General features: G+C 45.4%; 1 protein-coding gene across 1 annotated transcript; it reads right to left on the minus strand.

The window, feature by feature from the left end:
- Positions 1 to 11,480: 11,480 nt before the first annotated feature.
- Positions 11,481 to 94,572, minus strand: tfap2c (transcription factor AP-2 gamma (activating enhancer binding protein 2 gamma)). The gene is made up of 7 exons (XM_078236305.1): positions 94,433 to 94,572; positions 92,110 to 92,556; positions 90,530 to 90,581; positions 48,534 to 48,759; positions 37,700 to 37,818; positions 35,786 to 35,927; positions 11,481 to 12,136 (listed from the first exon to the last, which is right to left on the minus strand). The coding sequence occupies exons 1-7, from the start codon at positions 94,478 to 94,480 to the stop codon at positions 11,845 to 11,847; spliced, it is 1,326 nt and encodes a 441-aa protein (XP_078092431.1). The 5' UTR covers positions 94,481 to 94,572; the 3' UTR covers positions 11,481 to 11,844.
- Positions 94,573 to 144,179: the final 49,607 nt, after the last annotated feature.

Here is a 144,179-nt window from a genome sequence, read left to right on the forward strand (position 1 = left end):
ATCTATGTCCCTCTGTAACCTGCAACATCCTTCCGCACTGTCCACAACTCCACCGACTTTAGTGTCATTCGCAAATTTACTAACCCAGCCTTCTACGCCCTCATCCAGGTCATTTATAAAAATGACAAACAGCAGTGGCCCCAAAACAGATCCTTGCGGTACACCACTAGTAACTGAACTCCAGGATGAACATTTCCCATCAACCACCACCCTCTGTCTTCTTACAGCTAGCCAATTTCTGATCCAAACCGCAAAATCACCCTCAATCCCATGCCTCCGTATTTTCTGCAATAGCCTATCATGGGGAACCTTATCAAACGCTTTACTGAAATCCATATACACCACATCAACTGCTTTAACCTCATCCACCTCTTTGGTCATGTTCTCAAAGAACTCAATAAGGTTTGTGAGGCACGACCTACCTTTCACAAAACCATATTGACTATCCCTAATCAAATTGTTCCTTTCTAGATGATTATAAATCCTATCTCTTATAATCCTTTCCAAAGCTTTGCCTACAACAGAAGTAAGGCTCACTGGTCTATAATTACCAGGGTAGTCTCTACTCCCCTTCTTGAACAAGGGGACAACATTTGCTATCCTCCAGTCTTCTGGCACTATTCCTGTAGACAATGACGACATAAAGATCAAAGCCAAAGGCTCTGCAATCTCCTCCCTAGCTTCCCAGAGAATCCTAGGATAAATCCCATCCAGCCCAGGGGACTTATCTATTTTCACACTTTTTAGAATTGCGAACACCTCCTCCTTATGAACCTCAATCCCGTCTAGTCTAATAGCCTGTATCTCAGTATTCTCTTCGACAACATTGTCTTTTTCCTGTGTAAATACTGACGAAAAATATTCAGTTAGCGCCTCTCCTATCTCTTTGGGCTCCACGCACAACTTCCTACTACTGTCCTTGACTGGCCCTAATCTTACCCAAGTCATTCTTTTATTTCTGACATACCTATAGAAAGCTTTAGGGTTTTCCTTGATCCTACCTGCCAAAGAGTTCTCATGTCCCCTCCTGGCTCTTCTTAGCTCTCTCTTCAGGTCATCCTGGCTAACTTGTAACTCTCAAGCGCCCTAACTGAGCCTTCATGTCTCATCTTTACATAAGTCTCCTTCCTCTTCACAAGAGATTCAACTTCTTTAGTAAACCACGGTTCCCTCGCTCAACCACTTCCTTCCTGTCTGACAGGTACATACTTATCAAGGACACGCAGTAGCTGTTCCTTGAACAAGCTCCACATTTCAATTGTGCCCATCCCCTGCAAATTTCTTCCCCATCCTATGCATCCTAAATCTCGCCTAATCGCATCATAATTTCCTTTCCCCCAGCTATAACACTTACCCTGCGGTATATACCTATCCCTTTCCATCGCTAAAGTAAACGTAACCGAATTGTGGTCACTATCACCAAAGTGCTCACCTACCTCCAAATCTAACACCTGGGCCTGGTTCATTACCCAGTACCAAATCCAATGTGGCCTCGCCTCTTGTTGGTCTATCTACATACTGTGTCAGGAAACCCTCCTGCACACATTGGACAAAAACTGACCCATCTAAAGTACTCGAACTATAGCGTTTCCAGTCAATATTTGTAAAGTTAAAGTCCCCCATAACAACTACCCTGTTACTTTCGCTCCTTTCACGGGCGGCACGGTAGCACAATGGTTAGCACTGCTGCTTCACAGCTCCAGGGACCTGGGTTCGATTCCCGGCTTGGATCACTGTCTGTGTTGAGTTTGCACATTCTCCTCGTGTCTGCATGGGTTTCCTCCGGGTGTACCGGTTTCCTCCCACAGTCCAAAGATGTGCGGGTTAGGTTGATTGGCCATGCTTAAAAATTGCCCTTAGTGTCCTGAGATGCGTAGGTTAGAGGGATTAGTGGGTAAATATGTAGGGATATGGGGGTAGGGCCTGGGTGGGATTGTGGTCGGTGCAGACCCGATGAGCCGAATGGCCTCTTTCTGTACTGTAGGATTTCTATGATTCTATCCAGAAACATCTTTGCAATCCTTTCCTCTACATCTCTGGAACTTTTCGGAGACCTAGAGAAAACTCCCAACAGGGTGACCTCCTTTCCTGTTTCTAACCTCGGCCCATACTACCTCAGTAGACGAGTCCTCATTAAACGTCCTTTCTGCCACCGTAATACTGTCCTTGACTAACAATGCCACACCTTCCCCTCTTTTACCACCTCCCCTGATTTTACTGAAACATCTAAACCCTGGAATCTGCAACCACCATTCCTGTCCCTGCTCTATCCATGTCTCCGAGATGGCCACAACATCGAAGTCCCAGGTACCAACCCATGCTGCAAGTTCACCCACCTTATTCCGGATGCTCCTGGCGTTGAAGTAGACACACTACACCTGCCGGTACACTCCTGCGACCTTGAAACCTTATTAATGACCTCACCACTCACATCCTCCTGTACACTGGAGCAACAGTTCAGGTTCCCATTCCCCTGCTGAACTAGTTTAAACCCTCCCGAAGAGCATTCGCAAATTTCCTCCCCAGAATATTGGTACCCCTCTGGTCCAGGAGAAGACCATCCCCTTTGTAGAGGTCCCACCTACCCCAGAATGAGCCCCAATTATCCGGGTATCTGAATCCTTCCCTCCTGCACCATCTTCTCTTCGCTGCGCCTTTGTCTGTTTTCATTGAACGTTGCAGGGCCACCCCCAGCATGACTGCTGGGAGCCGGATAACTTTCACTGAGAAAAAAGTCCTTCACTTTCACATTCCTTCAGTGTCGCTGGGTCAAATTCCCTCCCTAACAGCACTGTGGGTGGACCTACATCACAGGGACTGCAGCTGGTCAGGAAGACGGCTCACCACCACCCTCTCCAGGGTAATTAGAATGGGCAATAAATGTTGGCCTAGCCAGCGATGACCACATCCCATGAACAAATAAAAAAAGACTGCAGATGGATTTTAAACACAGCCTCAAGCCACTGTGGACCAAGAAGGCCTAACAGGGGAGTACAGCATCTCAGCATGAGTGCAGCAGTCTGGGCTGACTGGCTAACAGGGAACATTAAGGGGGTTGGAGGAGTGGCTGTAATAGGAGGATACCATGCTGAGAAAGGAAATTGTTTGTGCTCTATGACTGGACATCGCCTCAGCATTCCTAGCAATGTGCTGAAGGGGAGACCCTGCCAACCCCATCTGAAGATTGGTAACCACAGCTGTGATGGCAGCAGCCTGAGCTGGCATCACGCCAACTGAGCTTCCACTGCCGCATTCAAATGTTAGGTAGCTTCTCCTTGCTCTCAAGTGGAGACTGAGATATCAACCATCAAGCACGGCATCATAGTAGGTACACCAGCCTTGGGTGACTGTCGGTGTGGAGTCTGCATGTTTTCCCCTGTCTGCGTGGGTTTCCTTCGGATGCTCCAGTTTCCTCCCACACTCCAAAGATGTGCGGGTTAGGTGGATTGTCCATGCTAAATTGCCCCTTGTTAACCAAGCTGTGTAAGTTAGGTGGATTAACCAAGGTAAATGCGTGGGGATACAGAGCCAGGTATGGGCAAGATGCTCTTTCAGAGAATCGGTGTGGGCTCGATGGGCTGAATGGCCTCCTTCTACATGGTAAGGATTCTATGGTTCCATGGTCATGGGGTTGGCCACCATTTCCATGCTGCAGTGAATGAACTCCAAGCCCCAAAGAAAAGCTCTACTAAGATGATGCCATGCTTCTTACCATTGACCAAAAGTGTTCAGTTTGCATACCCATCATCATTTTATCTCTAAGTCCTCCCATTAAATTCCTCCTCTGCAGCTTCAACAATGCTCAAGAATCTTGACACCATCCAGGACAAAGCAGCTTGATTGGCACCACATCCACAAATATCCACTCCCTCCACCACCGACGCTCAGTAGCAGCAGTGTACACTATCTACAAGATGCACTGCAGCAATTCACCAAAGATGAGACAGATCCTTCCAAGCCCAAGACCACTTCCATCTAGGACAAGGGCAGCAGGTACATGGCAACACTATCATGTAAAAGTTCCCCTCCAAGCTACTCACCATCCTGACTTGGAAAAATATCGCAGTCCCAAAACTAAATAGCTTGACCTCAAATATTTCCTCTATAATGTGATGGAGAGTTATGTATTTGAGGTAGTTGATGAATATCAACCCCACCAGGTTCAAGTATTTCAGATACTGAAGCACTGTTTTAATTCTTTCTCAGATGAACTTTCTGTGCTTCCGTCCTGAAGCTCATCATCTGCCTGGTTTGACATCCATCTTACTCATAAGACCATAAGACATAGGAGCAGAATTAAGCCACTCAGCCCATCAGGTCTGCTCTGCCATTCAATCATGGCTGATATTTTTCTCATCCCCATTCTCCTGCCTTTTCCCCATAACCCCTGATCCCCTTATTAATCAAGAACCTATCTATCTCTATCTTAAAGACACTCAATGATCTGGCATCCACAGCTTCTGCGGCAAAGAGTTCCACAGATTCACCACTCTCTGGCTGAAGAAATTCCTCCTCACCTCTGTTTTAAAGGATCGTTCCTTTAGCCTGAGGTTGTGCCCTCCGGTTCTAGTTTTTCCTACTAGTGGAAACATCCTCTCCACGTCCACTCTATCCAGGCCTCACAGTACCCTGTAAGTTTCAATAAGATCCTCCCTCATCCTTCTAAACTCCAACGATTACAGACCCAGAGTCCTCAACCGTTCCTCATACGACAAACTCTTCATTCCAGGGATCATTCTTGTGAACCTCCTCTGGGACCCTTTCCAAAGCCAGCACTTCCTTCTTTAGACGCGGAGCCCAAAACTGCTCACAAAACTCCAAATGAGGTCTGACCAGAGCCTTATACAGCCTCAGAAGTACATCACTGCTCTTGTATTCTAGCCCTCTCGATATGAATGCTAACATTGCATTTGCCTTCCTAACTGCCGATTGAACCTGCACATTAACCTTAAGAAAATCTTGAACAAGGATGCCAAGTCCCTTTGTGTTTCTGATTTCCTAAGCATTTCCCCACTTAAAAAATAGTCTATGCCTCCATTCCTCGTTACCCACCTGGCCATTGTTAATATGGAAATCCAACCATGTCAAAGTGCACAGGGCTCTGCTGAGACTACACCTCAAGTACTGGGTCCAGTTTTATCACTGAGACACAAAGCTGATATTTAAGTGTTGGAGATGAGGACAGTAGGAGAGATTTGAGCTTTTCAGCCATAAAATAAGACATCTGAGAGGTGAAGAGATACCTTATAGAGTGTAAGAGATGTAAAGAAAAAGGTCATCTAGACTATTACTTTGAATAAAACTACAAAAGCTCATATAGGCACACGATAAGAGGAGGAGTCAGCTCTTGGTGACATTCGATTAAATAGTGCAGAGCTGGGCAGAGAGGTGGCAAATGGAGTTTAATGCGGAAAAATGTGAGGTGATTCACTTTGGAAGGAGTAACAGGGATACAGAGTACTGGGCTAATGGTAAGATACTTGGTAGTGTGGATGAACAGAGGGATCTGGGTGTCCATGTGCATAGATCCCTGAAAGTTGGCACCCAGGTTGATAGGGTTGTTAAGAAGGCGTACAGTGTGTTAGCTTTTATTGGTAGAGCCATGATGTCATGTTGCAGCTGTACAAAACTCTGGTGCGGCCGCACTTGGAGTATTGCATACAGTTCTGGTCGCCGCATTATAGGAAAGATGTGGAAGTATTGGAAAGGGTGCAGAGGAGATTTACCAGAATGTTACCTGGTATGGTGGGAAGATCGTATGAGGAAAGGCTGAGGGACTTGAGGTTGTTTTTGTTAGAGAGAAGAAGGTTAAGAGGTGACTTAATAGAGGCATACAAGATGATCAGAGGATTAGATAGGGTGGATAGTGAGAGCCTTTTTCCTCGGATGGTGATGGCTAACACAAGGGGACATAGCTTTAAATTGAGGGGTGGGAGATATAGGACAGATGTTAGAGGTAGGTTCATTACTCAGAGAGTAGTAAGGGCGTGGAATGCCCTGCCTGCAGCAGTAGTGGACTCGTCAACATTAAGAGCATTCAAATGGTTATTGGATAAACATATGGATGATATTGGAATAGTGTAGATTAGAGAGGCTTTAAATTGGTTTCACTGGTCGGCGCAACATCGAGGGCCGAAGAGCCTGTACTGCGCTGTAATGTTCTATGTTCTATACCTCAATTCCATTCATCCACCATTGTTCCATATCGCTTGATGCTCTCACCTCTATTTGTCTTGAAAATGTCAATGAACACCCCTCCCTTTTCCCAGTCTTGACAATTCTTAGAATCTTAGAAACCCTACAGCACAGAAAGAGGCCATTCAGCCTATCGGGTCTGCACCGACCACAATCCCACCCAGGCCCTACCCCCATGTCCCTACATATTTACCAACTAATCCTTCTAACCTACGCATCCCAGGACACTAAGGGCAATTTTAGCATGGCCAATCAACCTAATCTTTGGACTGTGGGAGGAAACCGGAGCACCCGGAGGAAACCCACGCAGACACGAGTAGAATGTGCAAACTCCACACAGACAGTGACCCAAGCCGGGAATCGAACCCAGGTCCCTGGAGCTGTGAAGCAGCAGTGCTAACCACTGTGCGACCGTGCCGCCAATTATTTAAGAGAGTTCTAGTTCTCTACTATCCATTTCACTATGCCTAACCTATCGACTCTGTTTAACTGTTTAAGGACTGTGGTTAAATCTTCACTCAATCTCTTATACTTAAGAGAACACGAGCCATATTTTTTTTGCAACCAGTCTTTATAATTTATTGCATTATCCACCTCATTGTCTTGCTCAATAGATCAAATTGGGGTCAAAAGCGAGAAACTTAGCATCAAAAGGCTCCTCATGCATGCAGAGGAAAAGCCAGTTGTGTTCTCGTCAGGCCAGATGAAGGGGAGGTGATGATATTATCACTAGACTATTGATCCAGAAACTCAGCTAATGTTCTGGGGACCTGGGTTTGAATCCCGCCACGACAGATGGTGGAATTTGAATCCAAATTTTAAAAATCTGGAATTAAGAATCTACTGATGACCATGAAACCATTGTCGATTGGGGTTGGAGTTTAAGAGCCGTGGGGTTATGCTGCAACTGTACAGGACCTTGGTGAGACCACATTTGGAATATTGTGTGCAGTTCTGGTCACCTCACTATAGGAAGGATGTGGAAGCGCTGGAGAGAGTGCAGAGGAGATTTACCAGGATGCTGCCTGGTTTGGAGGGTAGGTCTTATGAGGAAAGGTTGAGGGAGCTAGGGCTGTTCTCTCTGGAGCGGAGGAGGCTGAGGGGAGACTTAATAGAGGTTTATAAAATGATGAAGGGGATAGATAGAGTGAACGTTCAAAGACTATTTCCTCGGGTGGATGGAGCTATTACAAGGGGGCATAACTATAGAGTTCATGGTGGGAGATATAGGAAGGATATCAGAGGTAGGTTCTTTACGCAGAGAGTGGTTGGGGTGTGGAATGGACTGCCTGCAGTGATAGTGGAGTCAGACACTTTAGGAACATTTAAGCGGTTATTGGATAGGCACATGGAGCACACCAGGATGATAGGGAGTGGGATAGCTTGATCTTGGTTTCAGATAAAGCTCGGCACAACATCGTGGGCCGAAGGGCCTGTTCTGTGCTGTACTGTTCTCTGTTCTATGATTGTCAGAAAAACCCATCTGGTTCACTAATGTCCTTCAGGAAAGGAAATCTGCCATCCTTACCTGGTCTGGCCTGCATGTGATTCCAGATGGAGAAATGCTCACAAACAGGGCATACAGAGACACAAACTCAATTTACAGAATAATGATTGGAATGCAGTCTTTACAGATAATCAAGTCTTAAAGGTACAAACAATGTGAATGGAGGAAGCATTAAGCACAGGTTAAAAAGATGTGTATTGTCTCCAGACAGGACAGCCAGTGAAATTCTGCAAGTCCAGACAAGCAGCGCTCCGAAAGCTAGTGGCATTTGCTACCAAATAAACCTGTTGGACTTTAACCTGGTGTTGTTAAACTTCTTACTGTGTTTACCCCAGTCCAACGCCGGCATCTCCACATTGTGATTCCAGACGCATAGCAATCTGGTCGACTCTCAACTGCCCTCCAAGGGCAACTAGGGATGGGCAATAAATGCTAGCCAGCCAGCGACACCCATGTCCCACGAATTAATGAAACAGATGCGGCGGTTGTGCCATTTTTACCCCCTCTAACCACCCACTGCCCAATAGAAAATGGGTAGTTACTTGTCCACCGGGAATTCGGCATTCCAAATTTTAACCTGCTTTCCTGAACAGACAGCAAAGAGACTTGGGCCAAAGAGGCTCAAACGGGTAAAGTTGCCAACTTTTCCTGTGTTGCCAGGTGAAGCACTGTAAAGCTTAAGCCTCCGTTGCTGCAGAGGTAAGGCCTTCACGATACCTGATATCAGCCTGAGGTCCCTTGGCCAGATGAGTATCTGGGCAGGATGCCCAACAGTGAAAGGAGCATGGGATTCAGTTCTGGAGCTGCAGCTGAGTTTCCACCTCGCCTCACTACCTTAATTCAACACAGGCCCAACGATCCAAACTAGGCCCCCAAGTCCTGTATCGCCGAATCCTTCAAACTAATTCCCACCTTCACTTTATTGGACAAACCAGACAGCATGAAGAAACAGTGTGTTAAATTCAGAATATCTTTTTTTTATTATTTTTTCTCAATTAACATTATATTACAGGACAGAAAGACACTGAATCCACAGCTTTTTGGGAACTGTACCTAAACATCCATTGGCTTAAAATTCACAGACAGAAGAGATTTTATTTTTAAAATTCTCTTGCTTCATGTACAGAAAGAAAGTACCGTATAACTCGCACCAAGAATAATTATTGCTTTTTCCAGAGAGTTGGGTGAGTGTTGAGGAAGAACACAGCTTTCAACTCACTGCCAGGCACTCTGCACCTCCAACACACTTAAATACCCTGTTTTACATGTTTCTCATCATTATAACCTGTGCAGGAATGAATAAGGAATTATATCCTAGCTTACCCATTAACAGGAAAATACTTCTCCAAAAAAATAAGAAAACGGGAAGACTAAACCCTATTTACAAGGAAGTAAACACATGTTTTTAAAAAGGATTTGAAGGTTGCACCATATTTACATTACCCATCATTAAATTACACATAAATAAATATCTACATTCAGAACATTGGTCCCTTATTACCCTATTTACCCTGTGGAGGAAACTTTCCCACCATTTAGAGAAGAACAACTAAGTTGCTGGCTGCCTGGTGACCACAGACACGCACACGCCCAGCTTTTCAAGTAGATTTGGAGTAGACCAAAGACGGTTCTTTGGACCTCAACAGGTCACCTGCCCGGGTCAAGGTCAGACGGGAAAAGTGAAGATGGTACACACAGCCTTCCAGTGTAAATGTTGCAGAGGTCAGTCGCTGTCATGTTTAGTGCTGGCTGGAAAACCTGTGACCCCGCCCCCCCCATTTCCCCCTCCCCATGTGATGATCCCCTTGCCCTATTGGTTTAGAATGATCAGCCTGAGTTCCAGCCGGTCAGTCTTAAAAAAAAAGGGGAGGGGAGAAGTAATGATCACCCTGTCTCCGAAACTGGGTTGAAGGAGACTCTATGCAAAGGTTTAAGATGCTTGTCTAATATTCCTCCCTGAGTTCTTCTCTCCCACAGGTGCTAGTCCTTTTTTAAAAATAAACTGCCCGTATTCTCCACGAGAATAACTGAGAGGAATTTCAGACAAAACTGCCGAGGGTTAATCCAGTGCCCCTTTTAATTGCACCCTCTCGGCCCACAGTACAGGGGTGTAGGTGAGAGGACAATGGATACCACCTCCACTCTCCCCTCACCACCGAGCTGTGCACTCGGGGCATCACCGAGTCACAGTGCCCCCTCTGTCTGGGTGCTCTCAATTCTTTAGATGGGATTAATAGTTAGATTTTTAAGATTTAAGCAGCATGTTACACAGAGGACATGTATTGAAAATCACAAAAATAAAATACTTTATAAAATGACAGGAAAGCCCAGAAACTCCTGTTGTCATTAGTAGACGGGCATGGGTTTAATCAATGTTTGTATAACATCCCTCAGTTGACTATTTTAACCAGCCTTCGGCCAGTTTGTTTTAACAGGTTACTGCCCAGTTTGAACCCGTCAGACGCAGGGCTTATCCCCACTATTTGCAGCTGTAATTTCTAGGCTCAGGTATCTTGATTTTTTTAATGATTTCCGAGCCTGCTCTCACTTGTGGAGTAAGTGTAATATGAGGAAGATTATGCTGGTATGTGGGGTTGTCACTCTGACGCCCTGTACGCAGACTTGAGCATTTCACACAGTTAGCCCAGGCAGACTTTCCAAATCAATCAGAGCTTCATTTAACTTTTAAAAAGGTGTTCAGTTGAGCTTGCTTCAAATGGGGCTATCTCACCAGCGAGCCGAAACAGGATGGAACTGGGGCGAATGAATGCTTTGTCTGTATGGAATCCCAGTTCAATAATAACGCAAGTCTGAAATGTACTCAAGAGCTGACAGAACCTCATCAGCCTCCCACACTCCGACTCCCAATGATGGGCTGTGTGCGCAGTTAAGTTGTGAAAAAAGGATTGATTGAGTCCCTGAATAAAGCACAGCAGAAAGTTCTCCACAGGGTTTGTCTAAGCTCAGTGGCCTTTGCATTATGTCGTGAGGATAAAATGTGAGGAAGCATTGAAGATTAACCGCCTCCCCCACCCCGACCTCCCTCAGCTCCCCCCCGCCCCCCCTCCACCACCTCCCTGTTGTACCTGCATGGGTCACAGATTCAATTGACATTTCCACCAGGTTGATCCTGACTTCTGTCAAAAATACAAGTCCGACCTGCTCAATCTGCATCATCTACTTGCACGTTGACAGATGATTCGCTAGGTCTTTCGAGGTTATTCATTGGTAATCGAGAGCATGAAAATTATTGCCTCCTTTCCAGCATGTTCTGCGGACCAAGCTTCAGACTGACTGAAGTATTTGCTCGGTAACATCGATAGTGCGTTGATATCTGATCCAGTCTGAGATGGTCACCATGCGACAAAGTCTAAGTGTCGCTGCACTGGTATCCAAACTCCCCAGAATCAATGATCACTGGCGTCCATTGTCAGGCCTAGGGATCATTTGTATTCTTCCGATCCCTTGGCAGACTGGTATTTCCATTTTCCTTGAGCTCTCAGTTATGTTAGTCAGCTGTGGGATCTTTAGAGAGCTGCTTCGCTTGTTATCTAGTGAGAGACAGCAAAAATCGGTGATTGCAAATCAGCTATTCCAGCCTTCATAGTCAACTGAAAGGACTCCATTAATGTCAAAGGGCCTGAAGTTTCACGAAGCTAGTAATCCTGTGGTTTTTCTTCTCTTCTGTTGAAGATGCCCCTCTCACTAACTGTTGGCACGCATCTTGGTGCCAACACTCTGTGGGCACTCAGTGTGCTGAGCCTTTGGGGGGGGGGGGGGGGGTGGGTTTGGGTCTTTAGGGAGCTGGTGAAAAGCAATACTCTAGATACCATTGACACTGCAAAGGAGGCCAGACTGTTTCGTCAACTCTCACACTGGCCAATGTAAGCCCAGGGGCTCACTGGAAACCCACTGACATTCTGAAGGAGCTGCTTGTATTTGATATTTGGTACGTGAATGAAACGGTTGGTCACGAAGTAGTGCAGATTAATAGTCTTGCATTTCATGATGCACGGGAGGTATGAGCCAGCACCTCACCGCCAGGCGCCATTTTGTTTTTCTGTTCTTGTTGTTGTTGTTGGGTGTTGACCATGTTCAGGCTGTCCCAGATGCAAAGTGGGAGAGGGGTAAAATCCACCTGCTCATTTCCTGTGTTTCTCATCTTTGTCCCCTATTTTGTTGATGTTGTCCTGTAGGTTCTGGCCACTGCTGGTGGTCACATACATTTTGTCCAGGGCCTTCATTGCCTCGTTCAGGTAGTTCTGCAGTGAGGTCATGGCGGCGCAGATGGCTGGGCTCCCGAAGCCATGCGTGATGAGGCTGAAGTGGGTCAGGCAGCCCTGGATGCCAGGTTCCAGGATCGGGCCAGGCCGGGTGTTTCCCAAGGGAGATCGGTCTTGGGTCAGCATGTCAGTGAACTCCTTGAAGATTTGCCTGGAAAGAGAACAGAAAAAAAAGGTGTTCAATCTTACAAGGCCAGGCAGAATAGGAGAAGACGGCAGCGTGTTGGCAACGGACTGGGTTAATGGGTTCAAATCCTACCACGGCAGCCGGTGGAGTTTAAATTCAATTAATAAATCTGGAATATAAAACTAGTCCCAATATTGGTGACCATGAAATAACAATTGATTCTCGTAAAAACCCATCTGGTTCACAATGCCCAGTAGGGAAGGAAATCAGCTGTCCTTACCCAGTATGGCCTATATGTGACTCCAGAGCCACAGCAATGTGGTTGACTCTCAACTGCCCTCTGAAATGGCCCAGCAAACACCTCAGTTCAAGAGCAATTAGGGATAGGCAACAAATGCTGGCCTTGCCAGCGATGCCCACATCCCATCAAAGAAGAAATAAAAAAGACAGCACAAGGGGGAGTGTGTGTACAAACAGCACAACCCTGAAGGTACTCCAGAAGACATATTAGAGAATCCCATGCGAGGCTGCACAGGAATGCCTGGGTAGTTTAAACTTTCGATGGACCCTGTACCAGGAACCATCCGATACTCTGATTTAAACTGGAGATTTTGGATGATTCTGAATCTCTTAGCAGAATAATTACTCACAAAAAATTGGAAAGATTAAAACCAATTCCAACTCATAGAAACCCTACAGTACAGAAAGAGGCCATTCGGCCCATCGAGTCTGCACCGACCACAATCCCACCCAGGCCCTACCCCCATATCCCTAAATATTTTACCCACTAATCCCTCTAACCTACACATCTCAGGACACTAAGGGGCAATTTTTAGCATGGCCAATCAACCTAACCCGCACATCTTTGGACTGTGGGAGGAAACTGGAGCACCCGGAGGAAAGCCACGCAGACACGAGGAGAATGTGCAAACTCCACACAGACAGTGACCCAAGCTGGGAATCAAACCCAGGTCCCTGGAGCTGTGAAGCAGCAGTGCTAACCATTGTGCTACCGTGCCGTCCTCTGTAACTATGGTACTGAAAACCCTCCCAGACCCTCCCAACTATCCCCTTACCTCCCCCCCCGACCCCTCAACTATCTCCGCACACCTCCTACCTCCAACTAACCCCATCACCAACTGCCCAAACCTCACCTCCCCTTTCCCCAACCACCAACCCCCTTTGCTGAGCCCCCTGTTCCCATGCACCTATTTCCGTTACACATTTACCTTCTCCCTGGCTTCCCAAAGCAGCTGGGGCCTTTAAACATACCTACTCTATGATAGCTAGTGCCAAAAAAAGGGGGATGTGGCTTTAGCCCCCTCTCCCCCTCCCCCCCACCACTGTCCTAAGCGAGAAGGGCCTGGGAACCAGGAGCGCTGCACATTTCTCACCAGGCTTGGGTCGGAGGATCAGATGAGGAATGTCCACCTCCCGAGCTGGGTAAGTCAACAGCAGCACAGTGGCACTCCGATGGTGGCCACCACTCTACGCAAGGTTCTGGGCCATAGAACGGGCTGCACCGTAACAGGTCAATGCCAGTGTTTCAACTACACATGATATTTCTCCCACCTTGGTTTTCACATTCACTGCTCTAGATGTGAGTCCATTAATATTTCATAGAATCCCTACTGTGCATAAGGGGTCACTTGGCCCATTGAGTCTGCAACTCTGAGTATTTTACCCAGGCCCTCTCATCCACCCTACTCCCATAACCTTGTGCATTTACCACGGCCAATCCACCTAACCTGCACATCTTTGGAGCGTGGGAGGAAACCAGAGCACCCGGAGGAAACCCACGGAGACACGGGGAGAACATGCAAAGTTCACCCAAGGCTGGAATCAAACCAGGGTCCCTGAAGCTGTGAGACAGCAGTGCTAACCATTGTGCCACCATGCCACCCATTGATCTGAATGTGCGCAGAATATTCAAATATCAATCCTAAACTTGCTGTTGAACCAATCTCCCTGTCTAAATCTGGCAAATTAATATCCAAGCCTAACTTTATACCATCTTAATTACTTTGATAAGATCATGAGGGAAGAATGATGGATTAACCTGTTTCCATTGGTTCCAGCAAAGGCAACACATAAACCTTGTGCTGTCTGTCCATTGAATTGATTGCGGTGAGCAGCCAGGCCTGTTGAGTGACTATGTGCCTGAGTAGGGGACACAAAATCACAACAGACTAATTCAAGTTCAAGCCTGTACTTCTGAAAGGGGAGGTGATCAGATTTATCGTACAAGTGTCCTTGAGTCGGGAAATAGTGAACAATGGCAGAGGGTGGCTTCCAAGAGTTCTCTGACACAGCACTAGAGGCTTTGGTGCGGCAAAATGGACAACATTGAAGAGGTCTTCTAACCAATGAGAGCTAGAAGACCCTACAGACAAATTCTGAGAAAGTAATGGGAGCAGACGGTGTACGGTCTGGACCCAAGGACCTGGAAGTGTTGGAAGACGTTTAGTGACCTCACATGATCGGTCAAGAAATGTATCTCCAAATTCTATATCTCACCAACTGCACCATGAAACCACCCATTCACCAATGCAGCACAGTCTCTACCTCTCACCCGTCAACAATCTCCATCAATCATAAATTATAGTGAGCATTCACCTCACCCTCACACACTTAGAACAGCTCTGCAGGCATTTCACTATTGTGTACTATTCAACCATGACAGCCTCATCACTGAAACAAAATGTATGCACCACAATCATTGGTACACTCTGTCCTTGCGGGACAAGGTGCCACACATACCAAAAGGTAACATCAGCTAATGGGTGAGTACCAGGCCTGAGTACCTGCCAATTACCTGGCTCATAACTCAAGTACTTGTGGGTAGTATGCACCAAATGAGAGCCGTGGTGCAACACGTGGGTGATTTTCCCATCGCGACCCGTAAATTTTCTGGCGGAGTGGGTCAAGAGGTGTACATGTCGGCCATTTTGCAGGATTTGCGTAAGCTTTCCCGACGCATGCGTGTCTCCCAGAGCCGGAGAACAGGCACAGTCAAGACTATGCTGGAAACCTCTCTGGGAAGAGAGATAACTAACTTTAATCTGTTTGAAATGTATTTTTAATCTATTTTAAATGTCGTTATCAGGCCCGAAAGCATCTCCCACCCCGTCAGGAGTACTTCACTCCAGCGGGGTTTAGAGTAGCTCCCCACATTTGGGGAACTAGCGGGAGATCCCGCTGGAGTGAAGGGGAGCAATCCCCAGGGAGTCGGACAGTGGGGGGAGGGGGGATACCCCCTGGGCATGGGCACCCTGGCAGTGCCAGCCTGTGCCCTGGCACTGCCCAAGGGGCAAAGTGCCCATGCCCGGGGGCACCTCGGCACTGCTCACCAGGCATCAGGCGGTGCCAGGGGGGTGGGGCCTATTGTGGGCAGGGCCTAGAGGGCGATCGGTGGGGGGCCCCGCTGCCACTCTGCATGGGAGAATCACCCAGAAAGCCCTTGGGGCTTTTAAGCAACACATCCACTATCTGGACTGTCCTAGAAGAGCCGTGCAGTACTATCCAAAGCATATGTCACAATTTATCATGATGTTCTGTGTCTGGCATTTCCTCACCTTCATGAGGACACAGCCATTGCCACCAGGTATATGGAAGTAGCTGGTGAGGATGAAGGGAAGAGCCACATAGGCTTTCTGGCCAGGTTTTCCATGATCAGCTGATCTGACTGTGGTGCTAGTAATCACAATCCCCAATTCAACTCCAGTCCCACACCGTCCCAACGGGGATGGTAACAACAGCACCCAAAACTGCAAGCAAGTGTGGCAAACTCAACCCTTGAAGTGAGAACCAAGGTTTTCACCACCTGACAGACTCTTTATAGAACTGAAAACAGAAAATGCTGCTAAAACTCAGCTGGTCTGGCAGCATCTGTGGAGAAAGAAACACAGTTAAAGTTTCCAAGTCCGTATGACTCTTCTTCAAACTGTAGTCTACTCCTTGTAGACTTTGCCAACTTTAACTGGAGTACAAACCCCCAAACACTTGTTCTAACTCAGCAAACAGCCAGTAACCTGAACATAGGAAGTTGGAGTGAAGTAGGCCATTCGGCCCTTCCAGCCCACTCCGCTATTTAACATGATACTGGCTGATCTTATCCTGGTCTCAACTCCACTTTCCTGCTTGTTCCCCATCACCCTTTATCCCACTTTTCTTCAGAAACATTTCTATTTCTTTCTTGATTCTGCCTCCGTTGCCCTCTGGGGCAGTGAGTTCCACAGATTCACAACCCTCAGAGTAGTTTCTCCTCATCTCAGTTTTGAACCCCTCTATATCTACAACCGCTTGTTCTGGACTGTCCCACAAGGGGGAACATCAATTCAATGTCCATCTTATCAATCTCCTTTAGCATTTTATATACCTTGATCAGATTCCCCCCTCGTCCTTCTGATCTCCAGCAAGTAAGCCCGAGCTATAGTTGATAATTGCTTGAAATAACAATTAGTGGGGGGAAAAGGAACAAAATATAACACTGAGCCACTTATGGAGATATAGGTCAGGTGACCAAAATCTTGGTCAAAGAGGTAGGTTTTAATAAGTGTCTTAAAGGAGGGAAGTGAGGCAGAGGCTGAGAGGTTTAGGGAGGGAATTGCAGAGCTGGAGTCCCAGGCAGCTTAAGGCACTAATTTTGGCCTCTCTGCATTCCCAATTTTAATTGGTCCGGCAGTAGAGGGACACAGAGATCTCGGAGGGTTGTGGGGCTGGAGGTGATGATAGAACAGGGTTGAGGCCATGGAGGGATTTGAAAACAAGGATGAAAAATTTAAAATCAAGATGTTGTTTGACCAGAAGTCAAGGGTCACAGGGTGATTGGAGAGTGGGAATTGCTGCGAGTTGAGACATGGGCTGCAGAGGTTTGGATGACCTCAAATTTACAGAAGGTAGAATGTGGGAGAGCAGCCAGGAGGGTATTGGAGCATTCGAGTCTAGCGTAAGGAAGGCACGGATGAGAGTTTCAGCAGCAGATGAGAAACGAGGTCAAGGCGAGAGATGTTACAGAGGTGAAAATAAGAACAAAGAACAAAGAACAATACAGCACAGGAACAGGCCCTTCGGCCCTCCAAGCCCGCGCCGCTCCCTGGTCCAAACTAGACCATTCTTTTGTATCCCTCCATTCCCACTCCGTTCATGTGGCTATCTAGATAAGTCTTAAACGTTCCCAGTGTGTCCGCCTCCACCACCTTGCCCGGCAGCGCATTCCAGGCCCCCACCACCCTCTGTGTAAAATACGTCCTTCTGATATCAGTGTTAAACCTCCCCCCCTTCACCTTGAACCTATGACCCCTCGTGAACGTCACCACCGACCTGGGAAAAAGCTTCCCACCGTTCACCCTATTTATGATTTTCATAATTTTATACACCTCTATTAGGTCACCCCTCATCCTCCGTCTTTCCAGTGAGAACAACACCAGTTTACCCAATCTCTCCTCATAACTAAGCCCTTCCCTACCAGGCAACATCCTGGTAAACCTCCTCTGCACTCTCTCTAAAGCCTCCATGTCCTTCTGGTAGTGTGGTGACCAGAACTGGGCGCAGTATTCCAAATGCGGCCAAACCAACGTTCTATACAACCGCAACATCAGACCCCAGCTTTTATACTCTATGCCCTGTCCTATAAAGGCAAGCAGGCCATATGCCTTCTTCACTACCTTCTCCACCTGCGCCGTCACCTTCAAGGATCTGTGGACTTGCACACCCAGGTCCCTCTGCGTATCTACACCCTTTATGGTTCTGCCATTTATCGTATAGCTCCCCCCTACATTATTTCTACCAAAATGCATCACTTCGCATTTATCTGGATCGAACTCCATCTGCCATTTCTTTGCCCAAATTTCCAGATGGTCTTAGTGATGGTCTTACACGCCCAACATCAATCAACCTACTGAGCACACCCTCCACAAGCTCCTCACACCCACACAAATACCCTCATCAACATGGTACCCAGCACAGTCCACACGGGAATTCAGTGTGCATGGCACACCCCCTCCCATTTCGGAAGCAGAGGAGCACAAAGCTCTGCATGCCGTGGAGTCACATTTTCCAGCTAATTCCTCTGAAAGCCATATCAGAGACTAAAATGTTTTTAGCATCCCGCAAACTAGAATTGGGCTTCCTGTGGGCAGCACAGTGGTTAACACTGCTGCCTTACAGTGCCAGGGGCCTGGGTTCAATTCTGGCCTTGGGTCACTGTGTGGGGTTTACATGTTCTCTCCATGTCTGTGTGGGCTTCCTCCGGGTGCTCCTCCCACAGTCCAAAGATGCGCAGGTTAGGTGAATTGCCCATGCTAAATTGCCCTTTAGTGTCCCAAGTGTTGTGTACATGGGTGGTTAACTCAACACAGGCCCCTTCTGATGCAGGTAAGTGTGACAATACAGTCATGACCAAGTACTTCAGCGAAGAAATAACCTCTCCTCCCATCCTTCTCCGCTCCTCTGTCCTTCATGTCTGAGTGGAGATGTGCACAATCAGGTTTGATACCAGGGAGATCCTGTGTTCAGATAGTGTGCTGTGCTCAGCTCCTGGATTTCAGAACAGGCAGTGATGAAAAAAAACACAGCCAGCAGTGTAACTTCCAGCCCAGTCTCATTGGTAGTAGTCTGTGACTCAGTGCCCGGAGAATAACTCCAGGACACAAAGAACCATTGAAAATCTTTAGAACAGATGTTTGAAATAATGAACAGAGCACTGATTAGCGGTGGAAGTTCCAGAAAATTATAGTCATGACACAGCCTACCAGTCCCAAACCACAATGATGTCAGACAAGGTTAAAGATCGTGTTCATGCCGTGGGATATCCTTGTTGAAGCACGGTGGCACAGTGGTTAGCTCACAGCATCAGGGACCCGGGTTCAATTCCGGACTCAGTTGACTGACTGTGCGTAGTTTGCACCTTCTCCCTGTGTCTGCATGGGTTTCCTCCAGGTGCTCTGGTTTCCTCCCACACTTCAAAGATGTGCAGGTTAGATGGGATTAGCAGGGTAAATACGTGAGGTTCTGGGGATATGGTCTGGGTGGAATTGTTGTTGGTACAGGCTCGATGGGCTGATTGGCCTCTTCCTACTCTGTAGGGATTCTATTCTATAAAAGCAGTGAATCCCACAGCACTGAACTCCAGGAGACAAATCACAGGATGTAGGATATAGGAGCAGGGGTAGGCCATTCAGTCCCTCAAATCTGCTCCACCATTCAACCAGACTATGGTTGATCTACCATTTCCCTGCACTATCTCCATATCCCTTGATGCCTTTAATAGCTAGAAATCGATCAATCTCTGTTTTAAACATACTCTCTGATTGAGCTTCCACAACCCTCTGAGGTAGAGAATTCCAAAGATTCACCACCCTCCAAGTGAAGAAATTCCTACTCATCTCAGTCCTAAATGGCCTGCCCCTTGTGCTCAAGACTGTACCTCCCACCTCCCCAACCAGTATACTGCATTTACCCTGTCGCGGCCCCTGTAAGGATTTGGTGCGTCTCATAGAATCCTAAAGTGCAAAAGGAAGCCATTCGGCGCATCGAGTCTGCACCGGCTACAATCCCACCCAGGCCTTATCCCCATAACCCCATGCATTTACCCTAGCTAGTCCCCCTGACACTAAGGGGCAATTTAGCATGGCCAATCCACCTAACCCACACATCTTTGGACTGTGGGAGGAAACCAGAGCACCCGGAGGAAACCCATGCAAATACGGGGAGAACGTGTAAACTCTACACAGACAGTGACCCAAGCCGGGAATTGAACCCGGGTCATTGGCACTATGAGGCAGCAGTGCTAACTGCTGTGCCACCGTGCCGCCCAATGAGATCACCTCTCATTCTTCCAAACTCTGTCCAGAGAGCACAGGCCCAGAATCTTCAATCTCTCCTCATGGGACAATTCCACCATCCCGGGAATCAGTCTGCTGAACCTTCACTTCATTCTTTCTATAGTGAGAATATTCTTCCTTAGGTCAGGAATCCTGGCCCATACATTCCCGTTGCTGTAGGCAATTACGACATTGCGACAGTCTTAAACTAAACATATCCTAACAATTGTCTCACCAGCCAGCTTTACAAGTATAAACATCAAATACTACTACAGCCATGTATTTTCACTTTCACTAGGTGGTAACCTGGCTCAGTCCTTTGTCTCCCTCTACAGAACCGGTTCTGCTTTCTATTCCATTAATTCCTATAAAGGCTGAATGATGCTTTCCAGCAGATTATTGACCCGTTGGTGAAGATTACAAACTACCCAGAATGCTTTGAGTGCCAGGTGGCTCTATCAGATAACACTTCCAGAGACCCTGGGAGGAATTTTTGAACCATGCAAAGGTCCGTTGACCATGGGCAGAATTTTCCGGTTTTAGGGCGAGTGCAGCTGGAAAATCCTGCTCCCTGAGTTCAAAATTCACTCCAAGACTTGGGCAGCAGAGAGCCCATTCCCAGCTCTGAGGGCGCACTGGAGTTGCCTCTCCTAATGAGATGTTAAACTGAGGTTCTGACAACCTGTCCCAGTGGAAGTTAAAGATTCCACTGTGCTATTTGGAAAAAACAGCCAGGAGTATTCCCCAGCGTGCTAGACACAATTTCTACTTCATGCTGCACCATCAAGACCATATTACTTGGTAATTTCTCTCATTACTGCCTCTGGGAGCTTGCTGTATGCAAATAGAGGCACAGTGGTACAGTGGTTAGCATTGCTGCCTCACAGCACCAGGGACTCGGGTTCGATTCCCAGCTTGGGTCACCGTCTGTGTGGAGTCAACACGTTCTCCCAGTGTCCGCATGGGCTTCCTCCCACAGTCTGAAAGACGTGCAGGTTAGGTGCATTGGCCATGCTAAATTCTCCCTCAGTGTACCCGAACAGGTGCTGGAGTGTGGCGACTAGGGAATTTTCACAGTAACTTCATTGAAGAGTTAATGTAAGCCTACTTATGAACTTTAATAAACTTTAACTGCGATTCCCATTTTGCACAGTGCCTACAATTCAAAAGCATTTCATTGGCTGTGAAGTGCTTTAGGGTTTCCTGCAGTTGTGAAGTTTTGATAGAAATGCAAGTCTTTCATTTCACTTATCAAACCAAGTCCCCAGACAAACAAACCAGGGAAGTCCACGTTCATTTTACACATGTCTTTAATGCTGTAAAACAATCCAAGGTTGTTCAGAGATACAAGGATAGAAAACAGAGACCAAATCAAAGAAAACAACTTTCTGGGTGGTATTTTATGCCAGCGGGACTTTCTGGTCCTGCCAAGTTAATGGACTTTTAAACGGCCCATTAACCTCCTGAGGATTACCACTGACCAGAACTGAATAAGACCAATTGAATAAATACTTTGGCTACTAAAGCAGGTCAGAGGCTAGGAATCCTATGGTGAGCAACTCCACCGCCTGACCCACCAAAGCCTGTCCACCATCTACAAGGTACAAGTCAGGAATGTGATGGAATATTCTCCACTTTTCTGGATGAGAGCAGCTCCAACAGCATTCAGGAAGCTTGACACCATCTAGGACAAAGCAGCACAGTGGCAGCTGTGTGTACCATCTACAAGATGCACCACAGTAACTCCCCAAGATTCCTTCAACACCACCTTCCAAATCTGTAACCTCTAACATCTAGAAGGTCAAGAGCAGCAGATACATGGGAATACCACCAACTGGAAGCTCTCCTCCATCTTTCACCATTCTGACTTTGAAATATATCGCCATCCTTTCACTGTCGCTGGATCAAAATCATGGAACATCCTCCCTAACAGCACTGGGGGTGTCCTACACCTCAGGGACTGCAGCGGTTCAAGAAGGCAGCTCACCGCCATCTCCTTGAGGACAATTAGAGATGGGCAATGAATGCTGGTCAGGCTGATAATATGCACATTCCAGGAAAGAATTTTTTAAAGTCCACCTGAATCAGGAGATCATACTTTCCAGAAAAACCTTTCACGATAAATGATCAAATTTCGGCTGAGATGATGCTGCACAATAACAAATGTTCCAGCATATTTGGATGTAATTTCTTTGTTTGAGAAGAATAGAGGCCTGCTCACTGGGCGGCACGGTAGCACAGTGGTTAGCACTGCTGCTTCACAGCTCCAGGGATCTGGGTTCGATTCCCGGCTTGGGTCACTGTGTGGAGTTTGCACATTCTCCTCGTGTCTGCGTGGGTTTCCTCCGGATGTTCCGGTTTCCTCCCACAGTCCAAAGATGTGCGGGTTAGGTTGATTGGCCATGCTAAAGTGCCCCTTAGTGTCCTGAGATGCGTGGGTTAGTGGGTAAATGTGTAGGGATATGGGGGTAGGGCCTGGGTGGGATTGTGGTTGGTGCAGACTCGATGGGCCAGATGGCCTCTTTCTGCACTGAAGGGTTTCTATGATTTCTATGATATAAACGACTCGGGGTTTTATTAAATGTTAAATCAGCATCAGAGCTGCCTAATGTGAACAGATTCGTGCAAACACTATTTTCCTGAATTCATTTATGGGATTGCCGGCCTGACAACTTTTATTACCCATTCCTAATTACCCCGAAGGTACAACCCTGTCTCCGACCATTCCAAGGGGCAGTTAAGAGAAAGCGCACTGCATTGGTCTTGAAGTCACAGCTAATGGATAAGGAGAGCCGATCTCCTTTCTATTGGAATTAATGACAATCCACTGGTTTCATGGTTACACTACCGATACCAATTTTTTATCCAGAATGTTTAATTAACTGAAGTGAAATTGCCCCAGCTGCCGTGGCGGGATCTGAACTCTTGTTTCTGGGTCACTAGACCAGTAACTTTACCACTGTGCTAGTACAGACAACATTCTGAATTGATATCAATAAAGGTACAACTCCAGGCTTTAACCTCTATTAACACTTGCATTCAAGGGTAGATGCTGACCGTCACTGTTCTCACACTCCTGGTTAACACATTCGCCTCAGTGTTGGGTATTCAGTTGTTGAACTCACTGTTAAGGCAGTGCAGAGAGGCAGCGGATACACAGGACTGGAGAACAGCATCCATCAGATTGCCAAGTCCAGAGTTGCCAGATTGTGCACCTCTCTGGAGCTGCTCGGAATGAGTTTACTAAAATATTGACTGACAAGGGGAACTTGTCGCCTTGACTGGTTGTCTCTGCTCAGTCGAACTCGCCACACCCCACACGGTCTGAAGGAACGTATGTGCCCTTTGACCCAAAGTAATTTCTTCTAAAGAAGCCACAGAGCGGGGAAGCTCTGAGTAGTGGCATCGCTGTGCAGTCAGCAGCAATTTACACCATCCATCCAAAACCAATGAAAACAGCTTTGATGGAAAAACTGAATTAGCTAAGAATTGCCATGAGAAATGGCACAGACAAAGCAGCAAGCTTAACCAACTCTTCCTGGATTCTCTGCAAGGCCAGGACTGTACTGTGATGGGGTGCGGGGTGGGGAGGGTTTAATTTGATGAAACAATCTCACTTAAAACGCTGTTACATTTATGAGGAAGAATCCTTTCCTATTCCTGGGAGTGTGACCCCCTCAGGCGCACTCTCACTGCGCCTTCTTTCCTGTTTGCTTAATCAGGTCAGCGTTCTCCTTAATAAACATCCCGTCACCGTCTGCTTCTGCGGGAACTACCCCAGCTGCAGACACATTTGACTAAAAGGACCACTTCTCTGTTGCATTTTCAAGCCATCTGTCAGAAACTGGCCAACACTGCCCCTCAGCAAAATCTGACTTATTGTTTTATATCTCAGTTTGATTTTATGCTATTGGTGTGGAATGGGGGGAGGAATTAGCACCCATTTCACCTCATTCTGCACCAAAATCAATGGAAACAAAAACAGGGACAGATGTAAAGCAGTCTACCATTCACTATCACTTGTTTCACATGACTACACAGTCATGATTACCCCACATAGATCAAGCCATGTGGTGTAAAGGGTCTTTGATACAGTTGCTATTAGGTTAGACCCTGTGCTCTGCAATACAAAGCATACAAGTAAGTGCACAGACACACACTTGTACAACTACAAGAAGCACTCATACAAGTAAACACACATGTACACTCAAACAAATACATGTGGACATGTGAGTACGCGCAGCCACTGGCCACACAGACTGATGAAAGTTCACAACTGCAAGCAGAGGATTATGTACGATGAGATTACTGGACTAAATTAGGAGCCGGGAATTATTTTAATTTGTAAAAGATGTTGCCAGCAATGCTGCTGTAATCAGGCCTGTGCACGCACATCATCAAACAACAAAACTACAGAGGCAGCTGAGCAAAGATATTTCACTTGGCAGGAAACAAAGTTACAGATCGTCATTACAGTCATAGTCATACTTTGCAGAAAAGACCCTTCAGCCCATCACCTCTCAGGTGAAACTCATGCCCATTTTGCAGAGATGAACTGCCACTATTTCCCGATACAGTTTGGAATGTACTTTACACATCAGTGCCTGCTGCTCAAAAATCAGCTCAACAATCTCTTGTCTGCATATTGACTGATTCTCAAACATTTGCCCTAGAGCGGCACGATGGTTCAGTGGTTAGCACGGCTGCCTCACAGCACCAGGGACCCAGGTTCAATTCCCGGCTTGAGTCACTGTCTGTGTGGAGTTTGCACGTTCTGCCCTGGTCTGCGTGGGTTTCCTCCGGGTGCTCCAGTTTCCTCTCTCAGTCTGAAAGTCGTGCTGGTTAGGTGCATTGGCCATGCTAAACTCTCCCTCAGTGTACCTCAACAGGCGCCAGAGTGTGACGACTAGGGGATTTTCACAGTAACTTCATTGCAATGTTAATGTAAGCCTATTTGTAACTAATCTTCCCGGCACTCAATCGTTGGACGGACGATGGAAGATGCACATTAAGGCCCTCAGGAATTTCTGATGCGTTTACCTACGTGGCACTTGTCAGGGATATTTAAACATCCGATGGGCTGATTCCCAGCTCCCTGGAACCCTGTCTCCAACATTGAGCTGGAGTCAGAGACTTCAGGCAATACTTACCTGAATGCTCACAGGCAATGTTAAAACAATTTAAAATCTGAGTAACTGTACCACTGCCTCCCCCCCCCCCAAACACCTGACTGTCCATCATCTGACTACCCCTGATGACCAGACTACACCTCACCCCCATACTCCCCGCCCCCCCCCCCGCCCCACTACCTATCAACCAGATCAAACTGCTCCTCCCAACCACCCCAATACCCACTTCACCCACCCACACTCAAAAGACTTTAAACTTGCCTAAATATGGCAACAGATGCCAGACACCCTCCCCCTCCAGACTCGACTGCGATCTGATGAAGTTCGCTGGGAGACTCAGTGCTCCACATTTCTGCTGCGACTGAGATCAGGAGATCCCGGAAGAAATTAGCAGTCATGTCAGGTCAGGAAAATCTTGGGGAGCAGCAGCAATGGGCACTGACCAGAGGATTCAGGTGGCTGTTGAGGAATATTGATGGGATACGGGGGAACACCCTGTTTATTTGCAATGATGTGCTATGTGACTGTGAGAGGGCTGACGGGGCCTTGGTTTAACATTTCACCTCTGGTGTAGCAGCTTTCCCTGAATAGTTCAATGGGTCAATTGAGGCCTTTAAGTGCCCAATTCACCAACTAATGGCATAACCTAATTGGGTCTGCAGCAAGTGGTGGGGAGAACCACCAAGAGGTAAAAACCGACTTGACCTCATTCGACCAACCTGCCGACTGCAGTTGTATCTGTCCATGATAGTATCGGTAAGAGTGACCACCGCACAGTGCTGTGGAGACAAAGTCCCGTCTTCAGATTGAGGCACTAACACTATGCTAAATGGGTTAGGCTTTGAACAGATCTAGCAACACAGCAGCAGCAGAATATACAATCTGTAACCTCACAGCCCAGCATATCCCTCACTCTACCATTACCACCAAGCCACGGATCAACTCTCGTTCAATGGAGAGTACAGGATGATGTGCCAGGAGCAACTCCAGACACACCTAAAAATGATTTGATTTGATTTATTATTGCCACATGTATTATCATACAGTGAAAAGTATTGTTTCTTGCGCTATACAGGCAAAACATACTGTTCATAGATAAGGAAACTAGAGAGTGCAGAATATAGTGTTACAGTCATAGCTAGGGTGTAGAGAAAGGTCAACTTAATGCAAGTCTGATAGCAGCAGGGAAGAAGCTGTTCTTGAGTCGGTTGGTACGTGACCTCAGACTTTTGTATCTTTTTCCCGAAGGAAGTAGGTGGAAGAGAGAATGTCCGGGGTGCGTGGGGTCCTTAATTATGCTGGCTGCTTTGCCAAGGCAGTGGGAAGTGTAGACAGAGTCAATGGATGGGAGCCTGGTTCACGTGATGGATTGGGCTACATTCATGACCTTTTGTAGATCCCTGCCGTCTTGGGCAGAGCAGGAGCCATACCAAGCTGTGATACAACCAGAAAGAATGCTTTCTATGGTGCATCTGTAAACGTTGGGGAGAGTCGTAGCTGACATGCCAAATTTCCTTAGTGTTCTGAGAAAGTAGAGGTGTTGGTGAGCTTTCTTAACTATAGTGTCGGCATGGGGGGACCAGGACAGGTTGTTGGTGATCTGGACACCTAAAAACTTGAAGCTCTCGACCCTTTCTACTTCATCCCCATTGATGTAGACAGGGGCATGTTCTTCTTTACGCTTCCTGAAATCGATGACAATCCCCTTTGTTTTGTTGACATTGAGGGAGAGATTATTGTTGCCGCACCAGTTCACCAGATTCTCTATCTCATTCCTGTACTCTGGCTTGTCATTGTTTGTGATCCGACCAACTACGGTGGTGTCGTCAGCAAACTTGAAAATCGAATTGGAGGGGAATTTAGCCGCACAGTCATAGGTGTATAAGGAGTATAGTAGGGGGCTGAGAACACAGCTTTGTGGGGCACCGGTGTTGAGGTGTCAACCTGGTGAAGCTGCCAAAGAGGACTACTTGCATACCAAACAGTATAAGTAGAAGTGATAGAGCTAAGCAATTCCAGAACCAATGGTTCAGATCGAAGCCCTGTAGTTCTGCCATATCCACTCACGAATGACTCTGGACAATTCAACAACTCACTGCAGGAGGAGACTCCATAAATATCCGATACTGAATGATGGAGGAGCCCAGCACATCAGCGCAAAACACAAGGCTGAAGCAATTGTAAACATCTTCAGCCAGAAGTGCTGAGTGGATGATTCATTTCAGCCTCCTCCATTGGTCCCCAGCATCACAGATGTCAGTCTTCAGCCAATTCGATTCACTCCACGTGATATCAAGAAACAGCTGAAGGCACTGGATACCTCAAAAACTATGGGACATGATCCCGGGAATGAAAAGTTTTATGTATAAGGAGCATTTGAGGGCTCTGAGTCTGTACTGATAGAGTGGATGTGGGGAAAAGGCGGTTGAGAAACTTATCAGCCATGATTGAATGGCGGAGCAGACTCAATGAGCCGAATTCTGCTCCTATATCTTATGGTCTTATGACTGCTCCAGAACTTGCTGCTCCTCTGGCCAAGGTCTTGCAGTCATGATGTGGAGATGCCGGCGTTGGACTGGGGTAAACACAGTAAGAAGTTTAACAACACCAGGTTAAAGTCCAACAGGTTTATTTGGTAGCAAAAGCCACACAAGCTTTCGGAGCTCCGAGGTCTTGCAGGACAGCAACAACACTGGCATCTACCTGGTAATGAAGAAACTTGCCCAGGTATGTCCTGTCCTGGACAAATCCAACCGGCCAATTACCAACCCATCAGTTTACTCTTGATCATCAGTAAAGTGATGGAAGGGGTCATCACCTCTGCTATCAAGTGGCACTTACTCAGCAATAACCTACTCACAGTTGCTCAGTTTGGGTTCCCAGGGTCACTCAGCTCCTGACCTTGGTTCAAACACGGACAAAAAGAGCTGAACTCCAAAAGTGAGATGAGAGTGATGGCCCTTGGCCGAGTGTGGCATCAAGGAGCCCCAACAAAACTGGAGTCAATGGAATTCAGGTGGAAACCCTCTACTAGTTGGAGTCATACCTGCCACAAAGTTAAAGTTTATTTATTAGTCACAAGTAGGCTTACATTCACACTGCAATGAAGTTACTGTGAAAATCCCTTAGTCGCCACACTCCAGCGCCTGTTCGTGTACACTTAGGGAGAATTTAGCATGGCCAATGCACCTAACCTGCACATCTTTAGACTGTGGAAGGAAACTGGAGTGCCCGGAGGAAACCCACACAGACACGGGAAGAACGTGTAGGCTCCGCACAGACAGTGGCCCAAGGCGGGAATCGAACCTGGGTCCCTGGCATTGTGAGGCAGCAGTGCTAACCACTATGCTGCCCAGACAGTGGCCCAAGACGGGAATCGAACCTGGGTCCCTGGCGCTGTGAGGCAGCAGTGCTAACCACTATGCTGCCCAGACAGTGACCCAAGCCGGGAATCGAACCTGGAAGGAAGATAGTGGTGGTGGTTGGAGGTCAATCATTGCAGTCCCAGGATATCACTGCAGGATTTCGCTGGGTAGTTCCCTCGGCCCAACCATCTTCAGCTGCTTCATCAATAACCTTCCTTCCATCATAAGGTCAGAATTGGGAATGTTCGCTGATGATTGCACAACGTTCAGCACCATTTGCAACTCCTCAGATGCTGAAGCAGTCCGCGTCCAAATGCAGCAAGACCTGGACAATATCCAGGCTTAGACTGACAAGTGGAAAGAAGCATGCATGCGATACAAGAGCCAGGCAGTGACCATCTCCAACAAGAGGGAATCTAACTATCGGCCCTTGACATTCAACGTCATTACCATCACTGAATCCCCCACTATCAACACTCTGAGGGTTATCATTGACAATAAAATTGAACTGGACTAGCCATAGAAATACTGTGGCTACAAGAGCAGTAAGAAGTTTAACAACACCGGGTTAAAGTCCAACAGGCTTTTGCTACCAAATAAACCTGTTGGACTTTAACCTGGTGTTGTTAAACTTCTTACTGTGTTTACCCCAGTCCAACGCCGGCATCTCCACATCATGACTACAAGAGCAGGTCAGAGGCTGGGAATCCTGCAGAAAGTAACTTACCTCCTGACTCCCCAAAGCCTCTCCACCATGTACAAGGTGGTGGAATATACTCCACTTGCCTGGATGAATGCAACTCCAACAATATTCAGGAATCTTGACACCATCCAGTACAAAGCAGCCCATTTGATTGACACCCATCCCCAAATGTTCACTCCCTCCATCACCAATGCAAAGTGGCAGCCGTGTGCACCACCTACAAGATGCACTTCAGAAATTCACCAGGTCCTCTGAGACAGCACCTTCCAAACCCAGGACCTCTACCATCTAGAAGGACAAAGGCAGCAGACACATGGGAACACCATCACCTGCAAGTTCCTCTCTAAGTCACTCAGCATCCTGACTAGGAAATATATGATTGTTCTTTCACTATCATGGGATCAAAATCCTGGAACTCCCTCCCTAACAGCATTGTGGGTGTACCTACACCACATGGACTGCAGCGGTTGAAGAAGGCAACTCAGCACCACCTTCTCAAGGGTGATTAGGGATGGGCGATAAATGCTGGCCTAGCCAGCGACACCCACATCCCATGGGATAAAAATAAAACTTTGTCAACAATCCATTAGGCATAGTGATTAGCACTGCTGCCTCACAGCTCCAAGTTCCTGGGTTTGATTCCCTGCTTGGGTCACTGTCTGTGTAGAGTTTGGTGGTGACAATCATCACCACCACCGCGATGCTACCAGGGGTTGTCATGGTAACCACCAGTGACACTGGGGCAAAAACCACGGTCATTTCTGCAGTGGGAATCATTGTGAAGAAAGCCAAATAATGAGCTCATGTCGAGAGTACTGTCGCTGGATGGCCATTAAGGTGAAGCCCTTGAGAGAACAAGGTCATATTCTAGAATGTCAGCTGGACTATTGTTGTCACGTTTGCACATTCTCCCCATGTCTGCGTGGGTTTCCTCCGGGTGCTCCGATTTCCTCCCACAGTCCAAAGATGTGCAGGTTAGGTTGATTGACCATGCTAAATTGCCCCTTAGTGTCCCAGGATGTGTATTTTAGAGCGACTAGAAAAGTAAATATGTGGGGTTTCGGGGATAGGGCCTGGGTGGGATTGTTGTCGGTGCAGACCCGATGGGCTGAGTGGCCTCCTTCTGCACTGTAGGGTTTCTATGATTTCTATGATTGTCACTGTATCATGTGACTATCAGGATGGAAGAATTAAATGCACCGTGGTCATTTCTTATCCAGAAATTCCTACGTTCCTTCACTTGATGTCCAGCACATGTGGTGCTAGTTTTCAGAATCCTTATCATAGAACCTGATGCGCATCAATTGGACACGAGGCACAAAGCTTCGGTAAAAGAAGGCTTTTATTAACTAACAATGGAACTATCAGAACTTTAACACACTATCCCAGACTGAAGGGGTCCCGCCCGAGCTTATACCTCTCCCAGGAGGCGGAGCCCGACTGGGATGTGCCACAACAGTAACAACCACAGGTGTATCAATTCCACCCTAGCCCAACAACAACATTAGAACAATCCCACAGTGGGAACCAACGATGGTTCACCACATTCACCCCTCCTTTGAGAACAAAGGCCGGCGGGGTACGAAAACAGACTAAAATGTCAACAGATTATAAGTTCAGACGGTCTGGAGGACCGCACCGTCATTGTGACCTCCTCAATACCGGCGGTGACACCGGAGTAGGTGCTTGCGGTGGCGTTCTCCCCAAAACAGCGTCCAGCTGTTCTCCCACGGACTCACGGGCCGGTTGACCCTGATGAAACGGTAGTGCAGGGGATCCCGATACATTCTGCGATGGCGACGATCTTCGGGGCACAGGCAAGCTGTGCATTGGAGTAAAACTGTTAAGCATTGGTCCCGATGCTGTCCGTGCCACGTCCGGGGGAGAAATAAGGGATAAGGGATTCGTCACTGGGGGTATGGGAGCGACAGGAGTTGCTATGTCCCCTGCGGGCGCCAGGTCTCGGATCGAGACTGTGTCCTCTCGCCCGTCAGGATATGCCACATAGGCATACTGAGGGTTGGCGTGGAGGAGGTGGACCGGTTCGACCAAGGGGTCGGACTTGCAGGCCCTTACATGTCGCCGCAGGAGGACGGGTCCTGGGTACGTCAACCAGGCTGGTAAAGATATCCCCGAGGACAACTTCCGAGGGAATGAGAACATCCTCTCGTGGGGAGCAGCATTGGTTGCCGTACACAGGAGGGAGCGAATGGAGTGAAGCGCATCAGGGAGGACCTCCTGCCAACGGGAGACTGGAAGGCCTTTGGACTTCAGTGCCAATAGGACAGCCTTCCAGACTGGAGCATTCTCTCGTCCCACCTGTCCATTACCCCTAGGGTTGTAACTCGTGGTCCTACTAGAGGCAATCCCGTATGAGAGCAGGAATTGCCTCAAGTCATTACTCATGAACGACGAGCCCCTGTCGCTATGGATATAGCTGGGGTACCCGAACAGGGTAAAAAGATCACGGAATGCCTTGATCACCGTGGCAGCCGACGTGTCCGCGCAGGGGACAACAAACGGGAACCGGGAGTACTCATCTATTATGTTCAGAAAGTACACGTTCCGATCTGTTGAGGGAAGGGGGCCCTTAAAATCCACACTCAGCCTCTCGAAGGGGCGAGTGGCCTTGACCAAATGTGCCCGGTCAGGTCGGTAAAAGTGCGGTTTGCATTCCGCGCAAATCCGACAGCTCCTTGTCACCGACCTGACGTCCTCCACCGAGTAAGGCAGGTTGCGGGCTTTGACAAAGTGGTAGAGCCGAGTGACCCCAGGATGGCACAGGTCATTATGGAGGGCGTTCAAGCGATCCTCCTGCGTAGTAGCGCATGTTCCGCGCGAGAGGGCATCCGAGGGCTCATTGAGTTTCCCTGGACGATACATGATATCGTAGTTATAGGTGGAGAGTTCAATTCTCCACCACAAGATCTTATCATTCTTGATCTTGCCCCTCTGCGTGTTGTTGAACATGAACGCCACGGACCGCTGGTCTGTGATCAGGGTGAACCGCTTTCCCGCCAGGTAATGGCGCCAGTGTCTGACGGCCTCCACCATGGCCTGGGCCTCCTTTTCCACCGCTGAATGCCGAATTTCGGGGCCTTGGAGGGTGCGGGAAAAAAACACGACGGGCCTGCCCGCCTGGTTTAGTGTGGCGGCCAGGGCGAAATCAGATGCATCGCTTTCCACCTGAAAAGGGATGGATTCGTCTACCGCGTGCATCGTGGCTTTCGCGATGTAGTGTTTCAATTCCTTGAAGGCCAATTGGGCCTCTGGCGTGAGTGGAAAAGTCGTGGACTTAATAAGCGGACGGGCTTTGTCCGCGTAGTTGGGGACCCACTGCGCATAATAGGAGAAGAAGCCTAGGCATCTTCTCAGTGCTTTTGCGCTAGCGGGCAAAGGAAGTTCAGCAAGGGGGCGCATACGGTCTGGATCAGGGCCAATGACCCCGTTTTCCACCACGTATCCCAGGATGGCTAACCGGCGTGTACGGAATACACACTTCTCCCTGTTGTAGGTCAAATTCAGGCGAGATGCAGTGCGTAAAAAGTTCTGGAGATTTGTGTCATGGTCCTGCTGATCACGGCCGCAGATGGTGACATTATCCAGGTACGGGAAGGTAGCCCGCAACCTGTTCTGGTCCACCATTCGGTCCATAGCACGCTGGAAGACCGAGACCCCATTGGTGACACCAAATGGAACCCTAAGGAACTGATACAGACGACCATCCGCCTCAAAGGCCGTGTAGTGTCGGTCCTCTGGGCGAATGGGGAGTTGGTGGTAGGTGGACTTAAGGTCTATGGTGGAGAACACCCGGTACTGCGCAATCTGATTGACCATATCAGATATGCGCGGGAGGGGATACGCATCCAGCTGCGTATATCGATTAATGGTCTGACTGTAATCAATGACCATCCGGGGTTTGTTCCTGCTCTTGGCCACCACAACCTGTGCTCTCCACGGACTAACACTGGGCTATATGATCCCTTCTTTGAGGAGTCGCTGAACCTCAGATCTGATGAAGATCCGATCTTCAGTGCTGTAACGCCTACTTTTAGTAGCGATGGGCTTGCAGCCTGGTACCAGATTCTGAAATAAAGAGGGTGATGTGATCTTTAACGTAGAAAGATTGCAGGCGGGGCGCTTTGGACAATTTGGAGACTGCAGCTGTTCCCCCACTGTCAGCGAAGGGAGTGGCCCACCGTACTGTAGGATCACACTCTTCATATGGACCATAAAGTTTAGTCCGAGGAGAATTGGTGCGCAAAGATGCGGCAACACAAGGAGCCTGAATCGCTCATAAATTGTGCCTTGCACTTTCAAAGTTACCACACAACGTCCTAGCACAGGGACAGACCGGGACCTTGATGCCATAGAGATTGTCTGTTTGGCAGGTTGAATCTGGAGTCCACACCTCTTCACAGTGTCAGGGTGAATAAAGCTCTGTGCTCCCGCTGTCAAACAGACAATAAATTGCACGACCATTTACCTGTATATCCATCATCGAACAATCAAGCCTGTGATGCTTAGCCTGGTCCAGGGTGATTGACGCCACCGTTGGTCCTTGAACGTCACTGCAGGCAGCCGAGGTCGATGCTGAGGACCCCTGCTGGTCGCTCATGGTCATCGTCGACCAAAATGGCCGCCCCCATGAATCGCACATGGGTGAGGGCGCCAAACGTAGCGACTCCTGGTGGTCATCCTCCTCCGACTCCGTCGACCACAATGGCGTCGTCCTGGACTCGCACGTGGACGAACCCCGTGAGTACTTCGACGACGATGGTGATGATCCCCGTTCCGAAGGGTCACAGGCCGCACTGCCGTTCTTGGGCATCGATCTGCACACCTTCGCATAATGCCCCTTTTTACCGCATAAGGTACAGACTACCGCTTTAGCGGGACACTTTTGTCGTGGATGTTTGGCTCCTCCGCAGAAGTAGCACCGCGGGCCGCATGGGGCTGCAGCCGTCGTCTGGTCCACATGGGAGCACGCCATAACACTGCACTTCGAGCCCGTGGGGCGAGGAGGGATTTGCGACTGCTACTGCCACGTTGTCTCCACGTGGTCCTCTGGATACAGGACCAAGCTCTTCGAAGCCGCCTCAAGCATTTCAGCTAATTCCATAGCTTGGGTCAGGTTGAGATTTCCCTTTTCTAGCAGCTTGAGACGGATGTATGAAGACCCGACCCCGGCCACAAACGCATCTCGGGCGAGGTCATACATGTACTGCTCAGCCAACACAGCTTTGCAGTCACAGCCCCTGGCAAGCTGCAAGAGCTCATTGGCGTAGTCCTCCATGGTTTCGCCTGACTGCCGACGTCGTGTAGCGAGGAGGTAACGAGCGTGGATCTCGTTAGGAGGTTTCGTATAGCGCTTTTTTAAAAGCTCGAGGGCCCTCGGGTAAGTGGTGGCCGCACGGATCGCGAGGTAAACTGTGTCGCTTACCCTCGCATGGAGGACCCGGAGTCTGTCGTCATCTGTGGTGACCGCTGCGGAGGCTGCTTGGTCATCTTCAAAACACTTCAGCCAGTGGTCGAAGGTGTTAGAAGCGCCCACCGCACGTGGATCTAGCGTTAGACGTTCTGGCTTTAGGATTTGCTCCATACTCTCCTTTCTTTTTTTTTCTTCCGTCGAGAGTTTAATGTTAGTTAATAAAATTGATGCGCATCAATTGGACACGAGGCACAAAGCTTCGGTAAAAGAAGGCTTTTATTAACTAACAATGGAACTATCAGAACTTTAACACACTATCCCAGACTGAAGGGGTCCCGCCCGAGCAGGGGGTCTTATACCTCTCCCAGGAGGCGGAGCCCGACTGGGATGTGCCACAACAGTAACAACCACAGGTGTATCAATCCCACCCTAGCCCAACAACAACATTAGAACAATCCCACAGTGGGAACCAACGATGGTTCACCACAGAACCATACAGCACAGAAGGCCATTCAGGTCAGTACTTTGAAAGAGCTTTCTAATTCGCCTCACTCCCTTATTTGTATTGCATATTTCTGCATTTATTTCCTTTACAAGTATAGATCTAACCTACATTTGAAGTTTACCTTTCCGGCAGATCTTAAAAACTCTGTTAAAGAAAAACAAATCCTCTTCATCTTTCCTTTGACTGCTTTGCCAACTGTCTTAAATCTGTCTCCTATTTTTGCCAACTCTCCTGCCAGTTCCTCCTTATTCCCTGCATCAAAATTATGACTTAGCATCCTTGATTTTGTATTCCATGCCTGTTTATAAAGAATACACCTTGACCAAAATGAAACGGTAGCCAGTGAAGTAGCTAAGGAATGTTCAGATTGTCGGTGATGATAATCTGTTAGGGGTATAGAACTTGAGTATTGCTGAAATAAAGAGACATCCTGTTGAAGCTTTTCATCTCACACTTATCAGGACAGTTTACCAGAATACCAATATTAAAGGAAACAACAATTTATACTACATGAGAAGAGCCCTGTTGGTTGGTAAGTGGATTCTGATTGGTAGAAGGAGGCATGCCATGGGGAATGCAGTATAAATTGATGTTCCCTTTATTGTTGGTAATTCCTTTCATTCCCCCCCCCCCCGCCCCCACTTTTTCCCGCCTTCTGCCTTGACAAGGTTCCCAATGCCCCCCTCAGTAGCAATCCCAACAGGAGGTGAAACTTACTTTGCTGCTAGTAGCATATTCTTCCGATTACTGATCTCACTGCGGTCTATGTGTTGTCGAGTCAGGTACTCTGCAGCTGCTTTGGCGGGGAATTCTGTCTCACACACATAACCAAAATCACGAGCCAGATGTACAGCTTCACCTAAAGGCAAAGTATGGCATTGATTTAGTAACTCGAAGCTGCCGGCATATGCGCCCACTTGATGGAGCTTAATGTGTGGGAGTGGAATGACAAACACAGGGGAGCTTCTGCATACCTATTAAATATGACTCACATTCCACTCTGAAGCTGGAGGGAGCCTTTGACATGATGGTATTCCCCCTTCAACTCCGACTACAGACAGTCCAGGGACTGCAGACTGCAGCTCGAGCTCAGATTCTGAGTTGACATCCTGCAGGATTTTTGTGTCTGGGAGTTCAGGGTACATGTGAGCTGAGAGCCCCCTATACAGAACTCAACCCCCTATTGAGTCTCATAAAGATGGTTACAGCTATGAAAGGGGCATTCAGGTTGGGGCCTGTCAGCCTCTTGAGTCCTTCCACTTCTGTACTCTGTTCTCAGAGGGAAAAATGTGAACATGCACCGTATGGGAGGGGGTGGCACAGTGGGATTATCATTGGACTAGCAATCCAGAGACCCAGGGTAATGCTGTGGGGAACCAGGTTTGAATCCCGCCACAGCAGATGGTGAAATTTGAATTCAATAAAAAAATCAGGAATTAAAAGTCTAATGATGACCATGAAACCATTGTCAATTGTTGTACAAACTCATCTGGTTCATTGATGTCCTTTAGGGAATGAAATCTGCCGTCCTTACTTGGTCTGGTCTACACATGACTCCAGACGCACAGCAATGTGGTTGACTCTCAAATGCCCTCTGAAATGGAGGGCAGTTAGGGATATGCAATAAATGCTGACCCAGTCAATGACACCCACATCCCGTAAAAATGAATTGAAAAAAACAAGAATGGGTGGAGGTTATAAATGGATGGTGTAGAGTCCATGATAAGAGACATACATATAAAGTGCAGGCTTCATGAGCTTTCTCATGCTATAATTTCTTAAAATTATGATCACGTCACATTCAGACAGATGAGTGTGAAATTCTTTATTTTTGGAGTTATAACCCATGTAATATTGGTTACAATTTCAAGTACTTCCCAGATCTGTTTAGAATTCCAGTGGTGATTTCTTGGATGGGGAGTATCTGGGGGTAATCGCATTACAGGTTACCCATCCCATGTTTATTTAGAAATAGAGGAGCGTGCAGTTGGTAAATTTTAAATATTTGATGTCCTGGTCTGGCTGGTGAATCTTTGCTGGTGAATCTTTGCTGGTGTTGTTTTCAGATGTTTTAGGCAACATGTGTTTGACTTGGGGAAGTGGGGGGCATTTTCCTCAACGCACCCAGTGTAACACCATCAAAAGCCCCTTTTTTAACAGATTTCTGGGATTGTCCTTGGCCTACTATTCGCTGGAACTTCAGTACAAATCCTAACTAAACTCAGTAAAGATGGTTTCCATCAACATGATGTCTGATATGGAGCAAGCCTAAGGAAGCAATCTCCAGTGAATGGCCTAAATTTTGCTCAAATTGTGTACCTACAATTGGCGGGCACGGAAGCAGCCACGATCAGAACCCAAACGTAGTTTCAGGTCAGCCACATGCCTGCTTAAACAACAGAAACTTCTGGCCAATGTGTTGACCGCACAGCACAAAAAGATTACAGCCATAATTCTCCAAACCTTGCCCACAGCTGGGATTCTCCGGTCCTGCTGCAATGAATGGAGATTTAGCTGAGCCCCAGATTCTCCATTCTCGCTGCCGGCGGGAGTGGGACCTGCGAGACTGGCGAATTAAGGCCTACATTCGATTTTTCAATCCAGTTAGAGTAAAATGGAAAACAGATGTACCTTCGACAAGAGAGGTCAGTAAGGTCACGTTGGCAGCTTTCCGTCTCCCAGCAGGAAGGTTTAATCCTATTTTGTCGAGTCTCTCGCGTAACGACCTTCCTCCATTTTTTGACTTTGCCCTGGGGTAAAACAATTGGAGAGTTTAAAATACAAACTGTGCAGCGCTTCACAAGATAAAGGCAATTAAGAGACAAGCTTAGATTCCTCCACCTCGGCATTATTCCAGGGTGGCACTTGGTCTGACTACACCAGCACCAACCTGGGCCACACTCACTTCACAGAATTTCACAAAACATGAGCCAAATCTCTGCAGCACTTTAATTTACTTCAGATGAAGGGGCAAATCCTACTAACATAACCCAGCCAATCTATTGACTCTCATTCTATCAATCTTATTCTTATATCTTCTCAATTGGAGGACATTGTGAGTTAGTGGAAGGATTCACACTCTGATTAAGAGTCCGCAATGTGGGGCATCTTCCATGGCCATAAATCAGCCAAGGGGATGGAGTGGAAAAATGTCATTGGCTCCCACAACCTATGCAATGAGAGTTAACATTCACACCAACCCGGTGAGCTTCGAGCTGATTGTCATTTAGAATCCAGGGCCAGGGCACTCAATGCAAGATAATCACTCCAGCAAAAACATCCAACATTTCAATTACATCGACTGAAAATTCACAGAGCATAAGTTTAGTCATGGCAACTAGATTGACAGAGATTGACCCAGGACAAAAGCTGCAGGGTGACCAAGGCTGGGAACTGAACGTTCAAGGGTATTCAACATTTAGGAAGGATAGGCAAAAAAAGGTGGGGTAGTGCTGTTAATAAAGGATAAGATCAGTACATTAGTGAGAGAGGATCTTAGATCCGAAGATGAAGATGTAGAATTAGTTTGAATGGAGGTAAGAAACTGCAAGAGGCAGCAAACATTGACAGGAGTTATTTATAGGCCACCAAGCTGTAGTGGTAATGTAGGGTATCAGATCAATCGGAAAATTGGAATTGCATGTAATAAGGGTAATACTGTAATCATGGGGGGGAGGAGTGGCTAGGGGGGAAGGGGACACAGGGGAGGTGGGGAGGGGGGGAAGGTGGTGGTGTAAACCTACATTTAAACTGGCTACACCTAATTAATTCGAATGATGTGTTTGGTGAATTCCCGGGATGTAAATGAGATAGCTTTCTCGAGCAATAGGTTGAGGAACCAGCTGGAGAACAGGCTATTTTTGATCTAGTATTCTGCAAGATTAAGGGCGAATTAATAATCTTCTTGCAAAAGAGAATTTAGGGGAGATTGACCAGATATAATGAATCTTATATTAAATTTGAAAGTGATGCAGTTTATTTTGAGACGAGATCTTCAACCTAAAGAAAAGGAAACTACAAAGGTACAAGGGGGAAATTGGCTGCTTTAAATTGGTGAACAACGTTAAAAAATTGTAGACAGGCAATGGCTCACATTTAAAGCATTAATACATGGTTTACAACAAATATACATTCCTCCCAGCCACGTGTTTCCCACTGGCGGGAAGTGGTGCATTGTTTGCTAACGGTGGGATTCTCTTGTCCCACTACTGTCAATAGGAATTCTCACTGACGTCACCCCACGCCGGCAAGTAACCGGTGAGTGGAAGTGTGCTGCCAGCAGGAGCAGAGCATCCCACCGGCGTGAACAGCCGGAGAATTTGGCCCCTATTTCCACAGAATCAGAGAACAGTGAAACATAGAAGGAGTCCTTTTAACAGGGATGAAGTAAGAGAGGGGGAAGGCGAGATCAGGATACTGAATTTGATGATCAGCCATGATCAAAATGAATGGCGGAGCAGGCTTGGTGGGCTGAATAGCCTACTCCTGCTTCTAGTTTCTATGTTTCGGCCCATTGAATCTGTGTTGGACTTTTTGAAAAGCAATCCAAATTTGTCCCATTCCCCGCACTTCCCCACATTCCCAAACAAAATATTCAATTCCCCTTTGAAAGTTATGACTGAATCTGTACTCAGCAAACTATCAGGCGCTGTACTGCAAATCCTAACCGTAAACTCCATAAAAATTATTTCCTCATGTCACCTCTTTTCCTTTTGCCAATCACCTTAAACCTGTCAGCTCTTGCTATCATCCTTCAACCACTGGAAACAGTTTCTCTTTATTTTTCTCTTGTCTAAAACATTCACCTCTGTCAAATCTTCATGTTATTTTCTCTGCTCCAAGAATAATAACCAGTCTATTCACATAGCTGTAATCCCTGAAGTCAGTGTAATAAATCCCTTCAAACTCTAAAGCCCCTACATATCCTGTGTTAAAGTGTGTGCCCTGAATTGGGATCTATACTGCAGCTGGGGCCAAACAACTGTTTTAGTGTAAATTAGCTTTTGTACTCAATACCTCGATATATACATCTCTATTTTGCATATCATAGAACCATAGAATCATAGAATCCCTACAGTACAGAAAGAGGCCATTCGGCCCATCGAGTCTGCACCGACCACAATCCCACCCAGGCACTACACCCATACCCCTACATATTTACCCACTAAGCCCTCTAACCTTCGCATCTCAGGACTCTAAGGGCAATTTTAGCATGGCCAATCAACCTAACCCGCACATCTTTGGACTGTGGGAGGAAACCGGAGCACCCGGAGGAAACCCACGCAGACACGAGGAGAATGTGCAAACTCCACACAGACAGTGACCCAAGCCGGGAATCGAACCCAGGTCACTGGAGCTGTGAAGCAGCAGTACTAACCACTGTGCTACCTCTCTTATAAACTACTCTATTTGCGAAGCCCAGTACCCCCACATATTTAACTAAATGCTTTATTAAGCTGTTCAGCTACCTTCAAAGATTTGCACATAAACCGAATATGAAACTTTATCAAATGTTTTTTGAAAAGTCGAAATACACAATATCAACCGCATTGCCCTAATCCTTCCTTTGTTACCTCATCAAAAATCTCAAGAAAGTCAAACATGATTTTCCCTGAATAAATCTGTGCTGACTCTCCTGTATTAGTCCGTGCTTGTTCAATTGCCTGCTACTTTTCTCTTAATTACTATTTCTAGATGCTCCCTCACCGCTGCTATTAAACTTACTGGTCTGTACTTGTCAACTTTATCCTTCTCCACATTCTTAACAAGGGTTTAACATTTGTTATTCTCCAGTCCTCGAGCATCACACTACCTCCTGGTGGCATGGTGGCACAGTGGTTAGCGTGGATGCCTCAAAGCGCCAGGGACCCAAGTTCGATTCCAACCTTGGGTGACAGCGTGGAGTTTGTATGTTCTCCCACTGCCTGCATGGGTTTCCTCCAGGTGTTCTGGTTTCCTCCCACACTCCAAAGATGTGCAGGTTAGGTGGATTGGCCATGCTAAATTGCCCCTTGGTGTCAGGGGGATTAGCAGGGTAAATACGTGGGGTTATGGGGATAGGGCCTGGGTGGGATTGTTGTTGGTGCAGGCTCGATGGGCCGAATTGCCTCCTTCTGCACGGTAGGGATTCTATAATGATTCTGTGATATCCAAGGAGGATTGGAAGATTGTGGCCAATAAGTCCACAATTTCTACCATTGCCTTAGCAGCCAAGAACGCATTTCATCTGGACCAGGTGACTTATCCAGTTTGAAGGACTGCCAGGTGCTGCCTTTCCCGTACTTGCTCTTTATCTGTTTTTATCTCCTGCAAAACCTCATAACCCGCTCATTCACTGTAACCATGGCAACGTTCTCTTTGGAAAAGGCCGATGCAAAGTACTCAGGTCCTACTCCCTGCCTCCACCAACAGAAGTATATTTGCAAAACAGATGAGAAGTGACCCAACACAGTAGCAAACACCACCTAATCCTGTCCTGTATTGAGTTACTCCACAGTGTCATGTTACCTGCCCTATTGTCTCAGACCCTTTGTCAGCCAAGAACCTTTCCTGGCTCTGAATTCATGGAACTTCAAATAGTAAATTCTCCAAAATGTCAAGAGATTAAAAGTAATTAAACTGATATTTTCTGCTTGCTCTATCAATTTTGTAAATGCCACACAAACTTCTTGAGCATAATGCTCCCTTTAAACAGAAGTCCCCCACTGATAATGAATAAGAAGGGAGGAATTCCAATGGCAGGACAAGGCTCATCCTTTCACTTAAATCAACCCCACCTATTCGCCTTTTCATATATCTCAGCCTTACTTGCCAGCACTTAATTGCTGTTCAAAAGCACTTACGCAGTGCAGTTTAACAATCTTCCCCGGTAACTCATTTCACAATTCTGAAAATATTTTTCCCTCTTCTGACTTTTACATTTCTATCTTGTGCCTCCGTGGGAATTGAATCTACAATGAATAATTTGTCCTGATCTGTTTTTGTGGGTGAATGCCACACTATTTCAGCACCTTCCTTTTTAACCATCTCTTGAACATTTTGGAGAATGGACTGTGCTGATTGACTAAGTTTCCCCTGTTAATGCTGAACAATTTGTAGTGAGCAGCCTGTAGCTGGAGGAGTCTGAACTTTGGCTAAAGCCAATTTGTTGAAAAAGCTCGACAGAACATGTGAAAGGTTAGCAGCTTAGATAGGGTGATTAAAAAGCTGAGACAGATCAGGCTTGGTTCATTCAGATACATGAAGCTGAGGGGCAGATATAGTGTGGCTTTACAGACTGATCATTCATCCTTGAAGTCCAACAAATTCATTTATAATTGACCCTGTCTGTTAATTGTCACACTAGTTTGTCTGACACCCAGCAGAAATTTTCTCTGACTAAATATTGGGAACACTGGAGCCAATGCCTGCTCATGGAGTATTATTTTAAAAACGGAGTAATGACAGACTTTTACATTCCCCCGCTGAGGGAGATAAGTCGGCCTTCTCATCGATCTCTCGCCTGCCCGACCGACCTCTCCGTGATTTTATGCTTCAACAAATGAGGCCTGGGTCAGTTGATCTACCCTTGCCTCAATTGAGACCCTTAAATGGCCAATTATTGACCATTTTAAATTTTCCACACAGCCTCAATTTTCAGGCTGGTGGGAGGAATTCATGGGCTTGGCGGGGGAAGAGTGAAAATGACCATGTTCAGACCTCAGGCAGGGCAACTCCATCAGCAGCCCCCTTTCAACATTGGGTGCTTCCCCTCTGCCCCCGGCAAGAAAGGTACACCTCGTGCAGGTCATCCCTTCCCACCCAGCCTCTCTACCAACACTCCATTCACTTCTGCCCACAGCCCTGTGCCTCGCCTCCCTTCCCCAGCTTGAGAACTCTTCACATATCTGGTCACAGATGCCCTGGAATTAGACTCAGGGCACTTCCTGCAGTCCCAGACCTACTTGTCCACTGCCGCTAGTGAGCTACTGGGCAATCCGATTAGCTGGCATCTGTCTGAGGTGGGTCTTCCTCCTGAGTGAAGGGAAGAAGTCCCCTATCGAGACAATGAATGTTTGTTGGAGCATTAAATGGCTGCGAGGCAGACAGTATGAGTGGGAGTGCATTCTCCACCAACTCCTGGAATGGCGGCAGGGAAAACACTGCCATCTTAAAATTCCTGGCCTGAGGTGGAGGACAATCAAGTCCTCAGCCTCAAATGAGAGTCTACATAAGGGTTTATTTGGAGCTATGCAGTTACAGACATAGGGCGTGAATTTGGGTAGAAGCAGTAATGTGAAATTGTGCATTGTCAGCCCAAAACGTATTTACACCATGCATCCCACTCTCTTCCACAACAGAAAGAAAGAGGATATTGGATGCACTGCTGATTGAACTTGCACAGGTCAATTTTACTGCCAAATATCCAATGTGACTTTGGATGTTGTTGTAAGAAGATTTACATTTCACAATGAAAATTTTTGGAGGTTTTGTGGTGCACTGGGTAGTGTTCCTGCTGTCAATCCATAAACTCCGTATTTCATTCCCATCACAAGACTTGATGGTCAAGGAAGGTGCATTCATAATGCAGCTAGTTGGTTGAGTATCGAATTTGAAACGCTCCCAGCACACACCAATGGCAGGCATTAAGCACGGGTCACACATGTGATGGAAAGAATGTTGGAGCCTCTACCTTCACTATCCATAGCTCCAGACTACAATGTTCATGGAAAAGTAAATATTGCCACAGGCAGTCAAGATTCAGGAACATTTAACCAGTTTACTCATTACATGGTATTACATTTCAAATTCAATTTGGTTGGATTACAGTGAGTCACAATCCGAGGAAGATTCTGTAATCTACCCAGTTGAAACCTGGATAATTTTAAAGATTCATAATAGGCCACCCACTGCCTTCTCTTTTATAGAGAAAAGTGTCCCAGTCATTAAATAATTTCTGATAGTTATAACTTCTCAGTTCTGAGATTATCCTGGCAAATATTGGAGGCAATTTTCCTATCCCGCTGCACTAATTTTTTAGCCCAGCGGGCCAGGAGAATCGCGCCTCTGCCGATTCATGGGATTCCCGTGAGCGTTCGTGCCGTGCTTGTCCAGATTTCCGGCGGCATCTGCGCGGTGTCAGAAATCTGCTGGGACACCGACTGTAAAATAGTATTTTCATACTATTTAAATGCTGTTAGCAGGCCGAGGACTGAATTCTCTGGGCCCACTAGTATTTCCCACCCCGGAGTGTTTCCCCCCAGCAGAGATTACTATAGCTCCCCACTTACTGGTTCCCCAAAGGGAACTAGCAGGACAACCCCACTGCAGTGAAGGGGACAATCAGTGCCTCCCAGTGGGTTGGGTAGCGGGGAGGTGTGGTGACCCCTGGGCATGGGCACTCTGGCAGTGCCAGCCTGTGCCCCCTGGTACTGACCAAAGGGCAAAGTGCCAATGCCCAGAGGACAACTTGGCACTGCCCACCGGGCCTGGGACAGTGCCAAGGGGTGGGGTTTACTGTGCATGCGCAGAGGCCGCTGGTTTCAACTGCTCCAGCGTGAATAGGTCCTGCCCCTGAAATCTAATGACATGCATGCTGGTGGCCCTTGCAGTGCACAGAGTGTGGGAGATTCTAGTCTGAACTCCCACTGAAAAAAACGTGAATTTCTCTAGTTTTCTGTGAATTCGGCACTTAGAATTTTTTTGTGAGAACCATCCCCAGTACTTTTTGCGCTTTCTCTAGTGCCTCTATGCTCTCTTTGTATTTTAGAGACCAGAATGTGATTTAACCAATGTTCCATAACTTAGTTCTCCAAAGGAAGATAGTCTAGAAGACTAAAATGTTCAAAGTGCCAAGGGGCTTTGGTAGACACTTTTTAGTCACTCAGTCACCTTAGATTAGCATTGTGGGTTCTGAAATGTTATCCTGGTAAAGCAGTGTGAAATAGGGAATTATCCAGATGTCTGGAGTTGTCCACAGCACCTTAGCTACACAGAGGGCTGTTCCCAAGTCCCCAGGTGTCACCATTTGCTGCAGCCTTCCTAGCCTAAATCTGGCTAAAATAGTTAACCGTGCACTTGAATTGGCAGTCTGTGGCTCAATTCATAGCAATCATAGGTCAATGCTGACCACTGGCCATAGTAATACTGAGGGGTGCTGCAATATTAAAGATTGGACAGGATATTAAATTGAGGGAAGAGCAGAAAGTTCCCTGGTCAATACCCTTCCCTGAACAAACATCACCATGATGAAGCTTTCCTTGGTGATAGGGCTGACGCATCTGGTTACAATCTTTAATTATACTGAGGCGCAGTGGTTTGCTTTGTGAAAGATTCTTTGATCACTTCAGAGAGTTCAGCCCTTAATCAAGCCTCTCACTTCAGTGAAGAGCGACACGGTGGCACAGTGGTTAGCGCTGCTGCCTCACAGCGCCAGGGACCTCTGTTCAATTGCCGGCTTGGGTCACTGTCTGTGTGGAGTCTGCACGTTCTCCCCATGTCTGCATGGGTTTCCTCCAGGTGATCCAGTTTCCTCCCACATTCCAAAAGACGTGCTGGTTGATCATGCTAAATTCTCCCTCAGTGTAACCGAACAGGTGCCGGAGTGTGACAACTAGGGGATTTTCACAGTAACTTCATTGCAGTGTTAATGTAAGCCTACTTGTGACAATAAATAAACTTTAAACTTTACAGGACCAACAGCGTGGTGCACTGTCAAAGATATCTTCTTTCAAACAGATGTAAAATATCCCGGTTCTAACTAATATTTATCTCTCAACCAAAAATCACGAAAAATGATTTCAAACACCTTCCAAGTTTCTCTCTCACGTAGGTTTTGGCAATGCCAATTTCTACACCACAGCTTCCTGATCCGAGATGCCCATACATTGTGATTGACAGGGTCCTCAACTGCATCCATTGCGCTCCTGCTTACATGCCTTCCATTCCTCTCCCTCCCTGCCTCCCAGAAGCACAATCAAGTTCCCTTTGTCCTCACTTCCCACCCACCAGCCTCCACATTCAGCAGATCGCCTGCCACCATCTCCAATCTCCAACATGATGCCACCACAAAGCTCTGTCCCCTTCCCCTCCCTTTCCATCATTCCGGAGGGACCACTCCCTCCATGACCCCCTGGTCCACTCTTAGAATCCACAGAATTCCTACAGTGCAGAAGGAGGCCATTCGGTCCATCGAATCTGCACCGACCACAATCCCACCCAGGCCCTCTCCCCATAACCCAACTTATTTACCCTGCTAATCCTCTAACACCAAGGGACAATTTAGCATGGCCAATCCACCTAACCCACACATCCTTGGACTGTGGGAGAAAACCGGAGCACCCGGACGAAACCCACACAGACACAGGGAGAATGTGCAAACTCTACACAGACAGTGACCCAAGCCGGGAATCGAACCCGGGTCTATGGCGTTGTAAAGCAGCAGTGCTAACCACTGTGCCACCATGCCACCCCAGGGCAATCATCAATTGTCTTCAATCATCCCCAAAATTCATTCCCCCAGCCAGTTACCTTCCCGTTGAACTACAAGAAAGGCAGCACCTGCTCTTTTACTTCAGCCCTTCCGACCCCAAACCCTCCCTCCAGATGAAGCAGTGATTCACTTGTGCTTCTTTCAGGATGGTGTAGTGTATTTTCTGCTCAAAACGTGGTCTCCACCTTAGGGAGAGCAGACACAGATTGGCTGGCTGCTTTCTGGAGCACATCGGTTCAGTCTGCGTGACACAATAATGGTGGCTCTGATCTTCTACTTTCCTGTCAGTTTTTTCTCCACTGCACTCCTGATTTCACATCTCTGTTCTCAGTCTCCTTCACTGGAAATGAAGCTTAAGGAACAAGGGCAGCCATTTTACAGCCTTCTGGACCCAATCTTTTCAGATCATCACTTATGCTGCCACTTTGCCTACAGCAGTTATTTTTTTTTTATCCCTACAGTGCAGGAGGAGGCCATTCGGCCCATCGAGCCTGCACCAACAACAATCCCACCCAGGTCCTATCTCCATAGCCCCATATATTTACCTTGATAATCCAATATTCACCTTGATAGTCCCCCTGACACGAAAGGTCAATTTAGCATGGCCAATCCACCTAACCCGCATATCTTTGGAATGTGGGAGGAAACTGGAGCACCCGGAGGAAACCCACACAGACATGGGGAGAATGTGCAAACTCCACACAGACAGTGAGCCAAGCCAGGAATCAAACCGGGTTCTTGGCGCTGTGAGGCAGCAGTGTTAACCACTGTGCCACCATGCCGCCCCATTTTTGGAAACGATTCTGCTTTTCCCATTTACGCCTCCTCTCGACACATCTTTTGTTTCTATATTTGTCTCCTTTCCACCTCCTTTTGCTTTGTACCAACATCCCTTTTGTCATTTCATATCTCCTGCCTTCCACCTATCACAGACCTTTCCTTTGTTTCCCCGCCCCCCACCTCTGTACTTGTTTCGAATTTACATCTCTGTATTCCAACAGAAGGTCATCAATGTGGATGGGTGGAATCTGGCTGGTGGTGAGCATGGAGGGAGGAAGGGTACAAACCTTCCTGCCTTCACCAGAATTAGGTATTGGGTAGGAAGCCCATGATCAACATTCTTGCCCTGCCACAAATTGAGCCCCTTAAGTGGTCAATTAATGACCATTGACAAGGGCCTCATCCCACCACCAATACCTAGTGGCCGGTCCCACATTACTTACCTATGGAATGGGTTGCCGAATGATCCTGGAGCTCCAGCAGGTGTCTTCAGGCAGCAGCCCTGGCCTCCCATGTGGTGCTGCTGAGCAGCTTCTGATTGGCTGGCAGCTCTCTGTAGGTGAGGTTTCTGCCCCTGGGGTCCTGATCCCAGAGTAAGGGCTGCTGCTGAATTCACCGCTGCCCATGCCTCGGCCTGATTGGTGCCTGCTTCAATAGGCCCTCTCAAAATGAGGCCGTGCAGGTCTCTTGCTGGCTCTGCAGGCGACAGACAGGACTACCAACACCTCAGCAAGATTCCACTCATTAACTCCATTTTCCCCTCCACTAACCTTGCCCGGTCTACTGAGTATTCTCAGCATTTTCTGTTCTTATATAATAAAACAAGTCATCCTGTCATTTATGACACTGCTGTTTGTGAGAGCTTACTGTGCCCAAGTTGTCGGCCATGTTTCTGACATCGTGACAGCAGCTACATTTTAAAAACACATAATTAGCTGTAAAATGGTTTGGGAATTACTGAGTCATAAAAGGTGTTTTATAAATGCAAGATCTTGCTTTCCTCTTTGTAAAATAGTTATTAAACTCCAATGAAAGCAACTTACTGAATGAGTTCCAAACTAATTTGTTTGAGAGATATTGGCAATCCAATCCACGTTCACACATTTACTAGCTTCTATTATTTGCAGGATCTCAATCTTAAAGTACATTATTATAAAACACCCCTCTCTCCTGTCCCCCCCAAAAAATTAACAGTCAGCTTTGTTCTCCACCCACCTTCGCAGGACTCCCCCGAGAAGCGATGCATTCAGACACTCAGGAGGAGACAAGCGCCTCTGGACCTCCGCCACTGTCACCTTGTACTTGGATGTAGAACTCAGGAGTGAGAGTCGACCAGGGACTGAACAAAACACTTCATTGGGGTTGGTGACTCCCCCAGTCAAACTGTCCTTCTGGTAGGACAGTGCAGACAGCGCTGTGCTTTTGGACATTGATATCGGCCCTTGGAAAAGAAAAACAACAAAGGTTAGCTGGCAGATTAACAAAGGGCACAAATAATAACTCTGGCTGCACTTAGGTCCTGTAGCAGCCAGACAGAGTGAGCAGCCTCATGTCCTTGAAACCCATATTGTAAACAGATGGCAGGTAGGTATTTTTATACTCCAGCAATGGGCTGCACACATATTCAGCATGTTGCCAAATACATTGGCTTGTAGGAAACGGAGAGTGTGCACCATTTAATGGAGATAGGGAAGGAGTCTGAATTAAGTATACATGACATACCAATTTAACAGCACGTTCAACATGCAGTGTTAGAGATATCATCAAATTCGAAAGATATTGGATTATACCAGTGCAAACTCAACTATGCAAAGATTTCAGCTTAGGCAGGCTGGCTGATGGTATTATGGTTCTTTTATGCAATTGAGTTCCCAGACTGCTAAACCTTTCAAAAGCTGGAATGCAACACCAGCACCAAACAAGCAGAGCCAATTCCATTAAGGGATAGGTTAGCATCTGCCACTAATTCACTACTACAAGAACACCTACTAAATATGAAAAATCAAATGGACCAGCAATAACTTCCATTTATAAAGGATCTGTAACACAGCAGAATGTCCCTAGGCATACCACAGGAGCATTATTGCAGGAAATTTGACACCCAGCCACATAAGGAGAGACTACAGCAGATGGCCACGCTTGGCCAGATGTAGATCCAGAGGAGCAAAGAGGAATGAAAGGTGAATGATGGAGAGATTTAGGGCAAGAATTCCAGAGCTTTGACAGCTAAGAACACTGCCATCAATGGTGGAGCGATTAAAATTGGCGATGAGGCCAAACTTGGAGCATTTCAGAGGGCAGTGGGGCTGGAGGAGGTTACAAAGATAGGGAGGGATGAAACCACAGGGGTTTCAAAAGAAGGGAGAGAATTTTAAAACCAACACATTACTTGTAAGTCAGTGAGCACAGGGATGATAGTTAAACAGGATAGGGATAGCAGAGTTTTGGATCTGCTTATGTTTGTGAAGGGTAGGAGATAGGAGGTTAGCTAGTGATGTATTCAAATAGTGCCGTATGGAGCTAACAAAGGGATGGCTGAAGGTTTTAGCAATAACAGATGTCTAAATGTTAATCTTAAACCAATCCACATTGATAAAAAAATCAGCATGTTCTTATCTGGCAAGAGACAGATGATTTCTGGATGCTATGAAATGATTCATTCACAGCTCCAGAGAGCTGGGTTTGACTCCAGCCTCGGGTCACTGTCTGTGTGGAGTCTGCACATTCTCCCCGTGTCTGCATGGGTTTCCTCCAGGTGCTCCGGTTTCCTCCCACAATCCAAAGATGTGCGGGTTAGGTTGATTGGCCAAGTGTGGGTTAGATAGATTAGCCATGGGAAATGTGTGGGGTTACTGGATAGGGTGAGGGAGAGGGCCTGCGTAAGATACTCTGTCAGTCGGTGCAGACTCAATGGGCTGAATGGCCTCTTTTGTATTGTAAGGATTCTATGAACATTGATATCAGCCCTTGGAGAGGGAAAACAATAAAGGTTTATTGTCAGATTAACAAAAGGACCCAAATAATAACTCTGACTGCACTTAGGTCCTGTGACAGCCTCATGTCCTTGCAACCCATATTGTAAACAGATGGCAGCTGGATATTTTTATATTCCAGCAGTGGGCTGTGCAAGAAACTTCAGTCTGTTCTGTTCTGTTCTGGAGAAAGTTTGTAGTCTTTTAGTACCCCGGCACAGAGGAATTGAATCACGTATGTGTGGTTAAAGCAGGCATTTTAATCACCCTCAAAATTGAAATGTATCCACCATTCCTCACACACTAGATGGGATTCTCCAGTCCTTCCCAAAGGCAGGAATTCCCATTCCCCTGGCAGAGGACCATGTGAGCCATGCATTAGGCTGTAGACTTTGGTGAAACCAGAAGATCCTGCCAGTGGTCAATGGCTCACTGCGTCGCTGGGGTTTGGAAGGGGGGGGTGAAAATCCAGCCTACTGTCTTGATGGAGGGAGGAATACTCACCAGGGATACAGGAGCACTCTCTGTTCTTCTCCAAATAGTTCTAGATCTTTAACATCCACCTGAACAGGCAAACTGGAACATAGCCTAACATTACAGGAAGCTGCCTCTGAAAATACAGCACTCCCTCAGTACTGCAATGGACTGCCACTTTGGAGAATAGAACTGATATGTCAAATACAACATCTTGTCAACCAGGAGTGCATTGTGACTGTACTTTCTCCATTACACAACTTGCCAAAGGTTTACACTAACTCCTAGCTTAGAAAGGGATGGGTTACCAACCACACCAAACTGACGCACAGAAAGGCATGTCATTCACACGAACAGAAGTGAAATCTCCTTGTGTCTCAATGTGATTCACACTATCACATTTCTTGGAGATGAATGGGAAATACCTGCCCAGTTCCTTTTGCTGAAAACTGTTCCCCTTTATAAAGTCCCAGCAGTATTCAAGGGATATGAGGCCTTTGATCTTGGCTTGAAGTATTCTTTTCAGTTCTGATCTTGACACTATGAATCAGGTATTGAAGAACTGCGGAAGGTGCAGGAGGGATTTACAAGGATGTAGCTCAGAGAATGTCACTATCGGGAAAGACTGAGCAGGTCGATTCTTTTCTCAGGAAAAGAGAAAAAGAAGAGGGAAACAATTGGTATTTAACATTATGAAGGAGTTCAATTGGAAGGGATGTGGAGAAAATTGTTCCCAACTTGTGGGCAGCACTGATGTTTTCAAGTTTTCTATCCATGTACACACGTACCTAAAATTAATATATGAACCCACAATATGTTTACACAATCCCTTATGAGCGACTGGTCCCTTTTATATCATTACAAAAACACATGGCAGGGGAGTCCAGAAGAAGTGGACATGAATATAAGATAGTCATTTACAGATCAAATCTAGACAGTGGTGAGAATGTGGAACTTGCTGACACAAGGAGAGGCTTCATGTATATATAGAGGGGAAGAGAATAGAGGGATATAGGGACAGAGGAAAAGGACATTAGAGCGGAATTGGGCTGGTGTTAAATATAAACACCAACATGATCAGATGGGCCAAATAGCCTCCTTTGCAATTTTCCAGTTTCACATACAGACGCATAGAAGGAACCACATATCCAAGAGTTTGTTGGAGGCAAGGCACAGAGGGAAATACTAGCTCTGGCATCTTGTGAAACAAGCCTTTTAGGTCCTCTATGCTCCTATCATGACAGGTACTAGACTTCCAATCAGAAGCACAAAGATTAAATCCCAGTGTAGTTGCCAGTTGAACTTGCCCATTACTAGATAATCAATGTCAATTGACAACTGGGTTGGTTCTTGTTTAGTTGAGCCACATGGAAAAACTCCAGAGGTTCCAGGTTCAGGCTCAGGACCAAGTACTCAGTGGCTCAGACATACTCAGTGGAGTTTCACATACCAACCTCCCAGTGCCTGCAAAACGTCCAGGGAGGAGCTGGTGCAACTGATACTGCTTTGCATGATTTAATGATGGTTGCATAGTGAATTTTCTAAATTCTTTGAATCTCATCCCTCACTGCCGACTTGAATACCTCACTCAGGAGGCATCAAATGGCCTTATGTCACTAAGGCTTTATTTACCAATGGTGTGGGATACGAGGAAATTAAATGTTTATAACAAGTAAATTTAAAAAGAGGTAATAGATATAGACCACCTGTATATGCTTATGCACATCAATATTAATCTCAAGCAGTTATCTAAAACAGTTCCTTTATCACTCCATTCAAATCTTAGCATTAACCTTGTCCATAATTATTATGTACTCTGCAAAGTGTGGAGCCAACCTGATACCATTAAAATATTAAAACAGGAAGGGGGCCTTCGCTAATGTCAAACGACTTCTGCGTGACTGTCCTGAGGTCAGGTTTGGGCTTCGCTTTCCAGCCTGCTTGAGGATTAGTCTCAACTATGGAACCGAGCACAAGTTCACGAATCCGGCAGCGGCGACGAAATTTGTGGAGCAGACTTCTGAATCGGGTGACCGCACGGCAGATGTAAACTGATATTTGTTTTTTATGAACCTGCATGCTATACCCGGATCGAATTGTCAGCCAGGAAAGGGTAATAGATTTTGCGACTGTTAGGTTAAGTGTTAGGTATTTCCACAGACCTTTTCAGGTTATAGCACCTGTGACGGCGATGGGAATGGAGGTGGAGATCGTGTCCCATGCGGAGTGCTGTGAAGGCGCCGGGATAAGAAGGTGTTGGAGGCACAGGCGCCCTGTTTGGGAGGGCGCGGGGGGAGGGACAGAGGCTGTGCTTGCAGGTTTGGTCTGTGTGGGTATTTTTGTGTTTTTGCTATATCTTTTTTTCTCTGTGGGTGTGGTTTGGCCTCTCAAGCCCACCCTCTCTTTCTTGTGGTTGGTTCCCCACAGCCGGTGGGGAGGGTGGGGGGTGGGGCCTGGGGTGTGGTGTCTACCGATGTCAGCGGTTGGGGGAAGACTCCCCAGTGAGGAGGGATACCAGGCTACTGTTAGGAATGTGGGATCCAGGCTAGGAGGCCCTTACGCTCCGACCTCACAGCGATCAAGTTTACTAGCTGGAATGTCAGTGGATTAAATCATCCGGTTAAGCACGGTAAGATATTTCAACATCTTCGACAACTGGGTACACAAATTGCATTCCTCCAAGAGACCTCCTTGGTCAATGCTTTCACTCAACGTTTCACACCAAGATGAGGGGGGCAGCAATCCTCATCCACATGTCTTTACCCTTGGTAATAGCCAATGACATTTCTGACTCAAATGACCGATACATCATTGTCACGGGTAAATATGAGGTGCCAATGTATATGCCCCAAACTGGGACTGTGAAAACTTTTTCTGGTCGTTTTTCACCTACTTCCAGATTTGAATTCACATCGGTTGATATTGGGTGGAAATTTCAACTGTTAGTTGAATCCTGCCCTGGACCGCTCCTCCCCCAGCACCGCTGTACCTTCCAAGTCGGCCGAAATTGTTAAATCATTTCTCACGGAATATGCGGTGTTGGACCATGGAGGTTTCTTAACCCAACTAGTAGGGAATATTCTTTTTTTTTCACCTGTCCACCGAACGTATTCACGTATAGATTACTTTTTGGTAAATAATAAGTTGCTCCCAGCTGTGCACTGATGCTCCTATGAAACCATTGTAATCTCAGACCGTGCTCCCTTGATAATGGACTTGGTAGTGAGGAGGAGGGTGGGTTCCCGTACGCCTTGGCGATTTAATACTTGTCTGCTCTCTGATTATGACTTTGTTAGATTTTTGTTGACCCAGATTAATGATTTCTTAGAGTTAAATTATGCTCTGGAAGTCCCGGCAGCTACCTTATGGGAGACATAGAAGGCTTATTTAAGGGGCCAGATCATATCTTATTCAGTGCATGAGGCGAGACAGAGAGGTGGGAGGTTATTGGAATTGCTGGGGCGTATCGCCCAAGTTGATGCTGCGTACGCTGCGGGCCCGTCCCCAGAGGTATATAAGCAACGTTTACTACTACAGACGGAGTTTGAAACCTTGTCCTCACGTCAAGTGGAAGAGATGCTGTTTAAATCTAAGTATACACACTATGAGCATGGGGACAAGGCAAGCAAGCTACTAGCTCATCAGCTGCATCAATTCTCCACCAAATGTCTAATACCACAAAGGCAGACTCCGAATGGGGCTCTATTGATCCACAACGAATAAATGAACTGTTTAGAGACTTTTACTCAACCCTCTATAGCTCGGAGAGTACCACCAATGAGGCGGACTTTCAGAAGTTCTTTGGGGCACTGAATCTCCCCATGGTGGACAGGAGACAGGCCATGGCACTGGAGAAACCAATCGACGTTGAAGAAATTGTTAGGGCAGCCAGAACTATGCCGAGTGGGAAATGTCCGGGACTAGATGGGTACCCCATCGAATTCTACAAAAAATTTATGGATATGTTGGCTCCCCTGCTACTGCGTATGATCAATGAATCATATGAGAACCGTTGTCTCCCGCAGACTTTGAGGCAAGCAACAAGTTCGCCTATCCTTATAAAGAAAAAGGACATGCAAAACTGCAGCTTCTATAGACCGATCTCATTGTTGAATGTGGATCTCAAACTGATCTCCAAGATTCTGGCCATTCGCTTGGAGGACATTCTGCCCTCTATCATCTCACCTGACCAGACTGGGTTCATTAAAAATAGACATATGTGCTTGAATATTCGCAAGCTGTTAAACATTATGTATGCGCCTGCCACCTCCAAGATACCAGAGATGGGGTGGACGGAACAGGACCTCAAACATTGGTCCATTCTCCTGTTATCGTTAGTGGGCCGTCTCAATGCGGTGAAGGTGAACATATCACCTAAGTTTTTATATCTCTTTCAGTGCATCCCGGTGTTCAACCCCAAATCCTTTTTTCACAGACTTGATTGGCTCATTTCAAGCTTTGTCTGGAATAGGAAAAACCCAAGAATGCGGAGGACAGTCTTGCAAAGTCCTAAACGGGAGGAGGAGGGGCAGGGAGGGGGGGGGCATGGGATTGCCCAATTTTCTATTTTATTGTTGGGCAGCCAATGTGAGAGCAGTAGTGTGTTGGGCGCAGAGAGAAAGAGGCAACAGGAGGTTCCTTATAAAAGCAAATTACTGCGGATGCTGGAAACAGGAGGTTCTTTGTTGGCTGCAGTTAGAACCCTCCTCCTGTGCTCTGTCTTCCCTGGCTGCCTTGATATGTTCCCCGGTAAATTTTCCTCCCTCCCAGTATACTAGGAGTGCACTTCTCAAGTCAACTCTTAGAATTTGGACGCAATTTAATCGCCACTTTGGGTTTCAGGCCTGGTCACTGGCCTCCCCAGTATCGGCTAACCGTTTTTTCCCGTCTGCTTTGGATGGTGCCTTCAACATATGGGTCAAGCACATGATCAGAACATTCCGGGACTTGTATGTGGACGGCGTGTTTGCATCATTCCAGCAGTTGGTGGATAAGTTTGCTTTAACTGAATTGCACTTTTTCAGATAGTTGCAAATTCGAGACTTTGTGCGTAGGGCCAACCCCCAATTTCCGATGCTCCCACCTCGTGCTCCCATTGGCATCTTCTTAGTGTCTTCTATTACTATGCGTGGTATCATTTCTGTTCTTTATTCTCAAATTCTATCCCAACAAAACTCTCTATCAGTGGTTAAATCTTTCTGGGAACGAGATCTGGGGGAGGAGTTCTCGGAGGAGGATTGGAACATGGTGCTGCATCGAGTACACTCCTCCTCAATATGTGCCAAGATACAATGTAAACTCCTGCACAGAGCATATCTCGCCAGGGTTAGATTCTCTAGAATGTACCCAGGCACAAACCCCATTTATGAACAGTGCCGGCAAGCTCCCGCCACCCTCTTACATATGTTCTGGAGTTGCCCATCACTGTATCGATATTTGAGATGATTGCAGCAACGCTAGATCAGGACATCAGTGCACCCCCCACTCGAGGCTGCCCTGTTTGGAGTCGTGCCTTTAAATCCGTCGCTGCCGAAATTCCAAGCAGATTTTGTGGCTTTCACTACACTCCTGGCAAGACGACTAATCTTGTTCAGGTGGAAATCAGGTGCACCCCCGAGGCAGTTAGTGAAGGAGGTAGAACATAGAACATTACAGCGCAGTACAGGCCCTTCGGCACTCGATGTTGCGCCGACCAGTGGAACCAATCTAAAGCCCATCTAATCTACACTATTCCAATATCGTCCATATGTTTATCCAATAACCATTTGAATGCTCTTAATGTTGACGCTGCAGGCAGGGCATTCCACGCCCTTACTACTCTCTGAGTAAAGAACCTACCTCTAACATCTGTCCTATATCTCTCACCCCTCAATTTAAAGCTATGTCCCCTCGTGCTAGCCATCACCATCCGATGAAAAAGGCTCTCACTGTCCACCCTATCTAATCCTCTGACCATCTTGTATGCCTCTATTAAGTCACCTCTTAACCTTCTTCTCTCTAACGAAAACAACCTCAAGCCCCTCAGCCTTTCCTCATACGATTTTCCCACCATACCAGGCAACATCCTGGTAAATCTCCTCTGCACCCTTTCCAACACTTCCACATCTTTCCTATAATATGGCGACCAGAACTGTATGCAATACTCCAAATGCGGCCGCACCAGAGTTTTGTACAGTTGCCACATGACCTCCTGGCTCCGAAACTCAATCCCTCGACCAATAAAAGCTAACACACCGTACGCCTTCTTAACAACCCTATCAACCTGGGTGCCAACTTTCAGGGATCTATGCACATGGACACCCAGATCCTTCTGTTCATCCACACTACCAAGTATCTTACCATTAGCCCAGCACTCTGTATTCCTGTTACTCCTTCCAAAGTGAATCACCTCACACTTCTCCGCATTAAACTCCATTTGCCACCTCTCAGCCCAGCTCTGCAGCTTATCTATGTCCCTCTGTAACCTGCCACTTCCCTCCGCACTGTCTACAACTCCACTGACTTTAGTGTCATCCGCAAATTTACTAATCCATCCTTCCACGCCCTCATCCAGGTCATTAATAAAAATGACAAACAGCAGTGGCCCCAAAACAGATCCTTGCGGTACACCACTAGTAACTGAACTCCAGGATGAATATTTCCCATCAACCACCACCCTTTGTTTTCTTACAGCTAGCCAATTCCTGATCCAAACCACTAAATCACCCTCAATCCCATGTGTCCGTATTTTCTGCAAAAGCTTACCATGGGGAACCTTATCAAACGCTTTGCTGAAATCCATATACACCACACCAACCGCTTTACCCTCATCCACCTCTTTGGTCACCTTCTCAAAGAACTCAATAAGATTTGTGAGGCACGACCCTTCACAAAACCGTGCTGACTATCCCTAATCAAATTATTCCTTTCCAGGTGATTATAAATCCTATCTCTTATAATCCTTTCCAATACTTTGCCCACAACAGAAGTAAGGCTCACCGGTCTATAATTACCAGGGTTGTCCCTACTCCCCTTTTTGAACAAGGGGACATTTGCTATCCTCAGGTGGTAGATACCATTAAGCTGGAGAAGATGAGGTGCACGCTACATGGGTCCACTGCTAGGTTCTATAAGATATCCACTCCATCTGACGAAGGGGCAGCGCTCCGAAAGCTTATGGTATTTGCTACTTTAATCTGGTGTTGTGAGACTTCTTACTGTGTTTACCCCAGTCTAACGCCGGCATCTCCACATCAGGTTCTATAAGACCATTTATAGCGCAGGTTGGGACACTGCAGTTGGAGTCGGGTGAGTAGATACCTGATGGCCCCCACGACCCCGGGTGCTCCCACAGAACCCCCCCCCCCCTCCCCCGATTGGTGGATGTGTCCTGGCCCTCTACCTGAGTACGCCTGCCCACCCTGCCGAGGTGTGGGCACCAACACAACAACTTTTCTGTTTTCATCTCAATCTCTTTCTTCTCTCTCTCCTTCGCTGTCACTCTTCTCTCTTTTTCTATTTCTTTTCTCCGCTCTCTAGTTTATAGCCTGGGCTGTTTGGGCACTCAGTTGGTTCTCCAGCAGTGTTCCTCTGTCTTTTTGTTTTTATATTATCACCATCATTACCAGTGCAATTCGACGGGACTTGGGCAGGATGGGTGCCGGGGGTACCAGGGGCTTGTCCTCTGGCCACGCGGAGCCCTGTGCCCAGTTGGGTTGGGCTGTACACACAAGCACTGTGGGGATCTGTATCTGTATTTGTTTGCTATGTAAAATATGAGAAAATTTTCAATAAACGTATCAAAAAAATAATCAAACCAGGAGTATTTGCATTTATATAACACTTTTCACAACTGCAGGAGGCCCCAAAACATTTCACTGTCAAATAATTTCTTCTAAAGTGTTGTCGCTGATACAATGCAGCAGCACTTTATGCACAGTAAGATCCCACAAACAGTAAGTAGATAGAGAGCAAGGCAGATTGGCATCAGCCCCAATGCCAGCGAGAACTCCATGATTCTTCTTTGAAAGTGCTATAGGATCTTTTATAACTACCCAAGAGAGCAAGCTGGCTCTCAGTTTAATGCCACAACATAAAAGAGCAGCACAGTGGCACAGTGGTTAGCACTGCTGCCTCACAGCGCCAAGGACCCGGGTTCAATTCCGGCCTTGGGTGACTGTGTGGAGTTTACATGTTCCCCGTGTCCCTGTGGGTTTCCTCCAGGTCTCCAGTTTTCTGCCACACTCCAAAGATTTGCAGGTTAGTTGGATTGGCCATGATATAATTGCCCCTTAATCTCCCAAGATGTGTAAATTAGGGGATTAACCATGGTCAATGTGTTGGGTTATGGGGATAGGGCAGGGGAGAGAGTCTGGGTAGAATACTCTGTCAGAGAGTTGGTGCAGACTTGATGGGCCAAATGGCCTCCTTCTATACTGTGGGAAAAATTAGCAGCATTGACTGTCCCTCAGTACTGCACAGGAATGTCAACCTAATTTCTGGGTTCAGGTCTCTGTAGTGGGATTTGAACCTCTGATTCTCTGACTCAGGTGAGGAGGAATATCCAGCAGTCACAGCTAAACATGAATACTTCACAATGACACAAATATCCTTGTGGATAAGTAGAACCCATCTCATTGATTGGTGCCCAATGACTAAGCATCTCCCACCCACCCCCACGTCTGAAAACAATGTTGACAATGACACCAGCAGATATCTGCGAATGATATTTGAGCACATTGAAGGCTAGGCTTCTGGCCTGGCCAATTGACCACCAGAACCACATTGGTAGCCAAGTAAAACTTTGCAATGGTCAGGAGGAAAGACTATTTGGTTGTCTACATTCTTTCTACATACTTTGTGTAACAACAATGTATAACACTGTAACAACTCTCAAATGGCTGTAATTATACACTGAGACTGCATACTCTCAAGAACTTCAATAATCACAAAGGCAAGTGTCCTCAATTGAAAATCACCATGTGCACGAGCACCCAGTGAGACCCTAAGCCCTATAGATTGGGAAACTTGTCTCTTGGTTGTGTGATCTGATCTCAGCCAAGGCAGCAGCTGGGACGCTGTGACAGATCTCTGGGTCACAGAAGGGAGAAAGGAAATTCATCCAGGACCCCCAGCCCTGATTACCATCCAGCAACCCTCTGCTGCCTGGTGAGAGTGTACTGAGATTGAGTGAGGACAAAACCAGGCTTGGCTGTGAACTGGCCTCCCAGCACTAGTTTACACATAATGGATAGGGAAGATTGCCTTGGAACTGAGCCCAGCTTCAGTCAGGAGAATGGGGAGAAAACTGGGAAGGGTTTTTTAATTTTGAAGCCTTTTTAATTTTAACCAGAGAATTCAGTCAGTGAATACCATCAAAGGTGAATATTTGTCCGAATATAGGACAAGCCTTGTATTGGAACTCACCATAACTGATCTTCTATTGGTCAATAAATGAAAGACCAAGTTCCAACATGTTCACGTAACAATTTGGTAGTCGCACGATGTAAGACCATAAGATATAGGAGCAGAATTAGGCCATTTGGCCCATCGAGTCTGCTCCGCCATTCAATCATGGCTAATATGTTTCTCAACCCCATTCTCCCGCCTTTTCCCTGTAACCTTTGATCCTCTTACCGATTAAGAACCGATCTATCTTAGTCTTAAATACACTCAATGACCCGGCCTCCACTGTGGCAATGAATTCAACAGATTCATCACCCTCTGGCTGAAGAAACTCCTCCTCATCTCAGTTCTAAAGTACCGTAGCTTTACCCTGAGGCTGTGCCCTTGGATCCTAGTCTCTCCTACTAATGGAAACATCTTCCCCACGTCCACTCTATCCAGGATCATCTCGAGAACATCCTCTGGACCCTCTCCAAGGCCAGCACATCCTTCCTTAGATATGAGCCCCAAAATTACATAATGATGATAGTAATGGAGTTGTTGACTAATCAATCTCTATTAATCTGTCTAGATCAAACAGATATGAGGTTAAGGACGTTCCAGTGGTTGTGAGCTTCAGAAAGCATAATAACATAGCACTCTTAAATATGCTGCACTTACCCCATGTGTGGTTTCAAATTACTCACGCATTTTATTTTACACACAGTGAATGTGTTGCTATCAATTCTAATTTACTGCTGTAGGAGGTGAGCACTATCACTGGTATTTCTAAAATTAAATGAAAAGTATATGCCAAGTTATTTTAAAAGAAGTGGCATTGTAATTGCATTATCGGAACTTTGAGTTCAGGCTGTTAACATCTATTTTTTGGTCTGCAAAATCTCTTCAAAGGACTATGAATGTCCATAGCTAAACACTGGTATTTGGTATAAAATGTATTCTGCGTTCAGGACTAGCTAACAAGAAGCTGGCCATGCTGAGCTTTGTTAAGTGCAGAGGATTAAGATAATTGCACTTTAATGAAGTGTCAAAACTGCTTGAACGGCTCGGTCTGCCTGAGATAGCCAGCACCCTGAATACAGCTAAACCTTTGTAATTGATTCAAATGGCGATGGAAAGTGGCCCTCATTAACTGGCCAGTTAATCCACTCCTCATAATCATGGGCGGTATAAATGGTCGGTAATGAATCTACCAAAACGTTACCTTTAGAACAAAACCCCATCAGATGTGAATTTGAATGAATCAATATTATCTAATTCCACTGTATATTTCATTCCTCCAATATTCATTCCAGGGCCATGCTGAAATGGATTTCTACTTCTGCCACACCCACCCCCTCCAGGCAGGGGACACAATTCTTAAAATCACAGAATCCCCACAGTGCAGGAGACCATTCGGCCCATCTAGCCTGCACCAACAACAATCCCACCCAGTAACCCCATGTATTTCTCTCTGCTATAGTAAGCCCATGCTAGTCCTCCTGACACTAAGGGGCAATTTAGCATGGCCAATCCACCCAGCCTGCACATCATTGGAGTGTGGAAGGAAACCAGAGCACCCGGAGGAAACCCACGCAGACACAGGGGGAATGTGCAGACTCTGCACAGACAGTGACCCAAGCCGGGAATTGATACAGGGACCCAGGCACTGTGAGGCAGCGATGCCAATCACTGTGTCACCGTGCCGCCCATTGGTGGAGAATGTGGGTATTCTTTTACTTTCCTTTTTTCATGTCTTTTATTTACATTCTTTTCCTTCTGAATCCTCTCACTGTCATATATCATCATTGGCAAATGTAATTCATTCAAATGTCCCATGTCTTTTGATATCAGCCAACATCAATACTGTCCACGCCCAGATTGGGAATCTTTTGTTCTATTTTTGCTATTCACAATACCACGACTGTCAGTCAAGGGAATAAGCAGCAACTGCAGGGAAGAAAGGGACTGCTGAGGAATCAAATGCTGCCTTCACAGAGGGAGAGGGTTGGAATATGTCAACATTGGGAAACTTTCAGGAATTGTATTTACTAACAGCAAAACCAAAAATAGGTTACAATCTCATGTAAATATCCTGCACTGTCTCTCATTCCCCACCACCACCATCTTGTTTTCTTATGTCTTTCCTGACCAGGGATTCGGGGAGGGCGGGGAGGAGCAGGGTAGTAGAGGGGAGGGGGAAAGCAGTGTCACAGGCCAACCTGAGTAAAGGTTAAATTTTTATTTATTAGTGTCACAAATAGGCTTACATTAACACCGCAATGAAGTTACTGCGAAAAATCCCTTCGTCGCCACACTCCGGCACCTGTTCGGGTACACTGAGGAGAATTTAGCATGGCTAATGCACCTAACCAGCATGACTTTCGGACTGTGGGAGGAAACTGGAGGAAACCCACAGACACAGGGAGATTGTGCAAACTCCGCATAGACATTCACCCGAGGCCGGAATCAAACCCAGGTCCCTGGAGCTCTGAGGCAGCAGTGCTAACCACTGTGCCAATGTGCAGTCCCAGACCTGAGTATTCAGCCTCCGGCTAAGATTTCAAATTTCCAGGATTATCCTAGATTTGCCAGGAATAAAACAATCATCTCGTACCACTGAGAGAAATTTGAGGGAGGGGAAGAGAAAGAGGCATTAAAAAATTGGAGTTTTTTTTCCCACTTTCATTGTACACTTGTTTATTAGTTTTAAAACTATTGGAGATCAGGGGCAAAGGCAGCTTTGACTGATAGGGAATGAGAACTGGTTAATATGCCAGGAACAGCCAGGGTGGTAGTTGGAGTCGAGGGGAGAAAGAGGGAGACTGAGGGCCAGGTAATTGGGGCTTGTGTGGAGGGAAAGAGGAAATGAAATGGTTGTAAGGACCAGGATTTTCTGCAGTGATGAAATAGCAGTAGCAGCAACATGACCGAGAGTGGAACTAAGGACATTTTTATACAGAAAAATGCTTGTGATACAGAGGGAGCATGGAATCTTCATAATGTAGGACGGAGGACTCAAAAGCAAAAAGAGTCCATGCAATAGACTACCTCTAGTCAGTCGGCATTTCTCCCACTGCCCAATGGTTCATATCCTGTTGTGGATCTGTGCCTCACTGACCAATGGCTCCCAACCCAATGTGCACATTTATATGTCAAGAAGGTTCACTCGACTGATACCTGAGAGGAGGAGGGGGGGTGGGTGGGGTGGGGGTGATCTTACAAGGAAAGGTTGGACAGTCTGGGCCTGAATCTATCGGAGTTTCAAACATTGAGAAATGATCTTATTGAAGCATAAGATCCTGAGGGGACTTGACGGGTGGATGTTCAGAGGATGTTTCCCCCTTGTGGGAAAGACTGTAACGAGGGGGACACAGTTTAAAAATAGGGGGTCCCCCATTTAAGATTGAGATGAGAAGAATATTTGTCTCTCAGTGTCACGAATCTTTGGAACTCTCTTCCCCAGGGAGCAGTGGAGACAGGGTCAATTAATATTCATGATGTGGAAATGCCGGCGTTGGACTGGGGTAAACACAGTAAGGAGTCTCACAACACCAGGTTAAAGTCCAACAGGTTTATTTGGTAGCAAACGCCACTAGTTTTCGGAGCGCTGCTCCTTCGTCAGATGGAGTGGAAATCTGCTCTCAAAACAAGTTTTGTCCCAGTTTTGAGAGCAGATTTCCACTCCATCTGACGAAGGAGCAGCGCTCCGAAAGCTAGCGGCGTTTGTTGCCAAATAAACCTGTTGGACTTTAACCTGGTGTTGTTAGACTCCTTACTGCAATTAATATTCAGGCAGAGGTAGATATATTGTTAACTAACAGGGGAGTCAAAAGTTATCAGGAGTAGGTGGAATGTGGAGTTGAGACCATCAGCCATGATCTTACTGAATGGCGCAGGCCCGAGGGGCCGAATAGCCTTCCCCTGCTCCTAATTTGTATGTTTGTACAAACACTGATTCAGCCTCAAGCACAGAGCAGCAGCACTGCCTCCACCAGTGTGACACTCCATTGTTTCCCACACCACAGGCGATCTTGCTGCTGGTTAGAGGGAACTGAGTTCAATCCAATTAATGCTGAATTCGGGACAGGTTTGTATTGTGGCTTTGTGGTTGCTGGGACCTGAATTGACACCACCTTTCCGGTTCTGTCATTCTCAGTACTTCATCAAGCAACATAGTGTTTATGTACTCTACCAGGATGAAGCAATAATGCCCTAGTATAATCTATAACTGCACTGGATTAAACCAGTACTGTACCATCCGCGGTAATTAGAAAAACATGTTCTACTCATCCTGGATACTCATGAACAAAGTACAAAACCACGTAGAGGAAGTGGGACAAAAGCACAATGTCACAATGCATCAACCCTTCAAAAATCAGCTCCGTCCTCCTCCCTCTCTCCCCCCCACCCCCACCAGACAATCACAGAAAGATAACTGAAAGGATGCCACATGTCCTGAGTCTTAAGAGCCTAATGTGGAGTGCAGAGGAATTAGAATCAAAAGTGTTACTGTGCCATCAGTTTGATTGGATTCAGATGAGGGGAGCAGCGCAGCAATGTCTCCATATAGAACCATAGAAAATTACAGCTCAGAAACAGGCCTTTTGGCCCTTCTTGTCTGTGCCGAACCTTTTTTTGCCTAGTCCCACTGACCTGCACTTGGACCATATCCCTCCACACCCCTCTCATCCATGAACCCGTCCAAGTTTTTCTTAAATGTTAAAAGCATTTACTACTTTATCCAGCAGCTCATTCCACACTCCCACCACTTTCTGCGTGAAGAAGCCCCCCCTAATATTCCCTTTAAACTTTTCTCCTTTCACCCTTAACCCATGCCCTCTGGTTTTTTTCTCCCCTAGCCTCAGCGGAAAAAGCCTGCTTGCATTCACTCTATCTATACCCATCAAAATCTTATACACCTCTATCAAATCTCCCCTCAATCTTCTACGCTCCAGGGAATAAAGTCCCAACCTATTCAATCTCTCTCTGTAACTCAGCTTCTTAAGTCCCGGCAACATCCTTGTGAACCTTCTCTGCACTCTTTCAACCTTATTTACATCCTTCCTGTAACTAGGTAACCAAAACTGTACACAATACTCCAAATTCGGCCTCACCAATGCCTTATATAACCTTACCATAACACTCCAACTTTTATACTCGATACTCCGATTTATAAAGGCCAATGTACCAAAGGCACTCTTTACGACCCTATCCACCTGTGACGTCACTTTTAGGGAATTCTGTACCTGTATTCCCAAATTGGGTATTGTACCTTTGCTGTGACAAGTAGGCCTTTCGCAAATTTACCCTTTTAGCAAGAAGGAGCAGACAAACGTAAGAAATAGGGTTGAGAAGAGACCATTCAGTGGTCCTCTGGCACCACCCCTGAGTCTTAAGGAAAACTGGAAAATTACAGCCAATGCCTCCACAATTTCCACTCTCAATTCCCTCAGTATCCTTGGATTCATCTCATCCAGTCCCAGTGCCTTACAGAAACATAGAAACTAGAAGCAGGAGTAGGCCATTCAGCCCTTCAATTCCAAATATTTTCATGCTGATATTTGATCCAGTCTACCTCATTGGAATAGGCCATTCAGCTCCATCATTCATTATGATCATAGCTGATCATAAAATTTAATATCCTGATCCCCCCTCTCCCATATCCCTTGATCCCTTTAGTCCCAAGAGCTGTATCTAATTTCTTCTTGAAACCACACAATGTTTTGGCCTCAACTACTTTCTGTGGCAGCAAATTCCACAGATTCACCACTCTCCGGGTGAAGACATTTCTCCTCACCTCAATCCTAAAAGGTATCCTTAAACTATGACTAGTTCTGGACTAGTTCTGAATCTACCCTGTCAAACCCTGCTGGAATGTTATAAGTTTGTATGAGATCTCCTCCCATTCTTCTAAACTCCAGTGAATATAATCCTAACCACTTTAGTCCCTCCTCATATGACAGACCTGCCATCGCAGGAATCAGCCTGGTAAACCTTCACTGTACCCACTCTATAGCAAGGACATCCTTCCTCAGATAAGGACATCAACTTTAGGTACAGACAACCTATCCAATATCTCCTTTTAAAAGTTAAACCCATCTTGTGTATGAATTACTTCCTCTTTTATCATGGCCTGTTCTAGGTAGCATGTTCTTGGTCGAGACAGATGCAAAATATTAATTTAATACCTTCAGTTGTTCCCCCAGGTTTCATGTGTGAATCCCCTTCTTCCTCCTTAATCATCCCTATTCTTCTTTCATCATCCTCTTACTATTTACATTCCTGGCATTCCCTTTTATGTGAGCTGCCAGAATCTTTTCATGCTCGCTCTTTGCTTCTCTTCTTTGCTTCTTCATTCTGAACCTTCTGCATTCCTCCTGGTTTCAATTGTACTTTCTACCTGAAACCTATCGTGAACACATTTTACTTTTTTAATCTTAATCTCTGTCGCTTTTGTCATCTAGGTAGTTCTGGATTTGTTTGCCCTATCTTTCTTTTTTGAGGGAATATACCTTGACTGTGCCCAAAATATCACTTCCTTGATCATTTTTGCCTGCCAACCTTTGACTTTGAGTTAAAGTTAAAAGTTTATTTATTAGTCACAAGTAAGGCTTCCATTAACACTGCAATGAAGTTACTGTGAAATTCCCCTAGTCGCCACACTCCAGCGCCTGTTCGGGTCAATGCACCTAACCAGCACATCTTTCAGACTGTGGGAGGAAACCGGAGTGCCTGGAGGAAACCCACACAGACACGGGGAGAACGTGCAAACTCCACACAGACAGTGGCCCAAGTCGGAATCGAACCTGGGTCCCTGGCGCTGTGAGGCAGCAGTGCTAAACATTGTGCCACCGTGCCGCCAAGATCCGTTCTCACCCCATTGAAGTTGGCTTTCCCCAGTTAATTATTCTTGGCCTGGATTATTCTTTGTCCTTTTACATCGTCAGTCTAAACCTTATTGTACAATGATCACTATTTCCTAAATGTTTTCATGCTGATATTTGATCCACTTAGTCTACCTCATTTCCAAGAACAGGTCTAGCAGAACCTCTCCTCTCAAAGAACAGTACAGCACAGGAAACAGGCCCTTCGGCCCTCTCACTGGACAGACACTTCTTTGAGCCACGTCTCTGTTATCACAACCACGCCATATTACCACATGGTAATCTACACCCGTAACTCAATCTATTTTACCACACTGTGCCTTTACGTACATGAACAGCAACCCTGATTTAGACTCCATTTTCTCCTTTACTCTGGCCACACCTATTAACTTACTATTCTGCTCCAGTGGCTATCTGTCTCTCTCATTATTCTGTGGGCCTTGTATTCATTCTGGTTATTATCTCCTGATTCCCATGCCCTGTGAGTTAGTTTAAACCAGGCATGGGAAGGGGGGCACATTTCCATTAATTTTCTCCCTCAAGGGACCAATGAGCAAATTTCAGATTTAAAAGACAGTTGAATATGAAGAAAAGAAACAAGTTGCAGAATAAGAATAACTCCATGTTAAAGCAATAAATTGACAATATTTTTAAAAGAGTAATGAATGAAGATGACATTAGAGTGTGAAAGGGTGGGAGTGTGTGTGTGTCTGGCTCACACCCAGTCTCAAAACACTCACCCACCCACTATATGAGTGGATGTGAACATCTGCCGGTGTGTGGGGATGAGAATCCAGAGACTGTGAATGAGCCTGACACACATTTACTCACCCTCTCTCACACTCACTGATATCCACACTCACTCAGACACTCACAATCCCTAACACTCACTCATGAGCAGCCTCTCCCTCCCCCGCAACCCCAGCACACTCTCTCTCTCTCTCTCTAACTGTCCCACAAGACCCCTGCTAAAAACCTGTTTCTCCCCCAGCTCACTCACGCTCCTCCAATCACGTGAGGCAATCAGTCGGAAACGTGGGATAAGAACAGCTTGTGATTGGAGGAGCATATCCTTGCTTCTTGCACTTCTTTTCCCTGTCTTGCTGACATTCCTGGGGCCACAATCTGGCCAATGAGCCATCTGTTAAATTAGGCATGTCTAATCCCTGCGCTCACTCAACGTTGGGAAATCTGGAGGAACTCTGGGCAACCTGTCTGACCTGACTTATCTCCCCCAGAGCCAGTCCCAGTGCCGCAGGAACCTAGAACCCTCCTTCCAGCCACGCATTCATCTATCTCATTCTTCTATTTCTGCACTCATTTGTGCATATCATGGGGAGTAATCTGGAGATTATTATTTTTGAGGTACTGCTTGCTAATGTTCTTCAAAGCTCCCTAATTCTAAATGCAGAACCACATGCATCTTTGTGCAGATGTTCTTAGTACTGATATGGACCATGACTGTTGACCCTTACCATCTCTGGGTGCCCATTCGGTGACATTCCTGACCCTGACACCAGGAAGAACAACGCACCCTCCTGAAGTCACAGAAACATCTGTCAATTCCCCTATCAAAACTTGTGGGAGACCTTATTGAAAGACTTTTGAAAATCCAAATACACCACATCCATTGGTTCCACCGCACCTATTCTGATAGTTACATCCAAAAAAAACCTCATAATAACTTTGTCAAATATATTTCCTATTCATAAATCCACATTGACTCTGCCCAATATTATCATTCTTTTCAAAATGTCCAGTTATCTCAGTTTCTATAATAGATTCTAGCATTTTTCCTGCTACTGATGTCGGGTTAACAGGTCAGTAATTTCTCCATTCTTAAATAATAGGGTTACATTTGTTATCTTTCATATTGTTTACCAATTTCATATCATCTTATTCTCTTAGATTTTCAAGAATACAAGCCTACTCTACTCTACTTCTCAGAAGGTCACCCTCTCGTTTGAAGAATTAAGTCCAGTGAACCCCTCTTGCACTCCCTGGGCTGCAGAGTGGTTAGCACTGCTGCCCCACAGCGCCAAGGACCCGGGTTCGATTGCCAACTTGGGTCACTGTCTGTGTGGAGTCTGCACATTCTCTCCGTGTCTGCGTGGGTTTCCTATGGGTGCTCCGGTTTCTTCCCACAGTCCAAAAGATATGCTGGTTAGATGCAATGGCCGTGCTAAATTCTCCCTCAGTATACCCGAACAAGCGTCAGAGTGTGGCGACTAGGGGATTTTCATAGTAACTTCATTGCAGTGTTGATGTAAGCCTACTTGTGACACTTAAATAAATTTAAACTTATGAGTATATCCTTCCTCAGGTAATCAAAACAGAGATCAAAACTGTACACTGTATTCCAGGGATGAGTGCACCAAGACCCTATATAATTGTGATAACTGTATTCCTATAATCCATTTTTATGTAATGAAGAATAACATACCATTGCCTTCCTAATTCTGGACGTGCTTTCCAGTGAGTCAGAAAGAAAGACATCAAAGTGTCCATAGATACCAACATCCCCCAGTCTCTCATTATTTAAAACTAATTCTGCTTTTAAAATATTTTTCCTATCAAGGGATTAAGGCTATTCCTTGGTTGAACCAGAGACAGACAGAGAAAACCACCGTCACTCTTGTTTTGAGTTCTGTTCAGGTGGCAACCACAAAGCCTTCTGGGGAATGGAGCAGAAAGAGTACATCCAGTGAGGATTGGAGCCCTGCGAGGTTAGTCAGTTCCCAGCTGCTGCTCAGTTAGTTAATGTCAGGACTGCTCCAACTGACCTCAGCTCAGCTGGACGTGAGTCAGCCATCCCATTCCAGTGCTGGGGTGAGGACAGGATTAAGGTTGATTGCAATGCCCCCTGTGATCGAATATCCCATTGAAACTTTGCTGATTAGGCTCATGATGACTAGTTTGGTCATGTACCCAGGTGCTTCCTGCCCCCACAGGATGGCAACTTCAACTAGGAGTCAGTACCTTCAAGAGAAAACTACCAACAAAAAGAGCCATTGATCGCAAGGAGTGCTGCTCCTGCGGTAGGATTCATACGCAGTGTGAGCCTATTAATGGTGCACTCACAGAGAAGGAGATTAAAATTGCATGCCCTGACCTCAGTTCAGACCACACATCCAGAATTTAACAAGATAGAGCTGTGCCACCTTCTTAATCATTACCTGAAAGCCATTGAAGAAGTGGCTGAATAACCCTATGGAGACAAGAGCTTTCGCATAGTCCGCAGACATGGACATTGACACCATCCCACAATGGTCGGAGTCCCAGCTGCTGTCCAGCTGCCTTATTAAACCCCTACCCCGCCTCCAAACCTACCCACTCCACTGAATCTTGCCTGGAAAATGGCTTTAGAGAGGGTGGGGGATCCAACTGGGGAGGACAGGGACATTCAGGTGGGGGCACATCAGGTCCACTGCCCGACATGCTCCCACCTCTCCCAGTGGTACTCCCAACTAGTCAGTCATAACCAGTCACTCCAGGCCCTTCCACTGACCTGCCCACATCCATCTAGTGCCCACCCACTTTAATTAGACAGTGGACACAGAGGAGGCCTGTTAAGTGGCCACCACCATTCAGATCATGCCATGAGGTATACCTCCAGCACAAACAGGGTCAGAACGCACAAATGATCACAACAGTTGAAAACCTTTAAAGTAGAGAAGATTCCGCCCATTAAGCTAATCTAAAGAGGAGTAATTGATTAACCGGAGTTTACAGGACAAGTATTGAAATCTAGGCTGGGATTCTCTGATCTCGCTCGCCCTGCCCACCACTGCCAAAGAGAACGGAGAATTTGACACTCAGCCAAAACTCCATTCACAGCAGCTGGACTGGAGAATCCCAGCCTGAGGCGAGGTCGGAGAATCCTGGCTCTAGTCTTTTATTGCAGCCAAAGATTGTTTATCATAAATTCTGTGTGCATCTAGTTTTGTGACATTGTTAGTTAGCAATTGCTTTCATCACCCACAACAGGGATTCAATGATTTAAGGTGATAATGAGTGAATGTTCAATGTAATGGGTTGTGAGGTTCCATCCTGGAGAAGAGTATAAGGTTGATATCTAAGAACCTTTCATATCATGACTATCTGTAGTGTGTTCAAGATTGACTCTGAAACATACAGAAACTATCAGGAAGCATATTAGACTTAATAATGAGTAATGAGCTAGATTTAGCCAACAACTTCATATTGCATGAACATTTTATGAATAGTAAGTTCAATACCATATTTGAAAGGAAGAAACACAAAATGGTTACTAGATTTTGCTGCAATGATACCATAAACTGGGCAAATCCTGTTAATGAGAAAAACAACAGAGAACCATTATTCAAATAAAAAATCCATGATATGAATCGGTTTATACCTCCAAGGGGCATGAATTCTACTTGACAAACATAGTCATAAACCACAAAGGAGGTAAAAGACAACATAAAACAAGAAAAGGCATATACAAATGCAAACATTAACACAGATCCTGACAAATAGGAAAGATACAATGACAGCAAGCAATTATAAGGCAAATAGCATGTTGACCTTTACTGCAAGATGATTGGAATATAAGAGTAAAGAAGTCTTGTTACAATTGTACAGAGCTTTGATGAGACCACATCTGTGTACAGATGCAATTTTGGTCGCTATGATTAAGAAAGGATATTCTTGCATTGGAGGCGGCACAGTGGAGGTTCACTCAACTGATCCCTGGGATGAGACAATTGTCCTATGATGAGAAGCTGAGTAAATTTTATCTACGTTCTCTGGAGTTTAGAGAAATGGGGGGGGGGGGGGGGGGGTTATCTCATTGAAACTTTCAGGATTCTGAAGGGGTTTGACAGGATCGAGACTGACAGATTCTCCTCCATTGGCTGGGGAATCTAGAACACTGTCCAAGGATCAGAGGTTTGATCAATTGGGACTGAGCTGGGAAGAAAACTTCACTCAAGGGATTGTGAATCTTTGGAATTCTCTACCCCAGAGCATTATGGTTGCATCATCTTTGAAAATATTTCTGACTGAGACAGACAGATTTTTGTTCTCTCAGGGAATCACGGGATATGGGGGATGGGCAGGAAAGTGGAGTTAAAGCTCAAGTGGGCCATGATGGTATTGAATATGGAGCAGACTCAATGGGCCGTGTGGTTTACTCCATAGAAACCCTAAGGTGCAGAAGGATGCCATTCAGCCCATTGAGTCTAGACTGACCCTCTGAAAGAACATTCTACCTAGGCCCATTTCCTCACACTATCCCCGTAACCAAGACAGGAGGAGTGAACACATCTATGATATCACAGGTAAGTGACCAGTAGGTGAGTCTTTCTCTCTTCTAACTTTGACTTGAGAAGTGCGGCTAGGTAGGGAAACTTAAACTGCAAAAAGTAAAGATTAGTGGCATAAGTAAATACAAACTTAAATTCTAAATTAAATAAGTCGTAATTAAATAAAACAGGGACGCAAGGCCAGGCGATGTGTTGTAACTACAACATGTGGGAGCTGTAGACCCCATTGTGGTTCACAGCGACCACGTCAGCACGAAATGTTGGTTGCTCGAGGAACTTTGGCTTAGAGTTAGTGAGCTAGAGTCTGAACTCCAGATACTGAGACACATCAGGGAGGGGGAACACTACCTGAATGCTGCATTTCAGGAGTCAGTCACAACCCTTAGATTAACTGCCTTAAATTCTATCAATGGTCAGGGACAGGAGGGTGTGACTGCGAGTGAAGCAGGTAGAGAGATCCAGGAGTTGGGTTACAGGAACCTCAGCCCCTGTCCTTGTCCAACAAGTTTCAGATTTTTGCTCTCTCTATGGATGAGTGTGGGAACTGTAGGGAGAATGAGCAAACTGACCACAGCACCTTCATTCAGGTAATCATTCAAGTGGGGGAGTGAAGACAAATGTAGTCATAGTTGGGGGATAGTATAGTCAGGGCAATATACGCTGTTCTCTGTAGCTGGTCATTGGAAGTCTAGAAGGCTGTGTTTCATGCTTGGTGGCAGGGTTTGGGACACCTGCTCTGGGCTGGAGCGGAACATGCGGTAGGAGGAGGAGGATCCAGTGGTCATGGTCCATATAGGTACCAGCGACATAGGTAGAGTGAGGAAGGAGGTTCTGTAGAGCAGTTTGAGGAGTTAAACACTAAATTAAAGAACAGAACCTCCAAGTAATAATCTGTGGATTATTACCTGAGCCACGTGCAAATTGACATATGGTACATAAAATTAAAGAGATGAATATGTGGCTCAGTGACTGGTGTGGGAGAAGTGGGTTTCAGTTTGTGGAACATTGGCACCAGTACTGGGGAAAGTAGGGGCTGCACCATTGGGATAGCCTACATCTGAACTGTGCTGGGACCAGTGTTCTTGCAGACCGTATAAATAGGGTAGAAGAGGCAGGGGGGGGGGGGGGGGGGATTGACGCCGGTTCAGTTGCTTGGAAAATTAGAAAGTCAAAATTAAAGAAATTTGGAGTGCAGGTTAGTGATGAGCCTGCGTGTCAACAGAAAGCAAAAGTTAGTGGCAGATCATACGGAAGTTATATTGCACCAAGGTGCAGAAGGATGCCATTCAGCCCATTGAGTCTAGACTGACCCTCTGAAAGAACATTCTACCGAGGCCCATTTCCTCACCCTATCCCCGTAACCAAGACAGGAGGAGTGAATGCACGTGACCGCTGAAGTGCTCCCCCACAGGAAGAGAACAGTCTTGCCTGGTGATTGTCGAGCGGTGTTCATTCATCCGTTGTCGCAGCGTCTGCATGGTTTCCCCAATGTACCATGCCTTGGGACATCCTTACCTGCAGCGTATCAGGTAGACAACGTTGGCCGAGTTGCAAGAGTAGATACCGTGTACCTGGTAGATGGTGTTCTCACGTGAGATGATGGCATCTGTGTCGATGATCCAGCACGTCTTGCAGAGGTTGCTGTGGCAAGGTTGTGTGGTGTCGTGGTCACTGTTCTCCTGAAGGCTGGGTAGTTTGCAGCAGACAATGGTTTGTTTGAGGTTGTGCGGTTGTTTGAAGGCAAGAAGTGGGGGTGTGGGGATGGCCTGTGGTACCTACTCTTGCAACTCGGCCAACGTTGTCTAGCTGATACGCTGCAGGAAAGGATGTCCCGAGGCATGGTACATTGGGGAAACCATGCAGACGCTACGACAACGGATGAATGAACACCGCTCGACAATCACCAGGCAAGACTGTTCTCTTCTTGTGGGGGAGCACTTCAGCGGTCACGGGCATTCAGTCTCTGATCTTTGGGTAAGCATTCTCCAAGGCGGCCTTCACGACACATGACAGCGCAGAGCCGCTGAGCAGAAACTGATAGCCAAGTTCCGCACACATGAGGGCGGCCTAAACCGGGATCTCGTGTTCATGTCACACTATCGGTAACCCCCACAGCTTGCCTCCTGGACTTGCAGAATCTCACTGGCTGTCCTGTCTGGAGACAATATTCATTTCTTTAACCTGTGCCTAATGCTCCCTCCACTCACATTGTCTGTATCTTCAAGACTTGATTAGCTGTAAAGATTCACATTCTGATCAGTATTCTGTAAATTGATTTTGTGTCTCTGTGCCTTGTTTGGGATCAGATATCCACTCCATCTGACGAAGGAGCAGGGCTCCGAAAGCTAATGGCATTTGCTACCAAATAAACCTATTGGACTTTAACCTGGTGTTGTTAAAACTCTTACTGTGTTCACCCTAGTCCAACGCCGGCATCTCCACATCATGATTTTAATATGCACATAGACTGGAATAATCAACTTTGCAAGGGTAGCCTCAAACGAGAGTTCATTTAATGTATTAGAGATTGATTCTTGGAGCAAGAACCAACCAAGTCTTCTCAACTAAAATATATTCCAGAGAGGAGGAAAGTTGGCAAAAGGGGGAAAAGACTTCCATGGTTAAGCCAGAAAGTTAAAGATAACATAAAGACAAAAACTAAGGCATACTGTATTGCAAAGATTGGGAAGTTTTTAACAATCAACAATGGATCACTAAAAAAATAAAAAGAGCAATGGTAACTTCGGAAAAAAACTAGCGTAAAATATAAAAACAGACAGCAAAAGCTTCTATAAGTATATAAAGAGGGAGGAAGTAGCTAAAGTGAATGCTGGTTCCTTGGAAGATGAGGCTGGGGAGTTAAAAGTGGGAAACATAGAAATGGCTGAGACACTAAATCAATATTTTGCCTCAGTTTTCATGGCAGACGACACGACTATTATCCCAATAGTACAGAAAATACAGGTGCTATAGAAAGGGAGGGACTTGGAACTAGAGGGCTTAGCGGGGTAAATATGCGGGGTTGAGGGGATACGGCCTGGGTGGGATTCTTGTCGGTGCAGACGTGATGGGCCAAATGGGCCCCTGCTGCACTGTAGAGATTCTATGATGATATCATCATCACGACGGAAAACTTACTGAGCAAACTATTGGGATTGAAGGCCCCAGAGCCTGATGGCCTACATCCCAGGCTATTAAAGGAAATGGTGTTGGAGATAGTGGATCCATTGGTTACAATATTCCAAAATTCATTGGATGCAGTAATGGTTCCGGGGATTGGAAAAATGCTAATATAACACCCTTATTCAAAAAGGTAGGGAGGCAAAATGTAGGAAACTATAGACCAGTTAGTTTTACATTTGTTGCTATGAAATTGTTAGAATTCAGTTCTAACAGTTGGAAAATCAAAATGCAATCCATCAGTCAGCATGGTTTTATGAAGGGTAAATCATGTTTGACTAATTTGCTTTGAGTTCTTTGAAGATGTAAGGAACATGGTGGATAATGGTGACCTTGTGGGTGTAGTATATCTAGACTTCCAGAAGGCACTTGATATAGTGCCACACAAAAGGTTAATAACAAGGTTAGCTCACATGGGATTAGGGCAATTTATTAGCTTGGATAGAGGACAGGCTAACCAATTGAAAGCAGAGAGTTGGGATAAATGGGTCTTTTTCAGACTGGCAAGATATAACAGGGTTTGGTCTTCGGCCCCAACTTTTACAAGTTTATATTCATGATTTGGATGCAAGGATAGTAGATACCATAGCCAAATTTACAGATGACACTAAAATAGGTGGGATAATAATTTGCAATAATGAAATAAGAAATTTACAAAGGATATGGATGGGTTAAGTGAATGAAGCAAAATTTGGCAGATGGAGTTGAATGTGGAAAAGTGTGAGGTTATCCATTTTGGTAAGAAAAATACAAAGGCAAATTATCTAAATAGAGAGAAACTTCAGAGTGCTTCAGTGCAGAGGGATCTGGGTGTCCTCGTCATGAATTGCAGAAAACTAGTTTGTTACTGTACAAAGCATTAGTGAGACTGCACTTAGAATATTGTGTACAGTTTTGTTCCCCTTACTTGAGGAGGGATGTAGTGGCATTAGAGGCAACTCAGAGGTGGTTCATTAGATCAATTCCAGAGGTGAGGGATTTGACTTATGAAGAGAGACTGGGCAATTTAGGCCCATACTCCCTGGAGTTTAGAATAATGGGAAGAAATCTAATTTGAGGTGTCCATGATGATAAGGAGTGATTGACAAAGTAGACTTGGAGAGGACGTTTTCTGTTTTGGGACAATCTAGAACAAGAGGTCACTGTTTTGGGATAAGGAGTAGCATATTTTGAGTTTAAGAGCCGTGGGGTTATGCTGCAACTGTACAGGACCTTGGTGAGACCACATTTGGAATATTGTGTGCAGTTCTGGTCACCTCACTACAAGAAGGATGTGGAGACACTGGAAAGAGTGCAAAGGAGATTTACCAGGATGCTGCCTGGTTTGGAGGGTAGGTCTTATGAGGAAAGGTTGAGGGAACTTGGGCTTTTCTCTTTGGAGCGGAGGAGGTTGAGAGGAGACTTGATAGAGGTTTATAAGATGATGAGGGGGATAGATAGAGTGAACGTTCAAAGACTATTTCCTCGGGTGAATGGAGCAGTAACTAGGGGGCATAACTATAGGGTTCATGGTGGGAGATATAGGAAGGATGTCCGAGGTAGGTTCTTTACTCAGAGTGGTTGGGGTGTGGAATGGACTGCCTGCAGGGATAGTGGAGTCAGAAACTTTAGGAACATTTAAGAAGCTATTGGATAGGCACATGGAGTACTTCGGGATGATAGGGAGGAAATAGCTTGATCTGAGTTTCAGACAAAGCTCGGCACAACATCGTGGGCCGAAGGGTCTGTTCTGTGCTGTACTGTTCTATATTCTATATTTAAAAGAGAGATGAGGAAAATTTCTCTCTCTCAAAGGGTCACCAGTCTGTGGAATTCACCACCTCAGAGTGCAGTGGATGCCGGGACTTTGAGTAAATTTAAGGAATAGGTGACAGGTGTTTTGTTAGAATGGGTTTGAAGGGCTATGGTGAACAGGCAGATAAGTGGAGTTGAGACCTAGATGAGATCAGCCACCATATTAAATGTTCCTAGTTCTTTTGATACAATTCATTTATCATGGTCAATCCACCCAACCTGCACATCTTTGGGGGGAAGCTGGAGCAACCGGAGGAAACCCACGCAGAAGCAGGAAGAACGTGTAAACTCCGCACAGACAGTCAGCTGAAGCTGGAAGTGAACCCAGGTCCCTGCTGCTGTGAGGCAGCAGTGCTTACCACTATGTCACCGTGCCGTAAACTACTCCTGCTTCTATTTCTTATGTTCTTAGAGCAACAAAAACTGATAAGACCCATAATAGGAGATACAAGAAGTGTGACAAGAAACTTGCCAAGGATATCAAAACGAATACAAACATTTTTACAATTCTAAAAGGAAAGTACAGTTAATTGCAATGTGAGCCCCTTGGAAACTTATAATGGTAATATTCGAAAATAAGGAAATGGGGGCCATTTTGACGAATTACTCTGCACCAGTATTTACAGCTAAGGTCGGAGTTTTGTATATCTTCAGGAAAGTAATACTGAATCAGGGATGGGATCTCATCAAAACTAATGTAAATAAAAGAACAGTAATGAAGAATATGATGATACCCAGTTGACCAAACACCAAGACAAATAGATTCCATCATAGGACTTTAAATCAAGTGTGAAAGAACTTTGCAAGTGCTCGAACTATTTCTAAAGTTCTCTTATTTTGAAACTATTCTTTTGAATTGGAAATTGACACATTGCGCTGAGCTATTTAAGAAATGTGAGAGCGGGGAACCAAAGCATTGAAGACTAGTTTACCTAACATCTGCTGTCAGGAAATTACTTGGGTCCATGATTAAGAATAGAACAACTGAACACATTGAAAAGCGTGCAAGAAACAATGTTTTTCACTGTATCTCAATACATGAGACAGTAACAAATCAAATCAAATTACTGAGAGTAGTTCTATCACATGAAGATAGCTCCAAAGTTATGTAGCAGCATGTGCTGAAAATATTGTGGATGCTGGAAATCAAATAAAGATCAAAAACCAAAACCAAAGAAATGCTGTAAAAGCTATTGATGATTATTGGTATTCTTGTAAACTGTTCTGATGAGTGCAAGAAGAAAAGCTTCAACTGCATGTTTCCTTTTTTAAACATTATGAAACAAAGTTCAAGTTAAATTATTAGTCACTAGTAGGCTTACATTCACTCTGCAATGAAGTCACTGTGAAAATCCCCCAGTCGCCACACTCTGGCGCCTGTTCGGGTACACTGAGGGAGAATTTAGCATGGCCAATGCACCTAACCTGCACATCTTTGGACTGTGAGAGGAAACTGGAGCACCCGATTATGGTAAATCTTAGAAAAGACTGGTTAAGCACCAGTTGGAGTATTGAATCCAATTCTGGGCAGCACACTTTAGGCAGGATGTCAAGGCCTTGGATGGTGGTGGCGTGGTGCTGGTGGGGTTGTGCAGGTGTGTAGAGGAGGTTTATTAGAGTGATAGCAGGGATGAGGAGCCTTCAGTAATGTGGAGAACCAGGAGACACTGGGTTTTTTTCCTCGTTAAAGCAGAGAAGGTTAAGGGGAGATTTAATTGTTCAAAGTTATGAGGGGTTTTGATCAGAGCAAACATGGTAAAACTGTTAACCTGTCAAAAGGTAGATAAGCAGAGGACACAGGTTTAAGATAATTGGCAGAAGAATCAGAAGTGACATATGAATTTATTTCATTGAATGAGTTATTATCTGGAACGCAGATTCAATCGTAACATTCAAAAGGATAAATACTTGAAGAACCAAAATCAGCAAAACTTGAGGGAATAAGTGTCACAAAAACAAAAAATGCTGCAGAAACTCAGTGGGTGGAATTTCCCCATCCCGCCTGCCGCGGGAATCGTAGCGGTTGGGACAGGACCATGCAATGGCCCGTTGACCTCAGGCAGGATTTTTCCGTCTTGGGGCGTGTGCGGCCGGAAAATCCCACCCAGCAGGTCTGATGGCATCTGTGGAAAGAGAATAGAGCCAACGTTTCAAGTCTGGATGACCCTTTGTCAGAGCTGCTGGCGAAGGGTCATCAACACTCGAAACATTGGCTCTATTCTCTCTCCACAGATGTTGTCAGACCTGCTGGGCTTTTCCAGCATTTTCTGTTTTTGTTTCAGAGTGCAGCTTCCACAGTATTTTGCCTTTATCTTACGGAATAAGTGTATTTAGGTTGGGAAAACAAAATCAAGAAGTGTTTTCCTCAAACACAAACTATCAGTTTCTAATCCTGCCAACGAATGGCCTCCAATCTTCTTCAAATAAAATGTGGTTATAAAAAGATTTAGGCTGTAATTCTCCGGCCCTGCGTGCCGAGGCTCATTTCATGCTGGGGCCCGGGAATCGTGGGGGAGGGGACATAACACAGTTTAGCTCTTGGGGCTACCAAGAATACCCGCCTTGGTATTCTCCCAGCTCCCCCCCCCCCCCCCACACACACACACACACACACACAATCTGGTTCATGCCCAGTGAGGGCGTGAACCAGATTAGCATATTTAAATATGCTGGGACGATTTGGAGCCAGATTCTCCCTGTTCCTGAGATTGTGGCTTTTGCTACCAAATAAACCTGTTGGACTTTAACCTGGTGTTGTTAAACTTCTTCCTGAGATTCCCTCCAACCCTTGAGAGCAGCGGGAACTGGGTGCAAATCACAAGTGGTCTCCACAAACCAGTTGTGATGGCCAAGCTAGGGGATTGCAGACACCATCAAAGACCCCAGATGGTCAGTAAAGTGGTTGTGTAGTGCCCCGATACTGCCCTCTGACAACCTGGCAGAGCCAAAGGGGATGAGGCTGAAGGGGGAGGGGAGGTGTTTCCTGGTACCAGTGCGTGGGTTGTGTGTGTGTGTCGGGTTGTCTGGAGATTGGGTCACCCTTGCCAGTGTCTTTAGGTCCCCACTCCAAAAAATTTCTAATTGTGGGTGAATTCAGTGAGACGCTCCCCAGGCTCCAAATCAATTTCTAAATGTGGGTGAGTTGCAAACTGAATTGCACCAAACCACCCAGCAGGAATCTCTCTGGTTTTCTTGCTTGAGAAATGCTTGGAAATGTTTTAGTACAATTCCACCTGTAATCTTAAATTAACTAAATTTTGCACCCAGTGATGTTGGTTGGATAATTTGAGTACAATGTACACACTGTTAAGATCCCAGCATTAAACCCCCTGTTTGTGCAAGGTTAATTAATAGGGGCGGCACGGTAGCACAGTGGTTAGCACTGCTGCTTCACAGCTCCAGGGTCCCGGGTTCGATTCCCGGCTCGGGTCACTGTCTGTGTGGAGTTTGCACATTCTCCTCGTGTCTGCGTGGGTTTCCTCCGGGTGCTCCGGTTTCCTCCCACAGTCCAAAAATGTGCGGGTTAGGTTGATTGGCCAGGTTAAAAATTGTCCCTGAGAGTCCTGGGATGCGTAGGTTAGAGGGATTAGCGGGTAAAATATGTGGGGGGAGGGCCTGGGTGGGATTGTGGTCGGTGCAGACTCGATGGGCCGAATCGCCTCCTTCTGCACTGTAGGGTTTCTATGTTTCTATGTTTAATTAAGCACTAAGCCAGTCAGCACCAGTGGCTGGTACAATTGGACACAACACCAAAGGCTATGAGGAAAATTAACTAGTATCCCTGCATTCACCATCATCTGGATATCATAGATGTCTGAATAGCAACTTGTGCTCATACAAGGAAGCGTCACTTACACAATTGTCTCAGAAGAGGTCTGAAGCAAAATGTTGGGATTCTTAAAAACGAGAATGAGATGGGCCACAGGGTTAGTTCTTGTTTAAGAATGAGATGCATTGTGAATTGGCACAGCTGCCTCTAGGCGAAGGGGAGATAGGAGCTACAGGTCACATCCACTAGTCACCCCGTTAGATCAGTCCTTGTGGTGTTTGATATCACTGTCATGCAATCTGAATACTAGATTATGATCTAATTACACAGGCAAAATCTGGTGCTATAATCTAGAATCAGGGCATGGGATTAGTATAAATGATTAACAGAAAAGGGGCTGAGTGGAGGTGTCTCAATTATCCAGAGGTGTGATCTACAACCAGTGGAGCAGGCTGATCTGGGATCGGTAAAAGATCTTTAGATCAGTGCAGGAAGCTGAATGGAGGTTCCCCAGATATACGCAGATATGGGTTTCAGTGGGACGCCCCAACACTGAACTCAGAATAGTGTACACACTGCGTCTGCATGAACAAAACAGTATTCCTCTGTGAAACAGGGCAGGACAAGTCCAAATAGTGAGCAAATTGAGGAGTTACGATGGGGGTAGAGAACTGAGCAATTGTGTATTAACAAGGCATTGTATTATAAACAATGAACAGCAATGAAAACCTTTTAATGTTATTCATTGATCAAGGACATTTTTTGCAAGATATCTTAATTATGTTCCTACTGCTAGTGCCTTACATAGGCAAACATTATTGCTTGTCCTAGTCAAAAGAAATTCTGCAATCAATACTATCAAAACAAAACAATGACCTGGCCATTTACCACTGTTTTGAGGACTTTGCTATGTGATAATCGGTTACCACGTTCATCTACCCTGTTCAAGTTAACTCTTTGGTTGCAAAGTGCTGTACAGCACCCAAAGGACATGATAACGCATTATATAACTGCAATCTCTCCTAGATATTTTACTGGGATTGGACTACACCCAAACCGATCTATCAGTGTGTGTAACACAAGTAATACAATACTTCCAACAATTGAACAGCCTTTTATCGCTTCTTACTAAGCTGCTGTTCAAAATAGCTGCACGCAGATACATATGTTACTGCATTGAAACACGCCATTCAGCCCAACCAGTTTCTGCTCAACAAAGATTGAAAGCAAGAACGAGCAACTAAAGCAATGACTGAACGAAAGACTTGCACTGACACAACATCTATCACAACCTCAAGAAATCCCAAACCACATTACAGCCAATGAAGTATTTCCTCATGTAATCACTATTTGAATGTCAGATAATGCAACAGCTAATTTGCATTTAGCAAGATCCCACAAACATTAATGAGCCTTGGTTTTAATGTGTCATGTGAAAGTCACAGTCTCTGCAGGTCAGTGAATAATGCAGTCTCAGAATATATTGCTCCACAGACTTCGATTTTACATCACAACCCCAGGGTTTCATCCCATAGTGAAAAGTTGAAAGTTTATTTATTAATGTCACAAGTAGGCTTACATTAACACTGCAATGAAGTTACTGTGAAAATCCCCTAGTCGCCACACTCCGACGCCAGTTCGGGTACACTGAGGGAGAATTTAGCATGGCCAATGCACCTAACCAGTATGTCTTTTGGACTGTGGGAGGAAACTCGAGCATAAGAACATAAGAACTAGGAGCAGGAGTAGGCCATCTGGCCCCTCGATAAGATCACGGCTGATCTTTTTGTGGACTCAATTCCACTTAGCCGCCCGCTCACCATAACCCTTAATTCCTTTACTGTTCAAAAATGTATCTATCCTTGCCTTAAAAACATTCAATGAGGTAGCCTCAACTGCTTCACTGGGCAGGGAATTCCACAGATTCACAACCCTTTGTGTGAGGAAGTTCCTCCTCAACTCAGTCCTCAATCTGCTTCCCCTTATTTTGAGGCTATGCCCCCTAGTTCTAGTTTCACCCGCCAGTGGAAACAACTTCCCTGCTTCTATCTTATCTAATCCCTTCATAATCTTATATGTTTCTATAAGATCTCCCCTCGTTCTTCTGAATTCCAATGAGTATAGCCCCAGTCTACTCAGTCTCTCCTCATAAGCCAACACTCTCAACTCCGGAATCAACCTCGTGAATCTCCTCTGCACCCCCTCCAGTGCCAGTATATCCTCTCTCAAGTAAGCAGACCAAAACTGTACAAAGTACTCCAGGTGTGGCCTCACCAGCACCTTATACAGCTGCAACATAACCTCGCTGTTTTTAAACTACATCCCTCTAGCAATGAAGGACAAAATTCCATTTGCCGCCTTAATTACCTGCTGCACCTGCAAACCAACTCCTTAAGATTCCTGCACTAGGTCCCTCTGCACAGCAGCATGCTGCAATTTTTTGCCATTTCAATAATAGTCCATTTTGCTCCCAGAAGAAACCCACACAGACATGGGGAGAACGTGCAGACTCTGCACAGACCCAAGCCGGGAATTGAAACCAGGTCCCTGGTGCTGTGAAGCAGTAGTGCTAACCACTGTGCCACCATGCCACCCAAAAGCTGTGTGTGCTGGGGGGAAAGGGGAGTAATAGGTACTGACCAAAAGGACAGTCAATCGGCAGGTTTACTCATTGAAAGATGACATGAATGCAGCACAGTGACAAAGTTCAAGCAGTGAGCACGGGAGTCGTGGCTAACAACTATAGAAGGAGTGAAATGAAACAATAGAGCAGGTCTAAAACAGTACACACAATCTGGACAGGGACACAGAGATTGTATCTTTGTAATTGTCTTTCATTTCCAACATCAGACTCATATTGGGTGACAAGAGGGTGTGAAACTCACCCAATAACCTCCTTGAAAGTAAAACATTACAATGATAATGAACAGATTAGGGCAGATCAAACCCTATTGTGCAAATACAGTGCAGAGGTTGAATTGCAACAGAAGGAGTTTTCCCTCAGACAAGTTCTCAATGGCACGCATTGGCTCACAAATTTGGGTGATTAAAGTTTGGGTGCTTGTTTTACTTAAATGGCTTTCCTAGAAAAATAAGCATTACCAACATTTACTTGACCACAGAAAATGAAACCTGAGTGTAGCACTCAAACAGTTGCTGCAGTGGCTGAAATACAACAACTTACACATTTTAAAACAGGCAAAAGCACTTCTCAGGAGCAAATCAGACAAATCACATTGACTAATAGCTGTTTTTGTTTTAATTTTTTAACCTGCTAATGAGTCAGCCAGTCAATTCCATCAGCAAAACATTTTAGGTATATACGAATAAGAATAGACCCTTTAGCCCTGTGAGTCTGCCTGTCATTTACTTCAATCGAGCTTGATCCATTTCAATTGAGCCTGCGTCAACAACCTTTTGAAAGAGATTCAAATCTTCACTTGACTCTCAATCATCCAAGGCTGAGGCACCAACCCTCATCTTGATCGACACCCCATCCACCACCTGAAGCCTGCACTTCCTCCACCATCTGTGTTAAATGAGCTCCAGCTCTGAGATTAAACGCTCTGGTCCTAGACACTCCCACACGGGGAAACAACCTCTCAGCATCTACCCTATCAAGCCCCTGAGAATCCTGTATGTCTCAATAAGAGCTCTGCTCCGAAAGCTTATGGTATTTGCTACCAAATAAACCTGTTGGACTTTAACCTGGTGTTGTGAGACTTCTTACTGTCTCAATAAGGTCAACTCTCATTTTTCTAAACTCCAGGCCCAATATACTTAACCTCCCACATAAGAAAATCCCTCCACACCCAGGATTAACCTATTTAATCTTATCTGGACTGCCTCCAATGCCAGTATATCGTTCCTTAGATAACGGGATCAAAGCTATTCACAGTATTCCAGGTGTGGTCACGTGGACTGCAGCGGTCCAAGAAGATGGTTCACCACAACCTTAGCACAGAAGGAGGCCATTTAGCCCATCGTGCCCATGCTGGTCAGCAAAGATCTGACTAAACTAATCCCATTTTCCAGTGCTTGGCCCATAGCCCTGGAGGTTATTGCAGTACAAGTGAATATCTAAATACTTCCTAAATGTTATGAGAGATTCTGACTCAACCCTTTCAGGCAGTCAGTTCCAGACTCACACCACCTTCAGGTGAAAAAGTTTTTTCACAATTCCCCTCTTAGCCTTCTACTTCTTACCTTAATGTATTTCCCCTGGTTATTGACCCCTCTACTAATGGAAAAAGTGCCTTCTTATCCATCCTATCTATGCCCCTCATAATCCTATCTACCTCTATCAGGTCCCCTCTCAACCTTCACTGCTCCAAGGTAAACAGCCCCAGCCTACCCAGTCTTTCCTCATAGCTCAGACCCTCCAGCCCAGGCAGCACCCTGTTAAATCTCCTCTGCACACAGTACTTCAGTTGTGGCCTAACCAGTGTTTTATAGAGTTGCAGTGTGTAATCTATGCCTCAGCTAATAAAGGCAAATATCCCATATGCCTTCTTAACCAACTTATCTACCTGCCCTGTCACCTTCAGCAATCTGTGGATATGCACTCCAAGGTCCCTCTGATCTTCAGTACTTTCCAGGGTCCTACCATTCATAGCGTAACCCTTTGCCTTGTTAGCCCTTCCCAAGTGCACTACCTCACACTTGACTAGTTTGAATTCAATTTGCCACTGCTCTGCCCACCTGACCTGTCCATTGATATCCTCCTGCAGTCTATGGTTATCTTCCTCACTATTTACAACCGTTTTTAATGTCATCAGCAAACTTCTTGATCAGACTCCCTACATTTAAGTACAAATCATTAAAGTGCATCACAGTAACAAGTGCCCTAGCACCAAGCTCTGCGGAACCCCACTGGAAACAAACATCCAGTCACAGAAACCATCACCCTCTGCTTCCTGCCTCTCAGTAAGAAGTCTCACAACACCAGGTTAAAGTCCAACAGGTTTATTTGGTAGCACAAGCCACTAGCTTTCAGAGCACTGCCCCTTCATCAGGTGAGTGGGATTTCACTCACCTGATGAAATCCCACTCACCTGATGAAGGGGCAGTGCTCCGAAATCTATGTGGCTTGTGCTACCAAATAAACCTGTTGGACTTTACCTTGGTGTTGTGAGACTTCTTACTGTGTTTACCCCAGTCCAACGCCGGCAACTCCACATCTTGCCTCTCAGCCAGGTCTGGATCCCATGGGCCCTTGCTTTCTTGACTAGTCTTCCATGAGGGACCTTATTGAAAGTCATTGCTAACATCCATATAGACCACATCAAATGTGTTACTCTCATCAACACTCTTGGTTACCTCCTTAAAAGATATGATTCCATTTTTAATCATAGAATCCCTAGAGTGCAGAAGGAGGCCATTTGGCCCATCGAGCCTGCACTGACAACAATCCCACCCAGGACTGTGGGAGGAAACTGGAGCACCCAGACAAACGCTGAGCTTAGGAAAATTGATGTTCATGATCTTTGGGCAAGGAATTCTCCCAGTGTCCCAGCCAATGTTGCTCCTGTAATTCACACTCAAAGTGTTATTCACTGGATGTGAAGTGTTTTGGGGATGTTTCTGTAAAATGTTGTATGATTGCAAGCCTTCCTGTCCTTTTAATGAATTTTGTCAGTACTGTTTTTAATCAGGAACATGTATCAACAAACTCATAGCTGCAAACACACACTCGCACATACTTTCACATTTTGAAGTTTACAACCTACAGCCCTCTTTCCCGATGAAGCTGGGCATTCCCTTAAAGGTAGGCATTTGGTGCATTGATTTTGTACTCACTGGTTATCTTGCTACAAAATTCATGAGTTTACAGATTTTAAAGGGTAATTTTTAATGCTCATTTCTGGATAAATCCTCAATGGAACAACTTGAGAAATGTAAAAGGCATTTTGATCAGAGATCAATGCGTTATTTGAGGTCCTGGGGTTGACCCAGAAAGACAGCATGACCCAGATACAGACCTGTTCCTGGGTGTGTTGCCCTGTAAAACACTCTACACTAGTTGTGTGATGTTAATCGGGAGATCAGAGTGCTGACCTGGTGATTGTATTACAATCTGCAGCCAAGTATAAAATGCACTTTGCAGCTTCCTATGCCTGCAGTTAGATGAAATGTTTAGGCACTGTTAGGCTGTCTGCCTTGGCTGAATTTAACTGAGGTATGCAAACAGTGCATGCAAAGGGAGATCTGAGTGAAACCCACATTACAGCTTCCAGTCGCTGATTACAGTGTTAAGTACTATCAAGCCAACCCCACAATATACACGAGTAAGGGGAGTGTACACAAATCACCACCCATCAACTAGTGGTAGCCCCAGTTAAAGAGATATCAGTTTAAGTCCCCATGTATTCCACACACTAAGCAGCATGGCGTTTCTGTTAGTACCATGAAGAGCATTAGTTATTTCCATCAAGATGCCTGCAAGAGGCTCTAGACAGATTGACATCACTGTGTATCAGACTATAGTGATTCAAGAGGGCATCTCACCACCACTTTCCCATGGGGCACTGAGCTTCACAATAAGTGTCAGCCTTGCCAGTGCCACCCACATCAAAATAACTAATTTAGACAATGTGTGTGGGGGGAATTATAGAAGGGTTTTTTTTGGAATGTAAATAATTCCATTCCACACAACTACTTAAAATGGATTAAAACTCAGTGAGACTGGTTTTGTTTTCCATTTTTGGACACTTCTATCATGTTCTGTTCTGTGACCAATCTGATTACAGAGAATCATAGAATCCCGACAGTGCAGAAGGAGGCCATCTGGCCCATCAAGTCTGCACCAACCACAATCCCATCCATGCCCTATCCCCGTAACCCCAGATATTTACCCTGCTAGTCCCCCTGACACTAAGGGTCAATTTACCATGGCCAATCCACACCTTTAGGATGGGGAACAACATCCAAATAAAGCTCAGCCCCACTCTCCACACATCCAATTTTCTTCATTCATTCCCCCTCCCAGCCCAGAGACCGCTACTCCAACAGCCAAAAGCTGGCTTCCTCACAAGTCATTAACCCCGTGGACTGCTCGACTGGATAAGACATCACACCCAAAATCCGCCTTCGCGTGTGTACCACTGGCTGACAGGAGGACCGTCCATAATGGGGGTGTGCTCAGATCAATACTGCGATTGTGTGGGATCAAATCGCACCTTTAATTCAAATGTTAAAACTTAAGCGCAAGGCACTGTTCAGCTTTATACAAATGGCAGAATGCCATAAGCATCAGTGAAGGTGTAGAGAGAGGCAACCCCAGACAATGCTCCCCCCTCTCTCTCTCTCTGAGCTGCTGATTGTACACTAAACTGGAGCAGAGCTGGGATCTGACTGCAGCTCCCGCCAGGAATGGGCAGAGGATTCTCCTAAGGAGCGCCTGCAATGAGCAAGCACACAGTGTGAATAAACACTTTAGCGATTCTCCCTGCACAGTACGGGCAGACTTTAATATCACAGCACAAAGACTGAGAAACGCCAGCACACTCAGACTGGTTGTGTTAATGTGAATCTTGTTCCCACCCTCATTAAACTGGGAAATCAATAATGAATCTGCTTTTGATCACAGGCCGAGTTTAAACATATTTCCAATCTTATTTACCAATGGGCAGAGTTAAAAAGTCAGAGAATTACAGCCAATAGTTTATTCAGAGCACAGACTTTCCGCATTGACTCAGAAGCCAGCCAGAGTCTCAGAGATAAGCCGGATTCCGAGCCCTCCGTGCGGGTCAGTCACTGGGTGCAAAATTGGTTCAGTCGCCAACTCTGGCTGAATGGATTCCGGGAAGTTTCATCAGATTAAACCCCCGCCCCACTCTCCCTGCCATTGGTCAGTGTACACACCCAGCCTCTTGATACACAAACAATAGGAAAGTGAATACAACTGATTGACAGGCAACAATCATCAGGCCTTTTAACTTCATTCCTATATCTATATCACTTTTTTTTTAAACTCTTTAATGTCTCTCTCATTTCTCTTTCTCGGCTTTTGATCGCTATAATCTTTAACACCTGGAGATTCCAGGGCAATCCTGGAGAGTTGGCAACCAAACACGAGTGCCAGTTTCACCCCCAGTGTGAGTGTGCAGGAGGAGAGGGTCTCACTGATACCCAGTTAGTTACATTTGGAACAAAGAACATTTCACCAAACAAAAGCACAACTTTCATTCAAGTAGAATCTAACAAACCAAACATCCCCTCCCCAAACCCAGAGTATAGAATCATCACCACAAACTGAGAGCCTAGAACCTTCACCCCAAACCTAGAATCTAGAACCATCACCTCAAACCCAGAGTCCAGAACCATCATCTCAAATCCAGAGTCTAGAACCATCACCACAAACTAAGAGCCTAGAACCATCACCCCAAACCCAGAGTCCAGAACCATCACCCCAAACCCAGAGTACAGAACGGTCACCTCAAATCCAGAGACCAGAACCATCACCCCAAACCCAGAGTCCAGAACCATCGCCTCAAAGCCAGAGTGGAGAACATCACCCCAAACCCAGAGTCCAGAACCATCACCTCAAACCCAGAGTCCAGAACCATCACCTCAAATCCAGAGTCCAGAACCATCACCCCAAACCCAGAGTCCAGAACCATCACCTCAAATCCAGAGTCCAGAACAATCACCCCAACCCAGAACCATTGCCTCAAACCCAGAGTGGAGAACCATCACCCCAAACCCAGAGTCTAGAACTATCACCTTCCCAAACACAGACCCTAGAACCATCGCTTCAAGCCCAGAAGAATAGTATGCAGGAAATCAAAAACAGAAAAATGCTGGAAAAATCTCAGCAGGTCTGACAGCATCTGTGGAGAGTAGAGCCAACGTTTCAAGTCTAGATGACCCTTCGGCAGAGCTCTACCACTCGAAACTTTGGTTCTATTCTTCTCTCAGATGCTGTCAGACCTGCTGAGATTTTCCAGCATTTTCTGTCTTTGTTTCAGATTACAGCATCCGCAGATTTTGGGTTTATACTCTGAAAGTTGATTTGATAATCGATTCTGGTCCCTCTGCTTTTCATTCATTGAGTGGACTTTGAAAGTTGGGGAGGGGGTCTCGGTTGGAGCAAGCAGTGGGTGAGAATTGCGACTTGGACAAATGCTGGGACCGGTGCGCTCTGTAAATAATTGGGTGGTGCGTTAAATCCGACTGTACAGGAGTCAGTGTGAAACCCCCAGACAATGGTGTCCTTTCCCGATGGAATCCCACCGCTGTCAGATTGAGGGGGTAGAGAGAGAGCATTCTGCCTGCCCTCTGCCCAGAACCAGCCCGGGGGACCCCGGCACCGCCCCCACCCCCCGACACAAACTTGTTGGAAAAGGCTCAGAGGGAATTAGTCTCATTCCTCTCGTTAACGTCGCCCACCATCAAATGCGGGCGTTTCCAGAGGCGGACGCTGAGTGTGGAGGGTTAGGGCGGTGTTTGCAGTGAATTGGGCACACAGGGAGATGGGACTTACCTTTCTTTATAACTCCATGGTCCTGGATTAGCAGGCTCGGTTCCTCGGCGTGCTGCAAGCAAAAATAAATCCGGATTTAAGAGCCTGGGACTCCTGGCTGGAAATAAACCAAGTCCCTGCTCTACTCCTGGCTAGCCCCACAAACATGTCCGTTTCCCCTGTCAACCCGGGCTTTATTAGAACCAGGCTGAGGTCTGAAGGAAACATTACACACAACACAGGAGGCCATTCGGCACCTCGAACCCGTGCTGGCCATCTGGACATTAATCAATTGAACAGGAGAAAAAAAAGTCTTAGAAACTATCAGAATAAAGTTAAGAAATATTATTGTTAAAAAGATATGGAATGTTTAAATGACATTCTTTCTAAAATTGAAAGCTTCCCCGAAATAATTTTGTCAGATTTTCGCTTTTTAAATAAGGTTGAGACAGGAATGTCTTTGAATGCACAGATATAAATGATATATTTAAAACGAGAATAAATGCGGTGTGAATGAATGGACGTCTCTCTCTCTCTCTCCGGCTTTCTGATTTCCCTGTACACTGAACAGGATTCATTTCCCCGTGTCTTTCCAGAGTTCCCGATTTCTGGCAAAGCCCGGCAGGCCTGTTTTGAGATAATTGAGAGAATGTGTTGGTCGACGTATCGCCAGAGTCTACCCCGATCCCTGATCATCGGAAGAAACCCTCTGTCCAAAGCTTCAATGTCACCCAGCGGCGATGTACTCCTTCACCCGAATACATCCCGTCTAGAATTACTCCACCCAAGCCCAAAAAACCCTTCCTCGTCCCGAGAATTTTAAAAACGGAGACAGTATTTACTGGGAGAGATCTGCACTGGTATAAAAACACAGGAATCTGTAAAGTGTTTTAAACCACTCCGTTCAGACACGGAAACAGTAACTGAGAGAGTCCCCCCCCAAAAAAAAACTACTGTTATCTACAATCGATTCATTAACGTTAACAATGAAATATCTTTCTAGATTTTATTTACAGAAATTATCTAATTTAAAAGGAATAGGCCAGTCGTTATCGACTTGTCCACGGGTTCTGTAAATACTTTCAGTGAGCGGCTATTATCTAAGGACAGTGACAGGATTTTAATGGATGCAGAATCGGGAGAATATCAGATCCTATAAGGAGATTAGTTATGTGGATTGTTGGACATTATCAAATCTATCCCTGAACGTCCTAACACATTAATCTACAATAGTCATCCTGTACGGTTTTTTATACAGATGCACCATTACTTCTCTCCAACACTTCAAACGGGATTCCGCTTATCTGTGCTGCTGCTGCTGGGCGGCCCTTCGGCCCTTCATTGTACAGCTTTCCCCTCTGCCTGTCGCTCTCAATCGGCAGTACAGATACAGCTCGCGGTGCTCCCGAGCCATCTCTCAGTAAATCACCGCGCTAAGTGTTCATTCCGGCAGCGCAGTAATTAAACGATTAAAAGTTAATGATTTATGTTGGGAGTAATTAGAAATCCATTATTCAGTTGCTCTTTCCGGATACTTAAAAAAAAACATCGCGAGTAAAGTCTTTAGCAGACGAATGAGGAATATTTAGGAGAACCTGTACCTCTTCCATTGAGTGCACCACATCGTGCATGTTGAGGTTTTCTGCCAAGGCTGTTTCCATGTGGTGGGTGCCGGGGATCAGGATCTCTGGGCGCCGGATTTCCCTCCTGGGCTCCAGGGCTGATAGCTGAGCCGCCAGCCCGCCTCGTTGCTGCTGGGACAGACCCCCCTCCTGGTTCTGGCGAGCCTGCCACCCCGAGTGCTGCTGTTGCTGCTGTTGTTGATGGTGGTGGTGCAGGACATTGAGGGAGTAAGGGTCGCCCAGATGAGGGTAATGGTCCGAGGACTGGCTGTAGGCTAGCGGCTGATACGGAGGGGGGAAGTAGGGCGGCTGGAACTCGGAGCTCGGGGTGTGAGACAGAGGAGGGGCGGCCGAATACAAGTGCTGGGTAACTGCCCCCAGCTGGGGCAGCCTCGGAGTCCCGTTACTGGCTCCATCGTGCCGGTCCTGGGGATATATGGAAACGTTTTCATTTAGGTTATTGACAATCTGAATTGCGAAGATGTAAAACAGGCAATTAATTGTCACTACCCTTTGCAACACATCATCCCGAGCCCAGCAAATAAACAAACTACACTATCAGAGAATGAGATCGGCGAACAAAAATCTCAGTTCAGCCAGGGCGAATTTATACACACACTCCTCGTGATTTTCTTTTAGTGAGTATTGTAACTTCAATTTCTCTTGATGCTGCTGAGATATAGAGTGGGGGTCCTGGGGGTGGAGAGGCGGTGTTTAAATATTAGCAGATGGGGGGAGATTACTACTGAACATCCCAATATTTAACAAACAAAACATTCTATTTCTGCTGGCAAAACGGCCAGCCGCTCAAACACAATCACTCCTTGACAGATAATTTCATAAACGTCCCGGCAGATCACTAATGTACTTTTTTTTAATTAATAATGTGTGGCAGGGCTGCCCTTTCGCACCGACACCCAGACAGTGAAACTACCTGTGCCCTGAGTAAGAAATGTCAGTGCGGTGTGGGCATTGAAATGAATTCCAAATCCAATCTCACTTTCACAAGTCTGGATCCGGGGCGAAAGAGAATGGCTTATTTGATGGACATCTTTCCACTCATTTCGGGCCAGAGTAACACATTGCCCAGAGAGGAACTCACAGCTCAAATAATAAACCCGCCAACAATACTGAAAAATCAAAGATATCGCTTTCTCTATCGTTCTGGAACCCGAATCGCGGGCAGCTGCTGAAAGATTTATTTTCGCATTCATAATCTGATGCAGATCAGCGGGAGGCCCACTCTTCATTACAACACACACTGAGGGGAAACAGGGGCAGACTCCAACTGGGCAGCGGCCGGATTCTCACCCAGGCAGAGTCCCGAATGAGTGTGATTCTGGGGGAAACAATGCCGGGCTTGAGGACATAGCCTTGTAAAGAGGGGAGTCCATGTGGGTCAGATTGTTCAGGGAATGTTGCAAAAGGAGACGGGACACGATGGAACACGTTGGGGTTTTATGAAATCACATTTATATATATGTTACACAGAGACTTAAAGCTGGCAAAGTTAGGCGTGAAGCCGCCTGTTAACCACCCTGTTCGAGCCGAGAGAAGGCAGAGCTCCTGTGAGCAACATTGTCTGCACTCCACACAAATCTGAGAATTCAACAAGCACCTCCAGCCTCTCTCCAAACAGCTGGAGGTGGGACAGGAGAAGAGGTGAGTTGGAGAAGGAGAAGAGCCCCTGAGTGAGAGTTTGGGGGGGGGGGGGGTGTCAGTCTCTGAAAGGAGGGAATGCTGTGTCGCTGGACGCCTCCCCTCTCCACACCTCCGCTTTCCCAGAGTCACTGGCTTTCTGTGCTGTCTGCTGGAGTGAGGAACCAGTCAAACTGGATTCTCAACTCGCAGCTCCTGCAGCCTGTCACCCCCTCACCTCCACAGAATGTTCCCGAGCAGCCTGTAAACCCTGCCCAGAACTTCATCATACTTAACAACTCGAAAAAAGGTCTTTCATGAAAAAAAATCTTCCAAGTATTGAGTGGAAATGGCGCGGTCTGTTGGAGAAGTTGTAGTTACAGAATATTGGGCTCTGGATGTCAGTTTAAGGTGTTACCCTTGCAGGTTAAGATCAGAGAAATAAGTAACCAGGAGATCAGTGAGATAGGGAGGGATGATTAGTAAAAGGGGGTAAAGTTATTTAACTGGGAGGTTTAATCAGACACAACTTTTCGAAGACGTTTCGGACAATATTGACTGACAATTCTACTTGTTACACTGAGGAACAATATCACAGATCCAGCTTAACAGGATTGCCCCTTCCCTGCCCCCGGATCGATGCCAGTTTCAAGCACATTCTCACCTCACAATCCTCTTCATATTTGACATTGTCAGCTAATTTCCACAACATGGCTTGTTTCCCCCCGCGCTGCAGCCGCCTGAAGAGCAGCCCAAAGTCTCGCAATCCTGAGCAAGCACAAGTGATGTGAAAGCTCCTCCTGTCTGCGGACTCCCTCTAATGGGGCAATCTTCCCTGGCTGCTCACTGCCAATGAGGTTGCAAGCTCCACAGGCGCAAACCCAGAGCAGGCCCCGCCCAGGGGAGGGGCACCTGTCTGTGACGTCATTGCCACGCTGCTCAGCCATTGGCAAATCAGGAGGCTCCGCTCTGAGGAGGGAGCCTATCAGCTTTCAGGAACAGTTGGGAGAGTTGAGATGGGCAGAGCGGAGGGAGCAGAGTGAAGGCCATGAGGATCACTCCCTCATTCCAGAGTGAGGGCCCTGAGGTTCACTCCCTCATTCCAGAGTGAGGAACATGAGGATCATTCCAGAGTGAGGGCCCTGAGGATCACTCCCTCATTCCAGAGTGAGGGCCCTGAGGATCACTCCCTCATTCCAGAGTGAGGAACATGAGGATCATTCCAGAGTGAGGATCACTCCCTCATTCCAGAGTGAGGAACGTGAGGATCACTCCCTCATTCCAGAGTGAGGAACGTGAGGATCACTCCCTCATTTCAGAGTGAGGGCCATGAGGATCACTCCCTCATTTCAGAGTGAGGGCCATGAGGATCACTCCCTCATTTCAGAGTGAGGGCCATGAGGATCACTCCCTCATTCCAGAGTGAGGGCCATGAGGATCACTCCCTCATTCCAGAGTGAAGGCCATGAGGATCACTCCCTCATTTCAGAGTGAGGGCCATGAGGATCACTCCCTCATTTCAGAGTGAAGGCCATGAGGATCACTCCCTCATTTCAGAGTGAGGGCCATGAGGATCACTCCCTCATTTCAGAGTGAGGGCCATGAGGATCACTCCCTCATTCCAGAGTGAGGAACATGAGGATCAGTCCCTCATCCCAGAGTGAGGAACATGAGGATCACTCCCTCATTTCAGAGTGAGAATCACTCCCTCATTCCAGAGTGAGGGCCATGAGGATCACTCCCTCACTTCAGAGTGAGGAACATGAGGATCACTCCCTCATTTCAGAGTGAGGAACATGAGGATCACTCCCTCATTTCAGAGTGAGGAGCATTAGGATCACTCCCTCATTTCAGAGTGAGGATCACTCCCTCATTTCAGAGTGAGGAACATGAGGATCACTCCCTCATTTCAGAGTGAAGGCAATGAGGATCACTCCCTCATTTCAGAGTGATGAACTTGAGGATCACTCCCTCATTTCAGAGTGCGGAACATGAGGATCACTCCCTCATTTCAGAGTGAGGAACATGAGGATCACTCCCTCATTTCAGAGTGAGGAACATGAGGATCGCTCCCTCATTTCAGAGTGAGGATCACTCCCTCAGTTCAGAGTGAAGACCATGAGGATCACTCCCTCATTTCAGAGTGAATGCCATGAGGATCACTCCCTCATTTCAGAGTGAGGATCACCCCCTCATTTCAGAGTGAGGAACATGAGGATCACTCCCTCATTTCAGAGTGAGGATCACTCTGTCAGTTCAGAGTGAAGACCACGAGGATCACCCCCTCATTTCAGAGTGAGGAACATGAGGATCACTCCCTCATTTCAGAGTGAAGGCCATGAGGATCACTCCCTCATTTCAGAGTGATGAACATGAGGATCACTCCCTCATTTCAGAGTGAAGGCCATGAGGATCTCTCCCTCATTTCAGAGTGAGGAACATGAGGATCACTCCCTCATTTCAGAGTAAGGAACATGAGGATCACTCCCTCATTTCAGAGTGAGGAACATGAGGATCACTCCCTCATTTCAGAGTGAGGAGCATTAGGATCACTCCCTCATTTCAGAGTGAGGATCACTCCCTCATTTCAGAGTGAGGAACATGAGGATCACTCCCTCATTTCAGAGTGAAGGCAATGAGGATCACTCCCTCATTTCAGAGTGATGAACTTGAGGATCACTCCCTCATTTCAGAGTGCGGAACATGAGGATCACTCCCTCATTTCAGTGTGAGGAACATGAGGATCACTCCCTCATTTCAGAGTGAGGAACATGAGGATCGCTCCCTCATTTCAGAGTGAGGATCACTCCCTCAGTTCAGAGTGAAGACCATGAGGATCACTCCCTCATTTCAGAGTGAATGCCATGAGGATCACTCCCTCATTTCAGAGTGAGGATCACCCCCTCATTTCAGAGTGAGGAACATGAGGATCACTCCCTCATTTCAGAGTGAGGATCACTCTGTCAGTTCAGAGTGAAGACCACGAGGATCACCCCCTCATTTCAGAGTGAGGAACATGAGGATCACTCCCTCATTTCAGAGTGAAGGCCATGAGGATCACTCCCTCATTTCAGAGTGATGAACATGAGGATCACTCCCTCATTTCAGAGTGAAGGCCATGAGGATCTCTCCCTCATTTCAGAGTGAGGAACATGAGGATCACTCCCTCATTTCAGAGTAAGGAACATGAGGATCACTCCCTCATTTCAGAGTGAGGAACATGAGGATCGCTCCCTCATTTCAGAGTGAGGATCACTCCCTCAGTTCAGAGTGAAGACCATGAGGATCACTCCCTCATTTCAGAGTGAATGCCATGAGGATCACTCCCTCATTTCAGAGTGAGAATCACTCCCTCATTTCAGAGTGAGGAACATGAGGATCACTCCCTCATTTCAGAGTGAGGATCACTTCCTCATTTCAGAGTGAGGAACATGAGGATCACTCCCTCATTTCAGAGTGAAGACCATGGGATCACTCCCTCATTTCAGAGTGAGGACCATGAGGATCACTCCCTCATTTCAGAGTGAGGATCACTCTGTCAGTTCAGAGTGAAGACCACGAGGATCACCCCCTCATTTCAGAGTGAGGAACATGAGGATCACTCCCTCATTTCAGAGTGAGGATCACTCCCTCATTTCAGAGTGAGGATCACTCTGAAATGAGGGAGTGATCCTCATGTTCCTCACTCTGAAATGAGGGAGGATCATGAGGATCACTCCCTCATTTCAGAGTAAAGGCCATGAGGATCACTCCCTCATTTCAGAGTGAGGAACATGAGGATCACCCCTCATTTCAGAGTGAGGATCATGAGGATCACTCCCTCATTTCAGAGTGAGGATCAGGAGGATCACTCCCTCATTTCAGAGTGAGGATCACTCCCTCATTTCAGAGTGAAGGCCATGAGGATCACTCCCTCATTTCAGAGTGAGGAACATGAGGATCACTCCCTCATTTCAGAGTGAGGATCACTCCCTCATTTCAGAGTGAAGACCATGAGGATCACTCCCTCATTTCAGAGTGAAGACCATGGGATCACTCCCTCATTTCAGAGTGAGGACCATGAGGATCACTCCCTCATTTCAGAGTGATGAACATGAGGATCACTCCCTCATTTCAGAGTGAAGGCCATGAGGATCTCTCCCTCATTTCAGAGTGAGGAACATGAGGATCACTCCCTCATTTCAGAGTAAGGAACATGAGGATCACTCCCTCATTTCAGAGTGAGGAACATGAGGATCGCTCCCTCATTTCAGAGTGAGGATCACTCCCTCAGTTCAGAGTGAAGACCATGAGGATCACTCCCTCATTTCAGAGTGAATGCCATGAGGATCACTCCCTCATTTCAGAGTGAGAATCACTCCCTCATTTCAGAGTGAGGAACATGAGGATCACTCCCTCATTTCAGAGTGAGGATCACTTCCTCATTTCAGAGTGAGGAACATGAGGATCACTCCCTCATTTCACAGTGAGGATCACCCCCTCATTTCAGAGTGAGGAACATGAGGATCACTCCCTCATTTCAGAGTGAGGATCACTCTGTCAGTTCAGAGTGAAGACCACGAGGATCACCCCCTCATTTCAGAGTGAGGAACATGAGGATCACTCCCTCATTTCAGAGTGAGGATCACTCCCTCATTTCAGAGTGAGGATCACTCTGAAATGAGGGAGTGATCCTCATGTTCCTCACTCTGAAATGAGGGAGGATCATGAGGATCACTCCCTCATTTCAGAGTAAAGGCCATGAGGATCACTCCCTCATTTCAGAGTGAGGAACATGAGGATCACCCCTCATTTCAGAGTGAGGATCATGAGGATCACTCCCTCATTTCAGAGTGAGGATCAGGAGGATCACTCCCTCATTTCAGAGTGAGGATCACTCCCTCATTTCAGAGTGAAGGCCATGAGGATCACTCCCTCATTTCAGAGTGAGGAACATGAGGATCACTCCCTCATTTCAGAGTGAGGATCACTCCCTCATTTCAGAGTGAAGACCATGAGGATCACTCCCTCATTTCAGAGTGAAGACCATGGGATCACTCCCTCATTTCAGAGTGAGGACCATGAGGATCACTCCCTCATTTCAGAGTGAGGATCACGCCCTCATTTCAGAGTGAGGAACATGAGGATCACTCCCTCATTTCAGAGTGAAGACCATGGGATCACTCCCTCATTTCAGAGTGAGGACCATGAGGATCACTCCCTCATTTCAGAGTGAGGATCACTCTGTCAGTTCAGAGTGAAGACCACGAGGATCACCCCCTCATTTCAGAGTGAGGAACATGAGGATCACTCCCTCATTTCAGAGTGAGGATCACTCCCTCATTTCAGAGTGAGGATCACTCTGAAATGAGGGAGTGATCCTCATGTTCCTCACTCTGAAATGAGGGAGGATCATGAGGATCACTCCCTCATTTCAGAGTAAAGGCCATGAGGATCACTCCCTCATTTCAGAGTGAGGAACATGAGGATCACCCCTCATTTCAGAGTGAGGATCATGAGGATCACTCCCTCATTTCAGAGTGAGGAACATGAGGATCACTCCCTCATTTCAGAGTGAGGATCACTCCCTCATTTCAGAGTGAAGACCATGAGGATCACTCCCTCATTTCAGAGTGAAGACCATGGGATCACTCCCTCATTTCAGAGTGAGGACCATGAGGATCACTCCCTCATTTCAGAGTGAGGAACATGAGGATCACTCCCTCATTTCAGAGTGAAGGCCATGAGGATCACTCCCTCATTTCAGAGTGAGGATCATGAGGATCACTCTCTCATTTCAGAGTGAAGGCCATGAGGATCACTCCCTCATTTCAGAGTGAGGACCATGAGGAGCACTCCCTCATTTCAGAGTGAGGGCCATGAGGATCACTCCCTCATTTCAGAGTGAGGATCATGAGGATCACTCCCTCATTTCAGACTGAGGGCCCTGAGGAACTCTCATTTGCGAGTGAGGAACATGAGGAACTCTCTCATTTCAGGATGAGAACTTGTGAACATAGGAACCAGAAACAAAAGTAGGCAAATTCAGCTCTTCGAGCCTGCTCCGCCTTTCAATCAGAGTTTGGCTGGTCTCTCCCTGGTCTCAAATCCACCTCCTCATTTGGTCCCCACATGCCCTTAACCCTCTTTTTTTAATCTATCTCCTTCATGAAACCATTCAATAATTCAGACTCCACCATGTTATGGGACAGTGAGTTCCATAAATTCACCACCCTCTGCGAGAAGTAGTTCCTCTTCATCTCAGTTTTAAGTCTACCACCGCGCAACTTATACCTGTGACCTCTTGCTTGAGATTTCCCCAGAAGAGGAAACATTTAGTCTACGTTTAATTTATCAATCCCATGAGGAACTCTCTCATTCTGAGCCTGGGTCTACAGCACTCCCACTCTAGTGCAGTGCCACTGAAATATGGACCATATTTTTGGAGCATAGTTTTCCATTTTTGCAAAAGTGATTTAAAACTGTTTCCCTCAGAACATCACACAGTCAGTAGGAATAATCTTATGAAGGGGTGCAGTTTGTAGCTGGACTTTGCTGAATGAGAATTAGTACTGTTATAAAGCAGAGGTAGATCGCCCTCTGAGAACGTACACCTAACCACTCAAAGAGGACTACCTCACCCTATAGTCTATAAAAGTGAGTGTCCCACTTCTCACTTAAAATTTATTTAAAGATCGAGGACTGTTGAAATCCTGGACACAAGCCCCCAATTTGTTATAAAGCTGAGGTGGATCACTCCTCTGAGAACTAACACCTAACCACTTAAAGAGGAGTACCTCACCCTATAATCTGTAAAATGTGAGTGTGAAGTGGTATGATCTGCTCTTCAGCAACTTTTTAAGGTTAAATCAAAATAATTCTCTGACACTCTTTCTCTAAAATCAACAAGTAACAATTTATTTATCTAACTAACAGTGAACAAGTTAACTAAACTCTTAACAAACTGAATAAAACATGATTCTAATGGAATGCTGTTCAGATAAACACAATTCTGACTTATTAACAAAAAAAAAGAATTTTAGTCACTCTCTAAATTACAACCAGGTTTTGCGTCTTCTGGAATATTCTGGGTCTTTTCTGTTGATTCTTCTCCGTGGAACTTCTTTCTTTTTTGATACTTTTTCTATCGAGATGAGGCTTTGAGCTAATAATTGTGAGCTATGGAAAATGGCAGTTGTTCTTTGTTTTTGTCCCTTCTTTTAGACCTGTGATGACATATCAATATCCCCCACAATATAATTGGTCCTAGGTTGTCAACACCATCAAATTTAAATTTAATAGATTCTTGATATCTAAGTGCCGAGATCAAATTGAAGCAAATCTGTGTATTCCCCAACCAGAAACCATGGATGAACAGGAATATCCGCTGCTTGCTGAAGTCCAGGTCTGAGGTGTTCAAGTCAGGCGACACTGACCTATACAAGAAAACCAGATACGATCTAAAGAGATGCATCAAAGATGCCAAAAGACAATACCGGACCAAGCTAGAGTCCCAGACTAGCCGCACTGACCCAGCCGACTATGGCAAGGTCTGCAAGATATAACAGGCTACAAGATGAAAGCATGTAAAATCGCTGGCTCCAACGCACCCCTCCCTGATGAGCTCAATGCATTCTACGCCCGTTTTGAGCAAGAGGTCAGCGAGAGTATGCCCTCCACCCCGGAAGCCCTGGATTAACCTGTATCCAGGGTCACCATTGCAGATGTCAGAACAGTTTTCTTGAAGGTCAACCCACAGAAAGCGACTGGCCCGGATGGGGTACCCGGATGAGCACTCAGATTCTGCACGGATCGGCTGGCAGAGATATTCACAGACATCTTCAACCTCTCTTTACAACAATCTGAGGTCCCTATCTGCTTCAAGAAGATGACCATCACCCCTGTACCTAAGAAAAAGCAAGCAGCGTGCCTTAATGACTATCAGCCAGTGGTTCTGACATCCATCATTATGAAGTGCTTCGAAAGGTTATTCATGGCACAAATCAATTCCAGCCTCCCGGACTACCTGGATCCACTACAGTTTGCCAACCACCACAACAGGTCCACAGCAGATGCCATTTCCCTGGCTCTGCACTCAACCCTGGAACACCTAGATAACAAGGACACCTATGTCAGACTCTTATTTATTGACTACAGCTCAGCCTTCAACACTATTATTCCCATGAAACTCATCTCCAAACTCCATGGCCTGGGCCTCGACACCTCCCTCTGCAACTGGATCCTGAACTTCCTAACTCACAGACCACAATCAGTAAGGTGAGGCAACAACACCTCCTCCATGATCATCCTCAACACCGGTGCCCCACGAGGCTGTGTTCTCAGCCCCCTACTATGCTCCTTATACACCTATGACTGTGTGGCCAAATTCCCCTCCAATTTGATTTTCAAGTTTGCTGACGACACCACCGTAGTGGGTCGGATCTCAAACAATGATGAGACAGAGTACAGTAAAGAGATAGAGAATCTGGTGAACTGGTGCAGCAACAATAATCTCTCCCTCAATGTCAACAAAACAAAGGAGATTGTCATCGACTTCAGGAAGCATAAAGAAGAACATGCCCCTGTCTACATCAATGGGGATGAAGTAGAAAGGGTCGAGAGCTTCAAGTTTTTAGGTGTCCAGATCACCAACAACCTGTCCTGATCCCCCCATGCTGACACTATAGTTAAGAAAGTTCACTAGCACCTATACTTTCTCAGAACACTAAGGAAATTTGGCATGTCAGCTATGACTCTCACCAACTTTTACAGATGCACCATAGAAAGCACTCTTCATGGTTGTATCACAGCTTGGTATGGCTTCTGCTCTGCCCAAGACCACAAGAAACTACAAAAACCATAGAAACCCTACAGTGCAGAAAGAGGCCATTCGGCCCATCGAGTCTGCACCGACAACAATCCCACCTGGGCCCTATCCCCATATCCCTACACATTTACCTGCTAATCCCTCTAACCCTCATATTTACCCACTAATCCACGCATCCCGGGACACTAAGGGCAATTTAGCTTGGCCAATCAACCTAACCCGCACATCTTTGAACTGTGGGAGGAAACCGGAGCACCTGGAGGAAACCCACACAGACACGGGGAGAATGTGCAAACTCCACACTGACAGTGACCCGAGCCGGGAATTGAACCCAGGTCCCTGGAGCTGTGAAGCAGCAGTGCTAACCACTATGCTACCATTCTGCCCAAGCGGTCATGAATGTAGCCCAATCCATCACGCAAACCAGCTTCCCATCCATTAACTCTGTCTACACTTCCCGCTGCCTCGGCAAAGCAGCCAACATAATTAAGGACCCCACACACCCCGGTCATTTTCTCTTCCACCTTCTTCCATCGGGAAAAAGATACAAAAGTCTGAGGTCACATACCACCCGACTCAAAAACAGCTTCTTCCCTGCTGCTGTCAGACTTTGAATGGACTTCACTTGCATTAAGTTGATCTTTCTCTGCACCCTAACTATGACTGTAACACTACATTCTGCACTCTCTTGTTTCCTTCTCTATGAACGGTATGCTCTGTCTGTATAGCATGCAAGAAATAATACTTTTCACTGTATATTAATACATGTGACAATAATAACTAAATCAAATTGATTGGCTGAATTTAAAAAAATCAAAAAGCCTAAAAACCTTGGTAACCCTACTGCTTGGCCTTCTGATACAAATGTTTCAGTCTGGGACTCCTTATGTACTTGCATTTTTTAACTTTCTAAGCACAGAAAAAGCACCACCTTTTGAAGGGACCATGCAATGTTTTCTCTCTCACATTTTACACTTTTACAAACACCAATCTACAATTACTCTACTCAACTTCGCAACAGTACTCTCAATCAGTTCTCTCTCCCTAGTTACACACCTCTGGGCGCATGTCCTGCAGACCCAGGAGGCCCTCTGAGCCACAATAATCTACCTCTCGGCACTGTTCAGCCCCTCTCCCTGCCAATCTCAGCACTCACACATCACCCAGTGACCCAGGTACAATTCTTCTCTGAGCCTCACGAGCAAAGGTTCCAATTCTTCATCAGTCACTTTTTACTCCCTTTTTTGCATCACAAAAAAACTCGACATGTTTACTGGGGACTCTGCCAGCCTCGGGCAATTCTCACCTCCTGACAGTTGGTGTCCGGCCTGTTAGATTTGATGAAATGTAACTCCGCGTCATTGGATAAACTGGGAGAATAAAGTAAACGGGAAATCCATCAGAAAGAAAGCTTCATGTCCCCTCCTCCCGCCTGAAAACAGGCGGTGAAATATCCGAGCCAGTTTTCCCGAGCCTCGCTCTGTCCCCCAAAGGTCAACCACACACTGCAAAAGACTCACAAGTGGCGTTTAATATTTCTTCAGGATTTTCTTAAAAGAGGAGGGGACAGAAGGCGAGAGACTCACCTCGCAACTGAGGATAGAAATTGGATTCGGGCTCCAGGTAGGAATCAGGTTACAGTCCCGCTCCTCCGGGCAATGCGATTGACCGCAGGCGACCACAGAGTGGAATCGCTCTCTCTGCCCCTCTCTCAATCTCTCTCTCACTCTCCCTCTGCATCTTTCTCTCTGTCTCTATCTCTCTGTCTCCGCCTCTCTCAATCTCTCTCACTTCTGTCTCTCAATCTCTGTCTCCCTCAATCTCTGTCACTCTACCAATCTCTCTCCCTCTCCCTCTGTCTCCGCCTCTCTCCATCTCACTGTTTCTCAATCTCTGTCTCACTCCCTCACAATCTCTCTCAATCTGTCTCTCTCTCAATCTCTGTCTCTTTTCCTCTCAATCTCTCTATCTCTGTTTCTCAATCTCTCTGTCTCTCAATCTCTCTGTTCCAATGTGTCTCTCTTTCTGCCAATCTCTCTCTGCCTCTCACTCACTTCGTCTTTATCTCTATCTCTCCGGATCTCGCTCTGCCTTTCAATCTCTCTCTCTGTATCAGTCTCGCTGCTTCTCTCAATCTCTCTCTTTCAATCTCTCTCTCTCACCGCCCCCCCCCCCCTCCCCCCACCCCACCTTCTCACTGTTTCTCCTTCAATCTCTCTCTCTCTCGTGTGCTGTTAGCTTTATTTATTTAAAATGGATTATTAGAATTTGAGATGTATTTCCCGGTCATTAAGAGGTTTATTCAGTCTCTCTCTCAGGATTCTGCCGCGCTCCAACAAGAATTCCCAGCCTCTCTCTGAGTTTCCCCCACTTTCCCTTATTTCCTGTAATACACAGTGACTGAGTGACAGGATCAGCTCGCAGTCTGAGTCTTGCTGACAATCCTTAGCCTGAAATTCGCGCGAAACAGACAGATTGAAACGTGTCGAGCAGTCACCCTTGCTGAGTGCACTATGGGCCAGGTGCTGAATGGAGACGGGCTTGCTGTCCCCAGTGTGTATCTGTAAGAATTCTGTTTCTCTCTCAAACCGATTCGCCGCACTGATTTTTAATGACAGGTTTACAGTTGATTTTTTTTTCAGAATTGTTGACAGATTCTCAATGAACAGTTTATTGTTTGTTCTCGATAACATGTTTTAGCAATCCGGGATCAATCCTGCTTAGCTGACCTACAGTGCCACATAATCCTGTCATTACCATCGAGAAACAGCAGTGAACAGTAGCGGACATTCGGCCCCACTAATTATTGTCTGTGCTAACTCTCCAGCTGGGATTACCGCCTGTTTCCCAGCCTCTTTCCCGTCTTTTTATACTCCATTTCCAAACAGTCCTCCAAGTAATTTTAAATTCGATTCTAATCACTTGCCTCGAAATAACCGCGTACAGAAACAGCCGGCTGTGTGTAAACTCGTTTTCTATACTCTCCCTTCCTTTCCTCAATCACAACCCTCGGCCCCACTCGGCAGCAGTACCTTGGTTATGTAGCTGATCATTTTTTCAAACCTCCATTACATCCCTCTTTAACCTCCTCTTCCAGTCAGAAGCACCCAGTGCGCTAGACCCTTCGCTTCATTGAACCCGAATTCCTATGCAAATTGTTATAATCCCTGTTATCGTTCCCACACAAATTAGTATAATTCCTGGTATAATTCCCATACAAACTAGTATAATTCCTGGTATAATTCCCACACAAGCTAGTGTAATTTCTTTAAACTCATAATTTCTGGTGGAGGTCCTGTACGCGCTGGTATAATTGCCATATAAGCGGATATAATACCTCTTGGCAATTTTCCTTTTACACTTCAAATATCTGCCGGTTGGTGTATTGTAATTCTTAACATACTAAATTGATGTATACACACATACGTATGCATGTAGCATTCTTATATTGTGTTGCAAAATACGCTATGACTAACAAAACCAGAAAGTGCTGGAAAAGCCCAGCGGGTCTGGCAGCATCTGAGAGAGAAACAGAGTGGAGTCCGTCTGACTCTGCTGGGAACTCCAGGTGCTGCCAGTCCGCCTGTGCGTCTCCTGACTTTATTTCACACTTCCAACATTCGCTTTTATCTTATTATGATATGAGAGTATATTGTGAATTCTGAAAGTGTAAGTTTATATTGTCGAGGTCTATTCTATTATATAACATTGGACTGGTTGTATTGCACTGTAATTGAATGTTATATTACAGTATATCATCGGGTGCTGTGGTATATTGTTAGAGTTAATAATGCACATGTTAAGACTCTACACTGTATCAGATTGTTATATTTATATCGCATCGTGGCCTAGACATGGGTGACTACACTGAGATCTCATGGTTTCCTCTGAGTTATTAATTCTCTCTTCTACACATTAAAAGGTGCTTGGTGGGACAAAATATCAGCTGCGCTTTCACAACATGGCTATTGTATCTGGATATGACAACACATCGTTAGGGCTTCGTCGCCATTAGCGGCAATGTGTTCAGAAACTTGGGAAAACATTACTGCAACTCAACGTTTAAAGCGAGCGCAGCCAAGCGGCTAATAAACGCCCTGTGAAAACTCGAGGACTGGCTGAATTCAACTCTCTGGATTTACCAATAGCCAGAGACTCGCCCTCCTCCACAATAGCTCTCATTACCATTTCTGCTGGGGAGGGTGAGGTGTTAACTGGCGGCATTGCCCCCGCTGGGGAACCCCATTTGAAATGCAGGGCAGATTCACAGGTTCTTGCGTGGGTTTTTCAGGGATTGAAATCCACCCTTTTGAAAAGACTCGAATCCTCTGTGCAAATTAACATTGTGTGCAAATTAACATTTACAGTGGATAAAATCCCTGTCTCCGCTACTTAACAAGGAATATCACCATGACATCCCGACTAATAGCAGAACTCCAGCATCAGTATGAAAAATGGGGGTGAGGGATTTCGCCTAAAAAACTCTCGTTTCCTTCTCTATGAACGGTATGTTTTGTCTGTATAGCGCGCAAGAAACAATACTTTTCACTGAATGGTAATACAGGTGACAATAATAAATCAAATCAAATAAAAGCTCGAGTTCTCCTGGTGTCTGCGTGGGTTTCCTCTGGGTGCTCTGGAGTCCCGCAGTCCGAAAAATGTGCTGGTTAGGTGCATTGGCCGTGCTAAGTTCTCCCCCAGTGAACCCGAACAGGAGTCGGAGTGTGGCGACTAGAGGATTTTCACAGCAACTTCATTGCAGTGTTAATGTAAGGCTACTTGTGACACTAATAAATAAACTTTACGTAATGGATGTCAGCAGGACAGAGGAACTCACAAACCTGCGCTTGCATTGACCCGCTGGAAAACACACCAGTGTCCAGTTAAAGACAGCCACTGACACACGGCTTCCCAAATGTATCCAACAAAATAGACCAAGAAAGGGATGTACCTGTCCCAATTCCTAGATCTGAACGGGGGATGGGGAGGGGGATTAGTTGCAATTCCTGGCTACCTTTTCCCCATTCATACCCCAATAATGGGAATATTTTAAATGGTGTCCTCTTAAACAAATCGTTTTAAAACACTAACACAACAGCATGCACCGTGTCCGGGCGTTTCGGTGGTGCTGTCAGGATCCCGCTCAGCGTGAATGTTGGCAATCCTTCAGTCTATTTCTAGAAGGGAAACTGGGACAGGCGGGTGAGGGTCACTTATTCGTTCCAGGGCTTTAGTTTCTGTTCCCGTCACCTGGACGTCTGCTCTTTCTTACACACACAATAGTTTGTCGCTGCCCTTGTTGTACTGGCCTGCCTCTGTGTGTGTTGTGTGTGTGTATCTGCGTCCACCTTAATGCGGCTGGTAGGGGACAGATGGGCACAGCGGTCATTAACAGGACGAATTTCCCGAAAGGCTTGGAACACTCAAAAAAGCAAGTTGCAGCCGGAATGAGCTCACCTGGAGACTGTACCTCAGGGAGGAGATATTAGTCTTAACAGATGACACCAGGGCCAAAAAGGTTAAATTGTGAGGACAAGTGACATAGGCAAGGTTTACTGTATAATTAATTGTGAATTATGAAACACAATTTGTAAGTTTATATTATAGGGGTCTATTCTATTATATAACATTGGACTGGTTCTATTGCGCTGTATTGAATGTCATATTACAGTATAGCATACGGTACTGTGGTATATTGTGAGATTTCATAATATTGTACATGTTAAGACTCTACACTGTAGCAGATTGTTATATTTATATTTCAGTGTGGCCTAGACATGAGGTCTCACAGAGTTCCCTCTGCAGTTATTAATACTCTCCTGAACAAAATATTTGTTGAGGTTTTTTAAGCGATTAAAAGATGCTGACGGGGAGAGAAATTATTTCTTCTGACGGGGAGAGCATGGGGTTAAAATTAGATTGGGATAATTTAGGATAAGGACAGTCAGGAAGGTTTTCCACATGGTAGGAACCTGGGTCATTCCCCAAAATGCTATTGACGCCGGGGCAAAAACTAAGGTTTAGAGTTATAGAAGCAGGGCGGGTAGAGGAATGCAATATCGATAATTTAATTTGAGATTCGAACGTGATGGTATATCTACCTATCTCATAAAGCCAAGCAGCACGGGAGGCCATTCGGCCCAACGTGCCTGTGACAGCACATTGGGGAAAAAAACTGTTGAATTTGTTCCACATTCCCTTCTTATTCCCCATAACGTTACCTTTTTTTTATTTTCCCGGTAAATATCCAATCCATTCCCAAAGTTTTCATTAAATCGCTTTCCGCTTGTTCAAATAATGGATTCCGGTCACAATAATAACCAGGAATTTAAAGACTCCGAATGGATTTCCTTAACATATAACTTGTAGCAGGGCAATTCGATATCTAATTATATACCGAATGTAACTGGACGAAATATGATTTCTTTGGGGGAGCGGGGGAGGCGGGGGGGGGGGGGGGGGGTTGGGTTTAAACCTGTCAGTTTGTATTAGCAAACACGTTTTCCCAAACTTCCGCACTGGCCCTAATGCTGACAATCTTTCTCCTGAATTCTTATATTATTTGTGGGATTATTATATCCTTCACTTCACTCAAACCCACTCAGTGCAGGGAACGGCCCGAAACGTGGGGAAGTTGCATGTCGTGACCTCCTTCTGCAGTCACCTGCCACCAACCCGCTCTTTCTTAGTCTGTGATGATAATGAATCCTTAGTCGAGTTAAACCCCTGCCTCTTTTTTTAAATATATCTATTTCATGACACTCCCGAATAGATGGAAATGTGACTGGACAGCTATCACAGACCCCCTAACGCACCCCCGCACCCCCCACTTCCCCTACCCCAAAAAAACCCTCCTCCACAGTTAAAATCCCGTCTGTAACTGAAGGCCAGTTGAGATGGTTCAAGTGTTTGTTGAGTTACCGTACATTCTTGACTGGCCGGCCTCTGTAATGATTCAACCCTGGCCAGTCACACTGTGTCCGATGTGTTGCGCTGAAGGTTTTACCTCAGGGAAACATTGTGCCGAAGGAATTGAAATGGAAAGCAGCGGTCACTCCCGCTTTCAGTCAAAGGCAACGGACACTGCAAATGTTGTTGACTGACAAAAATCTTCCTATTGCCATCTGACTCAACAAACCAGTGTCTCATCGTTTTGGGATTTTTAACCCCTAAATTATCCTCACTGTGATCTCCCTGTGTCCAGCTGCTGTGGGCTTGAAGGCGGGAGCAGCAAACAGTATAGAAAGATTATATAACAGTGTCTAAAACTGTCCTTTCTCTGATGTTCTTAAGTTTGGATATAAGATTGATTTCAAAGCAGCCTCTGACATGGAACAGTGAAATGATGATTAGTGAAACTCAGTGTCCCTCTCACACATTTCTAACTCGTGTGAATGTTTCAGAGCTGACCCGAGATCACTGGGGTTTCTGTTAAACACAGCGAAGTACATTAAATACAAAACTCTGCAGCCCGCTTCATGATCACTTGTGTTAAACGAATACCTCCGGCCTTGCCTGCAATGATTCTCAAACCTGCTAAATGGGAACCCGTATAGATGGAAATGTGACTGGACAGCTAAACACTGGGAGAGCCAGCCCACTTTGCAATTAATTTATTAAAAAACTAACCGTCTAGGCAATGTTACATATCAGCGTTTCGTCTGATGTAGTTTACACAACATATCAGCTAGTTGCTCGCGCTGACAGTGACTTCCCTTGCAGAGAGTTTTGTCAGAAGTCTATAGTTTACATTGGAACCTCCAGCGCCCCCGAGTTACCGAGGCTAATACTAATTAGAAAATTGCTAAATGACACGATGCTGGCTGTAAATATGGTGGAAGATGCATACCCCCCGACTCCTCCTGGCCTTGTCAACACTGGGTTGTTTAAAAGTTGAGGAAGCTGGCTTTGTGTGTTGCTAGCTGGGGGTCCCACGCTAGTTCTATATGACCAGATCCTGTTCACAGGGTTCTCCCAGTTCCCAGCTAGTCCGCCAATTGTAGCTTGCTGTGGTGAGATAGGACCTGGGAGCATTGATAATTACAAACAGGGACTACATTTCAATCATTGGCTGTGCAGCGCTCCGGGCCACCGCCGCTAGTGAGGGGCGCTAGACAAATGCAGGATTTTCTTCAACATCTTCATTGAGCGCGCACCCAGCACCGGGGGTGTTGGGTCTCAGTCCCCAGCTGTTGTGCAGAGAGAGCCTGGATGAGGCTGAAGCGCCCGATGTTCACAGCAGCCCCCTCTCAGGGGGGACTGGGGCACGCTCTGGGATCCGGGGCACCCATCCAAACCCTCCCCTGGGTCACAGCCCGTGCCATTGCTGACTGTACAACCAGCACAACTCGATAGCAATCTCCTCTTGGAAAACTGAACCCCCCCCCCCCCCCCGCCCTCTGAATGCAAAACAAGACAGCGAGTGAATTAAAAGTTTAAATGGATCCCTCCCCCTGCACAATCCCACCTCCCACGGAATTCAGAGCCAAGTCCCTGATGGCAGTAAGTCTGTATGGGCCTGGACTCCACGTACCTGCCAATCGCTGATTTTCCCCAGTAAGGACATGCTGGCTCGCTGCTGCAACGTGGAGGAGCCAGTGAATACAATCCAGCTTTCACTGGGATTGCAACCTGCACTGTGTGGACCTGGGACAGGCATGCGCCTGCGCACCTCAGCCAGACCCACCTCAATCATTTACCTGAGAAAGAGTCTCCAGTTGTACAGACACGGCTCCTCTCCCCTGCTGCTCACCCTTTTGTTTCCACTCCTCTGCCTTTCAATCCCGTTAAAGGACCGGCGCTTGGCCTTTGTTAGTCAGGCACATTCCTCCTGCAAATTCACACTCATTCTCCTCAATGGGAACTGAGGGTAAACAGAGACTCGCCAGAGGAAACCAAACATTCCCATTGGAATATTAGAGATTAAACACCAACATCATTAAAGCATTCATTCTTGTTAACAGGTGCCGCCAAACTTGCAGGAGCTTGCCAGCATTTTCTGTTTCCTACCTTATATTTAGCTGTTTTTTCTCTACACCCTACCTTCGACTGTAATAATATATTCTGCACCCTCTCCTTTCCTTCTCCCCTGTGTGTACTCTATGAACGGTATGTTTTGCGCGCAAGAAACGATACTTTCCACTGTATCCTAGTATATGTGACAATAAATCAAATCCATTTTTTTTATTTTGAGCACAGCTTGTGTCAGAAGATCTCAATCTCTACCTCTCTTTCATTCTCTGTGTCCCTCCCTCAATCTTTTTTTCTGTCACTCGCTCATTACCTCCATTTCTCTCTGGATCTTCTTGCCTTCACCATTCTCACTGGCTGCTGCCTCCCTATCTCGTTGTCATACTCTGTCCCGGTAAGTTACTTCTCTCCAGTCAGCAGCACTCTCTGAGGTTACTGGTTCAGAGCTGTCTTCTTGATGAGAAGGTAATGAGAAGTGTTGCAAGATATCGCCCCCAGCTAAGCAGTTGAAAAAACAGAGGCTGGCCGTGTGACCTCACCCCCAGGCCGGTGGCTGATCTTGGCCAACCTCAGGGAGGAAGCAGGAGGCATGGACCCTAATTGGTCTGAGGCCAGTCTCCTGGGCAATGAGCAGCTTCCGAGAAAAGGGCCCAGAGCCCACTGCCTGAATCCCTTAAAGGAGTGTAAATTGCCCAGAGAATCTTACCCCAACATATCCACGACCCCATTGCGGATAAATCCCAGTCCCAGGATAAATCCTCAGACTCACTTCCCGGGTGGATTCAGACTTGATTCACTGACCCTTCAGACACTCACTTACCATTGACAATGACCAGAGATCCACTGGTCAGAATTATATAGCGGCAGTAATGGAATGATTGGTCTGACAAGAACATTCTAACAACGACTGAGCCACATCAGGAGATATCTCCTGGTGATCACAAACTTGATCAAAGAGTTAGATTTTAAGGAGTCTGTTAAATAGGAGGAAGGGAGGGGAATGGTGGGATGTAGGGAACTAATTACCTTCCAAATCCATCACCACTATCATCTAGAAGGACAAGGGCAGCAGATATCTGGGAACACTATATTCTGCACTCTCTTTTCCTTCTCTCCTGTGTACTCTATGAACAGTGTGTTTTGTCGGTATAACGCGCAAGAAACAATACGCTTCACTGGATCCCAATACATGTGATAATAATAAACCATATTTTTGAAAAAGCACCACCACCTGCAGATTCCCCTCCAAGTCACTCACCATCCTGACTTGGAAATATATTACTGTTCCTTCACTGTCGCTGGGTTAAAGTCCTGGAGCTCCCTACCTAACAGCACATACACTGGGTTAAAATCCTGGAGCTCCCTACCTAACAGCACATACACTGGGTTAAAATCCTGGAGCTCCCTACCTAACAGCACATACACTGGGTTAAAATCCTGGAGCTCCCTACCTAACAGCACATACACTGGGTTAAAATCCTGGAGCTCCCTACCTAACAGCACATACACTACGTGGACTGCAGCAGTTCAAAAAGGCACCTCACCACCACTTTCTCAAGAGTCAACTAGGTGCTGCTCTGGCAAGCGAGACCCACGCCCCATTAGTAAATAACTAATGGTAGAGTGATTATAATTGGGGATAGATTTAGAGGAGTTCAGATATCGCGGAGGGACCTGTGGCTGGAGGCGATTACGGGAGGGACAAGCAATTTTGGAAACAACAGTAATGAGTTCCCGGAAAACAATGGCCTTAAATGGGGTCAGAGACACCCAATCTTTTGAGAGGGGTCCTTGTGCTCTGCGATGAGAGTGTGTTGACCACACCCCCATCTCCGCCCGCAACCCCCGCACTAAATTCATCCACCCGGCACTGGGCCTGGAGTCTAAGTGCCTCAGATCACTGAGAGCTCAGATTGCACCCGCTAATCTCCTGAGTCCTGGGAAGGATTTTCTCTGATTGTTGGCCTGGTGTGGACCCTGCCACACACAGCAAGGGAACCGCGGAGCACTGTCCAGCCCACCTGGGTGGGTCTGTCGAGTTTCTGAACTTTGATGATCCCAGGTCCACAATCCCGGACTGGTGGTTCTCTAAAGCTAGAGATTGAAGAGCCGAGAGTGATTTCTCCTCAGTTCCAGTTAAAGAGAGAGGCGGTGATGTTTTCAGTGGTTACCCTGTTGGTTTGACCCTCTAACCTGTGCCGTTGGAAAGTTTGCTGCTGGTAATCTTTTGTGTCCAAACAGAAAATATTGCAATTTACACAGTGCGTAGAGAATTAATCTCTCACACACATACACCCGGGCACAAACACAGATCGGTGTGTGAAAACTTAAAAATTATACAGCAGGTACCCTTTAATCTAGAAGCTCTTCTACTGGTTGAGAATTCTCAGTGGCCGGGCCTCCGATTTAATGTGAGGATTTATCGTGATTAACATGGGACTGTTAGAGAGATTTGGGATACCATCTAAACTGTTCTCACAGTCTGGGGACTGAGAGGCCGGTGTTGTAGAGAACACAGAGTACAGAACAAGCGAGTGTTAAAGTAAGTTGTGTGAATCAATACTTGATCAATTTTAAAAGTAGGAATATGCGGTGAAAGGCACATCTCAATGTGATTTATCCAATTATTTGTTACTGAAACGAGTCAATCATTAAAATTAAACGAATTTCATTCTGAGCTCCGCAAAATCTGTGAAAGTAATCATGTTTATAACTAATATATAGATAGGAGGAAACTAATAACCATGGGCAGCTGATCAATATGATTGGCGGGTTGTTAATGAAAACATATGATTGGATGACATTTAATGAGTTCATAGATGGGCTAATTGTGTAACGATATCTGGAACCAAACTTTAGGCAGGACTTATAAAGGCGACAGAACCCAGAGGAGTCAAGTTAAGGTTTTACATTGGCACCGTTCGCCACAAATACCAGAGAGCGGTGGGGTAATATAGAAGCGGCCCTTCAGGCCAGGGGCTGCCAGTTGTCTCAGGTTGACTCAGTTTTAGGTTAGCAGACTGAGGCCATTCGGTCGGAGAACTGGCTACAGGCCCAAACTGGTGCAGAGCGATGGCTCAATTTTGGACAATCACAGGATCTGAATTAAAGCAAATACTGGAACTTTAAATGAACGAATCCAGGCAAATAAACAACACGTTTATAAAGGATTCAGCACAAATCCAGATTAAAGGCGACAGAAACATATTGCACTTTACTCTCGGTATCCTCAACCGGTTGAAAAGTTACGATGGTAATAATTATATGAATGCTTTAAAATTAATGATATTAAAATTAATTATGATAAACATATTGTTGTGATATAACATATTACATCCCGATGAATTATTTTAGTACAGTAGAATAAATTATATTGCAATCCACAGCAGCCGCGGCAGCCTCACATGTGAGGAGGGAGGATGTGGGTTCAAGTCGCACCCCAGACATCAGCACAAAGCCTGGGTGACTGACACCCACCCCCAGGGAGTGCGGCACTGTGGGAGCTGCGAGATTTCGGATCAGACATTACACTGAGAGCTGTTCTGCTCTCTCGGCTGAATGTAAAGTATCCTCTGGAGCAGCAGGATTCTGCTGAATGGCCCACTCAATATATATCCCACAATCGATATCACAGCTTACCTGGTCAGTTACACATTGCTGTTGTGGGAGTTCGCTGTGCGTTTCCCTGCATTACAACAGCATCTACGTTTCACAAAGAACTTGATTTTGAAGCGATTTTTGGGCTCCAAAGACTCTAAATAAATGCAAGTCTTTAATTTTCTGCAATAAATTAATAGTTTACACGATATATTTACAGTGTTGGCTGCATTATGTCATATGCATTACCAAACGAATATAGTATTCTCAATCAGATATCAGATATTTCGGTTACATTTTATTTTTGTAATAATTAAACATGTTCTGTGTAATGTGGTAGTGTTTTATAATGTATTACTCATCTAAAGATAAAATCAATAGAACAAATTACATTTCTAACATAAATATCATAGATTAGAATATAACAATGAATAAATATATTCAAATATATATTCGAATGAATCTATTTAATGTTATATTCATATTTTGACAGCCTATATTGATATAAAACATTGAACAAATAAATTTATATAATGCTTACAATCATTTCACAAATATTGTACCCTAATTTTCCCTTAATTAAATGATTTTCATATTGTAATGCTACATTTGTAATGATTAATGTATAGCTATATTAATCTAAATATTAAGTTTTTCTGCCAATATTTCCTGATGCTCTTTTTATTACAGTTACTGTACAGCTCTGATTGATTTATGACGAACTTAAAGAATGCAAAATGAATGGTTAATTACTATCTAATTATAAGATGTACAAAAACCGCTTGAAACTGTCCTCGGGGTGAAATGCATTGCCATAAATTCGTTCCGTGCTTTCTGGTGATTCCGGTTCTGTCAGTTGGTTTAGAGAGCACTAAACGGCTCCCGGCTTTCCCTGGGCTCCCAGAGAAGGCTTTGACCCAGCAGGTAGCAGCCCGTTTAATCCTGGTGTCTCCTTCACCGACCTGCCCGTCACATTCCACCCAATACACCAGAACAGGCCTCCAAAAATATTCGGGATATATTTCCACGGTCAATGACCGCCTGTTCAATGTTGAGCAGAAATGTACTTAACATATTCAAATACATAAAATAAAAATGTTTATGTATTGCCATTTTAAATCTCAGACTCATTTCTAGGTAACACTGAACACGCAGGGGGAAATATATCCTGAATATAAACCTGATATCTGTACAGTACATATTCCATGCGCATATTGTTGTTAGTTTTATATATATTGTAAAGCCGTATAGATAAATAATTTTGATGTACAATTATTCTGATTGATTACTTAATAATTTCTAATTATTTGCGTGTTATTCGGATATTGATTTTTTTATAATTAATTTCAGATTTGCAGTGCTGTTCATTAAACTTGTTCCCGGCTCTCTCAGTAGATTAAAATTCCAGGTAAATTCATCTGTTTGCTGTGAGATGGGTTCACTGATTGATTCCAAGTGGATCTTTCGCTGTTTATTCTTCTGGCCCCGAACCCGGAATCCCCTACTGTTCCGGCAGGAGAGCTTGCAATGTGAACGGGGGAGTTTGGGACTAGCTGTGGACTAACTGGGGTACATTGCCCACGCTCCTTTCTGAAGGATAATTGTGTCTTCAGTGGGAGGCCTTGACTCAGTCCCAGAGGCTCTACAGATTTCGGCATCATCCCGCCCAAAACCCATGCTTCCTTTATCTTCCAGTACCTCAGACCTGGAGCAAGTGGTCTTTCTGTATGCCAGTGAAGCACTCATTTCCAGTGGGCTCCCCGCCTGATTTCAATTGATTCTGGGAGCTGAAAAGATCTTCCAGTAGATCATAGGATATTGGCGTGGAACCTTCTGTATCTTTCATAGAATGGAATCATCGAATCCCTACATTACAGAAGGAGGCCATTCAGCCCATCGAGTCTGCACCGACCACAATCCCACCCAGGCCTTATTCCCGTAGCCCCAAAGATTTACCCCGCTAATCCCCCTGATACTAGGGTCACTTTAGCAAGGCCAGTCAACCTGACCAGCACATCTTTGGTCTGTGGGAGGAAACCGGAGCACTCGGAGGAAACCCACGCAGACAAGTGGGGAGAACATGCAAACTCCCCACAGACAGTGACCCGAGGCCCGGATTGAACCTGAGTCTCTGGCACTGTGAGGCAGCAGTGCAAACCACTCTGTGCCGCCCAGACCCAGGTGCAGATCGAATCCCTACAGCGCAGGGAACCAGAGATGGGGCAATTGTAGGGTAAATCATAGAATCATATAATCCCTACAGTGCAGAAGAGGCCTTTTGGCCCATCAAGTCTACACCGACTCTATCAGAGTATCTTATCCAGACCCGCTCCCCTGCCCTATCCCTGTAATCCAACACATGGCTAATCCATCTAATCTCACATTTTGCAACACGAAGAGATAATTTAGCATTTCCACCTAATTTACACATTTTTAGCAGCAACTGTTGTGTAAAAGATCGAGACTATTTGGGTATTAGTGTGTTCCTTCCACGCGTGACACCAGAATCCTCCTTGACACCAATCTATGGATCACTTGGTACCAGTTCCAAAGAAGTGTCATTTTGGACTGGAAACACTGGGCAGGATTTTACGGTCTCACTCACCCCAAAACTGTAAAATCCCACCTGAGGTCAATGGACCTTCCCAATGCCCTCCCCTCGCCTGCTCCAATTCCCATGGAGGGCGGGGCGGTAAGATTCCAGCCATTAACTCTGTTTCTCTCTCTCTCCGCTGATGCTGCCAGACCTGCTGAGTTTTTCCAGCATTTCCTCTCTTTATGCCAAATTTCCAGCAGCTGCAGTATTTTGCTTTTATTTAGCTCTTGGAACTCGAGTGGGAGATTATGGACTTCCCTCCATAATCTCCCACTCGAGAATTTTCATGGGAAGTGGATCGTGGCAACTGAATCCATTCCCTCCCAATCCAAGTGCTCTCTAGCCTGAGGAGATGTCCTGAACCCAGATGCAACACAGTCAGTGATTTTTTATGTGGTAACGTTCTGGCCTGCACACTATTCCTGTGCCATGGAGGTCACCCGAGCAACTTTCCCCTTTAGCTTGAGGTCTAAAATGGAATACAGGGAAACAATGTACAATGCTCTAGACAAGGAGAGAAAACATATCCAAAATCACCCTCATCCTGATGGCCACCTTTGTACACAGTTGCATGAAGCTGTGTGTAGACCCGAGGCACAGAAACACCCAAGTGTCACTATGTACTGAGGTTCTATGTGCCCCAGTGCTGTGAAGGGTGGAACTGTGCTACATCACCTCCCCCTCATGGACACATTTGTACACAAGTCCATCATCAGGCAGTGATTTGGATGTAACTTCCTCTAGACCCTGCAGGAAAAAGAAATAGTGGATCCTATCGGATGGTTCCCTGAGAAGATAGTCACAGCGCAGAATGTGTCATCACCGGAACTTTCAAACAAGAACCAAGGCGTAGCTTGGCTGGTGGTGAGAAGGGCACGCCCCATCAGATTCTTCCTACACACCCAGAGTCTCACCCACTCCCCACATTGCCCTGGAGGTGGCTGTGGTGGGGAAAACACTGCTATCTACTTCCTTCTGGAATGTACCGAGATGTTGAGGTTCATCCCCAGCTATGAGGCAGGTTTATGTGCTCAATGCATTGTTCCCAGATATGAAGACCAAGATAAACGTCATAAAAACTGTTGATCTTGCAGTGCAAAGAGCTGTTGATGGCTGAGTGTTGCAGACTGGCCCATTCTAAGGTCCAGCACCAGGTGCTGAGGGACATAACAAAGCTTGGGTAGCTGCTGCAAAGTTCTAATGTGGAAAGACCACAGTCAAAGACCCTCTCTAAGACTCCCTCTCCTGTAGGTGTTGAGTCCTGGGGTACAGTTCCATGGGCCCCACTCCCACTCCTATAGGTGCTGGGTCCTGGGGTACAGTTTTGTGGGCCCCACTCCCTCTCCTGTGGGTGCTGGGTCCTGGGGTACAGTTCCATGGGCCCCACTCCCTCTCCTGTGGGTGCTAGGTCAGTTCCATGAGTCCCATTCCCTCTCCTGTAGGTGCTGTGTTCTCTGGGCGTGGTACTACAGACCCTATCTGCATTCCTTTGTCATGCTTCAGCCTTGCTGAATGCCATAAACTATTTGAATGTGGATGGTTTCAAAGACAAGCCAATTCCTTCAGCAGTGTTCACAGACATCTACCATTCTCTATAGGGATCAGCTGTGAGGAACCTGGCAGATCCTCTTCCCTTTGAGTCTTAATGCCAATCACAGCACTTAACTATTGAATCTAGCTGATTCAGGGTAGGCCGGGAGACAAACCCGACAGCTGGACATTTGGCAAGTTATGGGTTAGGCCACTGTGTAAATTATCTGCACTTTTAATTTGTTATATTCTTACGCATTTAAAACACAGTCACTAATCGTTACTTTGCTTTACTATGCACGATGATACGAATAGGATTGAGCTAGATTATGGTGCTATTTGCAGTTAAATAGCTGACCCACATCCTAGGCACACATATGAGGAGTAGTTATTTGCAGAGTGCTGGAAGAGCTGTGGAAATTCACAGAGATTGGGAGAGGGAAAGTAATCAGTGTTTAATGAATGGAGCTGTGGTTTTAACTGCTGAATCACAGTAAGAAATGTGCAAATTGCCTGTTTTATATTTGGGAATTGTTATAAAATTATTTTCTTGTCCGAATACCTTTCTTATCTAACCACTTCTATATTCATAGAACATAGAACAGTACAGCACAGAACAGGCCCTTCGGCCCACGATGTTGTGCCGAGCTTTATCTGAAACCAAGATCAAGCTATCCCACTCCCTATCATCCTGGTGTGCTCCATGTGCCTATCCAATAACCGCTTAAATGTTCCTAAAGTGTCTGACTCCACAATCACTGCAGGCAGTCCATTCCACACCCCAACCACTCTCTGAGTAAAGAACCTACCTCGGACATCCTTCCTAAATCTCCCACCACTAACCCTATAGTTATGCCCCCTTGTAATAGCTCCATCCACCCGAGGAAATAGTCTTTGAACATTCACTCTATCTATCCCCTTCATCATTTTATAAACCTCTATTAAGTCTCCCCTCAACCTCCTCCGCTCCAGAGAGAACAGCCCTAGCTCCCTCAACCTTTCCTCATAAGACCTACCCTCCAAACCAGGCAGCATCCTGGTAAATCTCCTTTGCACTCTTTCCAGCCCTTCCACATCCTTCTTATAGTGAGGTGACCAGAACTGCACACAATATTCCAAATGTGGTCTCACCAAGGTCCTGTACAGTTGCAGCATAACCCCACGGCTCTTAAACTCCAACTTTTATTAACTCCTGTTAATAAAAGCTAACACACTATAGGCCTTCTTCACAGCTCTATCCACTTGAGTGGCAACCTTTAGAGATCTGTGGATATGGACCCCAAGATCTCTCTGCTCCTCCACAGTCTTCAGAACCCTACCTTTGACCCTGTAATCCACATTTAAATTTGTCCTACCAAAATGAATCACCTCACATTTATCAGGGTTAAACACCATCTGCCATTTTTCAGCCCAGCTTTGCGTCCTATCTATGTCTCTTTGCAGTCTACAACAGCCCTCCACCTCATCCACTACTCCACCAATCTTGGTGTCATCAGCAAATTTACTGATCCACCCTTCAGCCCCCTCCTCTAAGTCATCAATAAAAATCACAAATAGCAGAGGACCAAGCACTGATCCCTGTGGCACTCCGCTAGCAACCTGCCTCCAGTCCGAAAATTTTCCATCCATCACCACCCTCTGTCTTCGATCAGATAGCCAGTTACCCATCCAATCGGCCAACTTTCCCTCTATCCCACACCTTCATCATAAGCCGACCATGGGGGACCTTATCAAATGCCTTACTAAAATCCATGTATATGACATCAACTGCCCTACCTTCATCAACACACTTAGTTACCTCCTCAAAAAATTCTATCAAATTTGTGCAGCACAACTTGCCCTTCACGAATCCGCACTGACTATCCTGGATTAATCCGCATCTTTCTAAATGGTCATAAATCCCATCCCTAAGGACCTTTTCCATCAACTTACCAACCACTGAAGTAAGACTAACCGGTCTATAATTACCAGGATCATTTCTATTCCCTTTCTTAAACAGAGGAACAACATTCGCCACTCTCCAGTCCTCTGGCACCATCCCCGTGGACAGTGAGGACCCAAAGATCAAAGCCAAAGGCTCTGCAATCTCATCCCTTGCCTCCCAAAGAATCCTAGGATATATTTCATCAGGCCCAGGGGACTTATCGACCTTCAGTTTATTCAAAACTGCTCGTACATCCTCCCTCCGGACATCTACTTCCTCCAGCCTATTAGCCTGTAACACCTTCTCTTCCTCAAAAACATGGCCCCTCTCCTTGGTGAACACTGAAGAAAAGTATTCATTCATCACCTCTCCTATCTCTACTGACTCCATACACAAGTTCCCACTACTGTCCTTGACTGGCCCTAACCTCACCCTGGTCATTCTTTTATTCCTCACATAAGAGTAAAAAGCCTTGGGGTTTTCCTTGATCCGACCCGCCAAGGACTTCTCATGTCCCCTCCTAGCTCTCCTAAGCCCCTTTTCCAGCTCATTCCTTGCTAACTTGTAACCCTCAATCGAGCCATCTGAACCTTGTTTCCTCATCCCTACATAAGCTTCCCTCTTCCTTTTTACAAGACATTCCACCTCTTTTGTGAACCATGGTTCCCTCACTCGTCCATTCCCTCCCTGCCTGACAGGGACATACCTATCAAGGACACACAGTATTTGTTCCTTGAAAAAGTTCCACTTTTCATTAGTGCCTTTCCCTGACAGTTTCTGTTCCCATCTTATGCCCCCTAATTCTTGCCTAATCGCATCATAATTACCTCTCCCCCAATTATAAATCTTGCCCTGCTATACGGCCCTATCCCTCTCCATTGCAATAACAAAAGACACCAAATTGCGGTCACTATCTCCAAAGTGCTCTCCCACAACCAAATCTAACACTTGGCCCGGTTCATTCAGTCTGAGTACACTGTTCGATACACTGAAGGTGCTTTTACAGTATCAAATGCATAGCTAATAAGAAAGCAATTAAGTTAAATGTAGGTGATGGGGCCATCCCATGATAATTAGATATTACAGGTACTTGGATTGTTTGTGTAATTATTTTGCAGGTAACCTGTCAGTCGTCATATAATTAAATCAGGATCACCATTTGTAGAAACATGAACCTAAAAAAAAGTTACTACGTATAATTTTGTTTTAAATGATCAATTTGTTTCAAATTGATGGGCCGAGGTGCCAGATGTTAGCAGCAAGACTAAAAATGTTTCCAAACCGCATATTAAGTGAAATCAGGCATAATCTCCCAAAAATTCAGTAGACTCAGGGAACATAATGTAGGGTTGTGAGATAGTAAGTTTTACATCCATATTCCAAAGATTGACAAATGGATCAAATTTAATATCAATGGTAAGAAGATTATGAGGTCAGCTAACACTTGGGACACATCTTGAGTAAAAAGTCAAGGATTAAGAATCATTTCTGAAGTGTGAGCTCCAATATTAGGCTGACTCAGACCAGATTTTGCTCCCTAAAGAACATTCGTGAACCACATGGGTTTTTAACAACAATTGTTTTGAATTCAAATTCCATCGCGTGCTATGCTGGGATTTGAATCCAGGTCTCGAGATTACAGCTCCAGTGACAATACCACCACCTATCAAGGGCTGAGTGTCTTACTTTTGATCCTGTAAAGATACACATATATCAGGGGCCAATGATTAGATGATTTCAAGCTGGATCTTTAAAATTCTGTACAGAAATAAATTAAATATCTTTTGGAATATAAGTAAATAATAATCCTTCGACACAATCCAAGCCTATCCTGTCCCTTCTTAAAGCTCAAATAGAACCATAGAAAATTACAGCTCAGAAACAGGCCTTTTGGCCCTTCTTGTCTGTGCCGAACCTTTTTTGCCTAGTCCCACTGACCTGCACTTGGACCATATCCCTCCACACCCCTCTCATCCATGAACCCATCCAAGTTTTTCTTAAATGCTAAACGTGACCCCACATTTACCACTTTATCCGGCAGCTCATTCCACAGTCCCACCACTCTCTGCATGAAGAAGCCCCCACTAATATTCCCTTTAAACTTTTCTCCTTTCATCCTTAACCCATGCCCTCTGGTTTTTATCTCCCCTCGCCTCAGTGGAAAAAGCCTGCTTGCATTCACTCTATCTATACCCATCAACATTTTATACACCTCTTTCAAATCTCCCCTCATTCTTCTACGCTCCAGGGAATAAAGTCCCAACCTATTTAATCTCTCTCTGTAACTCAGCTTCTCAATTCCTGGCAACATCCTTGTGAACCTTCTCTGCACTCTTTTGACCTTATTTACATCCTTCCTGTAACTAGGTGACCAAAACTGTACACAATACTCTAAATTCGGCCTCACCAATGCCTTATATAACTTTACCATAAGACTCCAACTTTTATACTCGATACTCCGATTTATGAAGGCCAATGTACCAAAGGCACTCTTTACGACCCTATCCACCTGTGACATCACTTTTAGGGAATTCTGTACCTGTATTCCCAGATCCCTCTGTTCAACTGCACTCTTCAGAGTCCTACCATTTACCCTGTATGTTCTACTTTGGTTTGTCCTTCCAAAGTGCAATATCTCACACTTGTCTGCGTTAAATTCCATTTGCCATTTTTCAGCCCATTTTTCTAATTGGTCCAAATCCCTCTGCAAGCTTTGAAAACCTTCCTCACTGTCCACTACACCTCAAATCTTTGTATCAGCAGCAAATTTGCTGATCCAATTTGCCACATTATCATCCAGATGATTGATATAGATGACAAACAACAATGGACCCAACACCGATCCCTGCGGCACACCACTAGTCACAGGCCTCCACTCAGAGAAGCAATCCTCCACAACCACTCTCTGGCTTCTCCCATTGAGCCAGTGTCTAATCCAATTTACTACCTCCCCATGTATACCCAGCGACTGAACCTTCCTAACTAACCTCCCATGAGGGACCTTGTCAAAGGCCTTGCTGAAATCCAGGTAGACAACATCCACCGCCTTCCCTTCATCCACTTTCCTGGTAACCTCCTCGAAAAACTCTAATAGATTGGTCAAAGATGACCTACCACTCACAAAGCCATGTTGACTCTTCCTAATAAATCCCTGTCTATCCAAATATTTGTAGATCCTCTCCCTTATCACACCTTCCAATAACTTGCCCACCACCGACGTCAAACCTACTGGCCTATAATTTCCCAGATTTCTTTTGGAACCTTTTTTAAACAACGGAACAACATGAGCCACCCTACAATCATCTGGCACCTCCCCCATGAATACTGACATTTTAAATATGTCTGCCAGGGCCCCTGCAAGTTCAACGCTAGCTTCCCTCAAGGTCCGTGGGAATACCCTGTCCGGTCCTGGGGATTTATCCACTCTGATTTGCCTTAAGACATCCGTATTTGCCTCCCCTTTAATCTGTAAAGGTTCCATGACCTCCCTACCTGTTTGCCCTATTTCCGTAGACTCCATGCCCGTTTCCTCAGTAAATACGGATGCAAAAAAAAATTTAGTATCTCCCCCATCTCTTTTGGTTCCATACACAGTCTACCACTCTGGTCTTCAAGAGGACCAATTTTATCCCTCACTATCCTTTTGCTCCTGACATACCTATGGAAGCTCTTTGGATTTTCCTTCACTCTGTCTGCCAAAGCAACCTCATGTCTTCTTTTTGCCCTCCTGATTTCCCTCTTAAGTAGCTTCTTGCACTTTTTATACTCCTCGAGCATCTGATCTGTTCCTTGCTGCCTGTACATTTCATACAACTCTCTCTTCCTCTTAATCAGTGTAACAATCTCCCTCGAGAACCAAGGTTCCTTATTCCTATTTACTTTGCCTTTAATCCTGACAGGAACATTCAAACTCTGCACTCTCAAAATTTCTCCTTTGAAGGCCTCCCACTTTCCATTTACATCCTTACCAGAGAACAGCCTGTGCCAATCCACACTTCCCAGATCCCTTCTCATTTCATCAAATTTGGCCTTTTTCCAGTTCAGAACTTCAACCCGAGGACCAGATCTATCATAGAAATCATAGAAACCCTACAGTGCAGAAAGAGGCCATTCGGCCCATCGAATCTGCACCGACCACAATCCCACCCAGGCCCTAGCCCCATATCCCTACACATTTACCCACTAATCCCTCTAACCTACGCATCTCAGGATGCTAAGGGCAATTTTTAGCATGGCCAATCAACCTAACCCACACATCTTTGGACTGTGGGAGGAAACCGGAGCACCTGGAGGAAACCCACGCAGACACGAGGAGAATGTGCAAACTCCACACAGACAGTGACCCAAGCCGGGAATCGAACCCAGGCCCCTGGAGCTGTGAAGCAGCAGTGCTAACCACTGTGCTACCGTGCCGCCATGATCCTTATCCATGATCAGATTGAAACTAATGGCATTATGATCACTGGATCTCACACTCAAATCCATCACTGTCCTAACTCATTTCCCAATAGGAGATTCAATATCGCATCCTCTCTAGTTGGCACCTCTATATACTGATGTAGAAAATTCTCCTGAACACATTTTACAAACTCTACTTTGTAAAACTGTCTAAACCTTTAACAGTATGCGAGTCCCAATCTATGTGTGGAAAATTAAAATCCCCTACTATCACAACTTTGTGTTTCTTGCAGTTGTCAGCTATCTCTCTGCTGATTTGCTCCTCCAATTCTCGCTGACTATTGGGTGGTCTATAATACAACCCCATTAATGTGGTCATACCTTTCCTGTTTCTCAGCTCCACCCATAGGACCTCTGTAGACAAGCTCCCTTATCTATCCTGCCTGAGTACCGCTGTAACATTTTCCCTGACCAACAATGCCACCCCTCCACCTTTTATCCCTCTGCCTCTATCCCACCTGAAACATTGGAACCCCGGAACATTAAGCTGCCAGTCCTGCCCCTCCTGTAGCCAAGTTTCACTAATGGCTATAATGTCATATTTCCATGTGTCTATCCACGCCTTCAGCTCATCTGCCTTCCCCACAATACTCCTGGCATTGAAATAGACACATCTCAAAAGATTATTTCCACCACACTCAACCCTTCCATTTGTGACTTTGCTTGAACTAACCTGTCTTTTTACCCCTGCTCCACTATCTGCTGTGGTACTCTGGTTCCCATCCCCCTGCAAATCTAGTTTAACCGCTCCCCAATAACACTTGCAAATCTCCCTGCAAGTATATTGGTCCCCTTGTAGTTTAGGTGTAACCTGTCTCTCTTGTACAGGTCCCACCTGCCATCCTTGGCAACATCCTGGTAAATCTCCTTTTTACCCCCTCTCTTGCAATCACATCTTTCCTCTAGTGAGGTGAACAGAACTTCACATGGTAGCACAGTGGTTAGCATTGCTGCCTCACATCCAGGGACCCACGGTTCAATTCCAGCCTTGGGTCACTGTCTGTGTGGAGCTTGCACATTCTCCCCATGTCTTTGTGGATTTCCTCTGGGTGCTCCGGTTTCCTCCCACAGTCCAAAGACGTGCGGGTTAGGTTGGATTGGCCATGCTAAATTAACCCTTAGTGTCAGGGGATTAGTAGGGTAAATACATGGGGTTACGTGGATAGAGCTTGGGTGGGATGGTTGTCGCTGCAGGCTCGATGGGCTGAATGGCCTTCTGCACTGTGGGGATTCTATGATATTTAAAAGACAAAGCTAAATAGATATAATTCAGCAAGGTATCATCAGGAATAAAGTCCCAGGACTGTATAAATGTGCAGAAAGTTGAAAGAGCCCCATGCGGTGAGTGCACAGTTAGGAATAATTTGCATAATCCTCTTACGCACTTAGTTCCTGAATACCATAGCTGTCACCAGCGAACTACTGATCTCAGGTCATGTAGGACATGCCTTGTTGCCTGGGCTTCCTCACATAACAAATTCCTGAGCTCCTTGAGGTCAAGAGGTTGACAGTGCAATTGGCCAGAGGGAAGGGTTCACCTGGCCAGCTGCTGTACAGAACTGATCACAGAGGCCATTGGCCTCCTCACTCGCAGGAAGAGGAGGTGGTTTTTTAATAAGATGCAAGCTTTGAAGTGGCCAGGCTGCTGTTTTCTAGATTTTACACAAGTAATTGACCACACTGCGGCAGATGAAATGTTTGTGATGATGATCATTCAAATACTGATGTAGAATTTAAAAATAAAGTGAAGATTAAGAAGGGAAGTCAGTGAAACCTTTTCGCTGGAAGGAGAGAAAACATTAGGGGTTACAATGAAAAATAATTCAAATAGGAGACTTTCCACTTTTTAGTGTGAACTGAAAACGGGACACAAATTGCACTCCAAACTGAAGTTATGGTTCAAGTTCCACAAACCAAAGATAATCAAAGATAATTATTTATTGTTTTTCCTTTGCATTAAAAATATTCATTTTGACCCCTCGTGATTGACCCCTCAACCAAGTTTAAAGTTTATTTATTAGTGTCATAAGTCGGCTTACATTAACACTGCAAAGTTACTGTGAAAATCCCCTAGTCATCACACTCCGGCGCCTGTTCGGGTACACTGAGGGAGAATTTAGCATGTCCAACGCACCTAACCAGCACGTCTTTCAGTCTGTAGGAAGAAACCAGAGCACCCAGAGGAAACCCATGCAGACATGGGGAGAATGTGCAGACTCCGCACAGACAGCGACCCAAGTCGGGAATCAAACACAGGTCCCTGGCGCTGTGAGGCAGCAGTGCTAACTACTGTGCCACTGTGCTGCCCACAGGCAGTAACAGCTGCTTCCAATTTGCCCTTCATAATCTTATACACCTCAATCACGTCCCACCTCAGCATTCTCTACTCTAAAGAAAACAATCCAAGCTTATCGAGTCTCTCCTTACAACTCAAATTCTCCATCCCTGGCAACATCCTGGTGAATTTCCTCTGTATCCCCACTCATGCAATCACATCCTTCCCATAGTGAAATGACCATAACTGTACACAGTACTCCAGCTTTGGCCTAGCCAAAATTCTATACAGATCCAACATAACCTCCTGCTTTTATACTCTATGATACGACTGATAAAAGCAAGTGTCCCATGTGCCTTCTTAACTATCCTATTCACTTGCTCTGGCAACATCATGGCTATTGGCCAATCCACAATCTCTCACTTTTGTTCTCTTCAACATTCTGTTCTTTTCAAATGCATAAAACACGCAGTTACACACTTTCCCCTATTCTCAGAGCCCTGTTTCAATGTTAGAATCTGTCCAAAGACTGACAGGGAACTGTTCCATTCAGAAAGAGCCTTGTTTGTTTTCCCTTTGCGTGATTCTCTGCGTTCTGAACGACTAAATAATAAAAGTCAGGCTGAAATCCAACTCCACTGCATTAGCTTTCTATTTACTGATCATTCCCATGGCAAACCCAGGTCACATGGGTGTTTCTTGGAACCTACTTATGTCATAATCAGGAAACCAATTATTCCTATTCCCAAATTTACCTCATGGTCTCACATTCTTAGCTCCTGCACATTATAGCTGTTCTTAGTGATCTGCAAAATTGAAATCACAGGATAAACATTTAGTTAAGTGTCTAATCCTCCTCCACCTGTAGTAATTTGATTGTAAATCATTGAAAATTAACAGAAAAAACTTTACTGGACCATATTCTAGTATCATTAGGGGTACATTATTACATTTCTTAGTAAATGAAATATTTAAAATATGTAAACATTCTTAAAACTAGCCTGCTAATGTCTTTGCATCGAGATAAGCATAACATTTTGTTTTGCTGAAAATAGGTCTAGCTCACTAACTTCAGTAGTAAACAGAGGAAGCCCTGAGAACATTTCCAATACTTTCGTGTGAGTAGACTTGCTGTTTATAGAATCTTACTTCCTATTGTCAAGTACTGTCACACCTTTGTGACAACATTCTGCACAGTTCTAAAAGGTGGCACAGTGGTTAGCACTGCTGCCTCACAGTGCCATGGACCCGGGTTCAACTCCAGCCTCAAGTGACTGTATATGTGGAGTTTGCATGTTCTCCCCGTGTCTGCCTGGGCTTCCTCTGGGTGCTCCGGTTTCCATTCCAAAGAAGCGCGGGTTAGGTTGATTGGCTATGTTAAATTGCCCCTTCGTGTCAGGGGATTAGTAGGGTAAGTACATGTGATTAAGGGGATACAGCCTGGGTGGGATTGTTGTTAGTGCAGGCTTGATGGGCCGAATGGCCTCCTTCTGCACTATGGGTTTCAATGATTCCAATGGAAATGTTCTATTGTAGTCTCCATCTCATCTCCCTGAAAACCAGCTCCACATAATCTTCTTAGGCAATTGAGTGGGGAGTCAGCAGACTAGACCCCTCATTATACATGCCTTATTTGAGGCATGCCCAATCCTTAACTGATAATATTGGAGCCAAGAGTTCAGCATGTTAGTATAAATAATCAACATTTTAATGAAATAAGAACTGAAATTGCTGGATAAACCCAAAGGGAAATTCTGCCCCCTGGTTATTGATGGCTGGGGCTGATTTTCGACATAGTAAGAAGTCTCACAACACCAGGTTAAAGTCCAACAGGTTTATTTGGTAGCATTATTTTGCTACCAAATAAACCTGTTGGACTTTAACCTGGTTTTGTGAGACTTCTTACAGTGTTTACCCTAGTCCAATGCCGGCATCTCCACATGCTGATTTTTGAACCATCGGGTTTGGTAGTGTTGTACATCACAGACCTTAGCCCTTCACTTAAGTTTCTGATTTGTAAAAGAATGTAGGTGACCTGTAATTAAATAGACTCATGGGCTGGGCGGGGGGGGGGGGGAGGGGGGGGGGGGAGGGGGGGGGGAGCGTGGAAATTGGAAATTGAATCTATTACAGCACTTACAGTGCTTCTCACTTTGATATGTAGCCTTCATTCGCTGGAGGTTACACCAACATGGCTACAATAGCGTCTGAGTTGTGTCAATATTTCTGTTCAACTTTAAACTTTTTAGCAGTGAAAGCTACTGCCATTGTACTTGGTAAATTTAAAATTAGTTGTTACTTACTTCACCTGACTTAACTACAGATCTTGTTAAAGCCCAAATAGCCCTTCATTTGGGACACAATTCTGAAAGTGGCCAACAAAGGGAGCATTTTCATGAACAGAACTTGGAGATACCAATAATTGAAATACCTAAATAATTACTCATGTGACAAGAAATGTTCAATGTTCTCCTACTCATTACATACTAGAATCTGCCCCAGCCTGAAGCATCTATTAAATGCTTTATTTTCATAAATACAAACCAGAATATCTTGTCAATAATTATCAGCACTAACCTGCATTTTATAATTATAAGAATTAGTCAGCAAGGCATTAGAGTAAAGGTTAAGGAGGATGTGATTCAGGAGAGGATGCAGTGACTCATGGTGAAACAGAAGGAAATTTGAGGCTTTCACCAAATGCAGTATAACCACCCATTGCATTTTGAGCTACATAGTCTGTCTTTGCAAAATACCAATAATTAGCTTCGCAAACAAAACTATGGAGTGAAATAGCTCTTCAATTCGCTAGCAATCAAGACTTCATCACGGTGATTTTAAAAAATTTAATTGTGGGACATGGGCGTCACTGGCTGGCCAGCATTTATTGCCCATCCCTAGTTGCCTTTGAGAAGGTGGTGGTGAGCTGCCTTCTTGAATCGCTGCAGTCCACATTCTGTGGATTGACCCACAATGCTGTTATAGTCAGGACCAAGGAGACTACCTGTCTGTCACTACCAGGGAGACATGAATCTTTTCCCATTATCTGACAGTGGCTGATAGAAAGTTGTGGGTTTGCTGTATATCTGTCACTCTCAACGGTCCGTTAGCAGCAAGGAAAGGAACTGCAGTGTCACATTCTACCAAAGATTGGACTTCGCAAAATGGAGTGATCGTTCTAGCTATACCCACCTCAATCACAATCTATTGCATTTTAGGCTTTTATTTTTGACAATCTACATATTTCATAAAATCATAAAGCATGAAAGATAGTTATTCAGCCCATTATAATTGTGCTGGTTCCTAGTTATGCAATTTGTGCCAATACCTTGCTCTTTCCCCATTGTCCTCATCAAGCATTTGTCCAGTTCTCTTTTTAAAGTCACTATTGAATCTCCTTCCACCGCCCCTATAGACAGTACGTTCAAATCATAACAACTTGCTGCATAAAAAAATTCTTCACATATTCTCTCAGGTTCTTTTGCCAATTATTTATGCAAACGCATAAAAATATCACACTTCAAATATAACCAAAATAAAATACAGAAAATCAAGCATTTTGTGCTGAACCTGAAACCTACAATTTGCCCCTCACCCATAGAGGTGACAGTTTCATTGACAGTGCTCAGTACAGCGGAAAGAGGCTAAGCAAATGTAACAGTAAAGTTCTGGTGTCCAAGCCAATATTTCTTGACTAACAAAATGGCTGCCATTTCTGTTTACATAACAGCAACCACTGCTCTTCAAAGTTTGGAAAATACTTCATGACATTTCTGAGAATGGGATAAGGCAGCAAGTCAATGGCAAGTTTTCATCTGACTGAGTTTAGATGTACATAGTCCTGTCTTTAGATCTGTATGATTCTACAGTGCCCAGAGGGCAGGACCCTCCGACTGACAGCATGATAGGAAATGTCATCCTGTACCAATAGACTTACTTTCAGACACACCAGAGAGGCTTTGTCAGAGCCTGGAAGCATTTTTGAAGAGGGTATTGTACAGACTTTCAGGTTTTGACAGCTTTGACAAAAAGCCAGGCAAAAAGACCACAAATAATGCAGTGCCTTGAAATAAATCCCCCTTTGCTCTTTATGGTGTGTGAGGCAGAATTCAATTGCCTTGTTTTACCCTGGGGTATCCGAGGAGCTGCTGTTGGGAGGAGCTAGATTCTCTGGTGTCAGTCCCTATTCTAAGGAAAGGGAGGAGTCACCACCAATCTAAAGAGGGGTCACTCAGCTAACGCTCAGAGTCATACTCACCACAGACAGCAGTACGTGGCTTCACCTCAATGACTGTTCATGGTGATTATAATCTAATTTGTCAAGTGGGAAACCAGAGTAATTGGGAGGAACACCCCACACAATATTACATTCCACTGAACTCACAGGTGAGCGAGATCAAGCAGGATGCCAACAGTTAGCATTTCATCTGATCTGAAGGGTTTCCCATGTCCCCAGGGGCAGATTAGATTAAAATTGGCCCAAGTTTATTATTTTCTTCTCCCGCTCCTCAGATCCCCTCTCCATTCCCACTCCCCCTGCCCTGCACCTCCCACACTACCTCCTGAAACTGTCTTGTATTGGTTCCATGACTACTGAGATTTAATCAGTTAGTCAGGCATGTCTCTGTGTTCAAGGCAGAGCTGGATTAGGTATTTGGTGCAAGTGGGAACAATATAGAGAGGCAAGAAGGTGTTGGTGTTACTTCCAATGTTTGTAGTGGTTTGTTAAGCTGAAGGCAACAAGTATTTAAAATGTTAATTCCATCTTTTAACGCTGAGCGCAGGTATGTAGAAAAAAACCAGAAGTTTACAGTCAGCTAAATAAATGAAATATGAATAAGATAAAGAATCTAGTCAAAGAAATGGCAGCAGATTGAGTGCTTGGTCTGCAGTATGTGGGACTTTGTGAACATCAAGACTGTCCTGAGGGAACACAGTTGCAGCAAATGTGTCCGTATTGAATCTCTTTCTCTCTGAGTTATTGGGTTGGATTTGAGTTGGAGACACTCTGACACACAAGGGAGGGGAGCAGTACTTGAACAATATGCTCAAGATTTCGGTCACATTTGCAGAGAGGTACAGGTTCAGCATGATTTGATCAAGGGGAGGTCATGTCTGACAAATCTGTTCAAATTCTTAGAGGAGGTAATGAGCAGGTTAGACAAAGGAGAGCCAGTGGATGTTATCTACTTGGATTTCCAGAAGACCTTTGACAAGGTGCCGCCCAGGAGGCTGCTGAGTAAGATAAGAGCCCATGGTGTTCGAGGCAAGGCACTAGCATGGATAGAGGATTGGCCGACTGGCACAAGGCAGAGAGTGGGGATAAAGAGTCCTTTTCAGGATGGCAGCCAGTGACTAGTGGAGCTCCGCAGGGATCCATGTTAGGACCACAACTATTCACTTTATACATCAATGATCCAGATGAAGGAACTGAGGACATTGTGGCTAAGTATGCAGCTGATACAAAGATAGATGGAGGGACAGGTAGTATTGAGGAAGCAGGGAGGGCTGCAAAAGGACTTGGACAGGTTAGGAAAGTGGGCAAAGAAGTGGCAGATGGAATACAATGTGGAAAGTGTGAGGTTATGCACTTTGGAAGGAGGAATGAAGGCATAAAACTATTTTCTAAATGGGGAGGGAATTCAAAAATCGGAAGCACAAAGGGACTTGGGAGTCCTAGTTCAGGATTCTCTTAAAGCTAACTTGCAGGTTGAGTTGGTAGTTAGGAAGGCAAATGCAATGTTAGCATTCATTTTGGGAAGACTAGAATAAAAAGCGGAGATGTACTGTCAAGGCTTTATAAGGCTCTGGTGAGACCACATTTGGAATATTGTAAGAGCAACGTTGGGCCCTGTATCCAATCTCTTTTTAAGATTTTCTTTTGCGTAGGTGCACAGGGCCTTGGTTTTTGGCTCAGTGGTCGGCATCTCCAAGCCCCGGCGAACAATGGGCTTCCTATGTATGCGCAGGCCTGGAACATGCGTGGTTTGGATTTTCTATGTTGCTCAGGCCTATGCATGTGCATTTGGGACTGGCCAATGTAAAACATCTTAACCACACTTGTGGCCCTTTCCCGGCTGGCACATGTGCCTGAGATTCATGGGACTTGGAGGTGATAGAGCTGAAGATGAAAGTTAGTTTTACTTTATTTCCATGAATTTTAAATCATTTAAATCTTATTTTGCAACACACTTGGGGGCGCGGTCCTTCACAGTACACCAGTGTACCAAGGGACATCGGTTGGGAGCCATTGTAGTAATTTAGTAATCCTGCCACCAATTTTGTTCAGTCACCTCCTGCATAAGTGCTCACTTGATCATGAGATTGTATCTCCCTTTAGCATTATCAATTCGCTTGGAAATGAATAATTGCAGGACCTTAGGTCTAACACTCTCTCAGAGAAATTGGATAGATAGTTTACCTGTTTGTAGCTTACCTGTGGGTTGAACTATGTTGTAGATTTCCTGAATTTGGTCTTTGTTGTACCTCTGTCTCAGGCATACAGATTGTCATTTCGTTGTACAGAACTTGCGTATTGCTGAAAAAAGAGACATGTTATCAAAACTTTTCGTAACCTCCTACCCCATCTCCCCTTGCATATTTCTATGCATAGATGATATGTTTGCTATATTTGAATCCACAGCCACATGTAAGAATTTACATACACATTACAAGGGCTCCATCCTGCGCTCAAAGTTACCTTTGAAACGGAGCAGCTAAATGAAGTCCCTTTCCTTGTTGTACTAGTTGAGAAATCTGCAACTGAGTTCTTTATCATGGTCTATCGCAAACCTACCTTCACTGGTCAGTGCACGTGTTGGGAACTTAACAGTTCCACATGCTATAAGATCAGCCTCATCAGCAACCTTGTAAATAGGGCCTGAGCTATTTACTCACCATTCAAGCGTGATGCTGAAATAGGGTCATATCAAAAACATCCTGTGGGATATAGGCTACCTCGATTAGATAATTTTACACGTAGCCTCATGTAAACACATGAATGGAACTAAGGATGGAAAGAATGGGACTCTCAGTCCTGAAAACTGACCTGCTTATCTCAGATCGCCCTATTTGAGCAACAGGTGAGGCTAGCTGTTTCATGCTGCGACTATGCAATAGCAACACAGGCGGTATTCACTACTAACAAGATGTTGCTGTTAAGCCTATCCCACAAATGAGTAATGTGTTAAATGAATTTCAGTGCCAGTGTGATGTCAGGTATATAGACTGTCCATCTCAATGACTACAAATCATATCAAGCGTGATATCCTTTGTGCTGTTTGCACCAGACAACATACTGACTGTACTCAACCAGCTTGTGCTTGCAAAACTCAAAACATGGGGTCGAATTTTCCCGTCCTGCCCGCCACGGGAATCTGACAGGACAGAAAATTTGGTGGACCATGCAAAGGTCCTTGACCTCGGTGGGAATTTCCAGTACTGGGGTGTGCACAGGCAGAAAATCCCGCCAATAGTGTCCAAAATTAGATGTGATTCAATAATTGGACAGTACTTGCTAAACAATCCTGATTGTACTAAGGATTACACTGACAACCAATTTAAGATTATCAGTTGGTCTCACAGTGCGGCTCACTTATGCAAACATATATTCACACACACAAAGTCCTATCCTTTGTAAATAGAAATAACATCCACACATTGTGCCTTTTTCAACAGAATGAAAGCTTGGGGAACAGTCACTTCTTGGTTCATTCCTCATGGTAATGCTTTGACTAATTAGAGTCAACCTGTTTGGTTTGAATTTAAACAAAAGCTTGACAGTTAATTATTCCCTTTTGCATTCTCCATGGCATTTCCTCTACCACAGTAAGAAGTCTCACAACACCAGGTTAAAGTCCAACTTTAACCTGGTTGGACTTTAACCTGGTGTTGTGAGACTTCTTACTGTGCTTACCCCAGTCCAACGCCGGCATCTCCACATCATTTCCTCTACCAGTCAGAGTCAATTTGCCAACCAATCAGTACCCTCTCTTCATGCAGTGTAACTTGTTGAGATTTAAATTTTGTACTTTTATATGTCCTGATAAGTGCAGGGTGAAAAGCTTAAACAGCATATCTCATTTTTCATCGATACTCAACTATCAAGTGAGTAGAAGGAAGTAATAGTTAGGCTAGCTGTAGTTAAGGTGATAAAACACCAGGGCCAGATGAGATACATCCAAAGATACTGAGTAAAGTGAGAATAGAACTTGCGAAGGCACTGGCCATAATTTTCCAGTTTTCCTTAGACTGCCAAAGCACTGGAGAATTGCAAACATTGCACCCTTTTCCAAAACAATGTCTGTAAAAGTAAGCCCAGCAACTACAGGCCAGTCAGTTTAACTTCAGTGGTAGAGAAACTTCTAGAAACAACAATTTGGTACAAAATTAATAGTCATGTGGACAAACACAGGTTAACTAAGTAAAGCCAGCATGAACTTGTTCAGGGAAAATTGTGTTTAACTAATTTGCTTGAGTTTGTTGATGAGGAGGCAGAGAGGGTAATGAGGGGAATGCTGTTGATATGGTATACTTGGATTTCCAAAAGATACAGTACCACACAACAAACCTGTGACAAAAATTGTAGCTCGAGGAATAAAAGTGACAGTGGCAACATGGATACAAAATTGGCTGTGTGACAGGAAGAAGTTTAACAACACCAGGTTAAAGTCCAACAGGTTTATTTGGTAGCAAAAGCCACACAAGCTTTCGGAGCTGCAAGCCCCTTCTTCAGGTGAGTGGGAATTCTGTTCACAAACAGAGCATATAAAGGCACAAACTCAATTTACATGAATAATGGTTGGAATGCGAATACTTACAACTAATCAAGTCTTTAAGAAACAAAACAACATGAGTGGAGATTGACAGATTGAGAGTGACAGGAAACAGAGAGTAGTGGGTGATGGATGTTTTTCAAGGTGAAGGAAGGTTTGTAATGGAGTTCTCCAGGGGTCAGTGTTGGGACCCTTGCTCTTCCTGGTATATATTAATGATCTAGACCTTGGCATACAGGGCATGATTGCAATAAATTTCAGATGATTCAAGACTTAGCAGCATTGTAAACTATGAGAACATTATAGAACTTCAATTGGATATAGACAAGTTGGTGCAATGGGCAGATAGGTGGCAGATGAATTTCAATAGAAAAAATATGAAGTAATTGATTTTGATAGGAAGAAGATGGAGAGACAATATAGAATAAAGGGTACAATTATAAAATGGGTGCAGGAGTACAGGGACCTGGTGCATATGTGCATAATCTTTGAAGATGACAGGACAGGATGAGAGAGCAGCTAATAAAGCATATAGTATTCTGGTCTTTATTCATAGGGGTAGATAATATAAGAGCAAGGAGGTTATGTTGAATTTGTATAAGACACTAGTTTGGGCTCAGCTAGTGGATTGTATCCAGTTCTGGGCACCATACTATAGGAAGGATGTTGAAGAGCTTGCAGAAAAGATTAACATGAATGGTTCCAAGGATGAGAAACTTCAGTTATGAAGACAGATTGGAGAGGTTGGGATGGTTTTTAATGGAGAAGAAAAGGCTGAGAGGAGACAGAAGTATTCATAATCATGAGTGGTGTGCACAGATAGGGAGAAACTGTTCCCACAAAGGATTGAGAATGAGATGGCACAGGTTTGAAGTTATTGGATGCAAAAGTGACAGGAGGAAAATCTTTTTTTGACACAGTATGTGGTTAAGGTCTGGAATGCATTGAGCTGGGAACCATCTGACAAAGTGATTTAAATTATTAACTTCAGAGAGTGTGGAGGATGAAGGGTCAACTGAGTCTTTCAAAAGGGAGATAGACTTATCTGAAAAGGAAGAATGTGCAGGATTTCGGAGAGAAGGTGGGAGAATGGAAATAGGTGAATTGTTCATTCAGGGAGCGAGCTGGTGTGGATGATAGGCTGAATGGCCTCCTTTTGTGCTCTAACAATAGTGTGACTCCAGAGCAAAGAGTTGTCCACAATCGAGTTTCGCAGATTGGCTCATTCACACTTCAGGACTGAGGAATATACGAAAGCTTGGGGCAGCCACCTCAATGCAGAAAGGCCACTGTCTGAGGTCCTCCTGCACTGTAGACTGAGGGGCTGGAAACTGTAAAACTGTAGGTTTGACACGAAATGTAAATTGTAAAGGTAACCTGCATTTGCAAGTTTAGTGAGACACCTCAGGTGCCATACAATGTATTGAAAGAAATTGAATGTTATGTAATGTCAAATTTGAATGTTATGTAATATACTTTTATAAATCTTATAAATAATGATTAATTTTGGGAAAACAGTTGCACAGTATTAACCAGGACAGAATATTTCTCTGTTCACCGCTGGTTCCTAATTTGGCTAAAATCAAATGAAACCACAGTGAGCTTAGACGAAGTTGTAGAACTGATCTCCAATGTGGAATGTACACTGATGAGAGGAAGGAAAACATTTATTAAGTACACCCAGACTCCTGCCGGTAGTAAGCAGTGTGAGGTGATGTGCAATTGATAAAACCAATCTGTTTGACACTCTCACTACAGGAATCACAGGAAACTATAAAACATTCGCCCCTGATGGACAGTGAAATGGGAGAAGTTGCTCAGTGTGCCGGAGTGTGGTGTGTATTAAACAGCCCCTTTCCAGATGCAGTAAGTGACAACCTCCATTAATGAAACAGATTTGAAATTACAAATGTGATTCCATCTGGCATCTTTCAAACAGACCTGTTAATGTTACAGAAACATACATGGAGCAGTGGTTCCGAACATAATAGGTACCAGACGAAATCAGGTACAAATCTCCAGAGGGTGATCCCGTTAAGTTGTCACTGACTAGATCATGTTGTGGTTACTACACAAACCATGCACATTAACTCCCTTGATGGTTTAGAGGTAATACTGTACCAGGTAGTGTGTAACTGTGCCATACCACCCAGATATGCTCAGATTAGAACACTGGCCTGTTTTTGAATGAATTTATCACAGCCTAGGTAGCAGATTAATTAGTATGAAGTTGAAATACAGTCAGAGCTCCTGATCACTGTCCAGTGAGTGCTGTTGGAAAGCTGGTCTTGGCTTTGATGGTCCAGACAATTGATTAACTAGCTAACGCATTCACATGGGAAGAAAGGCCACTTGTGCAAGGTACCGGAGGGATACAGGTGTTCATGGAAATGCAGCCAGCATGGATAGCACCTCCAGAGGAGGAGAGAAATAAGTCAAACATTTAGGTTCATTTGAAATCCAATATATTTATTTTCCTCCCTGTTATTAAAATTGGGTGAATTCATGAGGCAATCATTGGTAATGAATACAGGTCTCGCCTCCCCTCCTTCATCCTCCCTCTGTAGTTTTGTCTGCTACTGGAAAGCATTACACCCAATTGGAAGAAAATTGTAGATTCTAAATAGCAGGAGTAGTTGGCAAAATGATGGCTGCATTTTTAGCTGAAGGAGCTGCTGTGCCAGGCAAAATGGTCTGGATAGTCCTGCCCTCCCTCCCTACAAGGCCCAAATGGCCAAGGACAAACAAGTAATAGTGTTCCCACACTCGGTGACATGGTGGCACAGTGGTTAGCACTGCTGTCTCACAGCTCCAGGGGCCTGGGTTCAATTCCAGCCTCACTGTCTGTTTGGAGTTTGCACGTTACCCCCATGTCTGTGTGGGTTTCCTCTGGGTGCTCCGGTTTCCTCCCACAATCCAAAGATGTGCGGGTTAGGTTGATTGGCCATGATAAATTGCCCCTTAATGTCCCAGGATGTGTAGGTTAAAGGGATTGATGGGGTAAATGTGTGAGTTGTGGGGATAGGGCCTGGGGTGGGATTGTTGTTGGTGCAGACTCGATGGGCCACATGGTCTCCTTCTGCACTGTAGGGTGTCTATGATTCTTCTATGATTCTATCCCAGGAGGCTGAGCTACAGTTGTGTTTGGTGCTTTAAGTAATTATTCTGTCCTTGACTCAACAAAGGCCTGTCCCCAAAGAAAGCGGGTACAGAAGTTGCATAATCCTGGACAGTAATCTTGCCCTGAGTTAATTGTCTACAGGGAATTTGTCTCATTTCAGAAGATGAGGCTGTCTTGTCTCCATATCCTCAGCAATTCTTCCCATTGCTCAGATTGGAGCATCTTCACACAGGGAGAAGTGTGGCTCTCTTAAATAGACAGAAAGTAGATAGTGGTCCTGAAATATCATTGGCAAATCACCTCTTCTTCTTTTCCTGACAGTCTCATGGGAAGTTGGGTCATTGTTTCTTTCATTGTCTGTGTTAATTGAAATCTCAGATCTTTGATACCATTTCAGTCTTTGAGTGGATTCAATGGAGTCAGATTCACAGCAGTTAAGAAAATTAGAAGTCCCTAAGGCCCAGCCTGGTCAGATCGGCCATTTGGGGGAGGCAGGGTGGGCGGGGGGGGGGGGGGGGGGGGGGGGGGTCAACTTAGTCAGGTGGGCGTCAGATTGTTTTTAGGGGAACATGTCATGGGGCGGGGAATACCGTTGTGGGAGAGTTAGTGGGGTTAAGGGGGACCCGAGGGGTTTGGGAGTGTGGAGGGTGGACTGTGCAGGGCTCGGCCTGGGTGTTTACAATAATTACACCGAAGATAGAAATGCTTTCATTTCTTCCAATTCACTCAGAGTAACCATGGATGGAATTTTTCTCCCTCTCTGCAGCGTATTTCTCAGCGGAAGGAGGCAGTGCATCGCTCGCTGACCGAGGGATCTTATGGTCTCGCCGTTGTCAACAGGGTTTCCCGTTGAATGCACCCCTCACATTGGGAACCCCATGATGGGGGTGCGCTGTTGACAGGTTCGTAAGGTACCGCCGGCGTAAACGGCAGCAAGGTTTTGGTGTATGTGTGTAAAACTGGCAGAACTATCTGAAGTTAACGATTTAAATCGCTTTGTTGGATAGTTCCCAGCTCAAGGGGAAGTTAGTTCTTCTGGACAATTACCAGGTAAACCTTTACCTGGAAACTTCCGAGAGGGATTCCCCAGAGCATCTTTGGGGTACCCCCAAATCTAATGCTGTGAAGCCAGGAAGTTACAGGCCAATGTCTTTAACTATTTACATTGCATTTCTGTAGCCCCCTTTTACAACTACAAATTCTACCCAACTCCAACTCCTGCTGTTCCCCTCCCTGGGATTCAGTCTCCCACAGTATTCTCGGCCCTGAGGGAACACAGCTTGGAGACTTGAGCGCTTCCTTCTGCATCCTGTCAGATGTCATCATCTGCAGAATGAACAACACTTTAACATCATTGCTGCCAGTGTCACTCTGGGACTCAGGATGACTGAACTGCAAAGACAACAAAGACTTTTCAGTGAAAGACTGATCCAAGAGAGAAGACTGAAGAGAATCGAGCTTTGCACCCTCTGGATCTGGAAGAGAGGAACTCTGGAAACTTTGAGGAACTCGTTGCTCCCTCGGAGGACACAGGAGAAAGAGCTTCAGATGAGGAATGATCTTCAACTCCAGGAAAGACTATCACAGCAGTATCCTCCATTGTTGTATCAAAGACTGAAATGGCATCAGACACCTGAGATTTCAATTAACACAGACAATGAAAGAAACAATGACCCAACTTCCCATGAGACTGTCAGGAAAAGAAGAAGAGGTGATTTGCCAATGATATTTCAGGACCACTATCTACTTTCTGTCTATTTAAGAGAGCCACACTTCTCCCTGTGTGAAGATGCTCCAATCTGAGCAATGGGAAGAATTGCTGAGGATATGGAGACAAGACAGCCTCATCTTCTGAAATGAGACAAATTCCCTGTAGACAATTAACTCGGGGCAAGATTACTGTCCAGGATTCTGCAACTTCTGTAGTGCCACAACTTCTGTGCTGAATTATTCTTTGCTCTGCAGAAAGTTGAAGAGTTTTTAATTCCGGACACCCACAACTTTGTGACCATGAATTCGCTCACCCTTCATCACCCCCTATCCACGAGAATTAGCTAGATCGGTTGGAAATATTTCAATCAATTTCCCAGATCTCTGTGATCGCTGATTAAAGCGGGCTCATTCTATTACTAACTTTCACTTCAGATTAAAATAGGTATTAATGGCTTTAACAACTCCATGATACACTCTTGGACCCCTGCCTGAGGAAAATGTTGTCCACTACTGGACCTACTGCATAAAGAAAGATATTAACTTGAAAATTTTATTCCTTCTTGTGAAGATCTAATTCTGCTCAGAACTGAAAAATGGTGTTTTCATAACCCCCACTGCTGGCCTGTCTGTGGGCCCTCGAAACAGTCAAGGGAGGGGGGGGGGGGGCAAGGCCAGGGACTGCTCACTCGGGATGTTCATTGTTCCTTCTCTCCAGTGAACCTCCTTTGTCCATCCAGTTGTTATGAACTGCTATCACATTTTTCTTCATACTGTAGTTCCCTTGGTAACACCAGTATGTTTTTTTTACATCAATGTCTCTACAGCGGCCATCGTGTTCTGTGATGTGTCCTCCTTTTTTGAACTCTAGGCTTAGGACTTGGTTAGTAGACAGATTGAAGACATACTCTAGTATCTGTTTAACATTTATTTAATGTACTACACCTAATCAGGTTATAGAGTAGGCATGTTGCTCCTAGGCATGATGTTCCAACCTCCCTCTCAAGTCCAACACATGACTGACTGATGTCAGTGATACAGCATCATCTACGTCATACCTTAGCATATCACATGTTAAACATTTAGACTACAGCCAGAGCTGTTTCAGATCATCACGTTAAAGTATTAACCCTACTTTCCTCTCTACACAGATGTTGCCTGTCTTTCTATGCGCTTCCAGCATCTCTTTTTCTCATTTTAGATTCCCAGCATCAGCAACATTTTGTTTTTTGTTTCAAGGGTCGATTGGATTGCAAATTTCAGAGTTTTGACCATTTATTACACAAGATGGGAATTAATTCATTCTATCGTGCACATTAATATGCACTTGTTGAATGGTAAGTGCTCTCATTGATCAATCAGATACTGGTGAGGAGACATTTACCCAATAGGTGACTGAAACTCGCCTGTAATATTATTAAAAGATAAAAATTGTCATCACTGCACAATACCTTACTGATCTGTACCAAATTCTCATCATTTTAACATTAACTGGTTAGTGCCTCAGTTAAATCAACAAGTATTTACTAAGAAATGAATGAGCTTAGGGGAGATAGTGGTGTAGTGGCAATGTCAGAGACCCAGGCCAATGTTCTGGATGTTGAGTGACCCCCGCCATGGATTTTCTGTTTTGGTTCCAGGGATTTACATGATGTTTGTTAACTCACTTTGTGATAAGTGAAAAATAAAAATGGTGTCAACTTCACACCAGAGTGATAGTGAAACATCATGGAGTGAATTGCTTCAGTGTCAGATTCATTGATGAATCTGTAAGATTATTACAAATAACTACACATTACTTCATACAATCAGTGAGAGTAAGCTTTCTGCATAAGTTACCAAACATCCTGAAGGTTTCCAGACACATACAGAAAAGCATCAAGCAATTAACATCGAAAGCCGCATGAAGTCTTCCAAAAAATAGAATAAAGTTACATTTCGGAAACAGTTCCTGGAAATCCACTTTTGACTTATCTCAATTTCCAAGTGACTATAATGACCTTCCCTCTCCTCACCTTTCATCTAAAATAGTCCATAATTCCTTTGTTCCATGTTCCTGATTCAGTAGCTTCAGTGTTCATTTCTCTTTCTCTTTCACTGTTAGTGCTACTAACAGTGATAATTACCATTACCCACACAATCACTAACTTCCTTAATCTTCTATAATAGACATGTACAAGGGGTGGGACAATCTGTATGCTGAAGGGATAAAGGTTTTAAACAACGCTCAAATATGTCTCAAAATGTGGGATTTGAGTGCAATGTCAATTTGGGACATATTTTGGGATGAAAATGTTTGACCAAAGAAACCAGAATCCAGTTTGGAAGAAATTGCTTGATGGGTCTTGAAGATTAGTTGACAGAGAGGGATGACGTTTCGACACTGCCTTTAATTATATATTGAGGTGCGAGAGGTCACCATTGCCCTCTCAAAGGTTAGCATGGGTACTGTGGATCAGCAATGAGCTCACAGCCGGAGTGCAGTCTACATTCCACAGTGTGTGTTGTGGGCCAGTGAAGATGCGGGGTGTGGGGTGGTGGGGTGGGGGCGGAGGGGGAGGGGGTGATCCACTCTGAAACTCTGAAAGTTTGGTCCCAAACCAGTGTCCTCTGTTTGAACAGAGGGAAATATGATAGGATGAGGGATGAA

The sequence above is a fragment of the Mustelus asterias genome, chromosome 20 (genome assembly GCF_964213995.1).
Source record: "Mustelus asterias chromosome 20, sMusAst1.hap1.1, whole genome shotgun sequence".
In the NCBI taxonomy this organism is placed as follows: domain Eukaryota; kingdom Metazoa; phylum Chordata; class Chondrichthyes; order Carcharhiniformes; family Triakidae; genus Mustelus; species Mustelus asterias.

What these genes read in the sequence shown, in the direction of transcription:
- tfap2c (XM_078236305.1), bottom strand. Translation starts at nt 94,480, where the DNA reads ATGTTGTGGAAATTAGCTGACAATGTCAAATATGAAGAGGATTGTGAG. An exon ending in TGGTGCACTCAATGGAAGAG is followed by an intron (nt 90,582 to 92,109) that starts GTACAGGTTCTC and finishes TTTTGCTTGCAG; the next exon opens with CACGCCGAGGAACCGAGCCT. An exon ending in CTCGGGGGAGTCCTGCGAAG is followed by an intron (nt 37,819 to 48,533) that starts GTGGGTGGAGAA and finishes GTTTTACCCCAG; the next exon opens with GGCAAAGTCAAAAAATGGAG.